Source organism: Acomys minous (genome assembly GCF_964271855.1).
Source record: "Acomys minous genome assembly, chromosome: 5".
Classification (NCBI taxonomy): Eukaryota; Metazoa; Chordata; class Mammalia; order Rodentia; family Muridae; genus Acomys; species Acomys minous.
The window spans coordinates 36,184,419-36,328,597 of NC_140494.1; the positions used below are offsets into that span (position 1 = coordinate 36,184,419).

Below are 144,179 nucleotides of genomic sequence, written 5' to 3' on the forward strand. Positions count from 1 at the left end.
CATCGATTGGCTCGTTACTATAAGACTAAGCGGGTGCTCCCACCCAATTGGAAATACGAGTCGTCCACGGCGTCTGCTCTAGTGGCATAAATTCTCCTGTGTGCACAGCAATAAAATCACTTTGAATAAAAAAACAAAAACAGAAAAACAAACAAACAACAACAACAACAACAACAACAAAAACAGAAAGCAAAGCTCAGCTGGCACAATAGCTCAGTTGATAGAGTGTTTACCTGTCATGCATGAAACCTTGCATCCTGCCTACATTGCACCATAGAACTGAGCATGGTTGTATATTCCTGCAATTCCAGAACCAGGGAGACAGAGGCAGAAGCAGGAAAACTGCAAGTTCAAGGTCGTCCTAGGTCACATAGAGAATTTGAGGCCAACCTTGGCTACCTGAGACCCTGTCTCAAAACCAACCAACTAAACAAAAACCCGAAGCTCTTCTTTTAAAACTACAGCATAGAATTTCTCCCTCTATATTTTTCCAAAATCCAGGAACATTTTAATATAACATTTTCAAATTATAATTCAGATTGAAGAGGAGAGAGAGTGGGAGACAAAACTGAGGCGCGACTTGAGGAGAGCTGCGCTTGCAGCACAATGTTTGCTGGGAATTTTGTGAGAAATCAAAATGAGGTAATAAATACCACTCTGGCTGTTTACTCTTTCAAAGTAGTCCACAGCTCATCTTCCTTTTATTTGGTTCGCGCTTGCATTATTTATTATAGCAGACACAAAGCAATTTTCCCTGGGAGGTCTTCAATTCCTCAGTCCACGCCTTGCCTCTTAATTAAATTCACTGCAACCAATACTTATTGATTATCCACTCTGCAGCTCTCACTACAGTCAAAACCCACTGCTGAATAAGACACAGTGCCCTTCCCTCTGGAATTTAGAGATCAGAAGGGCCTTGGAACACTGAGGGAGTTGAGGCTCACAGAAGCCAGATGCTATGACCAGGTCTGCAAATGCTTATGTCTCATAAAGGATCCACTTGATAAAAAGCTACCCTTCTTGTGAGAGGTGCCAGGACAGAAGTGTGTGGGAAGCAGTTACAGTATCTGAGCCTTAAGCCCTCAGAGATGAGAGAAGTGATTTTATTGCTATATTTTTATATCTTATTGGTTCTTTGAGAATGTATTTTGAACGTATTTACTCTCTTTGCCCAATCTTCCCAGATCCGCATGCCCCTTCCATCCCACCCAACTTTGTGTCTTTTTCCCCATTAAGGCCAGTTTGTGCTGTCCAAATAGTCTTGATGGTGTGGCCTTTCCCTGGAATGTAGCAGACTTATAAGGAGATACATTCAGAGAAACCTAACCTTTCTCTGCTGGCAGCTAACAGTTGCCAGTACATTGAGGCCCCAGAGAGCCCCACTGCTCCCTCTATCATACGAAGACACCCTGAAGCAGCCTCAAGCAGATGAGAAATGCCTGTTATTTACAAGCCTGTTGGTCTCGGCTGCTTTAACAAGCTAACATGGCTTGAATGAGAGCCATTCCAAGCACTGTGATAAAAGTTGATGCCCATTGTGGCCTTCTTGGGAGAAACTCTGGCGGGCAAAGCCTAGTGTGAGCTGTCCAGGTCACTGGGCCTCATGAAGGATATTTTATGTTGTGGCCAATATGGCTGCTGAAATATGCTCCCTGGTTCACAAGGTGCATGATTTGTTCCACCTGTCACTCACACCACAGAGTGCTATTTTACCAGAGGACCATGTACAGGGACCCCCCCCCCAAGACCCAAGATTATGAGCCATAATAAATCCATTTAGTAAGTTAATTGTCCCATGTTCAGTCATAATAATGAGAGGAGGTTAGGCTGTAGGAATCTGACAAGCCACCACTGTGTCATGTGAAGATGGAAAAGTCGAGTGTGGGCTCGATTGTTACCCCTCACTGATATCTCCTGTTCCAACCCTCCCTCCCTCTTCTGCCCTACTCCCCTCCCCTAGACCTCTGACAGGTGGGGTCCTCTTCCCCCCACTGTCTGACCACAGCCTATCAGGTCTCATCAGGATAGCCTGCTTCCCCTTCCTCCGTGTGCCCACAGGGCCTCCCCCACCAAGGGGGGAAGGAACTGAATCAGGGGCACCAGAGCTCATTTCAGAGGCAATCCCCTGCCTCCCCCACAGCCGTGGAGAATGAGCTTCCTTGGCTACATCTGAATGGGGGTGGGGGGGGGACTGGGGGTGGCTAGGTTCTCTGCATGCATTGTCCTTGGTTGGTGTGTCAGTTTGTGCAGGCCACCCTGGGTCCAGATCCACTGACCTGGATGGTTTCCTTGTGGAGCTCCTCACCCCTCCAGCTCCTTCCATCCCCCCGCCCCCCACTCTTCCATACAACTCTCAGCTGTGAGTCGCAGCACCCCCCCCACCCCCCCCAGAGGACATCTATGTTGGGCTAATATCCATTTATAAGTGAGTACATACCATGTGTGTCTCTCTTGGTCTGGGTTACCTCACTCAGGATGATCATTTCTAGTTCTCTCTATTTGTAGCCACAGTTCTTTAGGGGGTACTGCTTCCTCACATTTTTGGAGGTCAAAGGTTTCACTGGGCTAAGACTAAGACACTGACAGCCTGGCTTCCACTGGAGGCCAGTGGAGTGCCTGGTTCTGGCCATTGCAAGGCAGGATGCTACCTGCTTTCTGTGACTAGGGGTCCTCTTTACTTCGAAGCCAGTAGTGCCACATCTGCAACCACCCTCTCACTCTGAGCTCTTTCCTGTCTCTTTTCTCCACTTGCAAGGACTTTTAGATTCCATTTTTACCTGCTGAATAATGCAGAGGAACGTCGCACTGTAATGTCAGCTCAAAATCAGCTTCAATCCCACCTTTAACTTAACTCCCCTCCGCATCAATACCCACAGGCTATGAAGTTTAGGATGCAGACAGCTTTGGAGAAAAGCACCAGTTTGTCTTCCATGAGGCTCAGAACCTTTTGTACTTGCCTGCATAGCACCTCAAGTGCATATGCAGTGTAAGTACTTAATAGGTTCTGCTTCTGCATATAGCATAATGTGCTTTTGCAGATCAGGCAGCCCCTGATACCAATAAAAAAAAATCTTGAGAAAAAAAATCTCTTCAGATGTGTTCAAATGCCCCAGAGGAATGTGTAAGTAGCCAGAAATGATAATGCAGCATCCTGGAGGACCTAGCTCACGCCAATTGACATTTTGTGTTGTGCTATTCTTCTGATTTTGTCATTTCACAGACACTGCAGGATCTGAAAGAGCAGAGCAGCAGGAAGCAGCCACTGAGCTTCAGAAGCTCTGATGTGTATACCAAGTGGAAGCTTAGGGCCAAGGAGAGCCTCTGTCCCTCAGCCAGCCTTGACTTTAGTCATCCCTAGGCAAGGCATGGTCGGGGAGGTATGAAGGGACAAGACAGCGTTCCAGGTTCAGAACGGAGGAGATGTTTTCATAAGCCCCTGGGTTGTGGAGAGAACTTTGAGACCTGACACAGAACTGCCTTTTGTGCAAACAAGGGCCTTTAACCTCAATCTGTACCCATGTGTGTGCATACTGCTTCGGTGCCTCCTAGGTAAATGAAAGGACCTTGTTATCATGAACTATTTTTTTGTGCGTAGTGAAAAGAATGAAAGGGTAGTTCCTTAGACTGCAGACTTGATTTAGCTATTACATTATTTTAAACTATGCACATATACACATGTGTACACACATACTTACACTAACCATAGAAACACCAACATAAGCACACAAACACAAAAACATACAAATGCACACACACACACACACACACACACACACACACACAATACTCAAATGCTACACAGCATAAGTATAGATAGTCTCCATAGCTGTTGTTGAATTTAAGTCGTTCCCTGAAGGCTTACGTCTTGAAAGTTTGGTTTTCAGATGGGCTATTGAAAAGGGGCAGGACTGTGAGTGTGTCAATCAAAATGGGTTAGCCCACTGATAATGGGCTGGGCTATTAGACCTTGCTGGAGAGATCAGGCCGGTGCTGCTCACTCTTAGGGTATTTCTGGCTTTGGTTCTTTCTCTGTGTCTTTCTTTGTCTCTGTCTCTCCTTCTCCTATTTGTCATGAGGTGAAGCACTCTGTTTTTCCACATGACACCCAGCTTCTCCATACACATTCTCAAGCATGGTGCAACTAAGCAACAGCTGTGGACCGACACCTGCAAAGCAATGAGCCAAACCAGTCCTTCCTTCGCCACCTCATTCATTTGAGATTGCTTTAACACTTGGAAAGGAGCCGACATACACCCACCAACTTTAAAAGATAAACCAAATAAAAAATTTAAAGGGTGTAGCTGAATGAGAGAGCTCTTGTCAGCTGTGTGCAAGGAAGGCCCTGGATTCTTCGCACAGAAATATTAACTGGAGGAAAGAGAGACTTTAGTCATCCCTGCACTGGGACCACCCTGAGAAGCAAACACTTGCTGCATCATGACCAGCCTGGTAGGATGATGAAACAAGGAACCAAATCCAGAGACAGACTTGAGAGCAGAAGCGCATGCTCAGGAAATCCTGCTGTGGACCCCATCCTCTGCAGAGCTTGTTCTTAAGATGATTGGACAGCTTGGAGAGGAACCCAGTGTCCAGTCCACAGCCAGTAGAAATTCTCCAGACATGGGAACTTCAGTCCTGGTGATTTCTCGCCAAGGCCAAAGGAGGGACCAAAGTGAAATGGCCCCCTGGATCCTTCTAAACCTGCTGGCCAACTGGAACCTTGAAAGGTCAATGGGTGCTAATTTCTGGATGTTTAACACACATAAGTTTGCAACTAAGAAATACACATATATAGGCTGGGTGTGGTGGCGGAACACACTTTTAATTCCAGCACTCAGGAGGCAGAGGCAGGCAGATTACTATGAGTTTGAGGCCACCTTGGTCTACAAAGTGAGTTCAGGATAGCCAAGGCTACACAGAGAGACCCTGTCTCAAAACAAACAAACAAACAAAAACAAAAAACAAAAAAAAGAAGGAAAGAAAGAAAAAGAAACACATATATATAGCCTTAGATAATTAATACAGCCCCCAGCAATGTATCTATGTGTAGACAGTTAAAAACTCACATGTAATATCAAAATGTCAACAGCAACGTTGGGACTTGGATATAGCTCAATAGTAGAGAGAGTATTTAGCAGAAATTAGAGGCCAGCTTTAGTCACCAGCATTGAGAATGGTGACAGTGATGATACCACACAGTAATGTTGCCTTCAATAGCTGTAAACCATAAAAATAAAAACCAAGGGAATATAATATATAAACACTATATAAATAAAGGAAAATTAATAAAATATTACTAAATGCATTTGAAATTGGAATAATAACTTGCCTCAGAAAGCTGTTTTTAAGATTTAGTGCAGACCGACCCCTATGTCCTGACCCCAAATGTCTATGTGAGTCACACATCTCTAAGGAGCCTAAGGAACAAGATTAGTATTGGGGCCTTAGATTCACAGCTAGGATTGAAATTACAGGACAGTACAGAACAAAGAGGAGACTCAATACTCCCAACTACAATCAACCACAAGCTACAGTCATCCTCTTTCCCAGGACACCTAAGTTCTGTGTCTGCTGCCAACTGGAGAGACATCTGAGTAACCCTGACTCCATGAAAACAAACTTAAAGTAAAGCTTTTCCTCTTCCCAAATGAAGAATCTGTGTTAGAGTACTGGGGAGCACTCTTCTGTTCAGGACAATAACACGCATGAATTTCAGTACAAATAATATTGATCAGAGCATCCATATTGAACTCAGACTACACACTAGATGATATTATTTCTGGAATACTCAAAACTAAGCAAAGGTCATCTCTGTTGATAGAGATTAAGAGAGTGGGCTCCTTCAGGAGGACAAAGGACACCAAAAATGCTAATAGCCCCTCTCTCAAGTAACTAAGACAACCTTGTCTCCTCGTTAGCACAGTTCCTTCATGCACTCTGTTGCTAGAATCACTTATTGCAATCTTCCTGGATGTTTTCCAGTGTTTCCATTTTTTTTTTTTAAATGTGAAGCTATCAAGAATCCACATAAGTAAACATCTCAGAATATTCTGGAACGTTCTAGAAATTCGTGAATTTTAAGGCATCACAGCTTACCTTAAAGATTCAAGCCTGTCTTGATCAAAGAGATTGAACAATGAAAGAGAACAAACCTGCAGCTGGCGGCTTGTGGACTTACAGGAGGCCGGAGATGGCACCTAAGGGTAATGAGGAAGCTACATCATCATACTTGGTGTGGCATATGGCCTGACAATGTCCCATTGGTGTAAAAGAAATCAAGCCTCTTCCAGGGTCCACTTTTTTTTTTCTAACTGCTCCAGTCTAATTCTGAGAAGAAAAGCTGAGCTGCAGGTGATGCGGAGTAAGGGAGGTTAGAGGAAAGCCTTCGCCACGTCAGTCCTCAGTGGCTCATGTGGTGGCCGTAGAAATAAATTACGGCCTGATAATTTGTCTTTGGGAAAGTGTTTTTCAGGATGGACCCTGAGAGACACCAAGCAAATTCAGTTTGTGCTGGTGGGAACCAAGATTCTGGGTTCTGACAACCATAATCAAATCCCTGGCTTTGACTTTGAAAACCCCAAGGGAAGGACACCAACACTTGGCTGACAAAAAAAATGCCTCAAAATTACCTTATCAGCTTTAGGGATAAATTTGTTGTTTGAGGTTCATTATGCACTGTTTTCACAAATTAAGTAGCTCTTAGTTTCTTGCTCTTAAAAGTTGGGCAACAAGAGCTTTTGTCCTCTGAGAGGTTAATGTAATTGCTAATCAGGCAGTGCTCTCCTTAGGAAAGCACACAGCCCTGTAAGCTGCAATAAACATAAGGCCATTAGCTAACGGCCATTTCTTCCAACAAAATTGCAATACACAACTCTTGGCGAAATTGATTTTTACCAACTTCAATGTAAATGTTTCTTTTCAGTGCCACTAAAAGAAGGCAGGAAGAAGCAGCAAGTTTGCAGACTGGGGAAGTTGAAGCGTGCTTGGACGGAGATAGGTGGGCAGGTTTCTATCAATATCCTTTGGTTTTTGAGACCGGAACACCAATGTTCTTTGTGTTTATTTTTACTCTTCTTCTGTGGGGTGTAATGAGAATATAATTTGCTCTCTGAGATGTGCCCCCATTAAAGGGCAGCCACGTACTGGGCGTGGGGGTGCAAACCCTTAATCCCAGCACCTGGGAGGCAGAGGCAGGCAGATCACTGTGAGTTCGAGGCCAGCCTGGTCTACAAAGGGAGTCCAGGACAGCCAAGGCTACACAGAGAAACCCTGTCTCAAAATTAATTATTAATTAATTAAAGGGTAGCCACATTTCTTCAGGGAGGTTTCTTCTAATGTGAGTGGCAGTGAAGATGGCTCCTCTTCCTCACTGTTATAAACAATGAAGGCTTTTAGAATTCTGGGGAAGTGAGCCTTTGTTCCTGTATGCCAGGTGGGCGCTCTGCCCCCAGCCCTCTCTTGACATTTTATTTTGAGACAGGCTTTGAACTTGCAATGCTTCCCTACCTGGAAGTAGCTGGAGTTATAAGCATGTGTCTCCAGCCCAAGGCTGACATCAGCTGTGATATCCTGCCTGAGTTTCAAATGTGTGACACCATGCCAACAGGGGATGGTTCTAGAAAGTTTGTTGGCTTTTACTTTTATTTTCAGTGAAATTTTACAATAGGAGTTTGCACTGTATCCATCTTCCTGAAGGAAAGAAGTGAGGAAGGAACAAAGGGGTAAAGAAAGGGAGTGAGGGAAGGAGGAAGGAAAGAGAAGAAGACAGACATACAGATACACAGAGTCGCAGAGTTTCTTTGAAGCTAGAACAAAAGAAGGGCAGTCTGGCTCCCAAGAGCGAGACGGTGCAAAGGGATGTTGGAAGAAGGCGTTGACCCAGGGGGATAAGACAGTCTCCAGATATTGCCTAAGACCCTAGGACTGAAAAAAAGAAAAGAAAAGAAAAGAAAAGAAAACACTTAAGATCACAGGCTCTCAACTCTCTTTGGGCATTGCATAACAGATATTTACATTACCATTTATAGCAGTAGCAAAATTATAGTTATAAAGTAGCAATGAAATAATTTTATGGCTGGGGGCCACAGCATTAGGAAGGTTGAGAGCCACTGACTTAAAACAAAGTGTGGGAATTGAGAACGGACATGCTTTCTTTAGTTGAAGCACTCTCTGTCTCTGTATCTCATATATATATATATATATATATATATATATATATATATATATATATATATATACACACACACACACACTGTTTTCTCTCTGTCTCAGATACACACATTTTTTTACAATGTAATTTAAAAGCTAATTTAATTTTCTTTGTTCTTTAAAGGGGAAATAGAATAATCTGTTTGTTTTTCAAGTTAGTAATGGGAAATTAGTTCTAGTTCAATTAGCCCAGTGGCTGGCAGAAGCATATTCTCCTCTCCCATCTGAGTAGAGCACTCTCAGAGAAGATGAAGCAAGTAGGAAAAGGTTTGTTTAACCAAACTGAGACCTCATGTTCACATCGGTGATAATTATGTGGCCAGGAAGAAAAACAAACCTTAAGAATTTTCATTCCTGGTTCTAAAACACCGCTTGATCTAAAAAGCCTTGTTAGTGTCACTGCGTTCTAAACAATCCTAAGAAAGTAAATTGCTTCACGGTCCCCTTGAGCCCACATTTGAGTCTGCCCTGCTGTAAGAGAACAGCACAGAGTAACTTGCCGCAGACAGAAATGTACAGGTTCCCACTTGTGGTAGTCGGGAAGTCCAGAGCTAAGTGAGGTGTGCATGTCTCATGAGGCCGTCTTGAGGTGCCATCATGTGGTCAAAGGCATCACAAGGTGGATGTGAAAGATAAAGTGACTCGAAGTAAAGGGGGTGGGATTCTTCAGGAATGAGACCACCCTGGGAACAGGCTGACGTCCATAATGATAAACTGTGATTCTTTCCACCATTAAAGCCTGATCACCTCTCTCTCGGGCTCATCCTCCCAACTCCACTTCATTGTGCAGTTTCTAGTACACGATTCTGAGGGACACATTCAAGCCACAGAAGTCACTGAGCACCACCTTAGACAGAGGTAATCAAACCCCCAATGCCAGATCATCTGGATTCAGCTGAAGCCCAAGCAGCTGGACACATCTGTGAAGGATTTTCTTGACTGGATCATTGAGGTGGGAAGACACACCCTACATCCGGGCCACATCTTCTGGTGGCAGGCCACATAAGAGGAAAAGTGGAAGAAAGAAGCTTTTGTAAGCTTGCCACAAGTTAATCCATCCTGTGGCTGAGGTTCCTTCACTGGTATTAGAACTCACTTCTTTGGGATCCCAACATAGACCGAAGACCAGAAGCTTTCTAGAAATTCACTTGGGACTGTAGCACCTGACCAAGAATGCTGAGACATCCAATGTTATGGTCTAACAACACGTGGATTCTTGGCTTTTCCATCAGGAGACAGCTGGTATTGGGCTGTTTGGACCACAGCCTGTAAGCTACTCTAGTAAATGTCCCCTTTATAATACATAATACAGTAGTCTCTCTCTCTCTCTCTCTCTCTCTCTCTCTCTCTCTCTCTCTCTCTCTCTCTCTCTCTCTCTCTCACACACACACACACACACACACACACACACAGACACACACAGACACACACACACACGTGCATACACAATTTCAATCAGTTCTGTCTCCATCTATCTAGAGGATCTCTCAATTTGGGGCCGCACAATCATATCATAGTGTAAATGCAGCCAGCCCTCTAACCTCCCACGGGAACCCACACTTTTCCAGTTCTGTAGGCATGCTTTTCCCCTACCATTTCATTATCTTCTGCACTAATTGATAGTTGAGGCAGCTCCTTTGCATCAGTGGAAAAGAGCTCAGGGCCCCTTTTCAGGTGGTGGGATTTAGAGCCACAGGGCCCCTCCAGCGAATGCTCTGGGTTTTGCCTGTCAATCTTACCCTTGGGCCCATCTCTAGCATGAACACCCTAACTCCAACTTATTTCATTTGCCCCACTATTACCGCCTTTTAAAAAATATTGTTTAACATTTTATGTTGTCTCGAAAGGGGAAAAGGGAGCGTGCCAACCTGAGGAACTTTCCTAAGTCTTTAGTCCAGTCAACACATAGTGCTAAGCTCCAAACATGTGCCAACTCCAGGACTCACTGCAGAAACTCAGCCTCATAGATGAAAGCGCCAACCTACAGTGGACTACCAGGCTGAAACCAAGTAGAATTACACACTCCTTTAAGGCCGCATTTACCTCAGATCAAGGAGAAATTTGGAATGTACCTGACAGAAGGTTACACGTGAGGAAGAGAGGCAAGTTCTTGGTAGAGGAAGCTGAACACTTAGCACACTGTAGTCATTTCTGAAGCTTCAGCTTTCAGGTTCTTTGAAACAAGAAGAATCTGCCATGGTCCTCAATTATTTATGCATAAACTGGTTCTTTGTTGAATTCGGTCAAAAACAGTTGTTACCTCCAGGAGCTTCTGGCCCTCAGCCTCACTCTTCAAGATAGAGCTCATGTATCTTTCCAAAGTCACTCCAGGCTGCCTGGTGTGCATTGTGTGAGCTAATGAGAAAAAGATGGGTAGCCTAGTGAAAAGATGAGGAAAGGACAGGGACTAGAAATTCACAGGAAAAGGAAATTGTAACAATTTATTAATATCTTCCACTCAGCAAGATGTCACAGGCCCACAAACCCCCATGTGAGCAAAGACAGCTAGGAGCAAGAGCAGCAGCCATAGTTGACATCCAGATGGCTGCATCTCTTTGAGACATATTCCTGAAAATCTTTTGTTACAGTAACAGCATTTAAGTTATTTTTATTATAATTATGGGGTTGGGGCCTGTGTAGAAGTCAGAGGACAGCTTATGGAGTCAGGTTTTTTTTCTATGCAATTTCATGCGGCTTATGGGAATTTGAACTCAGATCCCCAGAGTTGAAGGTCAACTGCCTTTATCTGCTGAGTAATCTCACCAGCACTGTCTTTTAAAGAATTTATTGTACCACAGTGAAATGATGCCAGATTTAAAATATTTATAAAATAATATTTTAAAATAACTTAGAGTACCTAAGGCTTATAAATAACCCACTTATCTCTTTCTCTTTGTGTCTGTCTGTCTGTGGTCTGTATGATTGTCTGTCTCCCTCATATATACATTCATTATCTGCTCATCAGGTGTCAGAGTGTAGGCACCTGTCTTGTTTCCATATCTTGGCTTTATGACTAGCGTTTCAATGAACATGGGCATCTGCTAATACACTGCAGGGTACAAGCTCATTTGCATGCCTAGTGTTTCTTGGCGTGAATCCCTTCACTTCCTAATTGAGTCTCTATGGCTGCTGGTTTAAGATTATGCTCTTTTGATGGACATGGAAACCAAACTGAATGATCACGAAGGACTTGTTCCTGTGCTCAAGCGAGGTTTATCCCTTTATACTTTTTAAGAAGCACTAAGATGAGGGAAATTAGCTCCACTGTGCAATAATTTTGTAATTATAAGTATTTGAACTACCCTACAGTATACCTCAAATATATGCAGTTCCCTGCAGACAGGTTGGCTTCATTCGTACATACTAGAGGTACTAAGCCACTCCAAAAACCTACAGCATGGAGAACTGGGAATTTAAAAGTATGCCACGTTGTCAAGGGCCTGGCAGTGCATTTCTTACTAAGTGAAGGCTGCAGGGTTCTTGTCACAGGTTGACGGAATCAGGCCTTGGACACACATACCGTTCACCAGACTTCTTCTAGGTGGTCATAGAGAGTAGATTGTAGGATGAGCCACCTGAGAGGGAAGTGACAGTGAGGGGGAAGCACACAGTTATGGATTGATTTTACTTATTTAAAAATAAAAATAGAACTTACCTTCATTCCTTAGCTTTTCCAGATAAGATCAAGTATATTATTTAAATTAGAAAGGAAGAGTGCAAACATTTGCATTAAAAACTTCTATCCAAGGTTTCTCAAAGCTAAGATTTTATTTAAATATTAAAACTAATATTTCAAAAAATATTTTGAAAATTTACTTACATTTTAAAAAATAGAAAAGATGGAAAAGGTAAGAGAATCCCAGAGAAAACAAGAATAAGTAAGTAAATGCATTTTACCCAAGAAAAGAAAACGAATGTGAAAAATCTGACTAAGTAATTTGTGTTGCTGTGAAACAAAGTTGATTTTATCATGTTTATTTTTGAGAGGCTGAGTACAAATTCTTTTCTGTAATCCTATCTCTTAGGGTTTCAGACAAACGTCTAGAAATGCAATCGGAGACTATTTTAGATAAACATAAAATTTCATATTAAAATATTCAGACCAAAGAGATGGTTTTGAATGGCTACTGCAGGATCCCAACAGCTTGACAGCATTTTCAGAGAGCTGGTGCACAGGACTGGGCGCCACCCAAACGAAAAGAGGAAACGTATGTTGTAGCAACTGCAAACAGGCTCTATTTCAGTAGACTCGTGTTTGGGTGCATAGCAAATGTTCTGATTTTATAAATGTATAGCTTTAACATTCTGTATTGTCAGAGGACTCTTACAACTTTCTAAAGAAAACAAGCCTTTGACCATAATATGTGTAAATCAATGCCACACACAACAGGGCAGGCAGCATACTTGCAGAATGGATAATGATTTTTAACCACTGGACTAAGTCTACCCTTTTCTCCAACAGCTTAATGCAGTGGTCAGGCACAAGATCAGTTGCATGGTCTGGCGCTTCCTGGCGGGAGTCTCTTCATCTCCTAATTCGGTCCCCATAGTCACTGGCTTAAGGTTAAGGTTATTCTTTTTTTATAAATGTAGAAAGCAGCCGAGAATCATGAAGGCCTTTTAAAGAACAGATCAGATTGCTCCTGTCTGGAGTGCACTCCCCAGCAGGATGTCAGAGGCTCCTCTGTCCACTGAGATCTGCTACAGTTTGGGGCGGGGCGGGGCAGGGGAACAAAACAGATGCAATTCCTCAGGTCCCTCTTACCTTCCACTCCTGACTTGTTTCCTTTTCTTTCTTCCTCCTCTTCTTTAGCTGGAACATTGTAATGCGTCTACCACGACGCAAAGAAACTGTTCTTCTAACTCTGGTCCCTTCCATTGTCAATGCCCCTGCAGATTGCAGCCACACATCATTTGCTGGTGCACCTATCTCTTCCTGAGTCAGAGCCTATTTCTCAATGCTGTTTGTGGTAGAGAATCCAACTAGCAGGATTCGTGGATGTCTCTGAAGTAATCTTGCTCATTTGTGAAGCTCCCACCACAACACGCCTGCCTGAGATTTGGACATTCTGAATGGGCATGAATGAACACACTGGAGCCCTTAGAGTCATGGGGGAGGTGGTGGTGGCCAATAAAAGTGGATCTTGGAGTCAGGTTTCCAGGAGCCTAAGAATGCAGATGGCTTCCAGAGCTGCAACAGGGCAAGACTGATTGGCCTTGTGACTCTCCAGAAGGAACCGTGAATTCAATCTCTTACTTCTGAAAGTCAGAAATTAGACATCAATTTTGCTGTGAGATACCAAATGTGTGATGGTGTGCAGCTTTAGGAAACAGGACGGGAGGTGGAAGCTGCTGGCTCAAAGCTGCTGTTGTGTGAGCACTGTTGAATGTGCACTTAGCAGACACTTCCGGCCTCTGAATGTGGATCCTGCTGTGGCTTCACTCCATGAGACCCTCATACGGTCTTTTTTTAAATGAAAATGCCTATTTCCCAACATCCCAAATGCAATGCTATCTTTCCAGTGAGGTTGAGTTCTGTTTCACCTCTCCTTTATGGATTTCTTGTATATGCAACCCTGTCTGTCCCACAGTTCTGATCAACCCACTGAAAATAAAATCTTCCCCTCCGTTCAGCCATGCGTAAGTCATCTCTGTGGCATTAGCCAAACAGCCAACTACAACACTGTCTTCCAAGTTGTCCGATGAGCTTCTTTGAAGCAAGCAAGACTCTTGTGCTTTGAATAAAAACAACACAATGGAGGCAGGGAGGATGGCTCAGAATGCAAGGTGTTTGCTTTGCATGCTAAAGGTCCTGAGCTTGATCCCTAGAAACCATGAAGAAATCCAGGCTTGACTGTGTGTGCCAGTGATGCTGGAGCTGAGAAAGCTGAGACAGAAGAAGCCGGGGGAACCACTAATCAGCCAGTTTACTCTAATTAGTGAACCCGGCACAGTGAGACTCCCTTTCAAAAAGGAGGTTAACGGTGTTCCTGAAGATGACGACTCAGGTTGTCCTCTGGCTTCACACACACACACACACACACACACACACACACACACACGCACGCACGCACGCACGCGCACACATGCACGAGCACAGACATACATGCCTGCAAGCACACGTGCATGCACACATGCACACACACGTATTCATGCACTCTTGTATGCATGCAGACACATACACTCATCACAGGCAAACACTGTTGGAGTTTGCACATTGCAGTTGGAGGTAGCAATGACTAAAGTATGTGCTGCAGAGCTGCCACAGTCTTTTCTCTCGAGGACTGTCTTCAGTGACCTCTCAGGTCAGGCTTGCAGAACTTGTCTACACACAGGCTCACCTAATGTCTTTTCAGTATTAGCCTGAGTTTCTTTTAAAGTTTGGCAAGTCTGCCCCATGGGTGATGTGAGCCTGGCCTTTGTCCATCTTGAGGAGACTCCGATGTGTGTGTGTGTGTGTGTGTGTGTGGTGCAGAAAGGGTTTTCTTATTCTCTGTTGTATCACCTGGGGTGGATGAAAAGAAAACATGACTAGGCTGTAGGAACGGCCAGGGTTCAGGATGCTCTGTCCAGTTATCTTGCTCAGGGGAATCTGCATTGGGATCTTCAATTCCTGTCTTCACAAAAGCAAACTCCAAAATAGTCTCATGAAATAAGAAATACCCAAACCCAGGTTTCTCTTGAGCACCTGATATTTAGCTTTATTTATTTGTTTTAGAGGATTCATGATTCTTCCATAATACATTTGAAGGTCTTCTAATTTATTTTTTATTCCCAATTCCATATTCTTATCTAAATGAGATGGGGAAAGCCAGGAGTTCCCATTAGGGTTGGCTGTTGCCTTCACTGTATAGTTATATTTCCTATAAGCTAGAAGCACACAGGTGATTTGCAGTGAGTTTATCCTTCTTGTCTCCAATGCTGGCAAAACACTTCAGAATACAAACAATTCTCCTTTTCTCGGCATCTTTGGTCATTGTTATTATCCTGAGCCAGCTGTAATAAGAAACGAAACATGCGTTGACGATCTATGACCAGAACTGTAATGCCAGCTTTTCCTCCATTTTATAAATGGTGCCTTCCACTGTGATGTTCACGGTGAGCTTTATGAGTGGTCCGTAGTTGGGAAGTGGGAATTCCATGATCCCTTTGATTTATTTCTGTTTACTTAAATAAGAGAAATGGAAATGGGCCTGAACTCATGCAGCTGTGCTTACCTGAAAAAGACTTGCCTAAGATCAATCCAGTCAAATTCCACTATGGGTGGGTGGGGGTCCCTGGAAGCCCCACCCCCCACTTGGGGAGCACTTGATTGGCACTTGATGGCTGCTGAAGAAGGGCGAGTAACTCTCCTTAGGGATGTGGCTGAATAGCTTGCTCATGCTCCGGTGGATGACCTCACATGTGTTCATGGGCAGCATTCACTGGACAAAGGAGGGGCGCTACTACTACTACTACCAAAAACAAAGTAGAGGATGTCACGTTGGGAAGGACACAGGATAGTGGGCATTTTGGGGAGTTGGAGGGAGGAAGTGGTGGATAGATAAGATCAATAGACATGTATAAATGCATGAAGCTTTCAAGGAATAAAAATTAATACTTTCTGAAAGTTACAGTGTCTTTTCACAGAGAAAAATGTTGACAGCCAAGGAACACAGTGCCCCCACAGGAAGCAGGATTCAACCTTGTCTGGCGGTTACCAAGGACACTGAGAGCTCAGCCATATCCTGAGGAGCTTCTACGCTTGTGATGTCATGAGTAACCTTGTGAGACCCACGTTAGACTTCTGACACGAAAGGCTGTGATAACTACAATCACAATTTCCTAAGTCACTCAACAGATGGTCCAGTCATTACAAGGCGCACCCAGGACTCCGTGTCCCACAGGAAGGCACCTTGAATGTGATGACTGCATGCCGATGATGAAGCTACACAAAAGGTAGGACTACATTGTGTTTACAATTTTCCAACCCAGGGTGGTTCTAATGGTTTGAATGCATGGGCTTTGTCACAGCTGAACACAATTTAGCGTTTGCTAACACTAAATTGAAGTTGCTGGAAATCGAATCTTTGGGTAGGCAGAGCACCGCCACGGCTAAGTGACCAAACTGTGAGAAATAATATCCACTTGGGCTGGAAATTAATAGCGTGTCTGTTTTATTGCTTTCCTTCGCTGTCTCACTATTTAACTGTTATTTTTTCCCCAATAACACGCCATTTTAGAATAACAATGCGGCAATTGTTTCTAGCTTGCCTTGTATTTTGCAGTAGGGGCCATGAATCTCAAAGCCAATTTTTTTCTGTTTTGAGGCGACAGGTCTCTGAATTGGCAAACGGGTACCATTTTTCAGACTGTGACTGCAGGTCTTCTCAAGTGCTGCCACGAGCTCCGGATTCTATCTCCACCACAGCCTGTGTTTCCAGCCCTTTCACTTTTGTCCGATGCACGGCAGGGTAGCTTCTTCCATAGACAGTCACATTGGTCTCTCCACAGACGGCAATTACCATTGGAGATGACTAAAAGCAGACCCACAAAGTTCCTTCAAGGAAAGCACACAGGGAGAGATTTTGATCGCAAAGACCAGAACCTGGCAGAATTTGCTCTTCGCCTAGGTACTTCCTCTTCCTGTTCCTCCTCCATTTTTTAGACACTCCCATCCTTTTTCATGCCCAGATTTGTCTTCCTTCCTATGATCATCACCTTGTATTTCTGGGAAATTCCTGGAACCTTTGAACTTGAACTCTGTTCATGTAATTGCTATTATGTATGAAGCATTTAAAAAGCATTGACTCAACCACTTGCAATTATATATATAATATATAAATTTATAATATGTAAATTATATATAAATATAAAATATACAAATATATAATTATATAATATATATATATATATTTGACTAGAAGATGACCAGAAGCCTTATGATCCTATTCATTTCCCTCTATACCAACCCATAGAAAACATGTATCTTTTTATTCTTTGTAGTTTTGCCTTATATTAAGCATTCTTTTTTTTTTTTTTTTTAGGGTCATGTAGCATATAACCTTGGGCTGTATTCTTTTACTCAGAAATACACATCAAAAGCATTTTCACACATTTTTTTTGCTTCATAATGTGTTTATGTTATTTTTGTGTCATTGATAGACAAAATGCAGTATTCTACAATTATAGTTTAGTTCTATTTTGATTTTTTGATTTTATAATATTAAGCATTAAGATTTTATACTATGGTTTGGTAAACTTTAATAAAACTTTTAATTTTAATAAAACTTTAAAGTTTTATTGTAATTAATTTAATAAACATTTAAAGTTTTAAATTGAACAAAACTCAGAAATTGCTATATCACATCATACAAGTAAGTATTTAAAAGACTTAGAATTTGGTTTCTCTCAAAGAGAGGAGAAATGTGTGTGTGTGTGTGTGTGTGTGTGTGTGTGTGTGTGCATGTCTATGTGTGTGAATCTGTGTGTGTCTCTATGTGTCTATGTGTGTATCTGTGTGTATATCTATGTGTGTGTGTCTATGTGTGTGAGTCTGTATGTGTTTATCTGTGTATGTGTCTATATGTGTATGTGTCTATGTGTGTGAATGTGTGTGTGTGTCTATGTGTCTATGTGTGTGTCTGTGTGTATGTCTATCTGTGTGAGTCTGTATGTGTGTAGCTATGTGTGTGTGCCTCTGTGTGTGTTAGTAGTGTATGAATCTGTGTGTGTCAATGTGTGTGAGTCTGTATGTGTGAATCTGTGTGTGTCAGTGTGTGTGAGTCTGTATGTGTGAATCTGTGTGTGTCAATGTGTGTGAGTCTGTATGTGTGAATCTGTGTGTGAGTCTGTGTGTGTGTGTGTCTGTGTGTGTGAGCTCTGACACAGCCTGTGTCTGACACAGTTGTCTTTCTCCATGTCTCCATCCTCAAGCATGCTGCCTCTTCTTGGTCTCACTGAGCAGAGATGCAGCATCACACAAAGTCACCCCTGTTGCAAGTGTGGCGAGGTCTGTGGACCAGGAGGCACCAGCGACCAGGGTGGTTGGCAGAATCCTGATGCTTGGAATAGGACTCAGACCTGGGAATCCTAGGTGACTCTCAGCTGAGGATTGATCCCAGACTCTAAGACACCTGCATTCCTTGGATGGGTACTTTTTCTCCACCCTCACAGGTAGGCAGCCCTCTGATGGAGCATGAACATTGAGCCTCAAACCCCATTCATAGCATCTCCATCATTTCATTTCCTGTACTAGAGAGAAGGAAAGACAGAAGGACTCTGGGCTACCTATGTAGACACATTAGTCACTTCTACATGAAATGCTTTTCTCACTTAAGCAGGCATGTTTCTCAGGCCTGCATCCCAAGCTCCATAGCAAGAAGAGCCCACAGGCCTCCCACTCCTTTCTGCCTACCCACAGAGCACTGTCTGCACATGGGCCACTTCCTCCGGCTGCACAGTCATCAAGAGCCAAGGCACACTGCCCAGCGAGGCTGTCTGCAGCACGAGGCATTTCTGACGGGAGGAAATAATGGATCTAACTTTGAGGAGCACGAAGAGGAAGAAATGAGCTTAGAGTTTTGCCCTTAGCAATGCTTAACCTTTAAGGAGCACTTGGATCTCAGTGGCTAGCATCACAGAATGAGAAAGGAACGCCTCAGTGCTCGAGGTGATCCTGGAAAGCAGAGGCCGTGCTTAGGTGCCCTGTGGCCACCGCAAGGGGACTGCCTTGTCTTTCATAATGGCCAGCTCAGGGTAGGAGCGGGGACTTCACTGTTCTGCTTCTTTCCTCAGTGCAGTGACGCACAGTGTCCCTAGTGTCTGAAAACTGCTGCTCTAGATGAAAAGTCATCCCCAGGGCTGACGATGACAGAGGAGAGTGACACTGATGACAAGCTCACAGCGAATTCTTCAAAAATGAAATATGATGCTCCAGCTTTCTGTTTATTTGTTTAATTTTTGTTGTTGCCTTTTGCATTTTATTTTTAAATTTTAATTTATTATGTTTTATTCAGATTACATCCCTAATGTTATCCACTCACTTGTATCCTCCCGTTCCCACCCACTCTCCTTCTGCCCTATTCCCCTCCCCTAGACCTCTGACAGAAGGGGTCCTCCTCCCCCACCACATGACCACAGCCTATCAGGTCTCATCCAGATGGCCTGCTTCCCCTTCCTCTGTGTGCTGCCGGGCCTTTTAAAATGGTTTTAATTTTCACATGTTTGTTTGTGTGTGTGTGTATGTGTGTGTGTTGTGTGTGTGTGTGTGTGTGTGTGTGTGTGTCTGAGTGCTATAACAGCACACATGAAGAAGTGTCAAAGGACAAATCTGGGGATTCAGTCACCTCCCTCCTCCAATGTAGGCCCTAAGGACTGCACTTGTCACTTCAGGTTGGAGGCAGTCTCTTTTACCCACCAAACCGTCTCACAAGGCCTAAAGTAGTTTTAGAATTAAGACTTTCATAGTGATGTTAAATGTACTAAGTGGTTGACAATTTCTTTTAATCTGGGGTGGGTAGATGAAAGCTTAAATGCAAATGTTATTAACTATAGGAATCCCAAATGAGTAATACTATCATAAGTTAGAAGTCAGAATCTTTATTTCCGAGCAATGTCGAAAGCCTGCATAGTGCGATTACCCCAAGGATTTCATAAGATTCTGAAGTTCTTAATGTGGTGAAATATATACAACATAAAGATGGCGATGCTCTTCAAAGCCCAGGCCAGCCCTGGGTTGTGTGCAAGGCCAATGTTTCCACGATACACTTGCTGCAGTGACTCTGTTCCCAATCTTTGTTTCACCCACTGAACTGTGCACAGAAATGCAAAGTGTGTGTCACCAGAACCAAATCTGCCTGGCATTATATGCCAATCAGGAATTGTAACTCCTCTGGGGTTGGTCACCCAGCATCAATAGATGCTGCGGGGAAGTTACTATGATCCACTTAGTTGTCTCGTACAGGCTCCTAGGGTCTCTCATATCAGTCTGGTGCTTGTGGACTACAAGGAGCCAGCAAGTCAGAAACCCCAACCCGCAGCCATCACTGCTCTATTTTTGAGACCTTGAGACTAGCTGAGACCGACAAGTGTCCAGCAAGAATCTCGTTTTTTCTACGATGGAAGCTAAGCCCGGTTTTGCTGACACAGCTCCCTGTCATTTTACCTGAATTGCACTTGACATCTGGTGGGTGGCTGTTACAACTTACCTGTACAATCCTGTCACCACCTCTAACATTATTTTCTCTTCTGTCCTTGTGTGGGTAGATATGTCACATGGTTTCCTATCCTTGGGAGCGTCTCCCTCCCGGGAAGGGGAAAGGAGAAAGGACTTGTGTTTCGATAGGTTTCTTTTTTTAAAGAGCAGTTCTTATTCCAAGGATACGTGTCAGCTGTTACTCAGACTCGCTTTGTGTGTGTGTGTGTGTGTGTGTGTGTGTGTGTGTGTGTGTGTGTAAGAAAGGGTCACCTGAGCTAGAACCTCAGATCACAGAGTACAAATGAACTCACGGAACACCGCTGTGGGGTGCAGCAGGTTTTGGGTAAGGGGAGGGTCCTTGTGTCCAGGAGCCTTGGTGTAGGTGTCTATTTTGTGGTAAGTCTCAGGAGCTTGTGCCCCACTTGGCTCCTTAAATGTACAAGGCCGTTCACCGTGTTGAGACTCTCCTCCTCTGTGGGTAATTTCATTTTCTTTAGAAGGTCAGAGCCTAGTACAGAGGTCAAAGCAGTTGCCCTTCACACTACCTCCGTTCCAGGGAATTCTCCAAGGCTCACTAGCAGAGACACCTGCTCTGCAAGCTGAAATCCTACTCCTCCAGTCTGAACCCTCCTTGTTCTGGCTTGCTCACCACTTCTATGGTTTTCTCTCAGTCTCTGTGCATCCTAGCCCAGTGCTCTCCTCATTATGGAGTTCCCATAGTTCTCCGCAATCAACGTGGCTGTTTGGGAGTGAACCAGCTTTTCCATCCAGGGCTGGCATAGAACACTGCAGTTTTTCCCACACACTGGAGCAGGAAGTGATGTTTTTCCACTAAACTCACTGTGTCCAGATCAGAAAAGAGTAACCACGGAGGCACTGAGGGTGAAGCAGAGGTGGAGCATTGCTACCGATAAGTTCATACGGCGGAGGGGAGCAACCCAGACACCGGCACGCTTTGGAAACACTAGTACTTCCACAGCTCAGACAGCAGCCCAGGGTGGGCAGCTAACAGCTACATGAAATGAGAGACCCTCAACACTGGAGCTCAGAGGAGAGATGCAGCCAAGGCTGATTCCCACACCTGGTGGCCTGGAGTTAGTCATGGAAGTCAGCCAGCACAAGCCTAGAGCTTTAGCTGGACTTCGGTATCTCGCCTACCACGTGGAGTTTGGAGAAGCCTTCCAATGCCCCCTTCAGTGGTCCTAACAGGATGAGAAAGCAGGGAGGTCTCACCCACAGTTGCAGCCTCTCACGGTCCAGGAGCTGGGAAACACCAGCAACACAGTCCACCTCCCAGCTGCTCAGCTTCCACACACGCTCTTCTCCGGCTTCTTCCATCCCCTCCTGTCTTCGCAGCTGCAGGCTTTGAGCTCAGAAGATCCATTTATCCTTCATATAATGAGGGCCTATAAAGAGGGAAGACCCTCCCCCCCCCCCCCCCCGCAGCCCAGAAGTCATGCTGGCTCTGTGCTCAGTTCCTCACAGCCCTAAGACCATAACCAGCACTTATGATAGTTGGCGCCAGTAACATGTGTGCCCAACAGCATTCTGGGAAACTCTCATGTGGATGTTTCAGCCTTACTGCCGCGATGCTGACCTGTGCTTTTACACCCACCTGTGTCCTGTGTTTTGCTACCATGCTCCTGTGTGTGCTCCCCTACCTGTGCTAATGTTGTGTTTTTGTGTTCAGAGTTCTCCTGGTGAGACAGGATGGCTTAAATTCTTTCTCCTTCACCTGTGTCTGTGTGTGTGTGTGTGTGTGTGTGTGTGTGTGTGTGTGTGTGTGTGTGTGTGTGATTCTAGATGAGACAAATGTTTGAACTGGTAGACCCAGGCAAGCAGAGTGGCTTTCCTACATGAGCGGGCACATCTATTTCACAAAAAGGATAAGAGAAAGGGTCTCTGATTCCAGGCTGAACATCGACATGTCCAAACACGCAGCTACTCTGCGACCTCACTCTAGTTGACACAGTCAACTCACTGGCAGTTAGCAGCTTTCATCTAATCAGCTACCCAGACTGCAGGAGCCAAAGAAGAAATTCTTTCCTTTCGTCTACACACACACACACACACACACACACACACACACACACACACACGTGCACGCACATGCACACACGCACATACTCATGTATGTGTACAAACATGCATACACACAGACACGTACACACTCATGCACACACACACACACACACACACACTATATATATATATATATACATATATATATATATACACACACACTCATGCACATGCACACACTTTTGGTTCCATTTCCTTGTGAAGCCCGGATCACACAGAAAGGCAGAAGACTGGATTTGTGGCTCACAAATGAAGCAGTTGCCTAAGGCACAAAACTTGAGCGACATCAGAAAACTCTAATTAAGATAAATAACACCCCAGTGATAGATTGTAAGAGTAAAAAAAAAAATCAATGAAGAAATTCATTTTGAAGAAATACTAAATTTCAGAAGAGAAATCCAACATAAGCCACACTACTATACAGCCGGAGATGAAAGCGAATGCTTCTTTATGCATTTCCCCTTTGCTTCATTTCCATTGCTGTTTTCCCCACAATGTCAAAAGCAGTTGAAAAAAGTATTGAGAAGTTGAGAGTAGGTATATTAAAACTTACTTTAAAAAATGCTACCTTTTCAAAAATGTTGCGAGTGGGCTGGGAGATGGCTCACTGGATAAAGAACTTGCCACACAAGCAGGAGGACCAGAGCTCAGCTTTCCAGAACTCATGTGCTTGTGAGGCTGAGATAGGAGATCACTGGGAAAGCTGGATAACTAGACTAGTGAATCAGTGAGCTCCGGGTTCAACTGCAAATGCCTGGCTCAATGAGTAAAGTGGAGAATGAGCAAGGAAGACATGTATATACATGCATGTGTGTGCACCCCTATAAACATGCCCATATACATGTGAGCACACCTATGCACAAACTCCACCCAAGAACACACCTCATATGCATAACACACACACATACACACACACACATGTCATGTGAGTATTGACATTCATTTCCCATATAGGCTCAATAGGGAATTATCTACACTGCGTTGGCCTGTGCATGTCTGTTTACAATTATCTTGAGTTTATTGGTGTGGGAACACCCAGCCTAGTGTGGTCTGAACCATTCTTTGGACAGAGCCCTGAACAGTGTGGGAGCCAAGAAACTGAGCTGAGTACAGGCAAGCTCTTGAATGTGATGTGGTAATATGTGACTGGCTACTTCAGGCTCCTGACACGGTGACTTCCCTGCTGTAATGGACTGTGACCTCGAGCAGGGGGCTGAAACAAACCCTGTCATCTCCCTAAGTTGCTATGTGTCGGATCACAGCAGTTATGAGACTAGGACTTGGTGTGTTCATGTCTCCCTTGCCACAGTGAAGATTCAGGGTCATGTCTCATGTTGAGCGTTCTAACGTATTTATGCCAAAGGCAGGATGTATGGCCAGGTTAAATCCTGATTTTTCGTGAGAGAAGAACTCATCAAACACACTTCACAGTTCTGTGTACTCCCTTATCTCCTTTTCAAGTCAGAGAATTGCTGTTTGACAATGACTGTCCTCCAGTGACAACCTGAGATGGTCTCATCAGCTTCAGTTTCACTCAACCCGGTTTCATTAAATCATTCGTCCATTATGTTTTGTCTTGCTTCTGATGTTCTCAAAAGAATTGCATTAAATATTATCATGGCGAGTGGGTTTTTGATATTCCTTTAATTCTGTATTCAAAGACACGGCTCCACTCAGCTCTCTGCAAACCTGTTTTTTTTTTTTTTAAACTTATTCGGTAGAATTTAAAGCAGGAAAAGAAGAGGGAAGGATATTCACAAGCAAGTTGTTCAGCACAGAGCAGAACAAAGGAATAGGAGAAGCAATGAAGGGAGAGAAAGAGCAAGAGGATGTACACTGTGGAGGATGTGCACTGTGGAGGATGCGCTGTGGAGGATGTGCACTGTGGAGGAGGAGGGGAGGGGTCACTGCCAGCCTTCCTTCTCACCAGGCACAAATGAGAGGTATGTTTGCTCACACTGCGGATGCTGGCTGGCGCAGAAAGTCTTTGGTACTGCAGACATTGTGACAGATGTGCAGAAATACCACCGAGTTCTGAATGGAAAGGTTTTTGTTTCAACATGCAGAAAAGAATTGATCCCACGTTGCGTTCAAAACTCTCCATCATCTGAATCAACAGCCAGCTGTGGTATAGATATGGTTCACTCCCCAAAAGCCCGTGTCTTTCTAGCATGGTCTCTGGCAGGAGACCACAAGAAATGGTGATGGATCTTTAAAAGGGGAGGCCTAATGGAAGGTCTCAGGCCGTGACATTTTCATAAGGGACTGATGTCTTCTTGTGAGAGTGAACTATTTCCTGGTACTCTGAGTGATTTGCACAAGACTGAGTTGGGAAGTGGTTTACCTGCCTTAAGTTGCTCTGTCACACATCTGTCATCCTTACACACATTCTTCTTTGTCTCCCATGTTATGGTGCACCCAGGGGTTCCTAGTGAGATGTTCTGGCCACACTGGCTGGATTTTCCATCCACGAGAATCCTGAGCCAAATGATAATTTTCTTTATGAAGTACCCAGCGTCATGTTTGGTTGCTGTCATGGCAACACAAAATTTATCAAGACAGGAAGTTTATCATTACCTATATGTGACACATTTAGAATGTCTTCACTCCGTAAGCCCTGTGGTAATGCGGAAGACCAGCTAAGTGTTTACATAAAAGACCAAAGAGAGAAATCAGTGACTTGTAGCTAGGAGAGCTAGCTGTCCAGGACATCCTCTCATGAGCCCTTGTTGACAGCTTGGTTTACATGTTTACAGCACTGAGATGAGCACATCCCAAATCCAATAAGTAGCCTGTACCACCTACTCAAGATGGAGAATTGCGGAGACTGTGTATAGAAAACACCAACCCAGGCACCAGACGCTGGTCCTCTGTGTATCTGAGCCTTCAGCTGCTCTGTCATCTAGCTGAGGTTTGCTTCACAAAGCCTTAGATGAGGTGAGGGGCATGCTGCACCTGTACAGCAGTGTAAACACAAGTCAAACAGCAGGTGCTTTTCAGATCTTCATGCCTGGAACCCTTGTGTTCTACTCACTTACCTATACATGTGAAACTAGTCAATTCCTTTCTGAATCTAACCTTTCTGGTAGGATCGAGTCAAGTAGAAAAGTGACAGTGAGTTGTCACCACTATGCTTGGCCTGGCACCTTCTTTGTCCAGAGACACACTCTCAACTTCCTGCCTTGAGATTTTGAGTGAACAGGGTCAACAAATGATTGTCCCCATATAACACAGATAACTATTGCCCTGGATTCTCATATTAATCATCTAACTGCTTGTCATCTGGTCCTGAAACTGGTGCTGGGGTAGTAAAGGTTTTTGTGGGAACAGTACACAAAGAACTTTCCAAAAATCTCAGTGAATTTCCTCAGTTTTTCCAAGTTCTCTATTGGTCTGTGAGCCGCTGGGAGTTTTGTCTAAGGCTGACAATCAGTTCAGGCCTGTGCCAACCCCTATTGCTGAGCTATAAGCAGTTTTCCTTGGCTCATTGTTTCAAGTACTTAACAGTAGTTTCCTTTAGATTGACAACATCATGTGGATCCTTGTAACAGAAGAAAAAGCATATGTTGGACTTGGTCTGCTGTGTCTTATTGGTTCAGGAATAGACTTGGGATAAAAGATCGCATAGGAGTTTCCTCTGATTTTAATAATAGTAATTTCCAACAACAGTCCTAAGCACTTTGTCTCCCTGTACTTTAAAGATGTAACAAAGGAAAGAGTTTGGCCACTTGGAAGACCAGGACCATGAGCACTGTGGTTTCATGGGGACCTCAAGTGTGGTCACAAGGCTGCAAGGTCAGACAGAATGAAAACAAACAAGGTGAGCCTGTCCTGTGCTGAGTTCTCTCTCTGGACCCCTTTTTCCCAGATGACAGTATGTAGGAGCTCTCGCTCACTAAATTGACAGTGGAAGGAGAGGGAGGAATCTTAGCTAATTTACCCACCTTTAAGCATCTAGACCAGAATGGAAACCTTTCTAGAGACTCAGTGACCAAGTCTGTGGGGATGGCTGATCACTCCACCAAAGAGTCCCGCATTTGTAGACCTAGGATCAAAGTATCTCCAGATAATGAAAGGACCAGACAAACTCCATTTAAAAAAAAAAAGAGACTCCATTTTGTGTTAAACCTAGCCAAGGGCTGAACCCAGATTCATGAAAAACCACAAACTAGTCTAAACAGAAAAATATTCCCTAGCAACACAATCAGCTCACCTTGGGAAAGTCCAAATATACTCTCTGCTGGTCAAGCTGACCAGCTTGTGGTCTGGCGCATAGCAACAACCAATTAGGAGAAGCCAGGCCAAAGTTCCTAATGCCCCTGTGACTGCTTCAACCAATCTTTTCTATAGGCTGTCTTGGCCATACCCTTATTACCCAACCACGAAATGCCAAGGCTTGTAACTCCCTGCTTGCAGTTTTTCTGCCCAAATGTCATCTAATCATATACTGTAAAACCCATTTCTTTGTCTAAAACCTATTTTTAAAAAAAAACCCTCTCAATTGAGACTTGAGGCCACTTCCCTGCATCTGCTGTGCCAGTGCATGGGAGGGGTGACTAGGGTTCGAACCTACAATAAAGACTTCCTTGCTATTGCATTTGGACTCAGCTCATGGGTGGTCTGTTCGGGGAGCCTCTCAAACTTTTGGGCATAACAATCTGATGAGGAGTCTCCCATTCACCCAAACCTGTGCTTATGCGAGTTACTAGACAAATCAGAAGGAAAATTAGCTTTTCCTGAGTAAAAATTATGTCAAGAATAAACTCAGGTTTCCAAGTTAAATAATTTCAGCAAAGCTTATGCAGAGTCCTTGGCAGGATGATGATTAAGGAGGTGACTGTTGCTGCACTGCGCTGAGCATTCCAGCACACAGATAGCCACGGTTTAATTCGTTATTCAAAGAGACTGATCTCAGCAAAATGTCTTACATGTGGCTTAGTTTGTAACACAGAGTGTGGCTGACCTCTTGGAACTTCAGTGTTTGTAATCCATAGGACAATTCACACTAAAATATTTAAACTTAGCACATTTTTTTGAGATCCAGCTTTATTGATTCATTAAGATCTAGATTACTTACTTAAATGTGTTATAATGGCTTTATCACGTAATTTGATTAAATTTGTAAGTTATTTCTCTCTAAGGAAGTGAAATTATGCTGACAAACTATTATGAAGACTACAGACTGTGTTTAAAGAGTTTCATGAAAATATTTTGCCTAAAATGTCCTCCTTAGACCTAGTACCTCCTCCTTAGACCCAATACTTCCTCCGTAGACCCAGTACTTCCTCCTTAGACCCAGTACTTCCTCCTTAGACCCAGTACTTCCTCTTTAGACCCATTACTTCCTTCTCATACCTACTACTTCCTCCTCTTACTCAGTACCTCCTTTTCATATGCAGCACTGCATTATTCTCCAGTAGATACATTGCAATAGGTGCTCTTTCCACACGGATGGGAAGACAGTGAGGTCGGCCTGAGCTTGAGGTCAGGTCATCTCCTACAAAGGAACACCAAGCTGCAAGCTCACAGGAAGCCAGATGATTGATTTCATCAGCATTTGTTACATGGAAGAGGGATGCACTGAAGCTGAGGGCACTAACCCAGCTAGGATATCAGAAGATCCAAAGGTAGAGACCGAGGAGACCCTGAATTCTTCACAAGCTGTAGCCATGGTGACCATACTGTTATGATAGAGCACAGCATGTGCTGGGTACCACCAGAAACTTTAAGAACAGGACTCTCATATCTGGACGTTTTGGCTTAAATTTCTAGTTACCTAAGTAGAGTTTGTTTGTTTTTTCTGTACCAGGGATTGTACTTGAGGTCTTGTGTTGTTTGAAAAACGTCCAGAAGGGGGAGGAATGCATGACTTAAGGAGACGGCTCTGATGGCTAAGGTCCTTTAGTAAAAGAGGCCAGATTGGGAGTATTGGGTGGTGTGATGGTGTGCTGGAAGACATAGCCTATTTTTCCTGGTGGCTGAGTGCACTGGTACCATTGAACAGTGAAACGATTATACTGTTTGGAGTAGTGTAGACCAACAGAAGCTCAAATTTGGATTTGCCACTTCTCTCCTTTTCCTTCTGTCTGTCTGCTATGAGTGTCTGAGTTGTCTTGCTTTTGGCCTGTTTGTAACAAAAGGCTTTGCTCTGAAAACAGAGTATGAGAAAGGAGGGAGAGATAATCTTCCTGGAAACCCTTAACGGTTTCACAAGGGAAAACATTACATTACTGACTCCAACTGACCCAGAACAACACTGGAAGCTGCAAACCTGTGTCTACATGTTGCCTCCAACACCTATGGTGAGTTTTCATTTTCGTTTGCTTTCTTCTAAGGTTGTTTCCAAGCAGTTGACTGTTTTCAGCAAATGATTACTTTAACACACACCTGCGTACATTATTCTGGGTCTGGGGCTGGAAAGGTAAACGGTTTAAGATTAAGGCCATGCATTTTCACAAGGCCGTGCATTTTCATATGGGTTGTGAAAGCCATGGGGAATCCAGGACATGGTAAGGTCAGTTATGTGGCTTTCATAGAAGCAAGTTAAACTTGAACAAGTGAGTACACAGTAGAGGAAGAGGTTGAGAGTACAGCTCTCCAAGCTCTCAAATCCTAAGCAATCCTACTGCAAAGACCCTTAAAAGCTCAGTTACTGATGGCAAGAGGTATTTCAGAAGAAAGCCATTCTGACAGTTAGCTGATCCTCACGTGGGCCTCGACAAGGGAGTAGACCGTCTACTGCCCACTCTGTGAGCAAGTAGGATACCAGAGACCCTGGAGCAGGAGGAGAATTTGGTCAGTTATGTGTTTCAGATTGGGGTCCACTTAAACATTCGGGTGACAATAAATGGACACTTGTCTGACCTCTCTGGCTTTTCCATGGGGAAGGAATAGGTGTCCTGGTGGTGGCTAAGACATGGGTGAAGAGATTCCTGGCAGCCAGCTGTTTTCTGGAGCACAGGATGCTGGGGGACTCATTTAACTAGGCAGATGTCCAGGACCACAGGGCTTAGGCAACAGCTCAACATTGTCAAGTGCAGGCAGAGTAAAAAGCATCAGGTTGTTCCAGGTACAACGTAACCCAGCTCGTAAGCATTGGCCCTCAGGACTCACACCATTTCACGTTATGGCATGAGTGGACCATAGACATGTCCCAGATGCGGAAGATGCAGAACGCACAGACCAAGGAAGGCGAGGCAATGAGTAAGGAAGGGTACTCTAGGCTGGAAGCACTGGAGACTGATGCTGCTTAACCATCCACACACACTGTAGGACAGAAAAACCTTACAGAAAAAGTGAACAATTTGTTCAGACTGTGGTTGTAACTGAATTGCAAGCCTTGTGTCTAACAGTTCAAATCTGAAACATTTAAATTCTGAAGAGCAAAAACTATGCTTCTTCATTTTGTATTTATATTCATTTATGTGTGTGTTTCAGTTCAACATATATATATATATATATATATATATATACATACATACATATGTGTGTTTGTATGTGATGTGTGTGGGTGTGCATGTATGTGTGTGCATGTTTTAGTTCAATAGATATTCCCAGTGTGTTGTCCCAATACCAAGAAAACATAGAAACTTATAAATGAAAATCTACCAAGGTGTTGTGCACATTATAAAATCGTGCTAAATGCACTTAACTAATTAGTTCACACTCAGTGGCCTAGTGAGGATTTACTTGCACAACTGACTATCACGTTATTTTTTTTTCTTATCCCTAAAGAATCATATTGTTGTCCCAGTAAGGATACATGATCTGTGCCCTAGGCTGGTTTTATTTTTATTTTGCGAGTGTAGAAGCCATACTCATTTGGAGGAAACTTTACCTTGAATCTGGGTCTCTTCCAGGCTGGCAGTGTGGCAGGATCCCCTCAGGAGATGCAGTGGATACAGGGCTCCGGTTGCTTCTTAGCCACAGGATCCCAAAGGAATAAGTGGCTACATTGTGGTCTGTGCTGCTAACCCGGGAGGGCCTGCATAACTGTACAATCAAAGCATTCTCAACTTACATCACTGCCGGCATTCATCGAGTTTATCAGGACACGGCTCCATCAAAAATTATGTCAATATGAATAATGAATGAAGGAAGCACTCCTGAGAAAAGACACATGGGGGAAGGGCAGAGAGTGGGAGGTGGGTTTAACCAAAACATTGCTTAACGTATGGAATTCTTGAAGAAAAATTTTAAAATGTATTTTAAACTAGGAAGAAGAAAAGCGACAAATGAGAGAGCTTGACGTTGAAGAGCTTCCTGGGTGGGGCTGAGAGGTAGCGGCAGTCGCAGGTATTGGCTGGGAGTAAGAGAAACTTCCAAGGACAGTGGTCCTTGGAAGTGCAGACAGCAGATGGACAGAGGGAACTCAGGCTCTCTTGCAATAAGGCACTGTAACTTCCAGTGACTCAGAGCTGTCTGGGAGCACACTGTTCCCATGGGATCCTATGATTTATACCACAAACAATCATAGCATCAGCATGAATTTAATTCTCCAATTTGTATACTTAACCCTACAATGGATTTTTCTAGTTGACGATTAATTTTTACACCCAGTGCACAGATCATCAGCCTTTTAGGGGTTGCCTTTTTTTTTTAAACTTCCTGGAAGCTTTTATGCCCTTTTTTTTTTTAACCTCTGATGCCCTTTAGTTTGGTTTTAATAAAATTAGATGCAGATCTGGGCACATATGCAGAAAACATGTGTGAAATATACCAAAGCCCTTACCATCCTGCCTTGCCTGTTCACTGAAAATTCTGTGTGACTGCTGTCCCAGATGTGCAGTGGAGCATGTCAATCCATTTTTTTTTTATCTCTTTCAGGATGATTTCCACATCTGTTCCATTTTAATCCTTCAGTATGCTGGGCTCACTGTGTTACCCTTTCACTTCTCTAGACTCTCTTGATGTATGTAGCCTGTTACTTTTCAACTCTCTAATATGCTTTCTTTTAAACCACTCGCTTGATGGTTTGCCATGTTGGCTGTGGCTCTTTGGAGGTCTTATTCCTTTGGAAGCTTCTCCATCAGAAACACAATCTGTGGAGTGGATTCATCTCATCCTTTAGTGGAGTTCAGACTTTCAGGGTCAATGATGCTTTTCTTATGCACTTTGGAGTTTCAGAAAACAAGCTCACTTCAAGCAGGTGTGTGTGAGAGAGAAAGGGGCAGAGGCAGGCATGTGTATGTCCTATGTATGTGTGTGGCAAGTATGTGCATATATGGTATGAGTGTGTCTGGTGTTCATGTATGTAAACATGGTATAAGTGATAGAGTATGGGCGAGCTGTGCTGTCATGTGTGGGGTGTGCGCTATCTATGGTGTGTGTTGTGCTGTTTGTACATGTGTGGTGAAGTGTATATATGTGGTATATTTGTGCATGTATGTGCATTTGCTTGTGTCAGTATGTACATTTGTGTGTGTGTGTGTGTGTGTGTGTGTGTGTGAGTATGTACATGTGCTTGTGTGTATGTACGACGTATGTATGTATGTCTGTATGTACATGTGCTTTGTGTGTGTTCATTCTCCCTCTATTTGCACAGAAATGTTGCTGCTGCTCTGGTACACCATTGCCCCCTTTTCCTCCTCAGAATTAAGTCCTTGTTAGCGCCCCAGCCCTTGACATTGCAGGGTCGTTAGTAGTGAGTGAATCTCACATGGGTCCTTGCATGGGAAAGGCTCTTGAGTCTCTGCTGCTCAATAGGTCCGTGCCTTGTCTCCGTGGGACAGTACCTCTTCTTCTGCCCCAATTCTGATGCACAGGAATGTTAAGTTCATTTTGAATGAAGTCATGGCCTCTAGGTAATTTTTGTGGCTTTCCTGTTCGAGAGGGTGTGGTAAGGAAGGAATCTGATGCCCTGGGTCCCTGCCTGCTCAGGCACTTCGGCTCTTTGGTGGGGACAATGTGTGACTGGGACAATCCCCTTAGCATTAAGGTACTGGAGGCCATGCCTGGGAAAACTCACTTTCCTCCTCAAGTGAGCACCTTAGAGGGCAGGAAGCACTGTGAGCACCGAGGAAGCTGCCGTCTCTGCCCTAAAGCTGCTTCTCTGGGTAGCAGTGGGCACGGAAAACAGAAAGGGATCTGAGATATTTACAGAAATTTGCAATTTGCATTCACCTGAGACATTACAGCAATTGTGAAATAGATATATTTTCTGCTCACTTTATATACAAGAGTGTGTCCTTGCTGTAGTGAGCTGGTTCTTGCTGTTGCACACTTGCCTGTTCTTCACACACTCTCACCAAACCAATTAAAAATGTGCTTAGATGAAACCACACAGTCCTGTGCTGATGGCTGCAACTTCAGTCACTTTAGATCAAACCACCCGCCTATCACTTTTTCCTTTGCGGTTTCTGCTTTTGTTTGTTTGATATCCAACTGTTTGATTAGAAGATGGGTTATTGTCAGTCATTATAAAGAAGGCCTTGGCCACGTGAGGAGGATTCTGTCTGCGTAAGTGTGGGCTGGCTCTGTCCCTGTGAGGCAGGGTCTACATTTGTAAGTGTGACATCTATGGATATGAGGGTGGGCTGTGTGTGTGACCATCTGGCTCTGATCCAGGTGAGGGGGAGCATTTTTGGCTTTTCCCAGTCAGACTTCTCAGTTGTCCTAAGAAGCTCCATAGTGAGAGCAGGGACCTGGCTTTGAAGTCAAGGGGCAACAGAAAGCTACTTACTGGTTTGCTCAGCCTATGTTCTTATACCAGGCAGGAGCATCTGTCTAAGGGTGGCATGGCCAGCTGCACACAGATGGCTGGGCCCTCGCACACGCTCATTAACCAAGAACACGCCCCACAGACTTCTACAGATCAATCCGATGGAGGCACAGTTTCCTCTTCCCTGAGGACCACAGTGAAAGCCAGGCTGACAAAAACAAGAACAAACAAACCAAAACCCCAGAAAACAAACAAACAGGCAAAAACAAAACAAATACCAAGCAGCACAATGAGGTTAGAGAGAGGCTGAGGTCATTAGTTTGTCATTTGTGAGATTTGTAATTCACGGCTTCAGGGCTATTTGCAGAAATGTATATACATTAATTCAGCAGTAAATGACATGAGCTAAAAGCACCATTTACACTGGTTATCTTCCTGTGGCAACTGGAAAGCTACGACCAGTATGATGATGAGTCTGGACACAATTGCTTTGTCGGTGACATTTTATTGCAATTTCTTTCTTGTATTAGCTGTGTCTTTGCCCTTTGGCTTTTGTAAAATAAATTACATAGATTTCTTTCCTCTGCACATTTCCTAAGTCTGCTGTTTTTAAGCAATTTTGGGACAACTTGAAAGCAAACTTCCTAGAGTGAGACCTTCTTATGATTCCAACCTATTTTTTTTCCAAAGACAGGTTACTACCGATGAAGCTAATGTCTATATGAGTACATTTATGTTATGTTCCTGTGTGTATTTTAGACCTATGACAGTAACAGGAATATCTGTTTAGATCTGTGCCTGGCTCCTCTTGTAAAGTCATTGTAATTCAGAAGCATTGAGCGTACACTCAGAGTCTCACTTGGTTCAGTGATGACAAGATTTGGTCTTCCCCGACTTTTCCCTTATAAATAGGAGACAAAGCTCATTTGCAGCCTGTTTTTAACTCGATTAAAAAAAAAGCATACTTCCAAGTCAACTTAAATGGAATTCAATAGGACAACTGCTTGTAACATTTGTAACACACTCTTGCAATGTTTTACATTTCAGGGTGCACCCGTGTGTGTGTGTGTGTGTGTGTGTGTGTGTGTGTGTGTGTGTGTGTGATCAATGGTCTAAGCTTATGTGCTACTAAACAGAGGGAAGAAGTCATCTAGATATGGGAGTGAAAATATATTCAGATATACTCTATTCTAATTCTTATCAGAAACTTCAGAAGTATCTGACCATGTTGGAAGGATGATTTGGTTTGGTGAATTTTGGCTCCTCATTTAAGTGCACTGAACTAAATGTCATCGTGTGCAACATGGCATTGCATTGGCTAGGATTCAGAGCGCCATCTTCACTGTAGGTTATAAGCTGTGATGTGGAGGTGGCAATGGTGACAGGATGTTTGTATGGAATGTGACGATGGCTGCCTTTGAAGGCTGCTGGATGTGGTGTGATTTGCTGGATTGAGAGGAGTGCGTGGTAACGAGTTGAAGGAAGCCTTCAAGGGCTTGCCAGTGAGAAGCCGAAGTCTTCCATCCAAAAGCTACAAGGAGATACATTCTGCTAATATCCGAAGAGCTGGTTTAAGTGAGAAAACACTGAGTGAGTATCGAGCACCTCACTGTTGCCTTCTCTCTTTCCCCACTCCCCAAGGTCATAGGAGTTTCCTAAGGTTAGAATTGCCACGTGAACAGGCTGTCCCAGTGTCCTGTTGCATGTCTGAAACCATTGAGGGCAGGGGTGAGTTAGGTGTCCTTGTGGCCTTGTTGGGATGGGATGCTCTTGCTTTGTTGCTGGCCAGGGAACTATTTAAGCCTAATAAAGAGAGATTCGGCTATATTGCAGACAGGAGGTTAGCAAAACAGTCATCTGAATGGCTTCACCCAGCAGCTGATAAAAACAGATGCAGAGACCCACAGCCAAACATTAGGAGGAACTCAGGGAATCCTATGGAAGAGATGGAGAAAGGATCAGAAGAGGCAAAGAGGTCAAGGACACCACAAGAAAACCTGCAAAATTAACTCATCTGGACCCATAAGGACTCGTAGAGATCAAAACACCATGCAGAGAGCATCCATGGGACGGATCTAAGTTCCTCCCAACACACATATGCTACAGATATACAGCTTGGTCCTCGTGTGGTACTCCTAACAACTGGAGCAGGGGCCATATCTGACTCAGTTGCCTACCTCTGGATCCCTTTCCCCTAAATGGATGGCCTTGTCTAGTCTCAGTAGAGGAAGTACCCAGTTGTACTTGATATGCCAAGATGGGTTGATATCCATGGATGGAAGGTCTCGGCTTCTTTGAGATGAAAGGGAAGGATGGGGAAATGAGGCATGGGGGATGGGAGGTGAGGTGAGTGGGAGGGACTAAGAGGAGAGGAAGGGAAGGGAAAGTTCCAATTGGGATGTTAATTTAATTTAATTAATGCAAAAAAAGTGTTGTGTCATCAGATCTCCCTGTGTCCAGTGTAAGATGAATGATCATAGCAAGTTTTGGATGGTAAAACTCTTGCAACACCAGCATAAACACTCAAAAATTACTGTTTTATTTGGTTCTTTTTTTAAAAAAATATTTATTTATTAATTATACAGTATTCTGCCCACTTCTGAGCCTGCAGGCCAGAATGCCAGAAGAAGGCACCAGATCTCACTGTTAGATGGTTGTGATCCACCGTGTGGTTGCTGGAAACTGAACTCAGAACCTTTGGAAGAACAGACAGTGAGTGCTCTTAACCTCTGAGCCATCTCTCCAGCCTTTTTATTTGGTTCTTAAATTCTTACTCTCAACTGGTGAATTAAATTTTTTTCTGTTAAGTTCACCATAAATTTTTGTCTTGCAGGTGTTTATCACACGACTCTCCCTGCAGTCCTGCATTCTTAGACCCTATTTTCTGCTCGCAGAACCTGAACACTTTGGCTTCTATTACTGTCCATCTAGTGGTGCCCACAGGCGCGTGAGAGCAGGAAGGGCAGGGTTAGGTTCTTGTCTTTGTGTTTGACTCATCCCCTGCACAAAAAGGAAGAGGAAAGAGGAGAAGGAGGGAGGAAGAGAGAAGGGGGGAGAGAGGGGGGAGGGGAAAGAGGGAGGGGGTGTGGGAGAGAGAGAGAAGGAGAGAGAAAAGAAGAAGAAGAAGAAGGAGAAGAAGGAGAAGAAGAAGAAGAGAGGGAGAGATAAGGGAGAGAGCACGAGAGAGCATGTGACTCATGGCTGGAGGCCCCACCTTCTGTCAGCTGTCCCTATCCACACTGTTCTTTCATCTGGGCCTCCAGTTTCTTCGTATCTTCCTCTCTTTAGAAAAAAGGTTCAATTCACTCGGGTCTTTCCTTCATCTTGCCTTCCTTACTGACACCATTTTATGGCCCTCCCTCTAGCCTCTGGCCCCTGGTAACTGTGAGCTCACCACTTGGCATTTTCCACAAGGCAGAGAGAAGGAACTCAAGGTGATGAGATTTGATCCAAATTGCGTGGCCAGGATGAAAAAGCCTAGTAGTTGATAAAGGCTGTAGGTAATAGGGTCTCTAAACGCTACCGTGACAGGAAAATAAAACAATAAAATTTTATTTCAGCTTTAACATGTGACAGAAGCACAGAGGAAATCCAAGGCCCTCTGTCCTTCTAGCATCGTCCTCAAAACACAACAGGCTTGAGACAAAGCCCATGCAATACATGGCTGCAAGCTTGGGGGCTCATTCCTCTGCCTGCTGTCAACTTCTGCTCTTTTTCCTTACATGATAAACTTCTGTTTGCTTCTGTTCCGTGAAAGGCATGGCTTTTGTTTTTCAGCGTCTCCTCCTGGAGGCTGCTGGGATTTTAAAAAAATTTTAATTAATTTATTCAAATTCCATCTAAATTGTTATCCCATCCCTTGTATTCTCTTGTTCCTCCCTCCCTCCTGCTTTCACCCTATTCCCCCCCCCCCATGTCTGTGACCGAGAAGGACCTCCTCTCCTACTATATGCTCATAGGCTATCAAGTCTCATCTTGGTAGCTTGTTTATCCTTCCTCTGAGTGCCACCAGGCCTCCCCACCAAGGGAACATGGTCAAATATGGGGCACTAGAGTTCGAGTGAAAGTCAGTCCCGTCTCTCCGCTCATCTGTGGAGAATGTCTTGTCCATTGGCTAGATCTGAGTGGGAGTTCGAAGTTTACTGCATGTATTGTCCTTGGTTGGTGCAGTAGTTTGAACAGAACCCCTGGACCCAGATCCACCCACCATATGTTCTTCTTGTAGGTTTCTAAGACCCTCTGGATCCTTCTATTTCCCCATTCTCCCACACTTCTCTCACCTCAATTCCCAATAGGATGTCCTCACACCTATCACAATCTCCTGGTAAGTGAAGTCTTTCATGGGACATCCTTTTGGGCTAGTGCCCAATTATAAGTGAGTATATACCATGTGAGTCTTTCTGCTTCTGGGTTAACTCACTCAGTAGGACCATTTCTTGTTCCATCCATTTGTCCACAAAAACAAGGTAGTTCCTTGCTTTTAATAGCTGAGTAGTATTCCATAGTGTAAATGTACCACAGTTGCTTTATCCATTCTTCTACTGAGGGACACTTAGGCTGTTTCCATGTTCTAGCTATTATGAATAAGGCTGCTATGAACATGGTTGAGCATATGTCCTTGTGTGGAGGAGCATCTTCTGGGTATATCCCAAGGAGTGGGATAGCTGGGTCTTAAGGAAGCCCTATTCCCCATTTTCTGAGATAGCGCCAGATAGATTTCCAAAGTGGTTGTACAAGTTTGCATTCCCACCAGCAATGAAAGAGTGTTCCCCTTTCTCCGCATCCTCGCCACCATGTGCTGTCTCTTGAGTGTTTGATCTTAGTCATTCTGGTGGGAGTAAGATGGCATCTCAGAGTTGTTTTGATTTGCATTTCTCTGATGACTGAAGATGTTGAGCATTTCTTTAATGTAGTTTCTCTTAAGCAAGGACAAACTTGCCCTTAAGCTTCCTCTTGAGTCCATTTCTGAATTCTTTATTAACCAGAGTAAGGACCGCCAGAAGGAACCTCAGCTTCCCCAGCGACACCACCTTTTTACTTTTAACACTGTTCTCTCCACAGAAACCTCATTTCACACTGAAGTCAGAAGCTTCACTCGGGATGAGAGAACGTTTCCCCATTGTACACTCCTGCTTGTTCTATTGTTACAAAGCACCCTGAGCTCCCCAGCAGAGGGCAGAGCGTTAATTTAAAGTCAATAGAAAACGGCATGGAAATTGGAAGTCTGGGGGTGTTCCTGGTGTGAGTCACCCACCTCTCAGGTTGTGACTAGAATAAAAGTGTGGGATAATCAGGCCAGCTGTGCACAACCCCCAGCCTCACTATCATCAGCGACACCTTGGATGTCACTTCAGTACCTTAGATCAGGCAGTGGATGGCGGAGGTTCTGGATCCAGAGCAGCTGTAGAGATGGATCTGCCATGGTGCCACCTGGGTCAGGTGGCGGGCAGAACAGCTATTTCTGGAGCAGTGTCTTTAGCTCTTCTCACAGGGAAATCACTCTGGGAAGCAAAAACGCCCTCTCTCTCCAAATTCCAAGTTCGAGTTCCATAGCATGAAGGAAAGTCCCTCAGATAGGAAGAGCGCCTTCCACTGTCATCCTCTGGGTCTGACCAAACATCCTTGTGACTAGCAGGTAAAACCATTGGACCACTGGCTTCCGCTAACCAAAGGGCAGGTGTGTCCTTAAGCATCATCTGAGGGCCATAGAAGACATCCCTTCTTTGCTGTAACTCACCTATCTAATGTTTCCAATGATGTTTATGATTTCCTTTGTTTTTTAGTTTAAAACCCCATCAAACTGCTACCACATGTAAACATTGCGCTTGGGGTAACAAATCTGTGTTCTGACCATGGTCACTCATATTGACTCTAGATCAAACTATTTCCTATGCCTTTGAGGTGAGAATTATTTTTGCATTGACAAACATAAGCTCTGCTTAAACCAACACCACAAAACATACTTGGAAGTGTTCTTGGGTTTGCTACGTAAACCCATTAATCACAGGGCAGTGTAATCACAGAAGGGTCGATCAAACAGCTATTAATCACGCAGTGAGAGCCAGGCCTTCTGCTTTGAAATGCAGGAGAGAGCTTGTCTCTAAGTACACTCGTGCTGCTGGAGGCCAGTGTGCGGCAGCCGGCAACATCTGGGTGCTCATCTCAATAGCTGATTCCAAAATTAAAACCCTGGTGTATGAAATGTGTTTAAGCAAAACGAAAAGTAAACCTCCACTGGCACCATTAGCCTTCCCAGCCTCTGACCCAGCCTCCCTTCACAAGCCTCCTAGGGCCCTACACTCCTACATTGCTTCTCCTGACCAAGGCTTCTCTGAGAAGGAAGAGCACACAGTAGAATGAATACAAAAGCAAGGCTCATCACTGAATGCCGCAGGCTAAGGCCCTGGGACAGAAAGGTCCTGTGTGGCTTGCAAAAGACATTCTAGGATAGCGCATGCTAGGATGTAAGTAGGGGAGGGGTGATGTTGGAGATGAAGTCGGGACAGACTCAGCCAGGATCTTTGATGCTAGGACGGTGTGGTGGCTTGAAAAAAGAATGGCCCCACAGGCTCATATTTTGAATGCTCCGTCATTAAGAAGTGGCATTACTTGACAGGGAGTAGGAGGTGTGGCCTTGTTGGAGGCAGTGAGTCACTGGGCGTGGGCTTTGAGGCCTTAGAAGCCCAAGCCAGGCCCAGAGTCTCTCTCTGTCTTTTTGCTGCCTGCCAGTGTGGCTGTAGAAGTCTCCAGCACCATGTCCGCCTGCGCGCAGCCATGATGCTTGCCATGGACAATGGACTTAAACCTCTGAATTTGAGCCAGCCCCCAATTAAATGCTTCCCTTTATCAGAGTTTCCATGGTCATAGTGTCTCTTCACAGACAAAGGGGGTTGGATGAGTGACCACATGTGACTTGGTTGGAAGCTCTGCAGAGTATGCTCAGGACCAACCACTGGGAGATTATCAAGGTTTGCTCTAGAAGACTGAAGCCGAAGCCGGAGGTTATCTCAGCGGAAGCTGGAATGAGGCAGAAGGAGCCCTGGGGGAGGGGCTCTCAGCCAGGGCAAGGGTAAACTCTAAGGACCAAGGATACATTTTCTTTGCTTCAAAGAGAGATGCCATCAGTCCCACAAAGTTTGGTCTCCATAGTAACTTTCTGGCCTATTTCTTTCCGGATCATCAGTAAATGCATAAAAAAGATTCCAGGCCCTATGCCTCTTTGTAAGGCCAGGCAGAGGAGAGCTTCACACAGCTGGTTCATCCTCTCCTTCCTGAGGTGTGCAGGGAGAGCTAAATTCAAATGCGAACTGCCCCTGAGTCTGGACACTTTGGTCCTAAGACAAGCAAACAGCTGGCGATAATACCTGTGGTTTGTGTTGTTGGCCATTCAATTCTCCTTACTGCCTGATAGTCTCCTAAACTGTTTCTCAACCTGCCAGTGGTAGATGCTAAAGCAGATTCACGTCAGCAGTTCCTGCTTTGCAACTCTCATTCTAAGTAATAATGAGAAAAATAGGGCAAAAAATACATTCTTTAATAAAAAGCAGAGGAGAAGGTAAGAAGAATGGGTAGAGAGAGAGAGAGGGAAGGGAAGAGAGAGAAAGACAGAGACAGAGGGGGGAGGGAAGATGGGGGGGAGAGGGGGGAAAGGGAGGAGAGAGAGAGAGACTGCCAAGTCATTTGGGCTGGTTTTTCCTCGAAGACATAAATTCTGGCTTTTACTTTTAGCTCATGTTTCTTGCTTAGACAGTATTTTTATTAATGGGCAAAAATCCAGAATTAAACAATAACGTGGTTATGGCTCTCTGCCAAATTGCACCTCACACTTGGCTCAGCAGATACTGTCCATGTGGGTGAGCAAGGAGCCCCGGAGGGGAGGAGGGGCAGGGCGCTCCATGCTCTAATATGGGCGACGGCTGCTTTCCATGGCTCACTATTTGCTCAAGAATATGTTTAAAGTCGAGGTTAAAAAAAGAAACGGCAAAAACCTTGCGCATATGCAAAACTGTGTGGACGGGTGGGGGTCTCTAACCTGCAGCATCCAGCAGTGAGTCTGTCTGATCAAAGAGCTTTCTAGGGAGCAGACTCAGCCCACCTCACTTACACAGGGTTGGTGTGGCCACTCTGAGGCTGGCACAGAGCTGTGGGTGGGGTGGGTACAGGTGACATTGGTGTCCCTCTGGGACAATGTTCTGACCCAAGAGAGTGGTGCTCTTGGGATTTCCTCAAGCAAAGGGAGGCAGCAAGCAGCCTCAGGCATGATGTGGGACAGACACCTGGAGGAAGAACCCCTGGCCCAGTGCATAAGACAGACATGGGGAATCTCATCACAATGAGGCCATCAGGTCTGCTGAGGGAAAAGCCTGTAGCAGATGTTCCTCCTTATGCCCATGCAAGGAGAAAAGGGGTTGTGCTCTTTTATATTATTCTAAATTAATCTTGTAGGCTAACACGTGGAGTACTGGGCCTTATGTCATTCCATTTGGATCCCCATGCCCATTGGCTGTTCCTCTTTGGCAGGTTCACTTCCTTCCTTAGCTCTGTTTTCTGACCAGGTATGTTCCAGTGTCTTCTCGTCCCACAGCCCTTTCTCTCCTCTCCTGATCCCTTTCTAGTTTCAGGACTTTGACGGCTAATCTTGGAGGGCAGCATGGCCAGATACCCAGCTGGGCGGGAAAAGACAAGACAGGAGCCAAGGTGTGCCAGGGAACCAGGAAGGTGGGCTGACACAAGGAACAGGTTCTGCCAGGGTTGACCCAGCCCCACCACCCCAGGCATCAGCAAGGATGCCTGCAGGGGCCTTTTGGATGAGGTCCCTCAGGGTCCCCTTGATCTGTAGGAACTTCCCCCAAGGTGGAGTTAAGATTGCTTGTATCAGCCAAGCCAGGCATTGCCAGGCAGGGACTTGGTGGGACAGGAGCCCTGCCAGAGCTGACGGTGGGAACCCAGGGCAGCTCCTGACCTGTGAACTCTTCACACCGCACTGACAGGGTCTCCCACTTACAGTGTAAGTGTAAAATGCTCCACATCTGTCCTGTGCTTGAGTCATTCTGCACTCTGCTGAGGACCATGGATGTGTCATGAAAGGCAGCTGAGGTGAGGTAGAATTTGGGTAGAATGCAGGAAGACAGCAAAGCCCAGTACACATAGCACACACAGCATACATAGTACATACAGCACATACCACAGCACACACAGCACATAGCACACAGCATATACAGCACACACATCACACAGCACAGAATACACACAGCACACAGCACACACAGCACAATACACACAGTACAGCATACACAGCACAGCACAGCACAGCACACGGAGCATACAGCATACAGAGCACATAGCACACAGAGCACATAGCACACAGAGCACACAGTGCACATAGCACATACAGCACAAGACACACATTACAGCATACAGAGCACAGTACACAGAGTACACAGAGCACTTAGCACACACAGCACAACACACAGTACAACACACAGCACAGCACACAGAGCACACAGCACACACAACACACACAACACAACACACAGTACAGCATACACAGCACAGCACACAGCATACAGCACACATAGCACACACAGTGCATAGCACAGCACAGCACAGGACCAGAGCATCTGCTTGCTCCCTGCACCTTTTAGGGAGGCTCCCTCATGTAGCACAGGCTCACTGCCTAGCCATCCCTCTGACCCCGCTCCCTAAAGCTTCTATTTGCCCACCCATTGCCGTGCTGTGCCTGTCTAGCTCTCTCTGTCTCATGTGATCGGGACAGGAGGCTGCAGTGCTCACAGAAGGAGACCCAGCCTCCCAGTGCTCCTGGCAGGTGGATGAAAGAAGCATCTGCGAGGGGTTCTCACTGGACTTCCAGTGCAGACTCTGGAACAGCTAGGCTGGCCATGGGCAGTGGAAGGGAGCTGTCAACAGCCAGTGTCTGAGGGCATGTGGACAGCACCAGGAAGCAGGGCCATACAACCTACTGTTGAGACTGACTTTACACTAGGCATATCAGGGACCTTAACTTAGGAACCTTAATTCAGGGAAGCCCTAAAATGAAGGCTGGTCCCGACCAGGAAGTTATTATGTAGTGAAGCTGACACTGGCAGCATCGAGCTTCTTATTTTTCTATTTTGGGATTCACTAAGGCATTGGAAGTGAGGTTTAATATTATCATGGCAAAGATCCTGGTTCTCACACACTTCAGAGTTGAGACAGGTGATTGGGTCAGACATGGTTTGGAAGAGCTATAGTGAAGGCTGTGTTGCTGGCAGGCACTGTTCATATCTGGCTCCTAATCCCAAGGAATTGAATTTCCTGAGAAAGCCCTGAAGAGCAAGTGCCAAGGATGCGACTATAGAGGCAGACATACAGTGGCCAGAAATCACTTCCTGAGAGTGGGAGGCAGCTGCTGGGAGCTATTCCTTCTTCAGCTTGCAAAAGGCCATCGAGATAATTAAATAACACTGTGTCAATAAACAACCCTGCCCCCCTGCTGCTGCCTCTGCATCTCCCTGGGCATCACTTCGGCAAGGAGAGGGAGAGGGTGGCACCAGGCTCTGCTGCTGTGGCTAGCATGATAATGAATGTGGCTATGGATCTAAACTCAGCTGTACCACCTCTGGAGAAGAGCGGCCAGGCGCAAAAGCAATAACTAAGAGTCAAGTGGGGAGGGCGGGGCAGGGAGAAAGAGAGAGCCACCAACTCAGCCCCTGACAGCACAGAAAGGAGTTTGACAAACACAGACAAGATGACACCAACCCGCTCGCCCACTCTCAGAGACACTCAAGACTTTGCTGTTTGTGCATAGAAATATTCATGTTCGAATGTGTGACACGTGTGCCTATGTGTTTCTGTGGGAACATTAGCGGTTTTTTGGTTTGCATGGGTGTTGATGTTTCCATTCATTTACACAACAGACCTGTACCCTCACATTAGCTACTGCTCGAAGCATGCCTGAGTGCAGACACAGTGGAGTGCATCTTGGGCAATGTGGGGTTAAGTTTGTGTTAAGAGGGAAGATAAAATGTCCCAGGCAGAAGACTTGGGTGTGGGAGGCAGCCACTGGTGAACTGACAAAGTGCACCTGCCTTGCTGTCCGTGCTTCATGCTAACAAGGTGTTGTTCGCCTGCAGAGGCAGCCATGATGGCTGTGATTGCTGGTCTTTCTGTTGCTGTGACAAAGTACCAAGAAAACAACCACGGAGGGAGGAAGGGTTTATTGCAGTGTGCGTGGCTTCACGGATTTCCATCGGTGGCCATGGGCACTGTTGTTTCTGGCCCTAAGATGACACAGAGCGTCGTGTCAGAGAGGGAATGGTGAGCTGAGCTTCCCAATTCCTCGTGGAAAGGAAGCAGGAAGGTGGGAGCATGAAGGTTCCTGACAAAAAGTCTGCCCTTCAGGACAGACCCACTGCGGCCAGCTTCCTTCACCCAATCCCACCTCCTCAGAATCCACTTAGCTATAGATTCATCAGTGAACTGTTACACGGACCAGTCTGTGGTCTCGCAGCAACCCAATCTCTTCCTCCAGTCCCATGAGCTTAGTAGTTAATTACTCAGTACACGAGGAGAGGAGGGGCCCCCTGGCTTGGCCTTCTGCAGTGACTGTTACAGAGCATCATGGCCTGGGAGGGCTGACTAGTCATTGGTTGATTCTCACACTAATAGAGGTTGCAAACACAAGGTAAGGAAGACTTTCTTCCTGAGTACAAACAGAACCTGCTCCCTAAACCCCCAAAATTCTTCACTCTGTGGGCCTGTCATGATCTGTATATACAGACAGCACCCATGTCACATTAAGGTCTAATCACACCCTCTCTGTTAACAATACAGTCATTTAAGGGCTCTATTTCCATCTAGTTGTGTCCTAGAGGGTCCTGGGGTTAGAGATTCAACAGGAGAGCCCAGCAGAATTCATCCCTAAAACTCACACAACGCATTCGGCTGGCCACTTCTTTCCTAAGCACAGTGGTCCAGGCTGTCTTGAGATTTGGACCACAGTGATGGGTGTGCAAACACTCTGCCCAGCCTCCTCGAAAGGTTTGATAGCAGAGGCTCTGTAGAGCAACAATGAGTGCTCACTATGTAGTCCCAAAGTCTCTGACACTCTAGGAGGACATCTGGGCAGCTCTGTGGAGTCCCAGGAACCCCACCTTGCTTTAAAGATAGATTAACAAGGAGGAATGGGTCATTGTGTCAGGAGGGAGAGGAGGCCAGATGATGTAAGACTTTGAAAGTTCCCTGGAACCTTCTCCCTGAGAGGGATGGGAGTGCAAGGGTGGGTAGTAGGGGGCTGGTCAGTGCAGGGGTGGGTAGTAGGGGGGCTGGTCAGTGCCGGGGTGGGTAGTAGGGGGGCTGGGCAGTACAGGAGTGGGTACTAAGGGGATCTAGTCAGTGCCAGGGAGGGTAGTGGGGGCTCTAGGCAGTACAAGGGTGAACTATATAAGTGGTAGGCAGGGGGAAGAGTGTGGAAACAGTTTTTGGGGCTATGATTTGGTGAAATGTTGGAACATGATCCAAGAATAGATGTGCAAGGTGAATTCTGAGTGCTTGTGCGCAAACACCAAAAACATAAGACAAGAGTCTTGTGATCTCAGTTTCTTCAACAATATAGAATTGTGCTTCAAGTGTATTTTCATGCTCATCCCTGGTGTGGTGGATAGGAGTGAGTTCACAGGTGTGTTTTCATGCTCGTCCCTGGTATAGTGGATAGGAGTGAGTTCACAAGTGTGTTTTCATGCTCGTCCCTGGTATAGGACAGGTGTGAGTTCACCCCCCATGGCTCACTATAACTGGCCATTGTTATTTGTTTATATGGCTCTAAGGAAAAATATAACATGTTTTTACCACCTGCCATGTGGTTTGTGCTTATGATTGTACATTTTACTCATGGGGCTCTTTTTTTTTCTTTTTTAAAAATAGATTTATTTATTTATTTATTTATTTATTTATTTATTTATACAGTGCTCTATCTGCATGTATGCCTGCACACCAGAAGGCATTAGCTCTCATTATAGATGGTTGTGAACCACCATGTGGTTGCTGGGAATTGAACTCAGGACTTCTGGAAGAGCAGCCAGTGCTCTTTTTTTTTAAAATATATTTTATTGATTTATTCATATTACATCTCAATTGTTATCCCATCCCTTGTATCCTCCCGTTTCTCCCTCCCTCACATTTTCCCCTTACTCCCCTCCCCTATGACTGTGACTGAGGGGGACCTCTTCTCTCTGTATATGCTCATAGGGCATCAAGTTTCTTCTTGGTAGCCTGCTATTAACCCTTAGAGTATAAATTGTCTGATGCCCTGAATAAAGTTGCTTATTGCATGACACTTTAGTCTGTCTCACTTATCTGGTCCACTCTCCCAGGTCTCTCCATCTCTAGAGTGGTAAACAGGGATGGGGAGTGGCGTGACTGCAGGCATAGGCTGGGGGGTCTCCTGAGCAGGGTGTGGCTGCAACTGATTTACAGAAGAGCAACAACATTCTGTGGAGGAAGGGGAGGCTTTGATCAGAGGAGAGAGGAGAGGAAGCATACAGCTTCCACAGGGAAACCGAGGCATGAGGTCTAGGCCTAGGCACTTGTGAGGCATCAGGGTGCCCTGGGTAAAGGTAGAGGATTCTCCCTCCTGGTGCTGAGGTGCAGGTGTGTCATTGAGCAGTGACCCAGGGCTTCTCAGCAAGGGGCAAGGAGCATGCTGGGAATTTGCTCACATTGGTGGTTCCCTGCAGGCAGCTCAGCAGGACTACATCTCTGTGCTCCTGGACACCTCATTGCCCCGGCCAGCAGGGGGTTCCCTGCAGGAATCTTCCCTTGGAAAAGTGTCCCACAGAGTGTCCCAGAGTGAAAGGGTGCCTCAGTGACTGTTCACCCCAAAGGGCCAGATGAACTGATACCCTGAATGAGGAGCCAAGGATGCCTTCTTTAACCCCGACTCTCCCACTTAACAGTGTCACTAGGGGTGAGTTAATTGACATCTGAGTATTGTGGTGGTATGTGGGAGTGTTGACGCAATAGTCCCCTTCTAAGAGGGTGGGGCAATCATTTAGTGGGATTAATTACATCAGCATATTCAAATAGCTAATGCATGTACATATAATTATCTCACACTTGCTTGAAGAGCACAGTCTGCACTCCACCATGACCCTCCAGAAATGACTCAGGAAAACAGGAACAGATTAGAAAACTTCTTTACTGTATTTGCACTGACTACTAGAACCCACAGGAAATATGTGGATGTAGTCCCACTGAAGTCACGTGCTCTTCCTGCTAATGACCAACACTGACCTGGGTGTCCTCACTGCTGTGATGAGAATAAAAGTGCACAGGTAAGTGAGAGAAAGCGGGCATCTTCCAAGCGTGTAATTAGCTGTGTAGAGGAGCCAGGAGGATGAACGGAAAGCCCTTTGCAAAGACAGTCACGGGAACGGTAAACAACTGTAAGGAGCAATTAGAATGTGCCAGAAGGAAACTTCACACTGGAAATGCCAATTAAAAACCAAGTCAGAATTCAAGGCATGATCTCCCAAATACAGGTAAAATGCAAATGAAGAGTATGTAACAATTTTCAGAATATAGAAGGTAAATGAGTCAAAGGGGAGGCTCGTCTGGGGTCCAAGGATGAAGCTGAGAGCAAGTCAGTCTTTCTCAAAGCAACTACAGATCAATACCATGCCCCGGAAGAGATTAAACTCATCATAGGGAATTGGTCAACCCAGTTACAGAATTTATATGGGGAAAAACACCCACAATACCTAAAAGAAACAAGCTTTATCCATGTTCATACTGACAGGTTGATAAAAGGGTAATTTGTAGAAAATACATGTATTTCATATCTCATGGGAAACTATCATTTAGGGGGAAATCATATTTGATATCCTCCTTATGTCATGCAAAAATGGGTAAGATAAATTAACACACACACACACACACACACACACACACACACACACACACAGACAGACACACACACCCCTGGACAGCTGGGTAATAATTTGCCTTTCTATTTGAGATCAAAAATGAAGAAGATAATTAAAAGATCAGGAGGCTAAAATCATTAGTCCAAAAGCTCTCTATAAACACAGCCAAGACAAGCTACAGTCTAGAAGAAACTTTGCAAGCTACAGAGTCAGCAAGAAGGAATTTTCTCAAAGGCAGGGCTGGTTCCAGCAAGAAGCAGCCAGGACTTCATACACAAAATAGGCTGAGTCCTGACCACGAGGCAGAGGCAACAAAAAGGGGGAGGTCAAAGCATTAAATTACACAGAGACCTTGCAACCTTGACAAATTAACCAAATGTAGATTAAAATTGTAAAACAACAACAATAAAGCTCCTGAGGGGCTGCGGAGATGTCTCAATGAGACCCACTCTAGGCACACAAGCCCAGGGAGCAGAGGCGTTCTGACCCTGGGAGCTACACAGAAGCTGTTGGGGGGTTTCAGCCCCATTGGCACACAGTGCATATTCCTGGTATACAGAGAGCAGAGACAAGGCATCCTGGGCAAGCTAGCTTAGGCAAACCAGCAAAAGTGGCAACTTCCTGTTTCAGTGACAGACCCTGCCTCAATAGTGAAATGGAAAGTGGCCAACCTCAGGCTGCCACACATGCACAAACATGTGTACATGCAGTTGCCCAGGTGATGATGCAACATGCACACAACAGGCACACACAGTATATACACCACACACAGACCATACATAAAACTCTTGACACACACACACATACACACACACAGAGGAGAAAGAGAGAGAGAGAGAGAGAGAGAGAGAGAGAGAGAGAGAGAGAGAGAGAGAGCATACATAGGTATATATATTTAAAACATCTACAATAAAACACCTACAAACCAGCATGGAAGAGATTCTAAATGAAAAACCTAATTTAGAAAGTCTAAATTTAGAAAGTCTAATTCAGGCTGAAGTGATGACTTTTAGCTACTTCAAAAGCACAGTCTAAGAAAACAGGAGTTAATCGGCTGGAGTTCAGACTGCAGACCTCTCTGACAGCCTCCACCTCCCCAGTGGCTTTCCTGACCATAAACCAGGATACACTGGTGTGTGAAAGGGAGAGGAATGCATGTCACAGGACCAGTGGATGGCATGGCAGGAGCTTAGCACACAGCACAGATACAGTTCTCTTCCTGGGCGGCCAAGCCATCCTCCTGCCTCATTGGCTGCCATCCCCCTGCAGGCCACATCCCTGAACCCAGAGCCTGTAGCTTCACAAGGAAAGTGCTTTCAGGACAGGGGAGCAAACCAGCTTAGTAAGCGAACTCAATTTCAGGGATGTCTGTGTGTACATACTCTGTGTGTGTGTGTTTGTGTGTACATAGTATGTGTGTGTTTGTGTGTACACAGTGTATGTGTACACATCATATGTGTGTTCATTGCGTGTGTATGTGTACATACATAGTGTTTGTGTGTAGATCTTGTGTGTACATATATGTGTGTGCACATCATGTTTGTGTGTGTACATCATGTTTGTGTGTATATGTATATTGTGTTAATGTTTGTGTATGTGTACATCGAATTTGTGTATGTGCACATACATCATGTCTGTGTGTGGAATCGGTGTGTGGGTGTACATCTTGTGTGTGCATGTGTGTCTGTACGTCATGTTTGTATGTGTGTGGCTGTATGGATATCATATTAGTGTGTGTGTATACATCACATTTGTGTGTGTACAGTCAGGCAGCTATAATAAGACCATCAAGGCATCAGATCATCAGCAATCGTTATATAAGGTGAATCTTAGCATCTTTCTTTCAATTCTCTTTGATGAATATGTGGTAACTCTATTATTAGAAAACAAGATTTTCCTGCAAATTTCAGAATCCCCTAGCAGACAGATGTCAGACAATGAGGCCAATGGGCTGTGTAGGGCAACAGCAGCTTAGCTTGCCCTGTTCTGCCCCACAGTTCTCTGAGGGCTAAGGGGCCCTCAGTACTTGTAAACCAATTACTGTGTCTCTTTGAACAAGGATGTCCAGTGTGACAGGCACGGGGTCAGTCTTCAAAGTCACCTCATCCTCAGCGTCTTTCACAGAGGACACATCCCTCAGAACAGCCGCCACACTCACTGATCTTTTAACACGACCTGGGGCGTGCCCTTCAATCACTCCTTACTCTAAAACAAAATTCTGCTTAAAGTTTCACTTCGGCATTTGTGGCTCAGCTACATCCCACGTTTAATTTAAGCAGGGCCACCTTCTGGAACTGATCTAGCGATAGCGTGGAGTTGATGGAAGGGTGTAACTAAAAACAAAACAACTCAAAAAGTAAATATTAGGAAAGGGCAAAGGGAAAGGGGAACACTCACTCATCACTAGTCCCAGTGTGAGCGGGTGTACTGATTATGAAAATTAGGGCAGAGGTTGCTCAAAGGCAAAAATAATCTATCTTCCAAATGAAGCAGCTGGATCACTCCCGTCACACACCCAAGTGACTCCATCTCCTCCCACAGAGATGTCTGCTCCCCTGGGTTCATTGCTGCTCTGCCCACAGCAGATCTGCCTGTGTGCTGCCATGCTCTCTGCCATGATGATAATGGACCAGACCTCGGAAACTGCAAGCAAGGACCAGTTACATGCTTTCCTTTATAAGAGTTGCTTTGGTCATGGTGTCTCTTCACAGCAGTAGACTAAGACACACCCTCCCCCAAATCCTCACAAAGATATACAAATAAATAAACACATACATACGTACAAACATACATACGTACATAAATGGTAACAGATTCATAATGTGTTAAAAAATGACAATGAATTTTGGAGCATGTCTAGGTTAGCACACCAACACAATTTTATTGGAGCCCTTCATATCACAAAATAGATGTCCCTATAAGCTGCCTATCTTCTGGGTGGCGTGTAACACCATGCATGCACACTTTATGTTGTCCTGACATGGTAGCCTAGAGTCCCTTTAGTTCATTTACTCTCTGCCTCCCAGTGCATGTCCGGTTCCACCATCTTCTCCAATGGGAGGCCTCAGCCCCTGACTTCCAAGTGGGGCAACATGTAAGCAGGCCTTCTAGAGAGCCAATGCACTTTGTGAGATGCCACAGTGACACATGATGCTTTCCCTGGAACACATGAGAGGAAAGGAGGGTGCCACCATTTCTTCTTCAGAATGCAAGCTTTATTTGAAGCCAAGTTTCTCTGTGCCTCTGCAGCGTTTTCCCCTCTGGTGTCAAGGCTGACAACTTGCTATGTAATCATATGCCAGATTTGTTTCTTTCCCTCCTTTAATATATTTTTCAGTTTCATCTTTCCAGGAAAGAGAAAGGCATACACTAACCATGGAACTTTCTGAGGCATGCAGGAACCCCTAGGGGGTGTTTATCAAAGGACCTGGAAGGTTTGGGGGCAGAATTGACTAAGCCTCGGGCTTGAAGATGGAGATGCGAGAGGATTGGAGAGAGCTTGAAAACAAACACTCATATTCTGTGTGGGTGACAAAAAGGAAAACTTTTATAAAGAGGTTATTAAGATTCAGAGATGCCAGATGCCTCTAGCAAGTTCCATCGGGGGAATTGAGTGTGAGAGCTTTCATCTCAGAGTTCTAAACAACTGGGACTTCCATTTTCAATTTTAGGAGAAAAATATAGGCTTCCTACTTCTCCGTACAAAAGGGAGTATTCATTAAACCAGCATCCAGGTTCCAAAGTTTTAAAATTCTACATAAAAATCCATGTATAAATAGCATAAGCAAAAATCTCATTTAAAAAAAAATCTCTCAAACCTCAAAAACATAAAACAATATTTTCTACTGAAGAAATACAACATGATAAACATAGTCTGTGGTGTTGACATGCCTCATTAAGAAGTTCCCTGAGGGAAAGCTGTGTTGTTATAAAAAGAATAAATACATAAATATGCAAATCTGGTGGGAGTGGTTTCAGAAAGGTGATGTTTTTACCTGGATACACACAATGAAAAGATGTTTTGGGAGCATATATATACATATACATTATATGTATACACACATACACACATATGCACGTATAAATGTTTTATCTCAAAGTTATAACTCTTTGGACATGAATGCTAACTTCTAGTACATCATGGTGATTATTATGATTCTCATACTGGTACCACCACCGCCACCATCATAAGCATCGCTGTAACCACTGTCATCAGTCCCACATTATGCTCATTCATCAACACTATTACAGCCATCATCGGTATCACCACATTTATCACCATCACCACGGCTGCCATCATCAGCATCCATCATCATCACCAGCATCGTCACTTTCATTGCCCTAATTAATCAAGTAGAAAATTGTGTTTCGTGTGATATCTCACTTCTGTACTTTAGAAGGAAAATCTTGGCCCCATAAAGGAGCTGTTCCCCAGGCATTGTATTGCCTTACAAGCAACTACAGAAATGCCACTGAAGTTTCTAGACTCAAAATTTGAAGGTGAATGTTTCGGTGTCTTCTACGATGGGTCAGCTTTGTGGCCCAAGGTGCTTTTTTTTTTAATCTCTTCTTCAGTGAATATGAAGCAATAAGAATATCAGATGAGAAACAAATTAAGCAGCAGTGTGACAACTTGTCCAGTTGACTTCTACCTTCAACACAGTGATTGTATGGATGACCAGGTCTGATACTGGCAGTAAAGCTCAACAGTAGACAACAAGCCTAGGAGGGAAGCAAGCACATGCTGCCCCGGTGCCTAATGAACACAGGCCTAAGGCTGGACAAATGCTGCTGATGTGAGAACTCAGAGAATAAAGAGCAGCAAAACTCAGAACTCATGACAATACCACTCCTTGCCTGGACTCAAGACAGCCAGAAAGTCCTGTGTAGACATCATTGTAAGCAAAGAATCTACCAATCCAGTCAAGCTGACAATCAAGCATGGTTGGAAGATCTCTGTTGTTCAATTAACTGAACTATAATAATCTACGATAATCTCATCTCAAAGTCCTTAGGAGCCACTTCTTCAAAGGCTTTAAGATATTCCACTTGCTGCATTTCACAGGTAGCTCTGTGACTAACACACCATCACTATTGAAACATCTGGTCTGCCTCCAAGACAGACCTTGGCATTTAACTCTATGTGCACCACAACACTGAACCATCCTTTCCAATTCAGCACAACATGAGCAGTAACCAACAGCTCTCTAATTGGACTTAAGACATGTGCAACAAGAGGGAGCTCATGCTTGGGGCTGGAAATCTAGCCAATCACTCGGTGCCAGGGAAGTCACAGTGATCAGGAGTTAGTGTACAATGACTAACTCACTAAACCAGCATCGTCTTCAACAACAATATACATGTGTGTCTGTATAACAACGCATAAGTGTAGTCTTCACTCTTCATCAAGGAGACTTCTCTTTGCAGCAGATGGAGACCACTAGAGAAAACAACAACCAATCAGAATGCAGAACCATGGAACCTGCATAGATACAGTCTGAATAGATACATCCACAAAACACTCCCACATCTAAGACTCGGGAAACATTAAGGGAGAGAGGTGGAAAGACTGCAAGAATGAGAGGATCGGGGAATTTGCTGTGAGATTGTGCCTCCCAGTACTGTCAACAATATACCCATAAAGTGTCACCAACATGACTACCCAAACATGAACTGAGCAAGGATGACACCAATGGACATGCCAAAGTGGACGATGGAAATATCAGTACACTTCAACCCTATACAAAGAAGTACAAACGACTGAGAAAAGTTAGGAGCAGAAGAACAGCCAGAGAAGAGAACACCAATTGGTTGTCCAGTGCCAAAAGGTCAGCTATGAATGTACTTACAAGTAACATTATATGGACTAAGCAGATTGTTTTATATATATATATATATATATATATATATATATATATATATATATATATATATATATATTGGATCCAGTAACAATTGGTGAGAGAGAAAGAAAGAGGGCATGAATTTCAAAGAGAGCAGGGAGGAATGTGTGGAAGGGCTTTGAGGGAAGGGGAAATATTATAGTTAGATTATAATATCAAAAAAATGTTAAACAAACAAAACCTCTAAAACCCAAGCCAGAAACACATTTTCTCAGTTTTAATGCTTTCTATAAAGGTCTCTCTCCTTGGTTTGTAGACAGATGCATTCATAAACACAGAAAGAAAGAAAGGAGAGAGAGAGAGACAGAGAGACAGAGACAGAGAGACAGAAAGACAGAGAGACACAGACAGGGAGAGAGAGAGAGAGAGAGAGAGAGAGAGAGAGAGAGAGAGAGAGAGAGAGCACCACCATGGTCATGTGAGACTGTCAGCCCACTGGGAGAATTCCCACTTTTACAGCTTCATATAACCTTAAGAAACTCCTAAGGACACTAGTTCCAAGCACTCAGATGCTTTTGTAAAGGTTGTGTATAGGCAGAATTTAATCCATATCCCTGATACTGTTAATGATACTCTGCTATACTTGCAGGCAGGAGCCTAGCATAACTGTCTTCTGAGAGGCTTCATCCAGCAGCTGATGGAAACAGACACAAATACCCACAACCAAGCAATAGATCAAATTCGGGGAGTCTTGTGGAAGAGTCGGAGGAAGGACTGAGGGAGCCTGAGGAGTCAAGGAAACCACAAGAAGACCTACAGAGAAAACCAACCTGGACCAACAGGGGCTCCCAGAGACTGAACCACCAATCAAAGAGATGCACGGGCTGGACCTAGGCAGATGTGTAGCTTGTTCTTCGTGTGAGTTTCCTAACAATTAGAGTGGAGGCTGTCCCTGACTCTGCTGCCTGTGTCTTGATCCCTTTCACATGGCTGGGTTGCCTGGTCTGGTCTCAGTGAGCTAGGATGCTCCTAGTCCTGCTGTGACTTGATATGTTCCATGGTGGGTGGGTACCCATGGGGGCCACCCCTTCTCTGAGAATAAGGGCATGGGGAAACGGGGGAGGGTGTATGAGGGTGGGACTAAGGGCTGTAGATTGAGTAAAATATTATTGTGAAAATAAAATACATAGTTTTACTAAGTTAAATAAAGAATTTAGTTTGTAACATATGGAAATAAAATAAGAAATGAAATAGTGTCATCTTTAGGTTTTCTTATAGAGAGACTTAGGATTAAAAAAAAAAACAAATGAAGAGGAGAAATGTAATGTACTTACAGAAAATTCTCAATATTCTCAAATGCCTCAATAGTGAGAGTGTAGCAAATAATTTATCTGAACCTAAGCAAACCATTACAGTTTTAATATAAATATAAATCACTACAATTATAAACACTAGTTGCTCTGTTGGCATTCCCACCTGAGGTTTCTCAAAAGATGATGAACTATGAAATCAGGCAGAGCTGATTAAGAGCGACCCTTCATCACGTGACCTTTTTTATTTGGAAATGTCGGAGCATATCATAACTAAGTTTGCCAGCGTCTGCCTGCTCAGAGGTTTCCACAACCTCTGAAGAAACCAAGCTAATTAGACGTGAAATATCAACTGGGGAGCAATTACAGCCCGACAGGAAAGTACACCAGTGGCGCTGCCCATTTTAGAAATGTATGCTTTAAACAAATCTCCGGTTTGTGCCTGTACTGTGAGTTCAGAAGCAGAGGTATAGCTGGGCTATAACTACCGGTGTGGAGCCAGCCCTGCCATGCACTCCAATATTTACTCAGTTTGGCATCAGTACAAATGAATGTTTTATTTGCTCCATGCGTTCACATATGCCTGTCCATTTTTTTCCCTGCTTACTCCCCTCCCTAATTTAGATAGGAAAAGCATGTTTTGGTTCATCGTAGCAACTTGGCAGAGTCCTGATCCCAACCACAGGGACCTTAAATTCCAGTGCTTTAATTAATCTGCAAGCTCCAATCATTAACTGGTGCCCATCTCTATGAACAGCTAAGGCTTTGTCTTTAAAAGGATGACTTTTTGCTGTTAATTATGTGTGTGACTTGTACGTCTCTCTGTGTGTCGTGCAGAGTGTCTGGGCAAACTGGAGGAGTAAGATTCCCTTGGAGCTGGACTTAAAGTCAGTTATGAAGTTGTCTGGCCTGGGTGATATGGACTGAACTCAGGTCCTTTGCAAGAATAACAAGCGCCCCTAGCTACTGAAAGCTGTTCTTCCAGCCCCAGCTATGGAATTCTAAAATTATCGTTTGTTTGGGGTCTGCCTTAAAATAGGGACTGAGGTTAGGACTTGGCTACAATTTGTCTGAGAAAGGAGAACACGAACACAGATAAAAAAAAAAGGGGGGGGCGGGACAACAGGTGCAGTGTGGATTTTGCACTGGAGCAGGTGACCTGAGAGAATGCGCAGGCTCTACTGAGACAAGGTGCATGGGCATGCCTTAGGGGAGGGCATGCTGCCATATGCACTCACACTTACATTTCTCTGGGGATGTGAGAAAGTCACACTGGCTTTGCAAAACCAAACAAGCCAGCAGCAATGTAGAGTGATTCTCCAGCGAGAAGATGGTTGGCTCCCGTCTCAACTCCAGGCCTTATCTATGATACGTTAATATATTCAGGCCTTGGTACTTGCTCACTCCTGAATATAAGCCACCTGCCAGCAAAGTGAGCTGTCACTGCCTTGTGATCTATACTGCTTTTTATTTTATTGGAAATTGAAAGAATATGCTTGAAGCCCGTTAACTCGGGCTGTCTTCAGGATTTGTCTCTCTGGCTTAACTGAAATTTATCACTGCTGCAGGGTGTAAATATGGCCAGAAAATGTCAAAACACTGTTTTACAATGTCACAATTCTGTAGCTCATTAAGCTTGGGGAGTATGCCTAATTACAGCTGAGCGTGTGTGTGTAAATGTCTTCATCCATCACTTGTACACTCAAAGGGACCAAGCTTCCATAACTAAAGCAGCAGAAACTCCAAAATAGTGACTGAATGGTACTTGGCATGTGCTGGCCAGGATTCCAGAAGCAGCTTTCAGCTTCTTGATAGCTGTCACGGGTCTGATTTAAGGAGTTAAGGCTGGTTGACACATTTCCAAGTTCAAGCGCTCGGTGACATCACTTTTCCTTCTCTCTTTTAAAAACAGAAACATTATTTATTACTTTTACAAGTGTGAGTGGCATTGAGGATTATGCCAGTGGCCTCGCACATGCTAGACAAGTCCTACACCACGAAGCTATAGCCTCAGCTTATTAAAATAATTTAGACGGAGGCACTTACTCTATCCTTGAATTCACTGTAGCTAACTCAGTCCTTGAATTTGCCATCCTCCTGCCTCAGCCTCCTAGGAATCTGGGGTTGTGGGCCTAAAAAGATCTGGATTTGTACAGAATCTTTGACCAGAACTTTCTATGAGACTCTTTCACTACTTTTCAGAATTCAAATTTTCTTAAAGAAGTCTCTGGATCTCAAGCATCTGATGTATATATGCATAAGTAAATAATATGCATACAGTAGATGTACAGATGTACCATGCTTTGAACTCTAGAGCCAGATTCACCTAATTTTTTAGTTTCTCTAGATAATTAGATGCTGGACCAAAAACCTGGGAATCTTTTTTAAAGGTTGTTTTATTTTTTAATCTTTTTAAAATTAATTTATTCAGATTACATCTCAATTGTTATCCCATCCCTTGTGTCCTCCCATTCCTCCCCCCCCTTCCCCCCCTCCCGCCTCCCGCTTTCACCCTATTCTCCTCCCCTAGGTCATAGGCAGAGGGGGACCTCCTCCCTCACTATATGGTCATAGGCTATCTATCAAGTCTCATCTTGGTAGCCTGCTTATCCTTTCTCTGAGTGCCACCAGGCCTCCCCACCAAGGAGAAGTGGTTTAATATGGGGCACCAGAGTTCATGTCAGAGTCAGTCCCTGCTCTCCGCATAACTGTGGAGAATGTCCTGTCCATTGGCTAGATCAGAGTAGGAAAACCTGGGGATCTTAATGTATACAGTATAGTAGACACCGAGACCTGCCCTGTGCGAACAACAGACGATGGCTTCTGAGGCTGACATTGCAATTCAGATCAGGGCACCTGCCTCTTGTGCTAAAGCATTCCCTCTACACCTTGCCGTGGCTCTCTTGGGGTCTTCATCATGTCTCTGGCCCCATGGAGCTCACCCCTCCCTTCACAGGAGCTCACCCCTCCCTTCACAGGAGCCCACCCCTCCCTTCACAGGAGCCCACCCCTCCCTTCACAGGAGCTCACCCCTTCCTCCTCCTCTGTCTTAAAGGAGGGACAACTATCCTGGTCCATGTCTTGTGCTCCATCATTGTCTTCACCTCCCCAGCCATGCCTCTAGTGTAGGGTTGGTCCTCTGATGCCACTAGACATGGCTCCTCCTAAGAAGAGCCCAAAGCACTCACTGTACCATAGTCTTTACCATGTAATCTCTCTTCAAGCTGACTTGTTAAGCAGAAGACTTGATGGAGGTTGGTAATGCTAATTACTGCTTGCTGTCTCTGCAACCCACCTATACCTTGCCTAAGAGCCTAACCTGTTTGACCAATAAAAGGCCATCACACCTGGGCAGGGCAAATGGGCTAGTGTGGCTAAGGCTCCAGGGCTAGGGGAGACAGAGGGAATCTTGGGAGGAAGAGAGACCAGAGAAGAGGAAGAAGGCTGTACAAGGATTAGGTGGAGGAGAAGCACGTGGCCAGAGTGGATGGAGGATTTGGCCCAGATGATGATAGTTAGCAAGTATTTGGGATTATGGATGGGAGATAGCTTGATGGAAATGACTAGAAGCAGATGGCATGGGATTGGAGCAGGTATCCCATACCTGCTTCACTATGGGAAGTAGTTTAAGGGATTAACATCTGCCCCGCCCCAGGTTAACTAAGGCTATTTTAAAATATAACAGGTGTCTGCGTCTTGACTGATTGCTAGCAGGTTAGAAAATAGTGCTGTAATAATAATTATAGGCCTAATAATACACATTATTAGGCCATACTGGTAAAATAACTGCAGGGAACCACCCATCACCTCTGGATAACTGTGGCAGAGCCCATACTGGCTACCAAAGTGAAACTGTTTACCTCCTGGCCTTTCTGGGGGGAAAAGTATGTATTCCTGCTGTATTGATCAATGGGTGGCACGGGCTGGCATTTCACAGAGGTATTACCAAAACGATCTGGAAGCATCCTGTAACAACACCCACAGGACACCCACCAGGAAGTCTGCTTATCACAGGGTAAGAAAGCACAGTGTTAGAAAGTCTTACTGCTTAATTTCAATTAACAATCTGCCAGAGCCCTAGTTTTTTTTTTTTTTTCTCTCTCAAATTGAATATTTTTAGCCAACAAAAACATCACCCAAGGCCAACACCGGTGTGCCAAATATGATCATCAGGGCCTTAATTAAGGTATCAGAATGTGAGTCCCAGCATCTCTCCCTTCTACTGGGGGTAGGGTGGGGTGCTGCACTAGTTGACTGAAGTCCCTGATGTTATGTTCAGTCTCGGAAGGGGGAGGAAATGGAAGGTACGTGTGCATCTGGTATTATTTTGTATCAATCACCCCACAAAATTTAAAAAATGTGTGTGTGCATTTCTGTAAATATATCTGAGTGCCTGTGTGAAGTGAGAAGTGGGCATCAGATTCCCTGGAGTGGAAGTTACCGACATTGAGAGCCACCTGATGTGAGTACTGGGAACTGAGGTCAGGACCTTTGGGAAAGCACTGAGCCATCTCTCCAGCCCCTTATTAGTTTGTTCTTGTTCTGACATTTTTATTTTTATTTAATTTTTTATTAATTCACTCATATTACATCTCAATAGTTATCCTATCCCTTGTATCCTCCCATTCCTCCCTCCCTCCCATTTTCTCCCTACTCCCCTCCCCTATGACTGTGACTGAGGGGGACCCCGTCCCCCTGTATATGCTCATAGGGTATCAAGTCTCTTCTTGGTAGCCTGTTATCCTTCCTTTGCATGCCACCAGGCCTCCCCATCAAGGAGACGTGGTCAAATATGGGGCACCAGAGTTCGTGTGAAAGTCAGACCCCACTCTCCACTCAAATGTGGAGAATGTCCTGTCCATTGGCTAGATCTGGGTAGGGGTTCAAAGTTTACTGCATGTATTGTCCTTGGCTGGTGCCATAGTTTGAGCAGGACCCCTGGGCCCAGATCTGCCCATCATAATGTTCTTCTTGTAGGTTTCTAGGACCCTCTGGATCCTTCTGTTTCCCCATTAAAGATGAGGTAAACGTGGCCCAGAGAAGTGAATCCACTGAATTGTCCCAGTAGTCTGAGAAGAAAGCTGTGTCTACACCAGCCCTCACATTCTTTGAAAAGCCACACAGACAGAAACACTTGAGAGTCTGTCAACTCCAGATAAAAAGCAACAGAGAAGGAGCAACCAGAAGCCTACAGCACTGGGGAGGACACAAGGTGAGCACCTGGCCCACCTGACACATGACTAATGAATACCCTCACATCAGTCGGGGCATTAGTCAGCAGTGTCCCTCTGTTCCCAGGAATGATGAGGTGAAAAGGAGTCTGTGTGTCACCAGGGGTTCTGGTTCAGAAAAAGAATAGGCAGGAAGGAGTCAGGGAGAGTGTGTACAAGAGAACTTCCTAATCTGCACGACTCACTTTGGCTCCCATTCACTTCTGTGGGAAGGCAAAATGGTGCAGCTACTTTGGAAATGGTCCAGTAGCTCACCAATCTACTACACACAGGTGCCTTGAAGCCAAGGACTCTAGCTTTTGTTATATGCTCCCCCCACCCAGATGAAAACTGTATTAAATCTGTGTCCTGATGGTTACAACAGCATTGGTTAAAATAGGATGTTTGTAGAACCTGAGTTTATGCCATTCTATAAACACATGAAGAAGTGTCATGCATGCATTCGTGCAGCAACATATTATTTGGTCATTGAAGGAGTGAAGTCCAGCTGCATGCTACAACATGCAAGTAGCTTGAAAACAACACAATAAGTGAAAGAAGCTGCCCACAAAGGCCCATGGCCCATATGATCACATTCCTGTGGAAGTTCGCAGGAGCAAAGTCTACAGTGACAAGAACATTAACAACTATCAAAGATAGGTGTGTGTGTGTGTGTGTGTGTGTGTGTGTGTGTGTGTGTGTGTGTGTGTGATGGCTAGTGTTGATTGCCAGCTGGAGCTAAGCACTGGCAGTTATCACTCCTACCCCCACCAGGTCACTGTGTGACCAGCTGTCTCAATGACTTTCTCATTATGATGGATGTACCCTTACTGTGAGCCACATGAATTCTTCCTCACTTATATTGCTTTTACCTGTGCGTTTTGTCACAGCAACAGTACAAGTAACTAGAGCAGGAACAGAGGAAGTGGAGACAGAAGGATAAGAAGAAAAATTATGGGATTTCTTCTTTTCCCTTAGAGTATTATTTAGGAAATCTCATTAAAACAATGCCAGTTAAGCATAACAAAACCTTTGCTTATTGTTTTCAGAGTTTGTACACTTTGTTTTTATTTTTATTTATTCACTTTACATGGTGGTCATAGTGCCCTCCATCCTCTCTCCTGGATCTCACCCTCCCTCCCTTTTTTCCCTCTTCCCCCTCCCCTTCTCCCCAGAAAAGGGAAGCACCCCTACCATCCCACTCTAGCACATCAAGTCCCATAAAAGCTGAGCACATTCTCTCCCGCTGAGGCTGGCCAAGGCAGTCCCACCAGAGGGAAGTGATCTAAAAGGAGGCAACAGAGTCCATGTCAGAGACAGCCCCTGCTCCTCTTATTAGGGGACCCAACATGAAGACTAAACTGCGCATCAACGACATCTGTGTAGGAGGCCTAGGTCCAGCCCATGTATGATCTTTGGTGCTTCCGTCTCTGTAAGCCTTCTTGGGCCCTGGTTAGTTGATCTTCTGTTGGTCTTCTTGTGGAATTCTTGTCCCCTCTCGGCTCTTCTATCTTTCTCCCTATTTTTCCACACCTGCCAGACAGTCAGGACTTCCAGTGGAGGGAGTGGAATACCAACCCACTCACAAAGAACTTTAGCCCAAAATTTACCCTGCCTATAAGATATGCAGGGATAAAGTTACCGCAGAGATTGAGGGAACGTCCAGCCAATGCCTGGGCCAACCTGAGGCCCACCCCACAGCAGAGAGCCAACCCCTGACACTATTAATGATACTTTGCTATGCTTCCAGACAGGAGCCTATCATAGCTGTCCTCTGAGAGACTTCACCCAGGAGCGGGTCAAAACAGATGCTGGGACTCACAGCCAAACACTAGGCAGAACTTGGGGGAGCCTTGTGGGATTTCTTTTGAGGTGATAAAAATGTTCCAGATCTGACTGTGCTGATTCTGAGCTCTGAGCCGCATGCATTGAACCAGTGGCCTGCGTGGTGTATAGATTGAGACCCTGTCACAGGGCTCAAATACTCATGGTCTTGGCTGTGGCTTTCTCTCGTCATCACCCTGAGCAAACACCTGCAGGCTTCTGGGTTGTAGCGTGGGAGCACCACCAAGTATACAGAGACATACTGTGGGTATGGTGGCCTATTCTCTTCTCAATGCTAGGTGCACATGACTAACCTGAGACTAGCAGGCATGACACACCTATGTTCCAACACCTCAACACACCGTGTCCTTTAATAAACAGGTGTCAGCACAACGGTTAACACTGAGAACAGCCATTACACACAGGAGAACAGGAGACTCTGAGCCATGGGATCCAGCTCCCCGCCCCACCTCTGTTTGCTGCCAGGTAACTGTGGTCAGTCACGGCTGTGCTCAAATTTGAGAGCTGCTCACCGGGCTTGTTCTGTTCCTGGCTTCCTCTGGCTGCAGAAAGTCTGCATCACCTGCAGCCTGAGGGTCAGGGGTTTCTTTCAGGACCCTTGCCTGCAGCTGAGTGTCCTGTAAACGATTACACATTAAAGACCTGGCAGCAATGGAGTGACCATATATTCCAGGCAAGGGCTAATTAATAGAACTCGGACTCTGACCATCTAGTGGACTCTGAGCAGCTACATGCTGTGGAGGGAGGAGACAGAGTTCTTGTCTCGTGTGATGTTTGCCTCTCTCTGTTTTCTGAGAGCAGTCTTCCACCATGTGAGCGTAAACCCAGCTTCCTACCACACTGTTATCCAGAAAGCACCAGGGGCCTTAGGGTTCTTTATAAATAGAGTTACCCTTTTGAATGAATCACAGGACTGAGGCTGCTAAAGCCGAAACTAAACCATGGCTGTTGTTGAAGGAGAGGGTGCCAGTTGGGTAACCCTTCCAGGGAAAGCAGTCAGAGCTCATGAAAAGTCATGTATCTTTGCAGCTCCTGGTGTGTAACCTCAGTTGATAGAGCCCAGGGCCTCAGTCTTACATGGTCCCCATGTCTTTCAGTCAGAAAACTCAAGCTGGCTTCTTTTATTCTCTGGGCTTGTCTGAAGATCCATAGGCCCAAACTTCAGATCTTAGGGGTCTCCAGAGACAAAGTCTGACTTCATTTTCCACAATTAAATATCTGTTCCTCCTTCACCCTTCCAGAACCATCAAAACAGGCATGCTTCCGGTAGGATCTGCCAATTAACCAAAAGCCAGTCAAGGCCCACTTGGGTAAAATATACATCTGGTGATTTAAACCTGTCCTTTAAAGTAACTGGGCACAATCTCAGGCAGAAAAGCAGGCAGAGAGCTTGCCCTGACAATGGCCACTTCTCCCTGGAGTACCCTGCCCAATTTCAAATGAGGAGGGAGGTGACATGTCTCCCTGAGATCAAATGTCACATTTTTTTTTGAGGAATGGAAATTTTATATTCTGACATAGTGAGGTAAAATTGGGGAGTCCTGTTGGTATTTCTGAGATACAAAGACTGTGATACAGTGTGCAAGCACACACATACATGTACCCACCACTCCACACACAGAGAGAGGGAAAGGAGAGGGGAGGGAGAGAAGAGACATTATGACAGAGACTGTAGTTCTCAGTGTATTTTCATGTGATTGTCTTTCAAACTCTATCAAGCACCTCAGGAAAGGAAGGTCATTCCTACCCTAGGGAGGATCCCTAAATGTGCATCAGTGTCACACAAGACAGACAAGGCAAACACCAATGTGGGTCTTCAGCCTCCGGTCCATGTGTCCACGGTCCACATCATCATCATTTGAAATCTGAGCAAATGCACAGACCACCCAAGGGAGAGCTCTTTCTGTTTGGTAAAAGATCAAAGCGATATTACCACCAACCAAGGAAATGGGGCCCCAGCCTGGGGAGTCTTAACCCACGGGGAGCCTGACAGCCTGAGCTAAGCAAGCTTGGAACCGACAATCACGGGGACGCTTTTTTGTTCGTTCATTTGGTTTTGCGGTCTTGCGTGAGACCAGCCCTCAGCCCCCAGTGACCTGCTGCTAACTGACTGGCTAGCACTGGGCACAAGTTTCCTTGTACAGCCACTCCCCCTCAGCAGAAGCAGCAGTCCAGGATGATTTGCAGGACCAGGCTGTTCAGAGAGCTGAAGTTCAACCAAAGTCATTGCCTCCTTCAGTGGAAGAGGCGCATGGAATAGAGGGCCAAGACACGCAGCACTATCCTCGAGGACACCGATGGAATTGTGTTTCAGCAGCTTGAAATATTGCCCATTATTTATCTCATTTTTTTCTGCACAATAAAACAAACCAGATTGTTAATCTACCATGAATGAGTATTATTATATGCCTTAGAAGGTTCAAAGAGACAAATTGAGTTCACTGTGCAGAATATCTGGCTCCTTGTTTCATACTGAAATGCCTAGAAGTCTCCCAAGAGACCATGTCAAGGATGAAATTTATCCACTGCACTGCATTTGCTAATTTCATGAGCATTCTGATCTCATCTGCACGGCTTAATATAGAAATTCTTTGAACCTGAACAGACACACAGGAATGTGGAATTTATTCAATGCCATTTTCTGTTGTATGTGTCAGAAAATGTATAGTCATATTGCCAACTCCATATATATGCACAAATACATATTCAGTTCAGATCTACTAAAACAAAAATATACTTGGCTCCTCCTCCTGATAGCATAAGATCTCCCAAATTCTTTCTGATTTATTTCCCCTGGTTTTAGACAGAGAAAGGCTGTTTTTTTTTTTAATATCAGCATTTTGTGCAGAAAAAGCATTAATCCTACATCATAATTTTCAAATAGCAAAGATAAATGAGTGTTTTAAATTGGGCATTGGGGGAAAAAGCCATCACCAGTGTCTTTGACGTGCTGGTAAATAAACACTTATGCTAATTTATAGTTCTTGACATCCTCCATAGAGCCCAGCTCTGTAAATTCTCTGGCAAGGTCTGGGTGGCAGCTTTTGGGCAGGGCAAGGATTGTGCCGAAGACTCTGCCCTTCCTGGTTACTACACTGATCCTTAGGTACCCGCACTCTTTCTCCACAAAGTGCTCTGCTCTCCAGTTCTTCTGTCCCTTAGTTGAACTAGGATAGCCTGGGCAGGAAATAACAGGAATCATCACAGCACTGTTCACAACAAATAGGTGTTTTTAGATGAGGGTCTGACTCGCGTCTGTAGCCAGCCAGTCACAACACAGGAGCAGCTGCAAGGCTGTGACCCTGAGATACTCATGCTTTGTATGTAAAGTCAGAAAGACATCCGCACTGTTGCCTGAGCATGTCAGACATCACAAGAAGGAAGGGAGAGAGGAGGAGAGAGGGAGGGAAGGAGAAAGGGAGAGAGAGGGAGGGAGGGAGGGAAAAAGAAAGTGTGGAGGAAAGTGAAAAGAAGTCAGCTCATCTAATTGACCACAGTTTGAGTAATTCAGAAAAATGACTTTTTATCTCTTTTTCCTTGCGGACCCTGGCCAAAGCCTGGGAACGCTCTCCGTGTTGTTCTGTCTCTCTCACGCACACCCTGAAGCTCTTCTCCCCACTTCTAACCATGAGGCTATTTGTCCACCTTGCAGTTGCTTGCTGGCTTCTGTTTCTGAGCCTATGTACCTTCTTCAACCCCAACAAAAGGCTCAGCCACATCTTTTCCTCTTCTCCATCTCTCTCATCCTGGCAGCTTCCAACACTTATGGCTTGCCTGCCCTGGTGACTTTCCTTCAAATTCAAATAAAATAGAGCTTCCTTCTGAATCAATGTTTAAATTCTTCTGTTAATGAGACCATGAAGCCAAACAAGGGAAAACAGTTTCCCCAGTGACAGAGCTAGCAACGTATACGAGCGAAGGCGCTGGGGCTAGGGAGCTTAATGAGTAGCAGGAAAGGCAACAGGGAGCTTTCTCGACTCTTCTTAGCCTTAGAAGAAGCAGGAAGTGGCCCTGAATTCCTGAAGGCAGCATTATGGCTGGCTCTCTGACTCAATTATTTTCCATTTAGCAAGACAGGGAACTGGGGAGATGACTAGATAGTTAAGAGCACTGGCTGTTCTTCCAGAGCACACAGGTTCAATTCCCAGCTCCAACATGACAGCTCGCAATCATCTATAAATACTTATCTGGGGAATTCAAAAACCTTCCTCTGCCTTCCCTGCACATCAGACATGCATGTTGCAGAAAAAACACCCTAAACACAAAACGTTTTTGTCCAGTTTTGAAAAGAAAAACACTTAAAAAGAAAAATATAAAGTAATGTAACTCCATACAGTCTGTCACTAACTGAATCACTTTGAGTCTGAAGACAGCAGGACAGAAACAGGGCAGGCAGCCTTGAAGCCAGAGTGCCACCAGCCAATCCTTACACTGGGACACGCTCCCTTCTCATGGCCTGGCTGCAGAAGCCATCAAGTACTCTGATCCCTGCTAAAGGGGATCCTGTCTTCTACCCGGAGGGATTTCAGAGCCATTGCAGTTCATCAAATGGACCCGGTGGGAACTAGAAATGTTGCTTTTAGGCTTTGTTCCTACAAATACAGTTAAAGTTAGAGGTACTTTGCCAATATGGTGATATTAGTTAAAAATTTAGACTCTATGCTCTCAATACATTATCTATAATATATATTTAAAATAAAGACATTGGTATAATTAAGTCAAATGTCCCCTGTGAGGCTTCCAAATGGCTCTGCTCCCTTCTGGGAATCCAGCTTAGGAACACAGAAATAATCTCGCATGAGCAGGAAATCCCCTGCAGCTGCCTGTGGGTTGGGGTGGGGGAGGCTGGAGGAGAAGCTTGAGCTTCCAGGAGGAGCATTGGGCCCCTCTGGGTTGGTGCAATAGCTTTGCAGGACCCGCCATGGCCTTTGCTTTGATACTTGCACTCTGGGTAGCAGCATCATTCTCAGCAGATGGGCAGTCTGATGTGTCCCTGGCAATATGGAAGACAACTCAACAGATGGGCCGGTAAAAGACAAATCATATAAAGGTATTGGGTGGGTAGGAGAAGGGAAGAAAGAGAAAGAAGAAAGGGAGGGGGAGAGGACAGGAGGGAAGCAGAGGGGAAAGGCAGGAAGGAGGAAAAGGAAGAGAGGGAATGGAGTCAGGAGGGGAGAGAGAGAGGAGGATGCTTTGGTGTTTCTGCTTGCACATTGCCAATCATCCCTAGTGCTTCCGACTGACAGTGTGCGACCTACATGCAAGTTCAGGCATCAGTCCCTGGGACATGCTGGCTAGATCATTTTGCACCCTGGCTGCCTGTACTATGCTTGAAAAGACTCCGTTTCAAACCAGCAAGAGTATGTGATGTCACATAAGACTCTCAAGGCAGGAAGAAACTCCTCAGCTAGAGCATCCTCCCTCCAGAATGTTAAGGGGGAGGGAACCCCAAGCAGAATGCATTTCCCTGAAGGCCAACAGCAGGTGCCATGTCTGTGTTTCGGGTTCTGTGTCTGTGGCAGCTGGCAGTAGTGTCCCTCCCTCTCTAGAGTCAGGCAATAGGCAGCCATGTGTTTGTCTCTTCCATGTCCTTCTGGACACCTAAGTCAAACCATTCCATTTTAGGAATATGTCTCTCCACTTTTTCAAGACAAGAGAGAGGATAAAGAGCTGGGTTCTTCCCAAATTGGTTTGAGAAGACCTTCCATGGAGAATCCAAGACTAGAGGATGTTTGTCTAGCATCTGTGCCACTGCTGGTACTCCGCTGCTGGTACTCCACTGCTGGTACTCTGAAGCTGGTACTTTGTAGCTGGTACTCCACTGCTGTACTCAGAAGCTGGTACTCTGCTGCTGATACTCTGCAGCTGGTACTCCTCTGCTGGTACTCCTCCACTGGTACTCCACTGCTGATACTCCTCCGCTGGTACTCCACTGCTGATACTCCTCCGCTGGTACTCCACTGCTGGTACTTTGCAGCTAGTACTCCACTGCTGGTACTCCACACTGGTACTCCATGCTGGTACTCCTCTGCTGGTACTCCACTGCTGGTACTTCTCTGCTGGTACTCCACTCCTGACACTCCACTGCTGGTACTCAGCACTGGTAGTACACTGCTGGTACTCCACACTGGTATCTGCTGCTGATACTCCGTTACTGGTACTCCTCTGCTGTTACTCCACCCTGGTATTCCACTGCTGGTACTCCACACTGGTATTCCACTGCTGGTGCTCTGCTGTTGGTACTCCTTTGCTGGTACTCCACTGCTGGTATTCTTCTGCTGATACTCACCTGCTGGTACTCCTCTGCTGGTACTCCACTGCTGCTACTCTGCTGCTGGTACTCCATGCTGCTACTCCAGTGCTGCTACTCCGCTGCTGGTAATCCACACTAGTACTCCACTGCTGATACTCTGCTGTTGGTACTCCTTTGCTGGCACTCCACTGCTAGAAATATTCTGCTGATACTTACCTGTTGGTACTCCTGTGCTGGTACTCGCCTGCTGGTACACCACTGCTGGTACTCCTCTGCTGGTGCTCCGCTGCTGGTACTCTGCTGCTAGTTCTACATGCTGGTACTCCACTGCTGGTAATCCACACTGGTACTCTGCTGCTGATACTCCACTCTTGGTCCTCCTTTGCTGGTACTCCACTGCTGGTACTCCACTGCTGGAAGTCTTCTGCTGATACTTACCTGTTGGTACTCCTCTTCTCGTACTCGCCTGCTGGTACACCACGCTGGTATTCCACTGCTGGTACTTTACACTGGTACTCCAGTGCTGCTACTCCGCTAATGGTACTCTGTTGCTGGTACTCCAGTGCTGCTACTCCGCTGCTGGTAATCCACACTGGTACTCCATTGGTGGTACTCCGTTGTTGGTACTCCTTTGCTGGTACTGCACTGTCTGTACTCTTCTGATGATACTCCTCTGTTGATACTCTTCTGCTGGTACTCCCCTGCTGGTACTCTCTTGTTTATATTCCATGCTGGTACTCCAGTGCAGGTACTCCGCTGCTGGTAATCCACAATGGTATTCCAAGCTGGTACTCCACTGCTCATACTCCACACTGGTATTCCAAGCTGGTACTCCGCTGCTGGTAATCCACACTGGTACTCTACTGCTCGTACTCCACACTGGTACTTTACTGCTGATACTCCACTGTTGGTAATTGTTTGCTGGTACTCCGCTGCTGGTACTCCAGTGCTGGAAATCTTTTGCTGATACTCACCTGCTGGTACTCCTCTGCTGGTACTCCCCTGCTGGTACACTACACTGGTACTCCAGTGCAGATTCTCCGCTGCTGGTAATCCACAATGGTACTCCACTGCTGGTACTCCATGCTGGTATTCCATGCTGGAATTGTTCTGTTGATACTCTGCTGCTGGTACTCCATGCTGTTACTCCAGTGCTGCTACTCTGCTGCTGCTACTCCACTGCTGGTACTCCACAATGGTACTCCACTGCTGTTGGTAATCCTTTGCTGGTACTCCACTGCTGGTACACTACGCTGGTACTCCACTGCTGGCACTCCAGAGCTGGTACTCTGCTGCTGGTACTCTGCTGCTGGTAATCCACACTGGTACTCCCCTGCTGGTACTCTGCTGTTGGTACTTCTTTGCTGGTACTCCACTGCTGGTCCTGCACTGCTGGTACTCTTCTACTGATACTTACCTGCTGGTACTCCTCTGCTGGTACTCCCCTACTGGTACACCACACTGGTACTCCACTGCTGGTACTCCACTGCTGGCACAGCTACGCTGGTACTCCACTGCTGCACTGCTGGTACTCTGTTGCTGGTACTCCACTGCTGGTAATCCACAATGGTACTCCATTGCTGGTACTCCATGCTGGTACTCCACACTGGTACTTCAGTGCTGGTACTCTGCTGCTGGTACTCTGCTGCAGGTAATCCAAACTGGTACTCTACTGCTGGTACTCCAGTGCTGGTACACACTGCTAGTACTCCACATTGGTATTCCACTGCTGGTACTCCACACTGGTAATCCAGGCTGGTACTCCACTGCTGGTACCCTGCTGCTGGTACTCCTCTGCTGGTACTCCACTGCTGGAACTCCTCTGCTGGTACTCCACTGCTGGCATAGCTATGCTGGTACTCCACTGCTGCACTGCTGGTACTCTGTTGCTGGTACTCCACTGCTGGTACTCCGCTGCTGGTAATACAAACTGGTACTCCACTGCTGGTACTCCAGTGCTGGTATATGCTGCTAGTACTCCACGTTGGTATTCCACTGCTGGTACTCCTCTGCTGGTACTCCACTGCTGATACTCCTCTGCTGGTACTCCATTGCTGGTACTCCATTGCTGGTACATTTCTGCTGATACCTACCTGCTGGAACTCCTCTGCTGTTACTCACCTGTTGGTACTCTACTGCTGGTACTCCGCTGCTGGTACTCTGCTGCTGGTAATCCACACTGGTACTCCACTGCTGGTACTCTGCTGCTGTTACTCTGCTGCTAGTACTCCGCTGCTGGTACTCTAGTGCTGGTACTCCACTGTTGGTACTCCAAATTGGTACACCACTGCTGGTACTCCATGTTTGTACTCCATACTGGCACTCCATGCTGGTACTCTGCTGCTGATACTCCACACTGGTACTTCATGCTGGTCCTCCGATGCTGCTGGTAATCCGCATTGGTAGTCCACTGCTGCTACACCACGCTGGTACTCCACAGCTGGTACTCCACCCTGCTACTCCACTGCTGCTACTCCACTGCTGGTAATCTACACTGGTACTCCACAGCTGGTACTCCACTGCTGATACTCTGATGTTGGTACTCCTTTGCTGTACTCCATTGCTGGTACTCCACATTGGTATTCCACTGCTGGTACTCCCCGGCTGGTACTCCGCTGCTGGTACTCCACATTGGTACTCCACACTGGCACTCAATGCTGGTACTCCAATGCTGCTACTCCACTGCTGGTAATCCATACTGGCACTCCACAGCTGGTACTCTGCTGGTGGTACTCCACTGCTGGTACTCCCCTGCTGGTACTCCTTTGCTGGTACTCCACATTGGTATTCTACTGCTGGTACTCCCCTGCTGGTACTCCGCTGCTGGTACTCCACATTGGTACTCCACACTGGCACTCCACACTGGTACTCTGCTGCTGACACTCCACACTGGTACTCTACTGCTGCCACTCCACTGCTGTTAATCCACACTGGCACTCCACAGCTGGTACTTTGCTGGTGGTACTCCACTGCTGATACTCCCCTGCTGGTACTCCTTTGCTGGTACTCCACTGCTGGTACTCCACATTGGTATTCCACTGCTGGTACTCTGCTGCTGATACTCCACTGCTGGTACACCACGCTGCTGGTAATCCACACTGGTACTCCAGTGCTGGTACTCCTTTGCTGGTACTCCACTGCTGGTATTCCACTGCTAGTACTCTTCTGCTGATACTTACTTGCTGGTACTCTCCTGCTGGTATACCATGCTGGTACTCCAGTGCTGGTACTCTGCTGCTGGTAATCCACACTGGTACTACACTGCTTGTACTCTACTGCTGGTACAGCTATGCTGGTACTCCATTGCTGGTACTGCACTGCTGGTCCTCTGCTGCTGGTAATCCACAATGGTACTCCACTGCTGGTACTCCATGCTGGTACTCCAGTGCTGGTACTCTGCTGCTGGTACTCTGCTGCTGGGAATCCACACTGGTACTCCACTTCTGGTATTCTACTGCTGGTACAGCTATGCTGGTACTCCACTGCTGGGACTGCATGTTACTTTGCTGCTGATACTCTGCCTCTGGTACTCCACATTGTTATTCCACTACTGGTACTCGCCTGCTGGTACACCACGCTGGTACTCCAGGCTGGTACTCCACTGCTGCTCCTCCTCTGCTCATACTCCACTGCTGGTACTCCACATTGGTATTCCACTGCTGGTACTCCATTGCTGGTACTCCACGTTGGTACTCCACTTTGGTAATCCACTGCTGGTACTACATGCTGCTACTCCAGTGCTGGTACTCCACTGCTGCTACTCTGCTGCTGGTAATCCACACTGGTACTCCAGTGCTTGTACTCCACTGGTGGTTCAGCTATGCTGGTACTCCACTGCTGGTACTGCACTGCTGGTACTCTGCTGCTGGTAATCCACACTGCTACTCCACTGCTGCTACTCCACTGCTGGTACAGCTATGGTGGTACTCCACTGCAGGTACTGCACTGATGGTACTCTGCTGCTGATACTCTGCTTCTGGTACTCCACATTGGTATTCCACTGCTGGTACTCACCTGCTGGTACACCACGCTGGTACTTCAGGCTGGTACTCTACTGCTGCTACTCCTCTGCTCATACTCCACTGCTGGTACTCCACATTGGTACTCCACTCTGGTACTCAACTGCTGGTACTCTGCTGCTGGTACTCTGCTATTGCTACTCTGCTCTGGTAACCCACTGCTGGTATTCCACACTTGTACTCTGCTGCTGGTGCTCCACACTGGTATTCCACTGCTGGTACTCCTCTGCTAGTACTCCACAGTGGTACTCCGCTGCTGCTACTCCACTACTGCTACTCTGCTGCTGGTACTCTGCTGCTGGTACTCTACGCTGGTACTCCAGTGCTGCTACTCCACTGCTGGTAATCCACACTCGTACTCCACTGCTGGTACTCTGCTGCTGTATCTCTGCTACTGGTACTCCACTGCTGGTACTCGACACTGGTACTCTGCTGCTGGTACTCCTCTGCTGGTGCTCTGCTGCTGGTTCTCTACACTGCTGCTCCTCTGCTGATACTCCACTGCCAGTACTCCATTGCTGGTACTCTGCTGCTGCTACTGCACTGCTGGTACTCCACACTGGTACTCCACTGCTGTTACTCCACACTGGTATTCCACTGCTGGTACTCCTCTGCTGGTACACTACCGCTGATACTCACCTGCTGATACTCACCTGCTGGTACTCCACTGCTGGTACTCCCCACTCGTACTCCACTGCTGGTACTCCACTGCTGGTACTCCAGTGCTGTTACTTCACCCTAGTATTCCACTATTGCTACTCCACTGCTGGTACTCCACTGCTGGTACTCTTCTGCTGCTGCTCTGGTACTCTACTGCTGGTACTTCACACTGGTATTCCACTGCTGCTACTTCACTGTTGGTACTCCTCTGCTGGTACTCTGCTGCTGCTACTCCATTGCTGATATTCCATGCTGGTACTCCACAGTGGTACTCTGCTGCTGGTACTTCACACTGGTATTCCACTGCTGCTACTCTGCTGCTGGTACTCTGCTGCTACTAATCCACACTGGTACTCCACTGCTGATACTCACCTGCTGGTACTCCTCTGCTAGTACTCCACACTGGCATTCCACTGCTGGTACTCCACACTGGTACTCCACTGCTGGTACTCCACTCTTGGTACTCCATACTGGTACTCCACTCTTGGTACTCCACTGCTGGTACTCCACTGCTGGTACTCCACTCTTGGTACTCCATACTGGTACTCCACTCTTGGTACTCCACTGCTGGTACTCCACTGCTGGTACTCCACATTGTTATTCCGTTGCTCGTACTCCACATTGTTATTCCGCTGCTCATACTCCACATTGGTACTCCGTTGCTGGTACTCTTCTGCTGATACTTACCTGCTGATACTCCATGCTGCTACTCCAGTGCAGGTACTCCACTGCTGGTTATCCACAATGGTACTCCATTGCTGGTACTACTCTGCTGCTGGTACTCCACACTGGTACTCCGCTGCTGGTACTCCGGTGCTGGTACTCCACACTAGTACTCCATGCTGGTACTCTGCTGCTGGTATTCCACGCTGGTACTCCATGCTGCTACTCCAGTGCTGGTACTCCACACTGGTAATCCACTGCTGATACTCTGCTGGTGGTACTCCTCCGCTGGTACTCCACTGCTGGTACTTTGCTGCTGGTACTCTGCACTAGTACTCCTCTGCTGGTACTCCACTGCCAGTACTCCACTACTGGTACTCTGCTGCTGGTACTCCACACTAGTATTCCACTGTTGGTACTCCACTGCTAGTACTCCTCTGCTGGTACTCCACTCTTGGTACTCTGCTGGTGGTACTCTATTGCTAGTACTCCACTGCTAGTACCCTGCACTGGTACTCCTCTGCTGCTACTCCACAGTGGTACTCTGCTGCTGGTCCTCTGCTGCTTGTACTCCTTTGTTGGTACTCCATGCTGGTACTCCACTGCTGGTACTCCGCTGCTGGTACTCCAGAATACATTAGTTGCACCCATCCTTAGACCTTTCTGAGGACCTGGCTTGTAAACCAATGGTTCTAGACAGAAAGGGACACAAAGGCTGTGTTTAGTATGTGGATGGGTTCCTCATGTATCCTGGCTCTTGAGGTTTTTGTGTACAGCTGTGAATTTATGGATGGTCTATACAGAGGCTGGCCTTGCCTGGGACAGGTCGCCTCATCTAGTACACATGAACTATCTAGAAAATTGGTCCCTGTGTGGTTCTGTAGAGAATAGCAGGGAAAGACAGAGGTGTTCCTCATACTGAAAACAGGAAGACTACATAGGGTGTGGAACCTCATGGTATATGCTTGTAACAAATAAAGAAGCATTCCCAGAGAACTGTGTTCTCAGCCAGCACAGGCCCCAGCACAAAGGTCAGATGGGACCTGCAAAGAGCTGAGTCACTTAGGGATGGTCTGCTCATTTTCAATCTTTGTGTGTCCCATGCACCTTGTTCTCTTTGTTACTGTTCTGTAGTTGTTATGAGAAATCATGTCAAACTCAGCACCCTAACATAGCATGTACCTGTTGTCTTCCAGAGCTGATCTTCTGTACTGAGCAATGCTAAGCCCCTTCCAGAAGCTACAGGAGAATTCATTCTCTGCCTTATTAGACTGGGGTGTCCACTGACGATCTTTGGCTGGTGGCCACACCACTCCATCTGATTCTGTGGTCACATTTCCACCCCCTCCATCTGTTCTTGGTCTTGCTATGCCTCTCTCACACAATGACACCTATGGTTGTACCATAGCCTACCAGGATAACCTCATAGTCTTTGAATCAGTCACACTTAAAATGCCACCACAACCTTAAGATGTTCCTGGCTGTCTCATTTGCTGTAAGAATATGACTTGCTGGCTTAAACAGCATGCTTGCACCCTCCGTAGTTCTGGAGGATGAGTGTTAAGGGTGCAGATGCCAGACTGGTGAGGATTTTCTCTATCCCATTGTCACATATTCCTGACTATGCCCATCTGTGGCCATTTAGCCACAAACCACACTTAATGGGGTTCCCTTCACACTGTAACCCATTATGTAGGGTCAAAAGCCAAAGGCCTTATTATGTGGAGGATTAAGGGCCACTTGTGTACATTTGGGGTACACAAACTCCACAGTGCAGGGGTGGCTGCAAGGGCTGGAGTGGACTTGCCAGGGTTCACAAACATGTCAAGACAAGTCACCTCTGGTTTGTGCTGTGTGAGAAGCCAAATTACCAACCAGCCCAGGGTTAGGAGGAGGTGGAAATCCCACGCCATCTATAGAGGACATAAGGAATGTGATCTATCGGTGCATAAGGTCCCTTTGCTCTGGTTTCCTCTCTTGGGTTGGAGATTTGGGGATGCATCCTTTCTTTGGGACCTCAAAGACTTTCCTCTGGTCTCAGAACCAGCCCAGCATCACTCGAGCCAGGAATGTCTGTGGGTGTGGCCCCTTCCATTATGCTACTGTGTACCACAGTGTACCTGACAGGAACTGGACAACCAGAGTATGCATTTGCAAAAGGAAGGTGCAGACATCACACTCATACTTGACCAACATGATTGTGAACCATGACTGGGGTCTCAGGACCCACGTTCTTAGAGTGGAACAGCTCCTGCTTAAGGTCCTGTACTGGACTTTAGACCCAGTTCCCAATTCACATTTTCCAAGTCTCAACACTCTGCTCTTTGGATTTTGGCTCTTCCCTTTGGTGCCATCTAAGAAACATCTGCATAGCATCATGCAGATTTCTATGTCCAAGGAGCCTGGCACCATGGACACAAAAATGCTGAAGGCCATGGCTTCAGACTACCTTTCTTAGACCCTGCTACTAGTCTTTCACAGCTTTCTAAGCTACAGGATGCACCAGGTTGACCACAATGGCTTGAGAATGAAAGGAAATAATGATAAATTAAGAAAGTTTGAAATACTGTGTATGCCTTAGATCACTGAGTGTCAGAGCAAGTCTGAAGATTGTTATGCCCAATTCACAAGACCTCTGTAGACTACCAGATGCAATTCACACAGTGTCTTTTTATTGAGCAAGCTCTGGAGCAGTTCCCCAGAAACTGAGGAAGCTGTTGGCCTCGACTCCTTAGGATAAAAGGTTTATAAAGGCAAAAACCGCAAGCGGAGCTTTCCAAGCCTGGCGTTACATGATTGGGTAAGGGGGTTATAGGGAAGTTGGCCTTAACACTGATAGGATATGATAGGGTAGGGGGGTTGGGCCAAGCTGCAGGGGAATCTTATCTAATTTTTAATCTACTGTAGCATTGTGTGTTTTTCAACTTATGAGTTGGCTATCAGGTATAAGGGAGATGTTACCAGGCATACTTTTGTGGGCTTTCTGAGAACTTGGGGAACATGGGGGAAGGGGGGAGTTCTCCATGGGATCAAGACAGAGACTTGGTGCAAGATGGCCTTTGTTTGTTCCCCACAAGATCACCTCTGAAGGCATGAGATAAGTGTTCTCAACCTCTCCTCTCTCTTTCTCTCTCTCTCGCGCGCACATCTACAAAAGTTCTCCTGTTCCAATCTTCTAATTTATAATCACAGATACTGATATACATGTTCAAAGAACATAACATATTTTCTGGGGTCTAGGGATGGGGAGGAGAGTGCGATTCCTGCAAATGTGGCCAACCTGCTGCATGTGTACTTTAGAAAGCTTCTCCAGCAGATCTTGCTAGAGCTGAGAGTCTCAGTTGTTACCAAGAGACGAAATAAAATAAAATAAAAAAAGAAAAAAAAGAAAAAAGAAAAAGAAAATGAAAAGAAAAAAACCAGGGGTGAGTGTACCTGAAGCTGCTGGCAGCTAAGCATGAGAGAGAGCATGCTGGAGTAAGTGTCAGTTAGCCTGCCGTGGCATCATGGTGTATGACCTACAAAGAGAAATGCTAACACTCCATCCCCTCATTTGACAGTGGAGTCATCAAATATTAGTGAGGTTGAAGACTTATGGAATTAAACCCGTGTGCATGATGTCCACATAAGTCGTTTCCCAAAGCCATCAAGTTGGTGGCACTTCATGATGGAAATCGCAGGACATGGACTCTGTGGCTTAAGAATACCCAGCCCTCTGCCTCTTGTGGACCCGATGGTGCTCACAAAAATGTATGTCGTGTTTCATGTCTCACTGTCCACAAATGCAAAGACAATTTGCTCCAGAATAGGGAATCATTTGGGCCTTTCTCCCCGAATTAACTTAGAAAGGTTCAAACGGTGTTCACCCAAGTCCAACCACCTCTCCCCAAGATGCACATTTGAGCTCAGCATCCAAGTTTGCTTGCCTTTTATCACTGGCTATTTCTTGTGTTACCTAAATTTAATGTGGCCATTTCCTCAGCATTAAACCCTCTGAAGGAAGAACAGGGAGGAGGGGATGATGCAAATGCAGTGTATTCATGAATGCAATTCTAAAATAAAATAAATTACATCTAAGCGTTTTAAAAACTCACACAACAGGCTGTCAATCACCTCAAGGCATTTCTGAAGCCTCTAGTTCTGCCCAGCTAGACTTAAAATCTATTAAACAATTCACTTAATGGCGTGGGTGGAAATAGGAAGACTGTTTTCAATAAAGTCATTTTCTCCCTTCATCATCCTTTAGACTTCTTCCCTGTTTTCTGTTTTTAAAATATGCTGTAGCATCCTCTGAAGCTTCTCCTGGATGAGCAAATATGTCCCTGGTAAAAAAGGACCTGTCAAAACTGCTCTGGCTTTGCTCATTTCACTGTGGGAATGCAGTATGTTGATGGAGAGTGACGCCTTTGGAGGGCTGCAGAGCTACCAAACACTGACACTTCAACAGTGGCAGGAGGCTCCTCGCTTAGAAAATACTGGAGTTTGGGCAATGAGTCGGCATGTGTAAGCTCAGCAAATTGCCACATCTGGCATTTAAGGCAAAGCCTTAATGGTCCAAGGATGATGAGGGGCAGGTACCAGGTAAATTCTCCTCCATGCATGTGTGTGTGTGTGTGTGTGTGTGTGTGTGTGTGTGTGTGTGTGTGTGTGTGTATGGGTGTGTGTGTGTATGTGTGTGTGTAGTAATGCCAATGGGTATTCGGTAAGCTTCCTGATAAGATATAGCCCAGCCAGTTTTTTTTTAAAATACCACCCACAGTTCTTAAGAGCCCTGTGGAATGTCTGACCTTGAGCACATCATGGAAGGTAGCAGCACTGTTCAATTTGTTACGCTTCGGCTAGATGCAAAGTCTAGATGAGGCCATTCAATGGCTCGTTGAGAACATCCCCAGCAGTTAATGATCTGGACACATTGGCTGGCACATCTAATCAGGTAAACATCTACCCGCATATTTTAAGGTGAGAGCTTAAACCCAGCAACCTTGGACACGGTGTTTAAGCCTTCTGGGATCCCACTTTCTCATCTGTGGGAGGAAGGAACACAGTCAGTCAGGTGACCTCGAGTCTGCTCATGGGTCCCCTGCTTCAGGGCATGACAACCTTTAACATGGAGGTACACTTGCCTTGGAAACATGAATACAAATAATTGCTGGAAATTACTACCTCAAGAAGTTTGTTTTTTTTTTGTTATTAAGATTTCCAAGAAAGCTTCGCAGATATAATTTCAACACACGGTAACTTAATAGCTACACAAAATTTCATCACGTATGCCCAAGGACAAGTAGTCTACACACACTGTAACAAGCATCTGCAGGATCTAGTACATGGCCAGTTAGCATCATTCTTTGCGAGCCATGGTATAAAATAATTCACTTAATTATTTGTGAAATTAGTCGTAGATATGAAACACTTGCAAGTACCTTTCTGATGAGGTCAAAGAGATTCAAGTATGCTTTTTTTTAATTTGAAAGAATCTTCGGGAAGATCCAAAGGGGCATCCAGTAGGCCGGGAGCAGCTTTCAAGCCTACTCTAGGGAGTCACTTGTCTGAAGTTTCAATGCGACTTCAGGCCAACTCATCACAGTTACTGTGGAACTTAGACACAAGACAGAGGTGAACCAGAAAGTTACCGCATGTGCCAACATCTGCCCCTTGGAACAGCTCAGTAACTGAGGGATCTTCCTGCCTGAGCCTAAGTGAGGGGAGCTACTTTGCTGAGCTGCGCAAAACTCCTATTAGCGCCACTGGTCACTGTCACTGCTGGCTAATGTCCTGGGCCCTCCTTGATGGCCTTGGAAGCATCTAAAGAGGTGAATGGGGAGTGACCAGCGCTATGAACCCATTCCATGTGCCGCATCATCCCACCCAACTCTCAAACAAACCTAATGAGCAGCCACTAGTGACAGTCCCTTTGCACAGAAAGACAGGTCAGTACACAGAGTTAAGTCACTTGTTTAAATTCACCTACGTGTTGTGAAGTGGAGAATTTATATTTTAAAACCCTGGGAGCCCTAGTGAAATCAGACAGCATTGTGTCTGTGGGAGTTTGTTATGGGCCAGACTCCCTACAGCCATTTGGTAATTGGCCAGCTGAAGCCTGCACTGTCACATAGTCCCAGGGGGTTGTATGATGCATTTTAGGGTATGGGCATCAAAGGACAATATGAAGCTTAAGAAATGGCATTTAAAAAATAATTTATAAAATTATGGTAAAAATTATAAGGAATGTACACAATCTTTCAAATAAATAGAGTATTGAAAACAGTTCTCCCTCCCTCCCCCTCACCCCCACTTTCAGTTAAAATGGCAGTGATGCCCTGAGCTGGATGGTGGAACATTCTAGCAGTTTCTAGCTTAGTCCGAGGCAGCAACTCTTTCTGGCCTCACTGCTGACAGAAATCTGGATGCCAGAAGCTCCAATCTGCATCTCAGTAGCTCTCTTACCATGTCTGACCCTACTGCAGTTCTCTGGACACTGGCTTGCTTCTATGCTCCCTCCTTGAGCTTTAATATTTCTTGTGACCCTTGCCCATGACTCTCAGAAGATTCCTTGTGAGGCTCAGACACACCAGAATCTCTCAGCGTCCTCCCAACCTAGAAACCATAAAACAAGGCACTCCAAGGCTCCATTTGACCTCCGAGGTCACCTGATGAAGTCAAGTGTACCCTCAACAATCCTTTCTTAGTCTTTTTTCACTTTATCTCTTTGTATAAGCCATCTTTCATCATTGTGACCAAATTACCCAATGGAAACAACCCAAAAGGATACAGGCTTTGTGTTGGTCTATAGTTTAACAAGGTTTGCTGGTCAGTGCCAGATCCATTATCTCTATGTCAGGAGTAAGGCACAGGCCAGTGGCTGCAGGATCACATGGCAAGAACTAGTCATTCTGAGGTAGAAAACAGAGAGACAAACTTGGGCCAAAGCTAAGGTACTTGAAAGACTTACCTCCTGTGGGCTCCTGCCTCCAACTAGGTTCTATCTCTAAAAGTTCTAGAACCTCCCCCAAGCATTGTGATCAAGCATTCAAAGAAGAGGCAAATAGAGCACACTTCACACTGAACGATAGGGTGGTCTCTTCTTCCTACCTCGCCTTCTCTGGTTCATCTTATCTTGGGGTGATTATAGAGTATAGATTCCCTCCTCACTTAACTCAAACAATTAGAGTCACACCCATGTCCGGGTTGGAGCAGAGAGTAACTATAACACTAGGAGTACAATCCCTTCTCTTGGATGACATTAGTAAAATACACTACAAACTTCTTTGCTAGGAGGAGGCTCCACAGGCTAGGGAAGTCAGTCAGGGTGAGGCTGAGGCTGAGCACAGAATGCTGAGAGAACTGAGTCCCACTGAAAGTTGCATAGTTGTCAGTTTCTCTTACTTGAATTTTATTAATCTACTTAAAAATTTTATGTATAAATACAGATGGTGACATGGATTCATGTCCAGGTCTGATTCAGGTGCTTAGAGTTCCCCATGATGCTGTCTTCTGGTCTGAGCTTTATACATACTGGGGAAGCTGGGACACATCTTGTGTGTCTTGTGTGCAAACACACTTCCTATGCAAATACACCTCAGATGCCAGCCCTTCTACAGCATCCAGTGTAGACAGCATCCAGAAGATACCAAGATTAACATTATTAATACAGAGGATTTGGAGTATCAAGAACAGACTCTCAAAGCTTTGCAATTTAATGATCCAAGTGGAGCTTCTTAATGATATAAGCGTGCTAAAGAAACTGAGTGTGAATTTTACTTTTTACACACACACACACACACACACATACCCATACCTGAAACAAGGGAGATCCACATGAGCAGAGGGAGTCATCTACAAGGGTACTGCGCAGTCATTATCATGTTTATGCACAAGATTCCTTGTAATTTGGCACAAGCTCAATAGAATTCATTGATATGAACACAGGATGCTTCTGGCATGGTAGCCAAGGTGATCATCCTCCATGCCTGGACCTGAACTGCTCCATCCCATTACTCTGTCCTGTATTGGAAGTGGCAGACCTATAAATAAATTATGATGGGATAGTTGAAATGTCTTGGTGGCTTATAGAGGTTATAATGCATTTGTGTACCGAGATACCGAGATAGTGTATACATCTTGTCTACTGCAATCTTGCTTCCAAGTTATAAATGGCAGATTTTGGGTTTCTTTGTTTCTTTTTTAAGTAGAAGGAACAGGCAACGTCTCCTGGGATCCACAAGGACACAGTGAGGATGCACTGGATTGAAGTTATCAAAAGAGTTGCAACAGGGTTACCAACTTTGTTGGTAATTACTATTGCTGCTGTATTAGTTTGCATAAAATATGCAAATCAGTCTTTAGACTTCACTGGATACCAATATTATAGACAGCTTACCTGGTCTATCGCTTACAAACAGCAGGAGTCCCCTTTATTTAGGACTAAGGCTACATCTTAAATCAAAACTACCTAAGTTAAATTTAAACAATAAATCTATTTCCCCACAAAAATGCTGAATTCATTAAAGAATAAATGAACTCAACCTTACCTTCTCTTTTCTTTGTCCTGACTACCTGTTGTTTTCCCAGTCAACAGATCCCTCAGAGTTAAGTAAAATCTGTGTGTTACACAAAGTAAGGGTGCTCTTAAATGGTTTTACTAATCTGCAAATATTTAATTTTTTTTTTTAATTAAAAGCCACTCACTGAGAAGCCAGATGTTAATTCGGGGTTGAGTAGAGCTCTGGAGAAGTGTGGAATATTCATGGAGAAGTTAACATTGGCAGTGTGGCTGTGAATTTAACAGCATGTCTAATTGTTGTGAGGAACCTTGGTAAACAACTTTCTGAATGGTACTTCGGTTGATATACGCAACTAGAGCTTTAAAGACCACAATCTGCTAATTGCTTTAAACACTCCTGGAGAAGCTCACCATCCCAATAAGGCATGGAGTCCCCCACAGATATGTCTGTCTTTCTGGTGTTCCACACCCAGTCAAGATGACCATGAAGATCAATGGTCATACACCCATGAAAACAAAACCCAAAGCACCTCCCTGCCTGGAGCAGATGCGCACGCACAGCTCCTCGCCGGCTCCCATTCCTTTTTGGTAAGCAAAACCCTGAGCATTTCCTCATTTCACCCGGTGCTCCATGGCAACCTCTCGATTCCAGACTTGACACAGTGATGTCAAAGGTGTGCTGAGATTTTTGCGGGTATGTTAATGGAGTTGAGAAGATGGCTGCTTCTCATTGAAAAGATTTCCTGAGGACATGGAGGCTTGAGGCTTCTGTGTTTCTACCTTGTGCATACCAACCAGTCAGACATTTATTATTATTAAGTGACCCAAGCTCTACGTAATGTTTGACTGTGAGTTTCAACATCAGCTGTGCAGGGGGTGGGGGGGTGAGTGGGGGAGGGGCAGCTCTTAGAGAATGATTAAGTTAGGCTCCTGTCTGTAAACATAGTGGAATATCATTAAAGGTGTCAGGGGTTGGCTCTCTCCCACGTGGAGAGTCTCAAGTTGGGCCAGGCATTGGTTTGGTCATTCTCTCGGTCTCTACTCTATCTTTACCTTTGTACATATTGTGGAAAAGTTGGAGGGAAAGATAGAAAGACCCAGAGGGAAAAGATCACTGCAAGAAGAACAACAGACTCAACTAACCTAGATCCATCGGGGCTTACAGAGACAGAAACACTAACCAAACAGCATTCATGGACTGGACCTAGGCCCCTAGACATATGTAACTGATAGGCAGTTTGATATTCATGTGGGTCCCCTAGTGACTTGAGTGGATGCTCTCTACGGCATGGACTCTCTTGCCTGCTTTCAATCACTTCCCCCTAATGGGGCCACCTTGCCTGTCAGTGGATGAGGATGAGCTCAGCCCTGATGTGACCTGATATGTTGGTGTGGGCTGGTTGGTGGGGGGGAGGAGAGAACTCCCCTTTTCTGAGGACAAGAGGGGGAGGGATAGCAGAAGGAGGGTGGGAGGGAGGGGCAAGGAGGAGAGAAGGAAGGGAGGCTACGATCGGGATCTAACCTGAGTATATAAAATTTGAAAAGCAACTGACAGATTGTGTGTCTTTGCTTGTAAATATTTGTGTTGCTGGTCTTCTGGAATTCTTTGATTCCCTATTTCCTACACAAAATTTAGACATATTCTCTGAGACGATGGCTTGTCCCAGAAAATGCACTACCCAGCGTGGCCTGGGCAGGCTGACATGGCTGAGTCCTACAAGGACAGCAAGAGCTCTTGTTTTTCCTCTCCATTCTTGCCTTCCCTGCATGGCTCCAGTTCCAATCTGTTTCTGGTTAAGTCTTGCTCTTGGCCAAGCTCTTCAGTTTCTGACAGAAGCAGAGTTACCCACACTTACCTCTGAGTGGCACAAAGGAAATCTTTAAATGCAGTTCTCTATTTATCTGATTGTTTCTGCTAATTGGTCCATGACTCAGTATTTCCTGGTGGTGGTGGTGGTGGTGGTGGTGGTGATGGTGGTGATGGTGATGGTGGTGGTGGTGGTGGTGATGGTGGTGGTGATGGTGGTGGTGGTAGTGATGGTGATGGTGGTGGTGATGGTGGTGGTGGTGGTGATGGTGATGGTGGTGGTGGTGATGGTGGTGGTGGTGGTGATGGTGATGGTGATGGTGGTGGTGATGGTGATGGTGGTGGTGATGGTGGTGATGGTGGTGATGGTGATGGTGGTGATGGTGGTGGTGGTAGTGATGGTGATGGTGGTGGTGATGGTGGTGGTGGTGGTGATGGTGATGGTGGTGGTGGTGATGGTGGTGGTGATGGTGATGGTGGTGATGGTGATGGTGGTGGTGGTGATGGTGGTGATGGTGGTGGTGGTAATGGTGGTGGTGTGGTGTGTGCATGCGTGTGTGCATGTGTGTGTGTGCCTTTGGTGTTTGGCACATTTTTTCTGAAGACTTGACTTCTGTCATTTGTGACAGTGAGGTAAGTCCAAGGGAGCCTGTAAGGGGTGAAGGCCAGAGATCCTTGCTTTCTTCAGAGGATCAAAGTCTTACGTTTTACAAACACATCTGCCCAGTTCGCTCTTCTGCCTTCAGTCAGGACGGGAAGGAACCTGATGGTGCCTCTCCAGCCTCAGAACTGTGAACAACACGTTTCTGATATCTGGTGATGGCTGTGCTGACAGACATTGCTCTGCCAGCTTGAACATTTAAGATATCAAACTTTATTTAAATGCAACTGTCGGTCATTCCGCACATCCAGCTCTGAGCATATGAGTCCTCCATCGCTCTCTCCCTTAGGCAGTAGGGATGTAGAAATTAAAATTGCCTTTAAGAATTTTCAGCCTTATTTTCACTCTCAAATACCTTTCTGCGTGCTTTTTCCATTTAAGCACTTATGAACATATTGCTTTAAGGTTAACCTGTACTGAGTTCTGTTTGATAGGACCACTGCATTGACAATACGTGAAGAGTGGACATAGTGAAACCATCACAGAAACATATCCAGGTTGTTTTAAAACCTTCATGGGTCAGTACTTGGACACATTGATTTTGGGAGAAAAGACACATTCAGATGACATTGTAAAGAGAATTTCCTTCATTGTACACAGGCAAAGCCCCTGAGGCAAACTGGTCACAACAGTTTTCATTTTGTGCACACACTTAAGGGTACACACTTCAATGGGAGGAAATATGTAACTTGAAGGAAACAGTAACTAGACTGATGTGAGCATTCGTGACATTTAAGCACGTTGGGGAAGGCTCTTCTGGGGTGACAAGCACTGCATCTATCTGGGACATCTGGGACTTTGTGGTTTCCTGAGGGGGAACCCTGTCCTTGGGGACAGAAGAGCGATATCTCCTTCTTCCTCCAAAAGAAAACTGGGAAACTCCACGAATATTCAGCAATGATCAAGTCAATGTGTGGAGAATTGGCAGGGCTGGAACAGGACTCCAATGCACTCTAAATTTGCATCTTTCCTTCAGCTACAGCCTAGCTAGACAAGCATTTTAAAATAGCCTGTGGTGATGCATCTATATATAAATACTTCATCAACCCCCTGATCTGCCTGAGGTGTCATTGGTTTCCAGAAAACATGGTGATATCATTTTTACCCATGGAAGACATGAATAGATTCTACATTTCTTAACTTTCATTGGAGGGTCTATTTTGATTGGCTTGGCATTTAGATGAATTTAAACCACCTCTACAACCTGGAGCTTAAAAGAGAGAGAGAGAGAAAAAAAAGATAAATCTTAATGTTTAAAATTCATCATTTTAGAATATCTGCCAAAATAAAAAGATATAGTGTTTGTTCAGTCATGACTTCAGTTAATGCCTTACTAAATAAGTTGCAGGATGAGAAAAATTTTAAAATGCAAATTAGCAGCATGGAGAAAATATGTAAAAATAGAACTATTAGTATAGGTGGCAAGATTTGAAGAAGTTTTAAATATTCCTGTTATAAAAGTTTTTTTTTTACAAAGCAGGAAATATTTCTTTTTTTTTTTAAAAAAAGCAGTCCTTGCAAAGCTGGGGCTTGAGCCTGAGATGTCACACACTCAGCCAGCACTCTACTGGGAAGCTGTTCCCACAATCTTGCTTTTAGTATTTATTTTGAGACAAGCTCTGTCTGTAAGCTGCTTGCCTGGCTTGGACCTCACTCTATGTGTCCCAGGATGGCCTTGAACCCATGCTACTACCTCAGCCTTCTGAGAACTGGAACATTTTCTATCAAGGCAATCAACCCTTTAAAAAATCCACTGATTTGACCATTTCAGTTAAAAACCTAATTTTGTATCCATTCTCTTATTTACCAGACTATGAAACACTCTTTCAGATATTCTACCTTGTGTTCGACAGGTTTATGTTAACTTGATCAAGCTGTCTGAGAGGAGGAAGCCTCAATTAGGAAAATGACTCCATAAGATTGTGCTGTAGGTAGACCTATAGGGGAATCTTCTTTAATGGTTAATGTGGGAGAACCTAGCTCGCTGTGGGTGGTGCCATCCCTGCCTGCAATCACTACCACACTACAGTGGGCCTTGGTTCTACATAAAAAAATCAAATCAAATGAAATAAAACCAAACAGGTTGAACAAGCCAAGATGGGCAAGCCAGTAAGCTGCACCCACGGCCCCTGCATCAGCTCCTCCCTCTAGGTTCCTGTCCTACCCGAGTTCCTGCCCTCACTGCTTTTTGGTAATTAACTGTTCTATGGAACTATGAGTGAAATAAGCCCTTCCCTCCTCAAATCTTTTTTTGTTCATGGCGTTTGATCAGAGCAATGATTAGACGTAGCTTATGCAAGATGTAGACTTGTTTCTATTAATATACCTGCTAACTTATAGTCGTGAATTTCTTCAACCCTTTTAATGAGTGAACCATATTTCAAGTTGTATGTAAATATTTCATTAAAACATATCAGATTATAGTAATTGATGCCACTTAAGAACATATCCCATGAAGTATGTAATAACAGCACGGGACTGCCAGGAGGATTAAACTGAGGACATTGAGGTATTTCTGGTTTTAGTAGCTCATCAAGAGATAGTGAAAGAAAAAGAAACATGTCAAACTTTTCTCCAAGCTTGTTCAGTGTTAATGAGTCTAACTATAAAACTGTTAAACTACCAAATGACAATGAGAGAAGACAGAACATCTTTCTCCCAAGTGAGGGCAGCAGCTTGGTGGTCAAGTCCTTGTACAGCATATGAAAGCCTAGAAAAATACCAAGCAAAACAATAAACTATAGGGAAAAATAGGGAAACACACCCCCTCCACAAAACTCTTGCAATTACTGTATGCATTAGAAATAAATTTAAAAACCCTAAAATTTGTGCTTCCTGTTAAATGCTGAAAGATGAATATGTATTCTGATCTGCAAGGCCAGAAGGTAGGAGGCAGAGACAAGGAATCCCTACATTCTGAGAAGCCAGACAAACCCTGAGACCCTGCCTCACTATGTAAGGTAGAAAACAATTTAGAAGAATACCAGACAGCAATCTCAGGCCTCCACATTATGCACACAGGCATGCACAAGTACCTGCACATATGTGCATACACACATATGAATATACATGCACATATCCACATGGAGCACACACACACATACATATGTTAAAAAAAATCTAAGCTATAAAACCTAGTCGTGATTTCAGTTTGCTTCTATTGCTGCTGCTGTTGCTAATCATGATGGTAGTGGTGGTTGTGGTGGCAGTGTGTGTGTGTGTGGTGTGTGTGTGTGTGTGTATGTGTGGTGTGTGTGTGTGTGGTGTGGTTTATGTGTGTATGTGTGTGTGTTGGGTGTGTTGTGTCTGTATATGGTGAGTGTTTGAGTAGGTGTACATGTGTGAGGTTGTTATGTGTATAGTGTATGTGTTTAGCATGTGGTATGTGGTGTGTGTAATGTGTATGTGTGTGGGAGGTGTGTGCTTTTATGTGTATGTGACATGTATGTGTGTATATTTGTGGTGTATGTGTCCTTGTGCCTATATGTATGTTTGCGCTTGTGGTGTGTGTGTGTGTGTGTGTGTGTGTGTGTGTGTGTGTGTGAGAGAGAGAGAGAGAGAGAGAGAGAGAGAGAGAGAGAGAGAGAGACAGAGACAGAGACAGAGACAGAGACAGAGACACAGAGAGACACAGAGAGACACAAAGAGAGAGATTGCTGTGGTATATGTGTGCAGTGCATGTGTGCAGTGTGTGTGTGTGTGTGTGTGTGTGTGTGTGTGTGTGTGTATGTGTGTGTGTGTGTATGGTGATTGCTTTAGATTTTTGACTTAGACTTACTTGTCTTCTGTTCTCAATTGTATCTCAATTTCAAAATAATAAGTGTTTAAAATGCAATCTTAGTTAAAGTATCTTTGGGAAATTCCTCCAAAAATAAACCCTTTTGCTTCATGAAAGGAAGCACAGTAAAAACCACTGGGTGGAGCTGCCATTCTCCAAAGCCTTAATTAGCCACACAGGAGTATGCAGGCTCAACTGCCAGCCAATCAGAAGTGCCAGCATTTCCGGATCAATGACAAAAGTAAGTCACTGACAGAGAGGAGGCTGTTCTAGCTGGTGAGCTTTTAATTGATACATACACATGACTCCTGTTGGCAACCAGACTGGTAGATGGATAAGATGAAAATCCAGGGAGGGTGTGACATCACTGCCAGTGACTTATCAGCATCAGTGATCTCCTCTTGTCGCTGTGGCTTAAATTCCCTCACACCTTCCATCAGAAGATCCTCCATAAGCCCCGTAGGCCATTGTTATCATGACAGAACTCCAGCCTTGTTCTCACCTGGAGCTTTGAACCTCTGCTGTTTGCCTAAAAGCCTTAGTCTTTCGGAACCAATCACACACAGTCTTCTGCAGCAGTTGCAGGCAAACCACTGTAAATGACTGAGGCGGTACTAGATCACGCTTCACTGGTTATCCTGCACAATGGGAACACGTCTCCTCATGCTATGTCTGGAGACACATCCAGCTTCCAACTCAGGCAAGTAGCAAACACTGTCATCCTGTATCCAGAGACCAAGTGACAACTCTCAGGGCTCATCCCAGAAGCAGATGACCTGGTCTGTTTAGCATGGTATTGTCAATAAAATGACACAGAATAAAGTGGGGTAAAAGAAAAAAAATTAATTCTGATTTTAATTCTGATCTGCACAAACATAGGAAGGTTTTCCCCTCCATTTATTTTAATCTATCTCTAACTCAGGACTGAACACCCAACAGCAGTAGCAGATTGAAAGGAAGCAAAGTTTTACTATAGATTGTAATCGAGAAACTGTCTAGAATTTAAGCTGTGGCACTAACAGAAAATAAATATAGACAGTTGGCTTCATATCCAAACCTTTTAAAAAGTGGAGATTGATGGTTAAATCACTCTGCTTACAAAACCTTTTACTTTTCATGATCATGTATTCTTTGTAGAGAGTTTGTAGGAATTCTCCCTTTCTCACCTGAAGAGATGACTCCTCATTAGTTATAGGTTACAGGGGCCACAAGGCACCCGAAACAACACAATCTATTTCCATCACTCTTGGCTTCTCACTATACCTAGATGGTAAGACCGTGCTGCTAAAAACACAGTGCACAATTGTAGAACATTCAAAAATCAAGCGGTGTCTGACCTACAGTCTTATTTCCTGTTGGCTGTCTCTCAAAATGCTAAAAGGTCCTATTCATGTTCATGGGGTGAAAAGTGGTGGTCAGTATTATTTTCCAGCAGTAAGTCCTGGATACTGCAACAGCAACCTTCCAAGTAAGATGTGCCAACTGGTGTCATAGGGGCATGAAGCCTGTGGGATAAGCAACTACCTTTGAGTGAATTTGAGGCCTGCTTTGCAGAAGAAACTTCATGCCTGATACCATAAGCACTGGCAAAAGTTGGTGGCTGAAGGGGTTGTAGGCTCTCAGAAAGAACCGATTACTACATTTCTAAGCCTACTCTATTCTAAATATCTGGCCTGAAACCCAGAGATCTGTGTTGCTGCCAACCTTGACCAGAGAAACTCCTGTCTGTTGTGGGCCCCAGTTGGTGCCATAACCCATAATTGGTCAGAGTGCTGAGAATAAGTGATCGTTGAGTGCTCAGCCTTAAATGAGATTCATGTAACAGCTTCCACCACACACATAAGGCTCCGAGAGCATTGTGGGAAAGAGTAAAAAAGGGGGGCAGGGGGGGGCGTGCTGAGAAATCCTGTATGGATATGACATGGGCATTGCATCAATAAACTCACTGTATCTAAGGTCACCAGCACGACCTCAAGCCAACAAGACAGGTCAACATTTCTTCAGGCAGAAATAAGTAATCTCAGTGAGCTACAAATAAACATGTTGGGGTGTGTGTGTCCAGGGGGAGAAAGAGCGAGAAGTTAGGGGTGAATATGATCAAGATACGTTGTGCATAGGCACAAAATGTCAAAGAATAAACAGATGATGTTCCTAAAAGCAATGTTAGTGAGAGTGACAACTACACTTACCTATGAGGATAATGGTAAGTATTTAGAATACAGTTAGAATATATTTTGATACAGAAAAGTGGCAGTGGTGGGCGCACCTTTAGGGTCCATGGTGTCTCCATGTACAGTGGCAGACATGAGTTTTTTTTTTTTGAATGGGCCAAACTCCAATTAAACAGCCGTTGATTATCCACAAGATATAAGTGCCACTATTGTACCATTGGGGATACCTTTGTGGACTGGCCTTAGATGTGACTCAGCCTGGACAGCTTTGCATAGCAGCCTCCTATTTTAAGAGCCAGTTCTCAGAGAAGAGTTCCCATGTTGGTCCCAGTTTCATTCCTTTGAGTCCTGTGTCTGAAGTGTGTGATGTCTTCATCAAAAGGGTCTAATAGGCAACTAATTGCAATGGCAATAGACATCATTATTGTGAGGATCTCCCCTAACTGAGAACTATAAGGAGGATTTCCCACGCTTGGCATTTGGGAGTTTTGTTAGATAACCTGTGCTTCCTTGGGGGGAAGCATATTATCCAGTATAGTATAACTCAATATATATACATATACATACATACATATATATATATATATACATGCACACATATATAACATATAAGCTACATAAGCTTATAAAATAGTTTCTGTATGGCTTTTCTGAACATCAGTGTTGTTTATCTCTGCTTCCTCTTTATAAGTTACATTCTCGCCACTGCGTTCCCTTTCTCCCTTGATGTCCCTCTGTGTCCTACTAGCTCCCTCTCAAGAGCTCATCTCCCCCAACACATGGTCCCCTCTTAATTTCCTGGCTTCTGTAGTTATTCCAGGTTATATAGCCACACCAAAAGATTCAGAGCGGGGATTGATAAACATGAGATAGCGCAGAGTATTTGTGCGTCTGGGTCTGGTTACCCTACTCGGTATAACATTCTTCTGTTCCGTTCACTTATCTGAATATTCCATGATTTCCTTTTTACATTTAAACAGAATTCCACTGAGTGTGTATATGCGCATTTTATTATCACGAGCACCTACAATTAAAGAACCAAGGCCTTGTTCATGTGTGGAACTGCCAGGACAGACTTCCTCCAGAGCCTATGGAACTCAGCCTTACATAACAAGCAATCTTACCTCTCAGCCATGTGGGGAGCATTGAGATTTTTGCATTCTCAGGAGAAGAAGATGCCATTAACTCTAAAAGAATAATAATAAAAAAGAAATGCATAGTGGTGAACTTGTTGGTTCGCATATGTGAACTGACTAGATCAACTAAAACATATAACAAAGTTCCCCAGGCAGATAGAATCCTACAGCTCTCAGATCTTCAAGTAAGTTGATTTTAGTGTTTGCTGCTCATGTTAAATAAAAAAAGAGCATCGGAATACTAGCAAACTCGTATGACTCACAAGTCATCAACAGTAGTAAATCCAGCTAACCATAAAGCTAGCTACACTGTCAGAAGACAAGAGCCTATAGCCAGATTCATAACCCCAAGGCTGCGGTAGTTGCCACACAGCATCTGAGCCCTTACCCTTAAGCACCACGTCCAGCAGGGCCTCGCCGTGGACACGGCATTTCCTGGACATTCAGTTAGGATTTGGCTGATGGCGCAGCGTCAGAAGGGAGAGCATCCTAACGCCCGCCTCGAGAACACATTACCAGCATATGAAGTGTGTCTATGGCGGCGGCTGGCATTTTAGCTTTCCGTAGAGATTGGCTGTGTGCCGCAGAGCCATCTCCAATGGGCTCAGCAGAGCCCTGGGCCATACACAGATGCAGGGGCTGTTGCTCTAACGTGTTAGCGTGGGAGATGCTTCCGGTGCTACACCAGCTAACTGATAGAGGTCCTGAGAGCAGGTGAGAAAGCATGTGGCTCATTTCCCCGGCCCCCACAATGGCTCCCCACGTTCACCAAACTGTGCCTAGAGATAAACACAGCAGAACAGCTCAGCCGGGCACTTGTCTACCAAACTGACGATGCTTTGAGCTTTTCTTATGAATTGCTGCCTCTTTAGTGAAAATAATTCCAACCCTAGCTATTGAAATGTTGGTATTTAAGATGTATTATAGAGCCAGGCGTGGTAGCACAAGCCTTTAATCCTAGAACTCGGGAGGCAGAGGCAGGTGGATCACTGTGAGTTCGAGGCCAGCCTGGTTTACAAAGGGAGTCCAGGACAGCCAAGACTACACAGAGAAACCCTGTCTCAACCCCCCCCCAAAAGATATATTTGTAAACATAAGTACATAATTATGTACATAATCATAAATATATGAAAATAAACAATAAAGTTGCTATTTATCTACCATGATCAAACTAACAACAAAATCAATGAACTTAGATGTTTTGACTTTTTGATAGTGTACTTTAATAATTTTTAATGGAGGAATACGAAGGCCTTGACACCCAATTTCACTTTACACAAGCTATTTTCTCCCTAATAGACTTTTTTTTTCTCATGGTCCTTGTGGATGACTGTATGCCTTCATCCATCTGCTGCATCCCCACATGCACAGTCTAGCAAATTCTTGCTCCTGCGCCATGACCTTCTCCCTCCTGGGGAGCCCTGTGGTGCTCTCTGCCTGTCTGGTAGTATACATCAATGCTGTCGTCTTACAGCTATTTGCCTTTTGAACTCTGTACTTTAACTCTGCTGGGAAAGGCCGAGCTCACAACAGGTACCTAGTGGGGTTTTCTGGTTGTTATCACAGTTGAAACAGACACTCCTTCTTACCAACTCCCACCAAGTTTGCAAGTAGAGAAATCCCTTAGAGGACAGTGTCCCACACTCAAAGGTAAGACAGTATGATGCATAGCTGAGATCTTGGGCTCCGCCACAGACCATCTCTCCCCCCCCCCCCCCGCCGCCAGTTATAACAGTCACCTTTCCAGGAGAGCCTGAAGCATGAATGAGCTTCAAAGGCAATCTTACTGTTTTGTGAACAGGGCTTATCAAAATGACTTTACAGGTGTTGTTGTAAAGATCAAATGAAACATGAAGAGAACATGTCCCACACCCATTGCTTGTCTAATAGAGGTGTGCTGAGGCCACCAGCCCAGGAGACACGCCTTCCCAGATGGTCCTTTCTGGCTACAGGTCTGGGAGGAGCTGCCAGCCTGTAGATCAAGGCTGCTCACAGTGACATTCAAGGTGGCAGTTACCAGACCTAAGAAAGGGATCATGAAATTCTGTTTGAGGAAAGAAGCAACATGATTTTTGTTTTGTTTTGTTTTGTTTTTCCTGATGAGAATATCTCATTGTCAAAATAAGAAATTTGTATATTTAGTTCTGTTTTAAACCTCCAGAAATGATAGTGATTGAATGAATGAATGAATGAATGAATGAAATTAAGACCTTAAACTGACATTGTAAGAATTAATCAGAGGGAATTTAATACATTTAGTATTCAGTATTAAGCTGGCAGAATTTTCACGACTTCACTGTTCATAGACCATTAGATCTGGATTTTGCAAAGAAATTAGCATGAAATACTTGAAAGAGGAATTCAACATTATCACATTATTTATTATTGGAAATGACAGACCAGAGTTCTTGAAGCGACTCTTTCATTTTGTGAAGATTATTCCAGGCCACATCTCTATCTAGGGGATTAACCTGTTTTTACAATATTAGGCCTGTGAGAATTTAATATAAGCCCCTTCGCTCACTGTCATTTTCTGATGACTTGCAGTGACTGGCTTGTCAAGTCTATCTCCTGAGAGTCAGCACAGCTGCCTGCTTGAGTTTTGTTTGTAATTTCAAGGACACTATGTGTGGCTGAGCAACAAGAGATCTGCGACCTTCGCCTGGGTCCTTCAGTGTTATAGTACAATATATGGTAGCCCAGATTAACACATGAAGTCTTCAAAAAATACATAGATTTATCAATTGGTCAAATGATCTATCATTTATATGTATCTATCATCTGTATCTATCTATCCATCTATCCATCTATCTCTATCCTCCATATATCTATCCATTTGATCATGAAAATATCATTTTACCAAGAAACCATGCCCCAGAAAGCAGTAACAACATAGGTGAAGCTGGCATCTAGCATGTATATAGGCCAATAGAGCAGAAAAGCAAAACGTTTCCTTTGTACACATTCTTCTGTCTGGACCTCTACTGAAAGCCACTTTCCATATTCAGGGTGGGTCTTTCCACATCACTTAAGGCCAACTTGATGAAGACAACTCCCTACTGAGACTCTGTTCTCATGTGAAGTTGACATGAGGGCAAGCTCTCACAATGACACGAGGAGTAAAGATGGCCGGGAGAAGACACTCTCCAGTCTACTGAGCTGCCTGCATGAATCATCCCCATGGCTGGGCTTTGCAGTGATGCAAGCTGACCCCCAGCTGTCCATGATCCTGTAAAAAGTCCTCATCTACACTGCAACCGCAATAAACCCACTGATCCATCAAGTTGAATTGGATGCAGTCATTTCGTTGGTCGGCCACGGATGCCCCCTGCAAAGTGAAAAAGACGTGGCAGGGGGACTGTTGGGCGCAGGAGGCCTCTGAGCGATCACGGGTAGGGTGGATCAGTGATGGGTGACCCCTGACTTCTGCGTCTTTGGCTTGAGGGTTTCTGATGTGGCTTCTGTAGGCCCTAGGGAGTCTTTTCTGAGGGCTGAAGAGTTTTGCTACCTTTGTAGTTTCCCAGCATTTTCAAAAAATAATATTTACTTTGCTCATTGGGTAAAAGCCAAAACAAAATAAATCAAAGAAAAGTCATGGTAATACATCAGGCCTTTCTTGCTGGGCCGCAGTGCCAAGAAGGAGAAGCCTAGAGGCAAAATGTGATGGGAGTCCGCGAAGTGGTAATCCTATTGGCTTAAAGTTTTATCTTCCAAATTCCTTTTCTTCCTCTGTGTCACCCACCCCGTGATAATCCCTGCTTCCTCTTTTTGTAAGGCTCCCATGGAGAAGGGGTTTTCCCTCTGGGGACTCCCACCATCACACTGAGATCACGGAATCTCTCTTCCTCCAGGTCTGGTTATCCCGCTGGTTTCCCATGTGCACACACAGCCTATTCCATCCTCCCCTGTAAGAAGAGGGAGCCTTGTCTTCAGTGAAGAGCATGTCTCCTTTTCCTTCCTGGCATGAGATTTTTATCGAGTCAGTGTGGTCTGCCCACTGTGTTTTCTTCCAGACTAGTTCAGGTCCCTTCTCATGTCTTGGTTTTCTCAAAGAGGTCCTCATTTCCTTTACTCTCAATATAACACACGTGGCTGCGCATCACAGCCTCTATGAGATACACTGAGGAGGGTGGAGCACGTTTAAGCACCAGCCAGGCACCATGTACCTGGCCCACCTCCCTGCAGCGAACTCCATGGGAGGGATGTATCTGGCTGAGCCTTGCTCTGCTTCTGTCTGTGTGCTAAGGTGCAGACTGAGGTGAGGGTGTAGGGCTGGTGGACTCATGTGCAGAGTGATATAAAAGGTCTGGATGAATTGGTTTCACATATATGCTAAGTCCAATAGCCTGAACACTTTTAAACAGTAATAACAAGATAACATCTTTCTTTTCATAGTTTTCAATTAGTTTTTAAATTTTTTACAAGGTTCATACAAGAATATTGCATTCATTTAATTTCCACCCTTTCCTCTCTCCTAATTTCCTCCCACATTCCCCTACTCCCTGTAGAATTCATGAACTGCCCTTTTTATTATTTATTATAAATAAATATATGTGTGTGGGGGTAAACTCAATGTTATGTATCTTTCACCAAAATGAAAATATTCTTCTTAATAAAAAAATTGTTTCTTTATCCATTCTTTAACTGAGGGACATTCAGGCTGTTTCCAGGTTCTGGCTATTGTGAATAAGGCCCCTATGAACATGGTTGAGCATATGTCCTTGTTGTGTGTTGGAGCATCTTCTGGGTATATTCCAAGGAGTGGAATAGCTGGGTCTTGAGGAAGCCCTATTTCCCATTTTCTGAGATAGTGCCAGATAGATTTCCAAGTGGTTGTACAAGTTTGCTTTCCCACCAGCAATGAAGGAGTGTTCCCCTTTCTCCACATCCTTGCCAGCATGTGCTGTCACTTGAATTTTTGATCTTAGCATTTACACTACCAAATACTACTCAGCTATTAAAAACAAGGAAATCCTGAAATTTGTTGACAAATGGATGGAACTAGAAATGATCATACTGAGTGAGTTAATCCAGAAGCAGAAAGGCTTGCATGGTGTATATGCACTTATAATTTAACACTAGCCCAAGAGGCATGTCCCATGAAAGTCTTCACTTACCAGGAGATTGGGATAGATATGAGAACATCCTATTGGGACTCTAGGTGAGAGAGTATGGGAGAATGGGAAATAAAAGGATCCAGAGGGTCCTAGAAATGTATAAGAGGAACATCAGGATGGGCAGATCTGGACCCAGGGGTTCTGTTCAAACTACTGCACCAACCAAGGACAATACATTCAGTAAACATCAAACCTCTACTCAGATCTAGCCAATGGACAGAACACTCTCCACAGTTGTGTGGATAGCGGGAACTGACTCTGACATGAACTCTGGTGCCCCATATTTGACCACTTCCCCTTGGTGGGGAGGCCTGGTGGCAATCAGAGAAAGGATAAGCAGGCTACCATGATGAGACTTGATAGCCTATGACCACATAGTGAGGGAGAAGGTCCCCCCTTGGTCACAGACATAGGGGAGGGGAATAGGGTGAAAGCGAGAGGGAGGGAGGAACTGGAGGATACAAGGGATGGGATAACAATTGAGATGCAATCTGAATAAATTAATTAAATAAATTTTAAAAATTGTTTCATTTAAATGTAGACAATAAATTTAGAGAATTGACAGGTGTGTCATGTATAGATCTCACTATTAACATATAAATAAATAGACAAAACATATACTAATTAAAAGCCAATTGCAGGGGCTGGAGAGATGGCTCAGTGGTTAAGAGCGCCGCCTGCTCTTCCAAGGGTCCTGAGTCCAATTCCCAGAAACCACATGGTGGCTCATAACCATCTGTAATGTGATATGGCCCCCTCTTCCGGCTTGCAGGAGTACATGCAAGCAAAGCACTGTGTAAATAATAATAAATAAATCTTAAAAAAAAAGCCAATTGCTCATACTCAGTAGGATCCATGGTTAAGGCGAGGACACCATCTCTGTGTCCAGTGTAGCTGGACTCTGCCTTACATCGCCCGGGATCTAAGCTGGGCGCTTCACAATTATTGTACATATCTCATTAGTGACACCATAAGCAAAGGTTTGCTGAACACTCAAAACCACGGTTGATGTTACCACATCTCTTTTCATCTTTGATGTTATGATGATCAGGCATAGGCTGAAATGAGCCTGACTGAGTGGAAGAGAAACGGGCCAATTTCAAAAGCAATGGCCACGCTTTTCTCATGCTTCCTTTGAGACCACGGACAAGCCTGAAAACAGATGTCATTCCATCGATAGCTTCATGCTATTGGTGGTAACAAAAAGGAGAAGAAAGAAAAACTCATTCCACCCACCGTGGAAAGGGCCTTAGACCATGCTACAGCTGTGCACAAACATGTCAGCGACGAAAATGGACCCTGGATGTTTGGCTGTAACTGTAAAGCTCATTTGCAAACAGGCTGCTCATCTGTGAGCCATCCGTATGAGCACATATGGATACAGGCAGGACTCTGGCAACATCAAACAGCAGTTGACCGGCCTCACCCCCTTCTCAGCCAATAAAAGCGTCAGAGAAGTAACATTCCCCATTGATATTTGATTTCATAGTCTCTAAAAGCCTAAGTGATTATTTTCCAAAAACACAATTAAAATTCTTTGAAAACGCACATAAAACTTGCCGAAAGCTCCCGTTTTTATAGCGCTTAGCCGACACTGAAGAATGATGCTTTACTCCCAAGGGCATTTTATGGTCTACAGTTTCCAGGCCTGACACTGAGCCAAAGCTCTTAGCACACAAACAGTAGCCTCTACTGCCCACAAACCCTGCCATCCCCCAAGTGGATACAGGATTTCTTTTAAATGCCTATTTCTCTAAGGGGATAGTGCATGGGAATGCTCATCGAGGCTGCATAGGGAGGTCTGGAAGACAGTCCTCTTGGTGTGCAGCTAGGGGGGCCTACTGGCTGGTCCCCAGTTGTCTGCTTTCTGTTTCCCTTTCAGGACTCTCAAATACTACTCTCCCTGGGGACCTTTCTCCCCTTGCCCGTCAAGCTGCACAAGCCACGCTTTACCGTAGCAGCATGTCCAATTCTCTCTCCTGCAAGATAAACCTGCCACACTCATTTCTGCGTTGCCAGGTCCAGCACCTTGTCAAAACATGGTTTTCTCAGGTAAACTTATAAGTTACCGACGCGCTAACATTCTGTAGTTTGTGACCCTTTAAGACCTTACTCATTACAAAGATCATCAGCTTGCTGACACTTTTTGGGGTGCAGACCTTGCTTTAGAATCTGGCCCATTCTCCAGGAGCGCTCGCTGACCCTCTGTCGTGGCTCACTTCAGTGTTTGCACATCTTTCCATTCTACCTTCCGTCTCCACATCTGGCTGTGTAGATCTTCTTGTTCATCTATGGATTGTAAGCACATCTGTTTATTTTTTGTGTATGTATCAGGAATTTGGCAGACATAAAAGAATTCATTCAAACAAAACCCATTTTCTCCCACTCTGACTACAGCATCACAGACGTTAAGGCCATTTGTGTAACATTTTACGTGAGAAGTATGGGTAAGGCTTTTGATGGGTTTGCAGTGGTTGATTTTAGTGACATCTCAAGTGGCCTGCTGACCATAATTCTAAGTAAATAACAGTGAGTTGGTAGAGAAAAAAAGATATAGCAATAAGTTAATCATCACAGAATATTATTTTATTTGTCACACCGACCCCAAATCAACACGAACAGAGATATAAAGATGCAATCACTGCCCATTCCTCTCACATTTCAGGGACAACCACATTTTAACAAAATTGGAATCATAAAAATCAAGTCAAGGCAGAGTGTGCAATGTAAATTATAAAACAATATCAAATAAGAGAAAAAAATATTCCTCAGAAACTGACTCATATCCTCTTGTACCTTGGTTAAGTCTAAAATCAAAACTTATATACTAACAAGAGCAATGGCCTCACTCTCTTTTTTTTATAGTTACTTTCTAAGTCAAATAATATTATATATGATAAAATAAACATAAGTAAATTTTATCTAGAAGGAGCAGCTAACCCAGCTTTCAGGTCATAAGTCTCTTCAGAATGAGGCACAGAAAAGCTTCCTGTGCGGCAGTAGGGACGGTGAAGGACAGAGTGGTGTCCTCCCAACTTCCAGTGTTTCACTGCAGCCTTTAGCCATTCTGACTGACAGCCCCGGCTTGCAGGTCAGCACTACAGACCGCTAACTCCCTATAGAGGGACCGACAGAGGCCAAAGCCAAGAGCTCCGCGTTCGGCAGGGAACTGCTCTTGGAACTAACCGTTTTCTCCCTTTCCACTAGCATCACACAGAATCAATGAAGGTCTTAAACAAGACCACACGCCATTTGATGTGATTGTGAATGGTGCTGTAAAGTCCAAAGTATTAAAGCAGCTAACACATACACATAACTACTTAAATATTTAATGCTTTTGGGCTTCAGAAACACCAAATGGTCCTTGTGCCTCCCAAAATCCTTATCTTCCTGAAAATTGCACCACACCCTTAATCACCCACATGACTTTCCAAGTGGTCCATGGAGGAGTGTAAAGAAACAGTCCTTGGCGTAGTGTGTATAAATGAGATGCCATCTAAAGCAGAGCCAGTATACCAACAAGATGGACACACAGGACCAGTGCTCCATACAGTGTGAACAGCTATACCCAGTTAGCAACAGTGGAGTTTTTCTGGGAATGTCTGCATGAGGTCCAGAGCCACAGAGTTAGATGCTGTCCGTTGGGTCCCATTTAGACTGGGGGTAAACACAGAGGATCTGAAGGTAAAGCCATCTCCTCCCTTGGCCAGCCAGAGCAAGAGACTCGCTAGGGCATGGTGAGTCACTTTGGATAGGACAAGCCCTTGAGAGAATGCAGAAGAGGCTGTGTGGCTCTGGCCCTCCCAGGCAGTAACCTTGCCAACACTGTGGAAAGCCTGAGGCAGTGTGTACAGCAAGTATGCAGTTTTGTTTGTCCTTGATGGAAAAGGTGCCTTATGAGAAAACTGCATCAGCCTGGTAGAAAAGGAAGCACAAAACAATAGGGGACAAGTGATGATATCCAAGAGTTGCTCTTCAAGTGAAGAAAAGACTTAGCAATTAGAACTGTCCAGATTTTCTCACTCCCCGCCCCCCTGACCCCCACACAAAAGTGGAGACAACTGGTACTGGAAGTAAAAATAGGAAGATCTAAACACTTATGTACATATATATATATATATATATATATATATATATATATATATATACATGTACACACAACACATGTTTATACATGCACATACATACACACACATGTACACATATTTACAGCTTGTGCACACACAATACATGTACATATAAATACATAGAATAGGTACACACACCACACATACACATGTACACATAAACATATATATATGTATACAACACAATACATACATATATTATACACACATACAAAACACAACACATACATACACACATAACAACACATACACACACTCTCTCTCTCTCTCTCTCTCTCTCTCTCTCTCTCACACACACACACACACACACACACACACACACACACACACTCTAAATAGAATGAAGTCCATACTTTACAACTTAATATTTCAACCTAAAGAGAGTCTGTTCTCATCCTGTCAGCAGTCGGGTGAAGGGGAATGTGGTGTTTGTGGCTTCAGTGTTTCTTGTGCAGCCAACCCCTCAGTACCTCTCCACTCCCACAAAGATACGGGCAGTCATCACTTGCTCTCCTATTATTACCTAACAATAGGTACGGAGTCCTCTAGCCCCTTCTGTTTGCTGCCCCACAACCCCTGTTGCAAGAGCCAGAATACTAGGAAGTCTGTTGTCAAAGAGCCTTTTCTAGAAATTTCTGCATAAAGCAGGCTGGAAAACATTGCAGTATCCATGGACGTATGATGTGGAAGGGGGAGATTTTACAGCCTCCCACCTCTAGACAAAAAACTAAGGTCAACGAATGCCGGCCAGGAGAAAGAGCATTAGCCTCCTCCACCGTTGGCACACAAAGGGTCCGAGTAGTGAGATGAAACTGAGATGTCTCTATTCCATTACCAAGGATGCAAAGAGCAGGATGACTGGTGTCCTCCATGTCAGATGCCTGACAAAAAAACAAGCAGCGTTCCACACATGTCTGCTGCTTAGTGAGTTTATTAGTCAGAAATCTAGCAGGAAACAGATGGCTCGCCGGAGCTACTCTCTTTATTAATTCCCCCTTTTCCTGAGTGCTTTATAGTAGGCACATGGATAGGCAGAGCAAGTGGAGTTTCAGGTCTAGGGAAAAAAAGAAGATGCCAGCCCACATGAGTCTTCAGGGAGCAGCAGCAGGAGAGAAAATTATAGCGAGAGCCAAGGAAGAGAATTCTAGGGTATCTGTCTAGCGGTGCATTTAATGGGGGGGGGGGGGGAGAAACACTAATCACCTTGAAAAAAATGCACTGTTAGTATTTCTTCTAAATCACTCATTATAATAATTGCCCTAATGAAGTCTTGATAAGAAGTGCACAGTCTGCAACTACAGTTCTGAGCAAGAAATAAAAGGTCCTGCGTGTCATGCTGGTGACTGAAAAGACACTCCCACGGAACACATGCCAGGGGGGGCTGACCGCCAACAGGATGGATGGGTATAAGAAATAAAGCATTTGTGCTTGGCTGGAGGGCTGTTTTGCTAGGTCTCCAGAATTAGCAAACGACAAGAAACAACTCTCAAATATGAATCTCCAATTAATAATGAATCCTCTTAGTGTAAGTTGGTCCCACGTTCTCTTCAAGATAGATCTATACTAAAAGATCCCCTGGGTGTCTGACAGCCACATTTGACAGGTCGGTCTGTTTTCAATCTGGTAACCCCTCAGTCACTGCTACGTACAGTTTGTTTGCAAAGCTGCAGTTTCTAAGAGCTCTTTTATTTTCCCAAAGGCAAACCCTGAATCCTTTCAAGCATTTGAACCTGAAACTAATCACCTACAATCACGGAGCTTAGAGTCTCGCGGGGAAGGCAAGCCTTACACAGGAACATAAACCTCGCTTGTGGTAGTGACCAAAGGCTTCAGCTAAAGACAAAATGAATGAAGGCCCTTTCAGTGGGAAAAAAAAAAGAAACAGCAGATTGTGGGTGGGTTGTCTTAAATGCAGTGCTTTTAATGGGCTTTTGTTGGGGTTATGGGTTTACCAAAAGAATGAATTGGTCTTGAAGTGATCTGGTCAATGAGTTTGTATACAAAGGGAATAGTACCTGAATTGTCCGGGAGGTGCTGCTGAGTGTGGAGCCTATTCAAGGGCAATCGAAACCAGTTAACTACAGGCCAAGGATCCAGTAGCTCCTTGGAGTTGAAGCCTTCAAGGTGATACGGGAGCCCAGACCATTTAAAGCCTTTGAGTCATAATTGGCCAAGAGGAAGAGCTTCATGGTGGCTTGAGAGCTCAAAGACTTTATGCCCTAGTTATTAGTCAAATGACTACATGGTGCAGATGATAAGATGAAGAAGGGGAAGGCTAGAGGAGTGATTGGCCAGCTCCCCAGGTGTACAGGTGAGGGGCTAGCTGCTGACGTGGGGAGGAACGGAGGATGAGAATCAGTGAAGCGCCCTGATTCAAAATGGGAGCAAAGGTCTGGAAGGTGAGGAGATGCAGGGGCTGAAAGGGCAGCTTGAAGTGATGCTGGAGCTTTCTGACACGGCTTTTCAAGTTGTCTACAGAAGGGCAACTTAGAGATGCTGACTCTTAGCATCGTGTAAAAATGTTTACTACTGAAGAGAGCTAGAAAGTTGGGAGACAGGAAGGAGGAAGGGATAATGGGAAGATACAGCTCTTAAGGATACTCAGCCCAGTGGCCTGTTTTTTTTTTTTTCCCTCATGAGGCTCCACCCACCAGTCTCCAGATCCTCCAGAAAGCTCATCACTAGCTGGAGACCAGACTTTCAACGCACGAGCCTGACACAGAGAGTGAATGTGTATATTCAAAGTGGCCTTTCATGCATTTTGAAGATGCCTGTGCCTCTTGACCTGCTCACAGTCTGCTCCTTGCCTTTTGAATAAAGATATGTGGGTTTTTTTTAAACCACTATTAATATTCTCTTTGATTTCTTCTTGACTTTTAAATGGTCAAGATCAAGCCTTCAATTGAGTTCATCTAAGCATGTTTTCACCCTGTCTTTTTAGGAATCCTGTGGGTCTTTAATACCCTGGCTTCTTTAACAGTGGCCTGTGCCTCCACGTGGGGTCACGTGTCATGTGTCACTGACTAGGAGGACTGCCAAAAATAAATTGGCCACAGTAAAATGTTTCTAAGTGCACAATGACAAAAATGAATTAAAAATCAATTGCAGAATGAAATCTGAGTTTTTGTCTGGACTGAAACCCACTGCTGCCACAAATACTAAGCATTTATAAACAACAATGTTCTCAGTGCTGACAGTTAGAAAATCAAAATATCGACTAACTCTGAACAACAGTGATGCGCTGTGTCCTGCAGCAACAAATGTTCAGTCATGAGGATTCTTTTAGTGAAAATCATCTCAATACTATGTGACTTTTTGCATGTACACTAAAGTTGTTTTAAAATAAATACATTTGTAGTTTGCTATTAGTAGATATTTGATTTTTATACTTATTTCATAGACCTATATTCTGGAGATAATATAAAATGGTTTTTTTTTCTGGAATAGAAATGAGTGAGAAACGGGGAAATTTAAGAAGCCTGCTCTGGACAGACTTCCTGGAGTCACTGTGGGCCTAAGCTGAAGTAGATGAAGATATGTGCTATCCATTACTTTAGTAATTTTTCAGATGAATGCTGCATAAAAATATGTTTAATCATCTGTAGTCTCAGTAAATTTTTGAGAATTGCCTCACAATTTTTCTTTTCCACTGAAAAGGCTTTTCCCACTTGTTCTAGATTCACAGATCCATGTGAACACGTGTCCCTTGGATTGACAGCATTACTTCTGCAATGACATTACTTCTGCAATGCTATTTCAGGGCACCAGCATCAGCTGTGCCAGCAGAGGCGGGATGAGTAACAGGGCTACTCAAGTGTGTTCCACCACACTGCAGACATTCGAGCCAAGCCTGACAGGGCAGAAAGCTGCCACCTGCTTCCTAGCCAAGGCAAGAGGCAGGAGCTTGATCTATCAGATGTCATTTGCTCCTTAGTCTCAGGTGGCGGCTCGGAATCAATGTCCTTAAATCAAGAAACTCCACAGTAAGCAGCAGCAGGGGAAACAGGCATACGATCCTGTCCCTCGCAGTTGTATGCAGACACAGGAGACTGGCCTTCCTTGTGATGGAGGGTGTGCTGCCTCCTTTTCTGCTTTTCCTCTGCAGTTGCATTCTCTCTGAACCTTTCAGACTGGACCAGCCTTACTATGATGAGTAACAGAGTTCGAAAGGTCCGTTTCTAAAAATGACATAATGATACATAAAAACTATACATTAGGCTTAATTATTCAGTGCAGTTTGAAGGTGTTGAAAAGTCAAGGGAGGCAATGCCAAAGTTACGAGGCTGACAAGCTTAGTGGGCATCTGAGGTCCAGGCCAGACAATGACATGAACAGAATGCATGCCTACAGCTCCCTGTAGCCCTGAAAATGACTACAGAGCAGTTTTCATTGAATGATTGTAGGAAGAAAGTTTATCATAGCTCTCAGAAATACCCGTACTGGCTTTGTTTTGAGAGAAACTGAGTAGATATCCAAGAAGTACCACCAGCCTTGACACTGACAGTCACACATTTAGGCGTGCTGAGAGACCCCAAGGCTGTGCCATAGAGTAGCTTGTAGCCTGGTCTTTTGATGAAAGTCAAGTTCCAGTGTTGGGGTCTGTGCAAGAGGAACAGCAAAACAGCTCTAGAACTCATGGAATCAGCCCACCAGTTAACAAACCCATGGTGGGTGTGTCTTAGCAAGGCATAATCCCGAGAATTGCATGTCCTGAGAACTTCATGCTGTTATGGAGCATAGATCTGCTTGTTACCTTTGCAATCCCTACAATCCCCTTAATATGTGAATTGTGTGGGTACCATGTGGAGTGCTTCCAACCCCTCACTGGGCAGTGTCATTGGCATACACAATAACAATGCTTGATCTCTTTCAGGCATTGCTGCTGGAGCAGATTCATGATTCACCCACCATTTCTGAAAACAACCTGCAGATGTAGATTGCTAACAGTGATCGTTACCCTTAGAAAGGATTTGAGAAATAGATTGTCCAACAAGGGTATGTAAAGATGTTTTTGCTATTGACCCTGATGCAGGAAATCTTCGGGAACAGTTGAAGTTAAGAGAAAGTACACTCTTATTAGTAAAGATAGGGTCTTTTTGAGGTTGGCAAAGCAAGAACAATGGCCCATAGCAGCATTGGCTGACGTGACTCTTTCAAGCTGGGCTGGTGACTGAGATGACGATTGATTTCCTTAATTCTATTTTTCTGCCCTCAGCTCCTTGATATGATTTAATAAAACATATTAATGGGTGGATGAGCACCTTTAGGACTTAAAATAGAAATGGCTGGTTATTTTATCTAGGAGTTTAGATTTGTGATTCTTTTAAGATCTTTATAAGATTACTTCTTAAGATAATTGATTCCTTCTTTGTAACCACAAACTGCAGCCTGCCAGTAAAGAAAAACTGGCTGAGAAATTGCCTTGCTTGCTTATACTCTGTTACTATGTTACAAGTTGCTTATGTACAAATGTAAGTGAGTTCTTAGAAATAACTTGTTATTCATGTTTGTTCCTCACCCATAATATGTAAAACATTTGATCATGTGAAAGTATTGAGGAACATGATTTTCTTACGTATATCCATTGTAATCACTGATTTATAGAGAGATAAGATGTAAACACAGTGGGATTTTTGTGCTGCTTGAAAGTTTTGTTGAGGTATATAAACTGTGAGAATGAGGAGAAGGATAAGAAGACGGGGAAAAGATAAGGAGAAGAAAAAGGACAAGAACACGGAGAAGAATAAGGATGAAAATAAGAAGATAATAATAAAACGAAGAACAAACAGCTTGTTAAAACCTACCTGCTGGAGTCTGTCTTACTTCGTCGTCTAGTATAAGTGTGTGTGTGTGTGTGTGTGTGTGTGTGTGTGTGTACACAGTTCTTTTCTCTCCTTCTTTCTCTTTCATTTTAGACAGTTGCCACCATCAGTGGAAGCCCTTGCTAGGAGCCATCAGCTCTAGCCCCCGCTTGCCACCATCAGCGGAAGCTGTTGCCGGTAACTGTCAGTTCCGGCTTAGAAGGTTGCCCTCAGAGAAAGTCTACAGGGTCACTAGCCAGCCAGCCACAGGATTCACGCCCCACCTCAGTTTTCCCCAGTTGATGTTAAAGCTGGCCTTCAATATTCCAGGTTGAAGTTGCCTCCACTGAAGACGTCTTTACTGGGAAGCAGGTGGGTGGTTTTCCCATGTGGCTTGTACACCGTGATGCCCTTACAGTTTCTATGGTGCTTGAAGTTCTATGAAAACAAATTAATAAGTTAAGTATTAGAAAATGTTACTTTATATCAAAGCAATTACATATAGGTTGCTAATAACGGTTGTCTTGATGAGAGTCGATATCCTGTTTATACAGGAAATTTGTCCTATCAGATGACTCATTTTTCCCCTTAAGGTGCTTCAGCAGCAGTTGAGTGAAGATTCAAAGGGAAAGTTCAAAGACTTAGACTCACACTGCCCCATGACGTAATTCGTAACTGCTCCCTATGTGACCCCGAGACTCAGCAGTCACCCTCAAAGCTAACACCTACACAGCACACACCACATGCCAGTGCCAGTCTCTGTCTCTTTGCTCAGTTCACCCTTTAAATACCTACACGATGTGGGTACTAGGAGCAGCCACTGTGCTTACCATGAGGGCCCCAAAGGACTGGGAAACTGTATTATACATGGCTGTTCAGTGGCCCTGGATTCAGTGGATGGCCTGGGTTCGCTCTGCCTGTTTGCGTTTCCTGGTGAGATGTGAGCTGATAATGATTCATCCCAGATAAGGTGCCAAACACTGACTGACCTAAAACACAATCCCACCCAGTGGATCAGTGAAGCACTGCATTTGTTGGGACTCCTTGCAGGAACATGCGCAGTCTCTGTAACTGATCAGGACTTGGTGACAGTTCTCCTTTCCATCAGCCTGCATAGCACCTGCATAACAGCAAGAACTTCCATCTCAGGCTCAGAACGATGTCTCCGTGTCTTGGAGACAAAGTGTACTGTGTCTTAATCAGCAAGAATTTCCTATCTAGCTCTGGCATGCGTACAATAGCTGTGGCAAATGGCCTATGTGGATCGTGGGGCTACAGAGTCCTTCCTGGACAATGACTCATAGAGACATAGCCGACCTATGGCATCGGGGGTTTTATTCAGCAACCTTAGACCTCCTGTGATTACCTTTTGCCATCCACCCATTGTGGGAGCAACCCAACATCCAAAGTCTCTCTCTGCTATTCTTCCAGGGCCTTACCCACAGCAGTAAGAAACTCCAGGGTTAGCATGATGTAAAGAAGGCTTTCTACAAGAGATGGGCACAGGGCTGAAAGCCAACTAGTGTTCATTCCAAGAAAACACCAACCGGTCTTAGAATTCAGTAGCTAAAAGCAAAGTAAAATAATGCATTATCAAGGTCCTGTATCACTGTATCTTCAGAAGAGCCATGTTGGGGACAGCAGCATAGACAGTAGCTTTACTCTCCATTATCACTGAAACGTCTGGCCCTTTTGTGTGTCTACAGAGCCACTAAGCATCTTCTTGCTCTTGACGGAGCCTTGTGCTTCTCAGCCCTATTCATGGCCAAGGGGGGCAAGCAGTCTTGCCTGGATCCTGGGCAGGGATTCTGGTTCTGACAGGCTTTGGGTGCCATGGTCCTTATCTTTCTACCACACCCGGCTGCCGAACAGTCCTGCGATGGCATGAAAGCACATCCCCGCTATTTTCTTGCAGTGGAGGAATTCACACAGCATATTCTGGGAGGAGAATTGCCCACTGTTAGAAATAAAATCTGATGGCTCATTTTCAAAAGTGCTTGGAGCCAGACTGGGTCCAGGCAAAAATGAACGGAAGACAGTTGAGCCCTGCTAATGACTATTCTTTAGCTATTCCGCCTGGCAAAACCCCTGCTAAGCTACCTGTCCAAAGAGACATTTAGAGCAGAAAAGTGCTAACAACCAAGCTCACCTTCAAGGTCATGCTCATGTAAGCTTTAAAAACAAACACAATGTACCAAGTAGAAACAAACCCTTGAGCAGCTTGCTTGGGAAAGGAGAAACAGGGATGATAGGGCTTGTGGGATTGTCCCTCTTTGTTACTCAGATGACGGCGAAAAGAGGGGATCATACATCAGGATGTTCTTTGCCTCGTCTGTGACCTGAAATTTGGGGTGCTGATGGACTTTTCAAGGTTGTAAAACAAACTGCTCCCCTTTGGCTGCTCTGAGTGTCCACTGCTCTTTCTCACATGCACCCTGGGACAGCCTTTATCTTTCCACCTGCACTGCTCTGACAACCATCCTTTTCGGACCCGCTAGGTGAACCTTTGGTCAGGTTTAAAAGCCTCCAGAGGGCCAAGAGCTCAGCATTTGCTTCTCCTGCACCCCGCGCCCCACCGGCCTCACATGAATCTTGACACTTTTCTTTTTGAGTATCCTGGACAGGCTCCCATTTTTTTTTTTCTGTTACCAATCCTCTATCCATCGCTGTATCACTTTACAAACACCTTCTGTTCAGATCCACAAGAGCTTCTCCTCCCTATATAAAGTCATGTCTGACCCTCATGGAGTTCAGCAATGCTGATAGGTACTGTATTCGATCCTAGGTTTCTGGGGAGTTAATTTCTTTCTTAATTTCCCTAAGAGTATATTCCTACCCAGATGGTGAGCAGCAAACACAATTAACTGGTCATTATTTCCTCCATTGACACCTGTCTTTCCTCTACTTCCTTCAGACCAGCCCTCACCTGGTGATACCCACGGGCCTCTAATGGCTCATATGGGCCAGTGTACAGGGCTAATTTCATATTAGCTCTGCTTACACAGCCTCATTTCAGCAAGGAATGACAGATAGATAGACCAGTTTCTGTGCTTCCATAGCTCAGACAGATTCCTGTGCACTCCCATGCCCCATGGCCTCAACATCCGAGACATAAGAGGCTCTTTTATGACTTAATGAAGTGTCTCTCTCAATTTAAGCAGGTTGGAGCCAGAGAAGCCCTCTATTATCACAGGTTCCCGCACCAGGCCATTATTAAGGCTTCCTGGATCATGGATTTTACTCTCCTCTACAAAGGTCAGACCTGAGGAGAAACGTCGATCACTTTTACCCTGCTTCCTTCTCAGTGTTAACTTCGTCCCGCCTTTGGCATCCCCGGAAGGGCTCTTAAGCACTGCTCTAATCTGCATGCTCCATCCCTAACCTCCCAACAGCTGGATGAAAGGACAACAGCACACCTCCATCACGTCTCCCTTGTTCCTCCTATGCTAATGTGGTGGCTGCATGCCTTCATCTCCGATGCAGTCAAGTTCTTTCTGGCTGTATGGCTGGCCTCACTTGCCTCTCTTGTCACACACAGTGAAAGTCACACCAGTGCTACCACAGACTGCGTACAGCCCTGTGGGGAGGGGGTGCATACCCATATTCCAGAGGCAGATGTTATTCATCTAGGAAGCAAACTGTCTGATACCGTGTAGAGGGAGAGAGCCATCCTCACACTCCTTCCAAGGAGTCTCCACTCTGAGACGACCCAACCCCTGTCACAAGTCCCCCACAGCGAGGAGCATGCCACACTCACTGGAGGGAGACATATTGTCCTGTACCTCAGAGGGAAGATCTGGATTGCCATGCGGATGCTTTGCCCTCAGAAAGGTCAGCTTCTGGTGTGTATGCTGTCACTCATTTCAAGAGTCCACGCCCCTGCTCACCGCAACTCATCTTTAGTTTTTCAGTCTCCGCTTACATGCCAACTGTGCTGTACACATTGTTTGAGGAAGTGAAAAAAATGTGTACTTCCTTGAGATGTGGCATCAATGACAGATCTGAATTCTAGCTTAATGGTCCAGTGCATTCACCGGTGCTACTTCTAGGAGCTTTGATGAGGGGTTACCACAGAGGGGCATTACCAAGCCCACCCAACGTGAACAGAAACTCTCAAAAGCTGCATCCCAGAGCACTCTGAGCAGATGCCAGGCAGCATCACCAGGCTCCTGTCCTTAGGCAGTCCTTTACTGTCCCTGTAACCCCAGGGAGTGGGCTCGAACCTTGCAGCTTTTAGAAGTAGCTGCACATCAATGCATGCCTTCAAACTTCTAAGCTGCGTTTAACCTTTGCATTCCTGGTGCAATGATGAAAAACGCCAGCACAGCCAACAAGTGCTTTTGTCCTATAACATATTTGATTGAAAAGCATGGGCATCCATTTCAACATTGAAGATAGTATGGGAGGTATTCCTGAGATGACCACAAGTAGGGATGGTCTTCTGGGCTCATTTGCTGATCTAGAAATTCCCTCACTGACAGGAGGCAGGACATGTTCCCATGGTGAATAAAGCCCATCAAGTTGATGAGATCACAATGTGTCATGTTGTCTGTAGGGTCAAATCTAGGGGACCAAGTAACAATGGAAGCCTCTGAGGCCAAGACCCTAGATCATCCTTTCCTCTCGCAAGTTGGTTTCATTAATCAATATTTATTTATTTATTTATTTATTTATTCATTCATTCGTTCATTCATTCATTCATTCATTCATTCAAAGGTCTCATCACAGTTACAGAAAGCTGACTGACACAGGAGCGTGGAGATTCGTGGAAGGAAATCTAAGCAGTTTAAATGTAAGACTGAATAGGGTTGCATGAGCGGTGGAAAAGAATGGGCAGTGTTTGGAGGGAAGGGATGGAGAAAGGCATGGAAACGGGGGAACATTTGGGTAACGCCACTTTCAGTAGAGCGGATGCTCTTCTCTAGGTCACCTAAAGCAGCTATTTTTAATGCTGCCATTTTCTAGTAAGTAGTCAGATGGAGCGAAGACTTGAGCAGATAAAATGCGCTAATGTTCTGTTGCACTCAAGTCAAAAATTTAAGGAAATTGCTGAGAAGATAAGTGGATTAAGAGAGTCAAATATAGATTTGGTTCCTGCGAAGGTTAACTATGTTGGATTAATGGTTGTAGTGGCTAAAATTCAGGTCCCCATATGATAAGGGTAAAGAGAAGGGGGCATTTCAGTCATGTGTTTAACCCACTGGGCAGAGTTTTGAATAAAGCCTATTACGTCACCATCTTCCTTTGCTTTAGAAATCGCTGTTTATCCATGCTGCTGTAGGAATGCTTTCACTGAATGTATTTCTCACCAGGGCTTTTAAATATTTACACCAGCTCATTAATAATTTATCATTGGCATTCAGGACCTTAGATTCATGAATAATTGACATCTTCATTTACGATTTTCAACTCTTCTGATAGAGAGCAGCACTCAAGGCTTCCCCAGAATTTCAACCAGGAGCATTTGCCAGGCAGACGTGCTTCCTTTGAGCTTCATGAAGGTTGAAAATTAAGAACACATGCAAACCAGGCAGGAAAATAATACATATGCCAGATACGCTCTGCTAGGGAACGCAGGATGACTGACATGCCGGAAGCTTTAATTCTCACATCAGCACTAAGCAGTGAGTTTTATTGGCTACATTTTCCATGAGAGGAAGCAACTGGGGGAAACCTAATTAAATGGCACATTTTCTCTCCATCTTATTAACATTTTTCTGAGGTAATCTGAACTAAAAGAGAGAAAAAAAACATGATTTGCATATACATGTATCTGTATATATACCTATATATTTAATTTACACAAATGCTGTGTATAAATATTTCCAATTACTATCAGTTTAATTATTATGACCCTGTTCTAAAGAACTGAAAATTTACATTAAGATAATAAAACTGGTGTAGCTTTTTGGATTGCTGCCATCTTAACTGTCAAACTGGCCCTATCAAAATATTCATTTTTTAACCCCACTTTTGCAAAAGATCAGATGTTGCTTCTTGACAGTTTTATATTGACATGAATCTTGTATTTTAAACAGGGAATGTCTAATCTGGCAGTTTGAAGAAGGTTCTACCTACTAATAAAAAGGGAGAGAAAGAGGGAAGAATATATTTTTCCATTAATTAATTTTTTGTTTTGTTTTGTTTCATTTTTCATCTGGCAATCCAATGAGAGGGGTTTTGCTTACTGGTCCCCTGCAAAGATCACATGCCATGAAGAATATGAAAACAAGTGGCATGGTATCTACTTTTGTAACCTGATAGATTTCTTCACTTATCTTCTTGTTTGTCATGCTATATAACTTTTGGTATATTTTTTTCTGTGTTAATCCTGGCTCCTACACTGGGAAATCTTGTTCAAACCTTTACTATGTTTGTATTGTTTTATAGACTGGCTTCTAATTGCTTAAGGCAATAGCATGGGTGGGGAGCTTTGAGGTATATTATTTCCGGAGCTACCATCAGATAGTTTGTGATCCTGAAAGGAAGTGTTCCCAGCAAAGGGTGGTAGGCATGACCGGCTTTCTAGAAACCTCCACGCTAAGACATCAGAACAGATGCCTTCTTCCTTTGTCCAGAATATAGTCAACAGCCTACCTATGAGGCTATAGAAGAGGACGTGACAGGTGCAAAACTCCTATCCAACATAGAACTTGTCTTTTGCTGCTTTAATGGCTGTTCCTTGCTCACTCCTTCTTTAAAAATGATTTTTTTTTTGGCTCAAAACATCACAGTTTGCTTGTCAGGACAAATTCACTTTGTACAGTTAGGAACGCATCCCCCTGTTCCACTAACCTCAGCCTCCCAGAGGAGCACCTGCTTCCAGACACCTCCAGCGTCTCTACAGATGAGTTGCAGGTGTTCAGTCAAGGCCTGACCACAGAAACTGGTTATGCAGAAGCCTTTTCCCCCACAAGGCATCTATTTCACCAGGCCAGCTGGTGGGAAACAATCCTATGAAATATACAGGAGGTGGGCAATAGGGAGAGGTCATGAAGGGTCCAGGCCCCTTTCTGGATGTTTTCTCACATCGTCCAGTCTTTCAAAATACACTGGAAGGTCCTTGTAAACATCGCTAGCCCTGCATTTTCTCTACACATTCTTCATTTGTGACTTCACAATCTTAAAATGATTGGCAGTCTTCTTGCCTCAGAGATGTCACTCTGCAACTGCATATGGCAAGAGTTCTGGAATACCTAAAACATTTGATATTACGTAGTTTATATATTATGCTTTGTGACTTAGAATGTGCTTATGCCGTATGTTAATGTAATTTGCATGCCAAATCTCTCCAAAGAAAACTTGGTCTTGTGTAACACATCTGTGTCCCCAACTGTCAAAATGGCCACTGGGCAAAAACTGGAAACCCATCAGTGCTCTCCTCAGTTTATCTGGGGTAAGGTAAATTTGGACTAATCTATTTTTCTGACTATTCACCCTAAAATATTTTTTCAATTTCAATACTTTCCACAAACTGTGTTACACTTAAAAATACATAGGAAAATAATATAAATTTAAATCCACCAATTACTCTCATCAAGCCGATTGTCGCTGTCTGTGTGTCCATCTCTCTTCCTGGGAGGGACTAAAAGGTGGTTGTGACTTAGTAAGAGCTCAGGGAAACTCTGAACTGGAGAGGCCAGCATGGGGACAGGAGACCCTGCTGTCAAGAGCCCCATGGTGACTGGGGTTGGGGAGAAAGGGAGAAGAGGCAGAGCGGGAGGGGGAAGAGAAGGGGGGAGGAAGAGGAGGAAGAGAAGTGAGAGGGGGAGGGGAAGGGGGCAATGCATGATGCAAACCTGGAGACAGGCAGGTCACAGATTCCTAGATCACTTTACTCACAATCAGCTCCCGTATTTCTCATCATCCACACACAGATTATCCATATATGATTTACTAATGTTCCTGCAAAATGTGAAATTGAATTCCAGAAGATTGAGAACCGTTTATTTTTAAGGATTTTAAAGCATTGCTTAAAAGGAGAGAAAAAAAATAGGTACCCGCCCCCCCACACGCCTGCATCCTTCAGTTTCTGCACATGTAGAAGAGTCACAAATGAAATCCATGACATGTAAGGGGACTTGAAATGAGTCCTGCAGCTGTGTCAGGGGGTGGAGCTGTGTTGCTCCCTAGGAATAATCTCATGTCACTGTAGCTTTGCTGTGACACAAACATTTGTATGTACCATTGAGTCATTTGTTACAACCCAGCGCCAAGTGCAGTGATAATTTGAGTCAGGGCCTTCGATGTTAGACTGAGTCAAAAGGGTAGGGTTGGGAGAATTCTGTGATGACTCCTTCCCCACATCATGTTAGGGAGAGGACCAGGGGACATGCTAGGTAGTATCCATGACCAGACATCAGATCTGCCGGGGCCTTGGTCTTAGACTTTCTGGGATCAGGAATGTGAGAAATAAATGCCTAGTGTTTATAAGTACCAAGTTAATGGTGCTTCATTGCAACATCCGTTAGTCTGAGGAGTATGACCACATTCCCTCGCTCCAGCCTCAGGTGGGAAGGTCTTCACTCATTGTGTTCCCTCAAATTCCAGCCCTACAGGAAAAGACAACACAGAAGAATCTGCAGTGCTCTCGGGGACTTGAATCTGTGCCTTTCTGTCTCCTCTCTGATATTCTCTGGGTGACAACATGCAGCTGACTGTATTGAACTTAGGGGAACCATGATAATAAAGGCCATCATGGGTGCAGAGGAGATGAGGTAGGGATGTGAATACTACTCTAGGCTGGCCCCGGCCAAAGGCATCCCAGTCTTTCTACCCTCTGTAGATGTTTGGGAGAAAACCTAGAAAGGGTTTAGTTTGACTCTGTATTCACCTCTTTCATTAAATGCTGAGAAGTGTCCTCTGCGGTTCCTTGCACAGTGGGTCTCGTATTCTAAAAGCAGTCCTCTATCATCAGGCAGGTGCTGAGGACTTCAGGCCATTCTGTAATTTTGTATGCTTTATGAGCTGTAAACACAGCTGACTCTCCTGAGAGGCATTTTCACCTTCCAAGTAGAACCCAGTGCCCCAGGAGTCTCTCATGCATAAACAAGACGTTACTTCTAATGAGCATCCTATAAACTGTCCTCTACTTCTGTCTACTCCTGAAACTAGGTTCAGACATTCATATCAGACAATCTATTTGCCAAAGACAATTGCTCTGCCTTATGTCAAATAGCCATTGTGTGTCAGGTACCTGTAAATTACTTGGCATCGAATTTCTCACTGCATCTCCCTGGAATCTGGTCCCCACAGGCATGAAGCAGCATGACCCAAGAGTTCGGCAATGAAGCTAAAGCTATGCATTAGTCCCTTGGAGCAATCATAGCAAGGCACCACAAGTTAGGTGCTTAACAGCTCACAGTTCTGTGCCAGCCTGCCTCTAATGGTTCCAGAAGATCTTCCTGTCTTCTTCAGACCTTGCTTGGCCATGCCTCAGTCACTGCAGCCTGTCCATGGACCATCCCATGCTCTTCTGCTCCGTATCTGCTTTTCTCTGCTGTTTATTATAGGAACAGTTGTTTTTATACCTAGGACCGATCTCGATTACCCAGGATAATCACAGCACAAGGACCCCAGTTACACCTGTTAAGACCCCCTTCCCCGTAACTTCACGTATACACAGACTTAGGATGTTGAGGCACAGACACCACTTTTTGAGAGCTATTTCCACAGTCAGGTCACAGAGCGGACAGGCCACTGGTCTGTGGGGACTTGTTTCAGACCGTGAACTCTGAAGCATTGCACTAAATGTGATCGTTCTGTGCTCATTCTGTAAGCATTTCACCTAGGTTGTTACCTTAATCAGTGTGTCTATCAGTGGAGCGCTCATTGAATAAATTATTATATAGCTATGTAATGAACCTACACAGAATGGTACAATAGTCTATGAACTGCTAGGAAAAGAAAAAAAATGACTTGTGGGATGGGGAGGCAGAGTGTGCTGAGCAAGCATAGGGATTGGAGTTCAGATTCCCAGAACGCACATAAATACTGGTGCATGCGCCAGCCCACCTATAACCCCAACACTGGGAGGCAGAGACAGGCTTAAGACTCAAGCTGACTGCTCTGACTAACCATACTGATGAGCTCTGGGTTTAGCTGGCAGACTCTGCCTCGATAAGTGTGTTCCTTATAATTTACCTGCTGCCCTAGTTAGCTTTAACTGTTACTTTGATGTCACCTGAGATCTGAGAGGAGGTGCTTCAATTGATCAGATTGATCAGATGGCCACTGGTCATGGCTTTGGGGAACCGTCTTGATTGTTAATCAGTGTAGGAAGGCCCAGCCCACTGTGGGTGGCAGGTGGTCATGAGCCTTATAAGAAAGGTAGATAAACATGAGGCTAGAGATGAGTGAGCCAGCAAACAATGTTTCTTAAATGTTATTACTCAACTTCAGGCTCCTGTTGAGTTCCTGGCCAGCTTGAGTTCCTACCTTGACTTCTTAAAAAGATAGACTGTAATCTGGAAGTATAAGATGGTGTAAGGCCCTTCTTCTTTACTTGCTTTCGGTCAGAGTATTGTATCATAGCAACAGGGTGTAAGAGAGGATACCTGGTACAGTACATGATGGAGTAGTGCTGGTCTCTTTGGCAACCACTGTGGTAAATATGAGACCTTAGTAACATAGACAGTCCTGTGGTGTCAATGCTGACAGATACCCCTTAGAGGGGAACACAGTTTCAACTCAAAGCTTTCAAGAGTTTCATACCATCATGGTATAGCATCCCAATTCACTGTGGTATAAGCACGGGGTTGATGTTGCTCACATGATGGCAAAGCAGGAGTACAAAACCCATGCATGAGAGGACTCAGGCACCAGTTACAACCCTCAAAGACAGACCCTTGAGGACCATTACCCCCTCAAGCCCTCACAGCCTTCCAAGACAACACCACCAGTTTGGGGAAAAGCATTCAAAATATGGCCCCATGTGGGGCATTGTATATTCAACTATAAGGTTTTGCTCCATGCCTCCAGAAGCTCATGGCCATCCTAGAATGCAAAATGTCCTTAATGTAATTACAAGAGTCTCCAAAGTATTACATGTACATCAGTCAAAAAAAATCTAAGTGGGAAGTCTTTACTGAAACTCAAGGCAGTCTCCTAACTGTGAAGTCCCAGTCCAAAAGGCACGATGAGGCAAAACCAAATCTGAAACTCAGAGGGGTGAAAAGGTGGTGACATGAACATCTGTGCCCCTACAGTTTTGTGCCTATGGCCCTCTTCCTCTGGGTGGGATTCTCCTTGGTGCCCCTAGCTTGTCTCAGAAGATTCTCCACATTTATGCATCTCTCTTCCTGGGTCATCTATTTTAAGTTGGGTTCCAATCTCACAACCTCTTGTACGACAGACACTATTAGGGGCTTTCTGTAGGGAGCCGATCCTTGCTGCAGTTGCCCTACTTTCCGAGCCCTTCTCTAGGGTCCAGGTGAAAGTGTACCTGGATAACTCTCGCATTCTACGTCTCTGTGACCACTTAGAAGACTCCACCTGTTATCAGGCGAACAGCAGCCGTAGACGACCCTTGGGTGACAGCCTCTGAGTTTGTGCTTCCTCTGCTCTGATAAGACAATCAAATCAAAACCTTGATAGTCCCAGCAGTCTGATACTGTTTTTAATTAGCTTCCCTACTGGGCTGGTTTCTGCTAATTTTGATATTGTTTGAAGATGGGATGGAAATAAATGTTTAATGCAAAATGTATCACCCCTCCCTCCCTCCCTCCCTCCTTCCCTCCCTCCCTCCTTCCCTCCCTCTCTCCCTCCCTCCCTCCCTCCCTGCTCATAGCTTAAGCTTACATGTGACAGACAGTTGTCCTGATGTTTCATTATTGAAGTTGTTGCAGCGGGAACAATTTTGAACATTACTGACTGTTGAGTACCTTAGGTCAATGCAAACAGTCTGGGCTGAAAGGCAGTTCTTGCCTTTGTAGAGTCCATGATGGAGACAATGTGCCCTGCACAGGACGCTGAATGAACCATCAGCTGAAGGCATTGCTTTGCACACTCTTGAGGCTGTAACTTGAGAACCAAGAGGCAGACCCAAGCTAAAGAAAACTGACAAGTCCTTCACACACATGCTCAGTGCCCCCCCGGCACGTTCTCTTACAAATGAGCATTCCACACAGTTTTGTTTCTTCAACCTAGAAAAAATTACACTAAACACCAACTCACTGCAGTGTCCATTTTTTTAAAAAAAATTAGCACTCTTCAACCTCTAGCTCCACTCAGAGACAAGGGGGCTAAGCTCTAGCTACTGCAATACTGGCTTGGTAAGACAGAAGAGACAATTTGCTTAGCTCGAACAAAATAAGGGACAAAATTACCAAGCTGCTTCAGCTTGTAATCCTTGATTATGTCATCATCTTGCACATTTAAGGTCATTTTCAAGACACAAAGTTGAATTCACTTGGAGGGAGTTGTCACATTTGATACTCAGTGTTCCTTCGGCAATGGTTAGGCAGGCGAGGATCCCATATTCACAAATTCCCATGTAAAGAGTTCATGACCTCATGGGAGAAATCAGAGTGTAGCCGGCAGCTCTGAGCAAATGAACTGAACTTTTCTAATACTTTCTTCACTCTTCATTTCTTTTCACTAAAATGAAGCACGCATCACAGAATCATAGATGCCCCACATGCCGCCTAGTTCGCTGTAGTGATGAGCACTCTCTCTCTATTCGCTGATCTTTGCTTCATAGAATGTGCCCCACATTTGATTTTGTCCTGATATAAAGAAATGCAGTGGTGAAATAGTCTTCACAAGAAAGAGAACACCATGTAGTTATCCAATACAAAATCATCAGTCCTAAGAACATGCATACAACTAGCATTTTACAAACCGAGAAGGTTGTATTGATATTTTTAGGATTAATATGCATGCACATATATGTAGCAACAATTAACTAAACGGAGGACATGAATTTGAAAAAAGGGCAAAGAGGAGTATATGGGAAGTTTTAGAAGGAGGAAAAAAGAGGGAGAAGGAGAAATAATGTAATTATGGTACAACCTCAAAACCCAAAATAATTTAATTTTAAGATGCATTTAGGGGTGGAAATGTGCCCCAGTGGTAAAGGCTTATCAATATGTATGAGGCCCTGGTTTAAACACTCACCCTATGGAGAGGAGGCAGGGGAGTCCAAGGATATGAGGAGAGGTAGAAAAATAAATGGATTTAATTTCTTTTTTTTTTTTAAATCACCTTTGTCATAATAAGGACAAGAGGAAGAGTTTTGTTCCCTTGTCAGTGTTCAGCGGTTCTCAGAACAGGTCCCACAGGGTGACAACACGCAGTCTTGCCCCTGCCCGTGGCAGTACTGAAGTTCCTAAGTGTAGGGGCTAGAACATGCCCAAGTGCAAGAAAATGGCCTAGAACTGTGGCCACAGCTTCAGTGTGCTGACCCCGGGAGTGCTTGCTCAGGTCATGCCCAGCTCTGAGCACACTGTTACAATATGAAAAACCTAACAAGCATCATCTCTCTCCGAGAGGAGGCCACACAGGAATTCAAGACAGGCACTTCCATAGTAAAGGAGCACATTGTGTGGTGAGGGTGGGCCAGGCCAGTCTCTCTCTCTCTCTCTCTCTCTCTCTCTCTCTCTCTCTCTCTCTCTCTGTCTCTAATTTTAATTTTATTAATTTATTAAGATTACAGCTCAATTGTTATCCCATCATTTGTATCCTCCCATTCCTCCCTCCCTCCTGCTTTCACCCTATTCCCCTCCCCTGGGTCTAAGACCGAAGGGGACCTCCACCACCTCTATATGGTCATAAACTATCAAGTCTCATCTTGGCAGTCTGCTTATTCTTTCTTTGAGTGCCATCAGGCCTTCTCACCAAGGAGAGGTGGTCAAATATGGGGCTCCAAGGGCCGGTCTCTTATGGTGCAGGATATTTAGAGTCTGCTTCCAGAGGCATCTTCCCTGAAAGAAGACATCTCTGCACATCAGTGTTGTCCTCTACTTTTTCCTTCACTAGCTCTCTAACTGCCAGCACCAGAGCTCACCACCAATTCTTCTCTAGGCAGAATGTGTATATATGTGCATATTTACATATATGTACTATATATAATATATATATTTTCACATTACATGCTGATAGTAACACTGTCATCTCCTCCCACTCCCTCCCTCCCTTCCTCTTCCCACCATCCCCCTCCCCTAGTCCTCTGAAAGGGGGAGCCCATACCACCTGACCCCTCATTAGGACTGCCTGCATCCTCTTCCTCTGTGGCCCTGCAAGGCTGCCCAGCCAGAGGGAAATGATCAAATAGGGGGCACCAGAGTCCATGTCAGAGATAGCTCCTGCTCCCCTTACCAGGGGACCCATGTGGAGATTGAGCTGCCTGTTGGTTACTTATGAACAGGGGGTCTAGGCTCTCACTATGCATCGTCCTTGGTTGGTACATCAGTCTCTGTAGGTCCCCCTTGGTCCAGACTTGTTACCTTTGTTGGTCTCCTTATGAAGTCTCTAACCCCTCCGGGTCCTTCTAGTCCCCCCACTCTTCCATAGGATTCCCAGTGCTCTGCCCAAAGTTTGGCTGTCTTCGCATCTGCTTTGAGTGCCTGCTGAGTGGAGTCTTTCAGAGGACGCCTATGTTAGGCTCCCTTCCTGTTCCTTCTCTTCAGCCACTTCGGGTGTCTATTCTATTTGCCCTTCTGAATGCAAATCAAAAACTCTCCCTAGCAACCTCAATCCACAGACCCAGGCCGGATTTTTATGTCCTTTTCTACCTTCAGAATCACGTGACTGACAGCTCTACGCCGGAGAATTTGTTGATCCTCCTTTCCCGCCACTCATCTGCTTCTCCCTGGGCTCTGCAGGACTTTTCACTAGAACACCTTTCAGCTGGTCTTCTAGACTCCAGAGTCGCCCAAATGACGTCAACTTTCTTCAGCGAGGTGAGCGGATTCAATCATATTCCTCCCAGATGTACACATCCTTAGAGCAGGCCCAGGTTTTTAAATTCCTATGTACATTACAAATGGAAACTTGTGCAGGGTGTGTCTAGGTAAACTGCTCCTGCCATAGAAAGTTGAACCCCAGTCTCAGTATATGTCAAAAAAATCATCTCTACCCATGAGAACCACTAAAAGCAAATATTAGCCATGGAGGGCTGAGACGTCCACACTGTAGCCCACGATGAAGCAAGGGTCCCTTGAAGAAGGTTTGCTACTTGAGACCTGAGGTCAATTTAAATATTTCACGGGTTGGAGACGACGAAGGACTAATACACAGGAAATAAGAGATTCTCTGCATGTTCAGGGGCCTTGAAGGTGGCCGGTTCACCACTCCAATCACACCTGCTGTCTGTGAGACGCCCCCACGGCTGGAGGAGATTTGCACCAAGTTTTCCTTTGTTTCAGTTGCTCTAGAGATGTGTGTGTATTTTAAGTAATGTCTTTATTTTTATTTTTCAAATTTTTCTCAAAATTCCTGAGATTTTCATATATGTAGGTATAATAAAAATATGATTGTATCCGTTCCTCCATTTTCCTGCTCCAATCCTCACTGATTTCTATCATGACACCCTCCACCGTGTGCATGTGACAGGCTTTGCCCATGTGGGAAGCTCTCTACTACTGAGCTGTACCACTAATGCTTATGGTAGTTAAATCTTCCGTCACAGTTTCACCAAGTTGCCCAGCTTGGCGGTCACCCTCAGCTCTATCTCTGCCATGTCTTGAGCTAGCTTCCTTCCTCGGACTTATGAACAGGTGAGAGCGAAGTCGAAGGCCAGTGTCACCAAGCCGGGCTTTTCCTTAACTTTTATTATATGTTTAATGAAATCACAGATGAAAAATGTTGGGAACTGCAATGGTTTTAAAGCAAAGCTTGAAATTGGTTTCCTTGATTGTTAGCCTTCTCGTTTGCTACACTTCTTAGGATTTTTAAATTGGCCTTTCAGCTGGAACTGTGTTCATTTCAGTTACATTTTATTTACCCTCTGATCTTGAGATTCATTGATTTCTTCTATGTATTACTGCCTTTGCTTTATGAAAATGTTAGCATGATCCTTTTCCTACTTGACTTGCACACATAGATGATATGACAGAGGCTTTGGTTTATAAGGTATATATTTTATTCTCTCTATTTTTCTTCACAGTCTTAGCTACTTTCCATAGGTAGTCTATTTATTATAATTCAATTCCAAAACTTTCAATTGAAAAGATAAGTTAGACATTTGCTGCATAATTTCCAAAACAAAGTGGGTTACCAGTTATGTTTTAATTGCATTTTCCAGATTGGGTATAATCTTTAAAGATAGTTGTATGCATGTCCCAGGCCTTGGAAGTATTTTAGTGTGATTCATATTTGGGTCATTTAAATTTTGTTCTATATGTCCCTGAAAAAAAATGTGACCTATGAGTCACTGGCTGCATCACTGTCACATGTTACTTTTTTGTTGCTTTTTCTACAGCTTTACTCGCTGGTGTTGCCTATTGCTCTTGCCCTTTGAGGCAGGAACTTTGTCAAAACCTCCCAATATGAGATATTTTCCAATTTCGTCTTTCCATGTGCTAATCATTGCCTCACACAGTTTGAGGCTGTGTGTTCTGTTGCACAATAAAATCAATTTATTGTGTTTCAAGCAAGACTATTACCGTGGCAAAACACCACCTGCCTTCCCTAGCCTCACGCTGTATGTTGATGTTTATTTTCTATCATATGAATACAGAGGTCTTTCTCTTATTAATATTTTCCTTGTGTAAGATTTCCCAACAAATTTGTCAAAAACGTTGTTATCCATGAAATGTTAGCACATCTCTTATAATCACCTTGTATTTACATTGTTTTCCAGAATGTTGAACTTATTCAGTGTTAATCTGTGTAGTAGTCTGTTAACATGTAATGCACTTGTTAATACAGCTCTTTTTCAATTTGACTGATTCTTTGTATTCTATTTCTCTTGCATATAGTCTTTTCTTTGATTTTCAAAATTGATTCTATCTGTTTTATTTTATTTTACTTCAATCATGTTCATATAGTTCTTGTTTTTAGTACACACCAGAGAGAAAACAACAGACATTCTTACCTTTTCAAAAACATATTATCTTAAACTCACTCCTATGAAAATGAGAACCTTAATGTCTCTTAACTTATATGACTTTCTTCCTTATGTGCCATTGTAATTTGCACTTATACTCTGTGGACAATAGTTTTATAACTATTTTATTCACACAGACGTGTCCACATCAGTTTGCCACATGTCATTATCACCAAGCGCACCTTACTTTCCACCTGCATCTTCATCCTTGAAGAGTAGCATTTCTGGGCATAGAAACACAGATGAGATTTCTAAGTGGACAAGAGCCTTTGATGAGCTCTTCCCACAGTCCCCTCTGGTCCTTTGTTTTCTGTGCTTTAGTTGCTGCTCATGAATATGCATTGCTGCTTCTCCTCTCCGTTCTCTTCTAAGGTTTGTGTGCATTCCCATTTGTCTCCACTCTGTGAGGATTCACAGGGTTTCTTGGATTTGCTCTGAGTTGTTTGCTATCACACTGGGGCCGTTGCCTGTCAGTCTTCTGAAGCCCTTCTGCCTTCTGCTCTGCTCTTCTTCTGAGTTTCAAATCCATGATGCTGAGACCTCTTATTGTATCTTTGTGTGCACACATGCATTCACACACACAGACACACACACACAGACACACACACACACACACAAAACCTACATTGTTCATTGCAGTAACAAAATGCCAGACAAGAAATAAGAGAGGAAGGGTTAACTTTGACTGCTGGTTTTGTTGGTCTCCAATGAGCCAACAGTCTGTCACAACAGGGCAAGTCTGCATGCTCACATGAGCAGAACAAGAGAAGGACAAGTTGGCACTATGTGTGAGCAAGTTATAAGGTCAAGACACTTTTCACCACAATACACTTGGTCTATCTAATCTCTGCCTCCCAGAGACTGTAATTCCACAGCCTCTCAAAAGAACATAAAATCTAGGGACCAACTGTCTAAACATGTGAGCCTGTGCAGGTCAACATGTCGAACGCTAACCCTAACCCTAACCCTAACCCTAAGCCTGGCCCTAACCCTAACCCTAACCCTAACCCTAACCCTAACCCTAATCCTGGCCCTAACCCTAACCCTAACCCTAATCCTGGCCCTAACCCTAACCCTAACCCTAACCCTAACCCTAACCCTAATCCTGGCCCTAACCCTAACCCTAACCCTAACCCTAATCCTGGCCCTAACCCTAACCCTAACCCTAATCCTGGCCCTAACCCTAACCCTAACCCTAACCCCAACACTAATCCTAACCCTAACCCTAACCCTAACCCTAACCCTAACCCTAACCCTATCCTTAAACTTTGAGTGAGCCTGTGCATATACTCACATCTGAACTATAACATCTACCCTTCAGTCTGTGTTTACCAACATTTCCCATCATGTTCCTGGATATTTCTTCACTTTTCTAGTTTATAATTTTTAGTAAATGTCTCCTCTAATAGAACACACCTGTTCTACTCTCATTTTCATTGTTTGGCGGGTCAGAATTCCTTTGCGGCTGTTTCATAGTTTCCATTTGTTTTTTAAACCAAAGCATCTAGTCTTGCCTCTTCATTTCTAAACATGCTGAGCATATTTATTCTCAGTTCCAAGCCACACAGCTCTGTTACCCCAATCCCCAGAGTCTGTTTCCATCGCCTGTCAGTTTTTAGAGTGTGTTGTTTTCTCTTTCTCTGCATGGTTGCCTATGATTGAGTGCTAGAAATTGATAGTAAATAACCCAGAAATAATTTGATCACTAAGAGAATGTCATCGTTCAAAGAGTATCTCCAACTGCTCCTGGGAAGTCACTTGAAGAGACAGTAATTCAAGATTTTATCTAGGGATTGTGACTATAATTACCTAAAGCTCGATTTCCCTCCATATAAACTGGACTCTTCAAGGGATTCTCTGTGGTGTAGCTCTTCAGGTCCCTGCCTTAGAAGATGAATTCCATCCCACTGGAAGTGTGCCCCAAACCCATGGGGATGCCTAAGGCAAAGCCCATTGCTTACTCTCTCCCACCTGCTGGCCAGCCATTTTTCCCAGGGGAAGAAAGACAGAAATGTGAGGCTCACATGGGGTGTTTACTTGACCTTCTCCATGGTGCCCAACAGCCTTCTATCTCTCCAGTAGTTTCAAGAACAACATATTTCCCACTGTTACTGCTTGTTGCCGAGGTTAAGTGTCCTCGTATCCATCTGGTTGTCATTGAACCAATGTGTTTTTAAGCCACTTCATCTTAAGGACTCACCCAATAATCGACCGAAACACCAGTTTGCACTTTCCTTAGGGCGTTTTCTTATTTATAACCGGTACTTTGTGAATCTCTCCCCCCACATTCCATTTTGCAAAGCAGCTTTGACATCTAAGCGCCGAGTCTTTTTAATAGTGTGTGTGTGTGTGTCTGAGCTCCGGTTCCCATTACTCAATCATACACTCTGTTACATTCACTCGAGTTCAGAATGGCGAGAGAGTGTTGATATGGATGTGTGAGTCTTAGCAGGGAGACCAGCACAAATGCACACCGTGACTCATATTTTATAGTCCCTGAGAACTATAATCCTAAATCAGTGTTGGGATTCTGTACCTATTTACACATAATTTACCCCTGGATTTTCAGTAGAGCATAAAACCCTAACTGTATAGATGACATAGAGGCTGGACTTGGGTGAATCAAACTTACTGGCTGACAGATACTCAACTCAGTCTGGCTTTATAGGAATTTGTAATGAGTAGTGAGGGCAATTCCCTAAGCACCTCTTTCATAATCACCTGTCACAACAACACAGAAGGCTGAGAGCCACACAGTAATAGCGGGGCCTGCTGTTACAGTTCAGACTGATATAGCTGCTGCGCCATTAATTGACAATCCCCCAGGGATCTCCCATATTTCTGGCAGTAACCTGTAGCAATATGCTTTGGCTCAAGACTGTTGGCACCCTGTGATGAGAGCTCCTGCCCCATAGAGAAGGAAGTTGTCTTATGACAGGCTAGGGCATTGACATTTCAGTAGACTGTAAGTCTTAGGCAGGTCTCTGGACCCCCATGATGTGTGTTTTTTTTTTCTCTCTGTCACTCATGGGTCTCCTTAACACTCCACTTACATATTGATGCCACCCCTTTGTATAAATGTCCCTTCTTCATTTGGTTTTCCATTCAGCCATACGAAGTGGCTTTCAGCAAAACATGTTTAGTCATGTTTGGGAGATTACAGCTGAATTGGAAGGTGGCAGGCACCTGTCAGCTTTGTCTTTCTGGTAATACATTTACCATCGTCAGAAAGGTTTCCGACAGCGAGGACATAAATAAACCAAGGAGACACTGAATGAGGAGTCTACAGTTGAATACTGAAAATTCTCTTCCTGGAAAAAGAAGAGGAGGCTACTCTCTGGTCCTCCCATGGTGGGGAAGGAAGGGCTCGCTGCCTGTCAGGCCCTAAGTCTCCTTAGCTCTGCAGTGCCTACCATCTTCTCCTCAGGCCACTCTGAACAACAGGACTTCAAATATTCCTTATTCTCTTTGGTCTTTGCTTTTTTGTTTGTTTGTTTCCACTGATCCGTAAAGCATAAAACTGAATGTATAAACAGAATGATTTCTCCCTCTTTGGCATTAACGTGCTCTTTCTCTCTGTGATAACTAACACTGAAACCCAGTGGTCACACAAAATAATATTACTAGATGCAGCATGCCTTGAAGCATGCAGTAGAGGGAACTAACACTGTCTACTTTCTTCCGAGAGCCAGAACTGCTCACTTTTATCCTAAACAATGTGACGAATCTTTGTTGCCCACCAGTGACAAACTGAATCTCAGTTCAGCCTTCAAAGACACGTTTGTCATTTCTGCTGCTGACTCCTGTGACACCCTTGGCATTAGACACTTGTGACCTCCCCAAGTGCAAGAACTGCTCATGCCCTCTTGCTTTGACTTGTGCCCATACGGAACTGACTTTGCCAACCTTTGCTAGTCATCCATGTGTGACCACAGACACCAAAGGATATGCTCTGCATGTCAGAATGAGCCTCGTGATTGAAATTCTCTCTGGCCACCTCAGCCTCCTGGGAATGCTTGCACTTCATTCAGCTGTGGACTTACATAGCTCAGGGAACGTCAGAGCTCTGCACAAGTCTGTCTCCCCAGCTGCCCAGAGAAGTACTGGGGCATGATGGGTACTCACATCTCAAAGAAACAAGAAGCACATCCTTTTCCTCTTGTGGCCTCCATTTGTTTCTGTCCTCTTTTCCTTCCTCAAGCCCAAGACTGTGCCTGATGCTGTCAGGAATCGGTGAGGGATGCACTTGGCTAAGGATGATGCTTTCGTGTCACAAATCTGTGGCTCTCTAGCATGGACAAAAGTGTTTTAAGAGGTGGCTGGTGACCGACCGTGACGGTTCCTTCCTGTGCATGCTCTGACATTGATTATATCTGCCTGTTCGAGATAACTGATTCTCACCTAGAATCCTAAGAGGCAAGTGCTGCAGACCTCTTCTCTGGCAGCTACTTTCCTCACACCTCAGTTGAAAGTCTGAACTTTTGGTGTAGGCCATGGTGATTCATGTAACCTGCATGTTGGGTATATGGCAGCATGTGACCTGTTTGTACTGCATGGACTGTATGTGACAGTATGGAACCTTTATTGCTGTATGTACGGTATGCGACACCATGTGACCTCTGTGTACTGTATGTGCTATATGTGGCAGTCTGTAACCTGTAGGTACTATATGTGCCATATGTGACAGCATGTAACCTATATGTACTGTATGTGCTGTATGTGACAATATGGAACTTGTATATGCTCTGTGTACTGTATGTGACAGTTTGTAACCTATATTACTGTATGTGCAGTCGGTAACAGCACTGTGCTGTTAGATGGGGCTCAGATCCTTCTTCAGCCGACTTGACTCTGCAGCCGAAGTTTCCTTTCTATTCCTGCCTCTTCCTTTACCCAGGGATCCCCACAGTCTTGCAACACATTAATATTTATACAACCTCCAAGCCATGTTTGTGTTTTTGTCAACATGAGTGTCCTCATTATGTATTTCCCATGATTCATGATATGGTTGTGTTCCTATCCATCCATCTGTCATCTGCCTTTGACACCTGCCTCATTCAGAAAACATGATATTAACTCTGGCTCTGACACCCTTGGTGAGGTGCCTCACTTCTTCAGGCCTCAGTTTACATGTCTGTAATTGTATTTTAGAAGGCAATAGTGATTTATCCTCTATTTCAGATCCCTGTATACCAGCCACAATACTGAGCACTGCCTGGCTTTACTCACCCAAGCTTGATGAGGCCATTGAAGGCTCACAGAGATAGAGAGCTTTTTCCTTCACTTAACACAGAGCAGGTGACTGGGAGTCAGGGTTGCACATTCCTGTGTCTGCACTGAGGGAGCTGCTTTACCATGCTAACATAAGACATGGTCGCAGAACAACACTGCACATCACAGGAGCTGTGACCTTGGCAGAACCTACATGTGGAAACCATGTTGCATCCAGAAAGGAAGACCAGACCCCATTAAATACTAAGAAATTAAGGAAGAAAAAGGCTCCTGCTTTGCATTATACTTCTGTTTGTCTGCTTCCTGCAAATCTCAGAATGAAATAAAAACAAAAAACAAAAAAAACAAACTGGAGCCGGGTGTGGTGCCGCACGCCTTTAATCCCAGCGCTTGGGAGGCAGAGGCAGGGGGGATCTCTGTGAGTTCGAGGCCAGCCTGGTCTACAAAGCGAGTGCAGGACAACAAAGGCTACGCAGAGAAACCCTATCTTGAAAAAACAAAAAAAAAACAAACTAACAAACAAAACAAAACAAAACAAAAACAAAAACAGACTGGAAAAATCTATGGAAAGGAAGACAGGGCATTCAAACCTCACAGAGTGGAGCTCTGAGGGCTGTCAACAGCGAGTCTTGTGGTTCCATGTGCAGGAAGTGGTCTGGGCTTTCAGGATTCCATGGGGCAGCTCGAGCCACTCCATAGTGAGGGCTGAGGGCTAGTACCACTGCAGATGTTGCGGCATCAGCACTGTTGCATGGTGAACCTACCTTAACATAAGAATTCTGGGACCCCCGGGGGGAGGTGGTTCTGCTTCAGGAGGGGCCCAAGCCTTGTAGCAAGTAGAGAAAGGTAGAGCTCACTCTGGATGTGAGGGTGCTCACATACAATGCCAGCATTCAGGAGGATCACATGTCTTAAGCTATGTCATCAGACTCTGTCTCAAACAACAAGAGTGGCCAGCTTACACGAAGCAGGCTGTGGCTTCTTAGATCAGGTTGGCAGCAGAGCATGCATAGAGGGGTCACTCTTAAATTTTGTTGTTTTTTTGTTTGTTTGTTTGTTTTCTTGAGACAGGGTTTATCTGTGTAGTAGCCTTGACTGTCCTGGGCTTGCTTTGTAGACCAGGCTGGCCTCTAACTCACAGCCTGTCTCTGCCTCTCAAGTGCTGGGATTAAAGGCGTGTGTGCCACTACGCCCAGCCCAGAGGGGTCACTCTTAAGGAGGTGTACATTGTAGAGCAGATGTAGTGGGGAAAAGGCTCAAAGAACGGTCCTAGAGTCTAAAGCTTTAGGATTTAATTCAACATTTATTTAAAACTAAATGCAAAAGGTTGGCATTAAGCAGCAGTGGCATCTACCACCCTCCTCCTTGGTAAAAAGAAAGCTTTGACAATGGAATTAGAGGTTTGATTTCTTTTCCTGGAGTGGGAATACATTTTGAATGTATGAGCCAGGTGACAAGGAGGTGACTTGGTACGCTTCGCTCGGCATTCTTCCCACTCACATTTCAGAGTGAAGTGACGTCTGCTTCACTTAAAATGTTCGTGTGATTTAAATGACGGGTTACACTGAGCAGTGCAGGAGCCATCTCATTCAAGAGATTAAATGACACCCATGAGTTGGCTGCACAGGGGTGGAGGATCCATCTGGATGAAACGTCTCTGGTCTCTCGCTCGGAACCAGTGGGAGCTGCTCGTTGTACTGTCAGAGAGGATGATGGCATTGTAATAGAGCCTACCTGAACTGTGGAGCTGACGGAAGGGAACATGAGCAAAGTCCCTGTGGTCGGGAAATGCTGCTCCACCCAGTGTTCACACACACCATCTGGCCAGGCCAGGCCAACAGGCCAAGTATCCATGAGGGGAAGCTGTGATGGGCAGGGGAGGAGAGGAACAAAGGGCAGCCTGTGACATGGAACAGTGCCACATCAGGGATGCCTGGCTGGAACATTCTTCATGAGAACATGTGCATGAAGCTCCCTGATGCTCACTCAGGTGTCACTTCTCCAGTCCTTCCTTGACCAACAACTGCAGTGTCCACCCCACTTTGCCTGGCTTCTTCTAGGACCTTTTTCCTAGGATGCAGTATCTAAAATACCATGTGTCTCATTTTTTTTCCATTTATCATCAGTTTCTTTTTTTCTGTGTGAGAACGGTGTCTGTTTGATTTAAGAGGTGCCCAAGGCCTACAAAAGTTCTTGACACATATGGATTGATGTAGTAAAATAAAAGGCAGAAATTGTGTTTTAAATAGCCAAACTGAATTGACAAAATGAAGTCAAACAAGGATGGACCAGAATTTTTCATAAACACAGAAAATGTTAAAAATCATTTCATTTTAATCCGTTTAATTGATAAGGTGTGTGTATGTGTGTGTGACAAAAAAATAGTGAATACAAAAACAGGATATGGAAAGAGAAAACATCCCTTTTCACTTGAAGTCTTCTTGATTAAAAAGACACAGATTATCTGTAGGGAAAAAAAAATCAATCTTGAATCTCCAAAGATAAATGTCTTTTAAAATGTTGAGATAAAATGTTCTGTGAAATAAGAATTGTCTAATGATTTTTCTTGTAATAGAAAAAATAACTTTGAGCATCTACAGATCTGTGGGGATTTACCGATGCTGGGGGAGTCACGGCTGCAGAAGCCGGGTTACACATTCCTCTGTGACTACTGCCAGGTATATCTTTGTAACAGTTTGCAAACAAAACTGAGGATACATTGGTCGCTATGTTTATCCTTGTGAAACCAAATTCACTTTCTCTTAGCACTCTCTGAGTAGCCCTCCTTCCCTTCTTTCCTTCCTTCTTTCCTTCCTTCCTTCTTTCCTTCCTTCCTTTCTTCCTTCCCTCCCTCCCTCCCTCTCTTAATCAATACATAGTTACTAGTCCACAGATGACCCTGATGTATGGGTTATACAGGACAGGCATTTCGTATTCTTTGTCCTTGAGGATCCAATGTCCCACTCCCTCTTACACTCCTAACTCCATCCACCAGGCAGACCGAGCTGTACTCAGTCTGCAGCCAAGGAATGAGGTATAGAAATGGTAAACACCAGAGCAGTCACTGCTGAGGTGCCCCACGGGTCCAGCAAGGCACGGCCACCCTGCCGTGGGTCTTGGGACCCAGTTTCATGGTTGGACTCAGCTCATCCAGTATATCCCCATTGTGGAGGTGAGCTACAGCGTCAGGAAAATGCTCGTGCTAGGGAGCCAAGCAGGGCCTGACCAGCTGGACTGTTCAGGGAAGGAAGCAGCATTGGGTCAGTAGCTCTGTTCCTGAATCCTGCAGAAAGGCTACAGGCGTTGAATTGGGGAAGTAGTTAATTGGATCGGATGTTATAGTTCCAGTGTGTTTTATTTATAAAGACAGGAAGTCAACAGCGACAGGAATAGAAAATAATTACTACAGGACACAGAGAAAATGGCCCAAGTCTACTGTGCTGGGGTTTTAACTGCCAACTTGATGCAACCTAGCTTCACCTGAGAAGAGAGGCTCAGTAAAGAATTTTCTAGACGAGGCCGGCCTGTGAGCATGCCTGTGGGGAATTGTCTTGATTGTTTGTTGAGGTAAGAAGATCCAGCCCACTGCTGGTGACGCTGTTTCTAAAATTGGGCCTCAAACTGTGTAAGAGTTAAGAAAGCTACAAGCAAAGACACATTTAGTATCTTTGCTCTTGATTGCAGATTTGATGGGACTGGCTACTTGAGTTCCCGCCTTAACCTCCTCTAAATGGGACACAGCAGCTTAGACTTTTAAGCCAAACAAACAATTTCTTCCCATGGGTTGCCTTTAAACAGAGTATTTGTGATGGTCTGGAAGAGAGGGTCTGCCCTGGGCTTCAGTGTTTGAACGCCTGGTTCCCAGGAGACACCAGGGGTATGAGTAGTTAGCCCGTCTCCAGCATTTACTCACCAAATTATAATTGGCTCTGCCTTTACACCTCAGAGGCTTGCTCATTGTATAGCACAAAAGAGAAAAGTACCTCTGTGAGTTGGTTCTGGAAATGATAGCTTTATAACGTTGTCTTTTCTCACAGTCAAGACTCCCCTGGGGAACTGCGGGTGAGTCTACCCAAAGACGGCACACCCTCCTGGAAGCTGGCCTATGGGTATGTGGTTTAAAAGGGCAGATAACACCACGTTTATCGACAGGAAGGACTGACAAATCTAAAATGGAGAAAGAACGCTAACTTTCTCTCTTGAGAGGGTCCTCAGAGGACCCCAAGGGTCGATATGTCAGAACACCCTCCCTTGGCTTGATTTTTCTTCTGAGTTGCAATAATTAATTGTCAAACGGATCTAAGTTGAAATTGGATGGGGAGTCAATGGCACCGTCTGCCTTGGTTTCTTTTTATATTAGCTAGACTTTGCTCTTCTCCCTTAAACATGATGACAGAATGACATTTTCACTGTGTAGCATCTGTCATTTGAAGACTATGGTCTTAGAAAAATGTGAGGAAACAGCTACAAGGACACAGCATTTCTGGGACTGATGTAACCTGCAGCTGCTGCCTGCTCCATCAGCATGCGGTCCTGCTGGCCCAGGTGCGCACAGCTGAGTTGACAGTGGCTCCCTTGCTTATCCAAAGCCTGATCTGTGCAGGGCTGACAGAGCTGTACAAGAGCTTTGCTCCTGGACAGTGAGTGGAACCAGAAAAGAAGGTAAGTTAATGCCACTCTTTCCACCTGCGGGACGCTTGCTAATGGCCACAGGGCTGGCGTGACCGTGGGTCGCATACCTTGCAAACAGGTGTGAATGAGAGCTTCCACCACTGCTGCACCTCAGATGATCCCAAATGTGACACAAATTTGGGCCAGTCTCTCCTCCAGGACTCTGCTCACTGAAATGTGTTGGTTTGAACAAGAATGGCTCCAGGGGCTCATATATTCGAATGAATAGTCATCAGGGAGAGGCGCTGTTTGCAAGGATTAGGAGGTGTGGCCTTGTTGCAGGAAGTGTTTCACTGGGGGTAGGCTTTGACCCTTCAAAAGCCCACTCATTATGATCATTTAGCAGAAAGACTCAAATGGTAGATACTCACTTATATCTGGACGCTAGCTCAAGGGGCAGGTCCCATGAAAGTCTTCACTTGCCAGGAAAGTGGGACAGAGGGGAGGACATCCTATTGGGACTCTCGGTGAGAGAAACATGGGAGAATGGGGAAATAGATGGATCCAGAGGGTCCTAGAAACCTACAAGAAGAACATCATGATGGGTGGATTGGGGCCCAGAGGGGTCTGCTCAAACTATTACACTAACCAAGGACAATACAATAGTAAACATCGAATCCCTACTCTGATCCACCCAAGGGACAGGACATGTGGAGAGCGGGGACTGACTCTGACATGAACTCTGGTGCCCCATATCTGGCCACCTCCCCTTGGTGAGGAGGCCTGATAGCACTCAAAGAAAAAATTAAGCAGGCTACCAAGATGAGACTTGATAGGCTGTGACCATATAGTGGAGGAGGAGGTCCCCCTAGGTAATAGACCTAGGGGAGGGGAATAGGGTGAAAGTAGGAGGGAGGGAGGAATGGAAGGATACAAGTGATGGTACCGCAATTGAATTGTAATCTTAATAAAATTGTTTTAAAAGCCCATGTCAACCTCACCCTCTCCCTCTCTTCTTTCAGACACAGTTCTCAACTACTTCTCCTGTACCATGTCTGCCTCTGTGCTGCCCCCACCATGATGATAATGGACAGAACCTCTGAAACTGTAAGCAAACCCCTAGTTGAATGGTTTTTTTTTTTTTTTAATAAGAGTTGCCATGGATGTTGCATCTCTCACAGCATAGAATACTGACTAAGACATTGGCCTTTCCAATTAGTCAAAGTCACTGCTCCTTGTCCACGGCCACATGGCCATGGTTGGTTATGCTCCCACATTTGGGGATGTCTTTACACTCTTCTCCCCTCACTGTCTTTCCTACTTGTCACCCCTCACATTGCTTTTGACAATGATTCCAGCCCAGATTTATCCTCAGCAAACAGTGGCTCCCTCAGGAAGGCTGGCTAATCTGGTAGGTAATGTTTATTCATTTGCAAATTCAAAAAAGCTAATGGATCCTCCTGTGGATTCTGTGTTCAAGGTTTAGAAAGGTAGAGATAAAGCCATGGGTAAAGATAAATCCAAGGACTAGCCCAGCTCAGAGGAGGATGAGACCAATGGGAGAGATTACTCCTCTGTAGCTAGCAACCCACCCGCAAAAGAGTGAGTGTCTTCAACTGAGGGTGAGAGTCCTGGCACACAGAAGGATAGGCTTTGCATGGCTCTGGGAATCTACAGACCAGATCTTAGAAGGATGCTGGTGTGAAGGCTCCCATGGCACTGAGTTCTCAGTCTGGACACAGGCAAAATGGTATTTCTGCTGGTGTGGAAGTGACAGCCTCAAAAATGGAGTATGTGGAGCCTTGGTGTTCCCCGGTCTCCAGGCAGGCCTCGGAGGACCTGTGGCTATTCATGGTGGGTTCATGGTTCCTCAACCTTTGTTCACTTTGACCCCCAGCATCTACTCTCTCTGCTTCCCTGACCACATGATACAGAAGCCAAGGCACCATCAGCATCTGCTATGGACCTGGCAAAAGAGTCCTTAAAACTAGGCTTTTGATGTAGATATTCTTATGAATGGACTTCCTCCTTCCAGGAGGTGCACTCTCACCCACCAGGTAGCTTCCAAAGAGGCAGCCGTGCTGCGGGGACCACAGACTAGTTACTAGGTTGTGCCTCTGCTTGCCAGGTTCTCGTGGTAGAGCTCTCTTGCTGCTCACTAGGAAGGGAAGTTTGACTGGTAAGGATTCTGGAGTTCCTAGAAGAGAGAACTTCAACACAGAGCTGCTTGAGTGAAATAACCACTCTTGGACATGTGTTTTAGAATTTGTCCAACCCTGGAGGCATTTGTGTATAAGACAAATCCTTTCTCCCCGTGTTACCTGTCCCTTTACTATGGGTATGCTCACTCAGTGCTACAGAGGTGGGAGTCTCAGTCCTGCCTCTGCGTTGACAGACCCATGGGGGTGCCAGTGCCATTCTGCAGACCTGCTGCAGGGAACACACAGGCAGAGGCCCAAGGGAGGGTTGCCTGGGCATCGTGCTCAGGGAGTTAGTTCTGATGACAGAATCAAGAACACGCTTAAGTTGTTTAAGGAGGTCGTGCTCACGAGGTAGTGAATCCGGTTTGAATTCATGTGATGAGCATTTCTTTGAGACTGTGTTCGGTGGCTGGTGTTTATAGCAGTGTAACGTGGTAATGCAGAGTTCCTCCTTCTATTCCGGCTTCCGCTGCCTCTCATACTGTCAGCATCTCAGTATTTTCAGAATGCCTTCAGTATGGCTCAGGACAGCAACTGAAGGCAGCCTGGAACCGAATGCAATGACGCATGCGCAGCAGCTCCCCAACACTTGCCTAGCCCTGCACCTAGCCTCGGAATCCTGTGGGTTCTATGGGAACTGAATGCAGCGCCGGTTCCAACCAGTAGAGGGAGAGCGCAAAGATCCGCTGAGGCTCTGGCTGTGTCAAGGTACTGTGTGTGTCAGGGCGCTGGTGGCATCTGCCAGCCGGTTTCCATCAGAACTGGCTTCCGCTGATGCCAATCAGTGCTGCGCCGTGAGCATGCTCCCTGGACCCGAGTCAGCCCCAACCGTTTCTAATGAGACTCACTAATTAGCGTGCAGACTGGCAGCCCTGCCTTCCCACTGCCCAGCTCAATAAGTCAGGGAGTCCCAGACGTGCTCAGGCTGCGTCTACAAGCCTGGTCAAACCCCCACCTGCCTATTGATGCCTGGGTGGGGTCACCAGGCAGCCCCATATCTGCCCAGACTGCACTTGGGGGTCCTGGTCAAATCCCTGCCTGCCTGGAGAGCCAAACCTGAGGATGCTTGGATGGGGTCAGCTGAGGCTGACAGCTTCCTGCTGGGCCCTGGAAACTGCAGGAAATTGTAGTCTGAAGGGAGCCAGGCTCAAAGATTTCTGAAGTGTGGCAGGCACTCATCCAGTGTCCTGTCTGGACCTCCTACCCGTCACGGGGTCGCTGTGGTGTGGTACTTTTGTTTCCTTCCAAACTCTCTTGTCCGTAGAATTGAATCCTAACACTGACTTATGAACGAAGACTCCAGAAGATCCAATATTCCCGCCCCCACTCACCCCAGTTCTAGCTGTTCTTAGCAATAAATGTGTCACCAGGAGGAAACTGGCCTGTCGGTAAGGGCAAAGACACACAGGACAACTAGGAATCTCTCTCTCTCTCGTTCCTTGAGGTAGGGTGGAGCGCAAGGACATTTTTATATTGCTTTGTATCTGACAAAAACGGCAGCAGGAAGTGATATTCTGGGGAATTTCTAATAATTTTCCCTGAGCTACGGACAGTCATTCAGCCCCACATTAGCGTTTAACTGTGATTCATGATGCAATAGGGGAGTCATTAGCGCAAGAGACCACTTTTCATGCTAAAAAATCCATTCTTTATTAGCTTTCTCCTTACAGTGCGCCACGGCTGTTTGGTTCTTCAGAAACAGTGTCCTTCGTTTGCTCTGAAAGGAGAGACAGGCAAGGACACACAGGTAGTGCTGTGGTCAGACTGGCTGAGTGCTGAGAACTTTTGAGAGGCTGCTGGGGGCGGGGGGAGATGAAAAGGCCGCTTGACCCTGTTCTGCACTGTCCAGCCCACATCGCCCCCCACCTCCCCGGCGGCTGAGATGAGCCGATGCCTCTGGTTTCCCCACAGAAAACTATGAGAGGTTCTTGAGAATGACGCGTCCCCAGCAAGCCATGAGGGCCAAATGTCCCTAAATTAATTTTGTCTGTGATCTTCCTTGTCTGAAGCCCACAGTCTCAGCCTGAATTTTCCTAACTAACACAGTCACCTGAGTATACAGTTCCCTGTGGACTCAGCAAGGGCCTGCACATCCCAAATGACAGGACAGAATCTATGACGGGCTGCCCAGTGTGGGTCTGTAGCTAGCTCAACCAGCCAGTGAGCTTCTTGGGATTTTAATACCCACCCCCTTCTCTCTGTGTGTTGCATGTGAGCTTGCAGAGGACCCCAAGTTAATTCACATCACCCCACAGACCAAAGAGGGAGGGAGGGGAGGAGAGCTGAAAAGGGTGGGTAGGAAGGAGGTAGCTTGTCTGTGTCTTGAGAGGAGAGAGGACATTACCTGTCTGTCCCCACCTAAGCCTACTATGTTAACTATCCACCCCTCTTGTGTCCCCATCTCTGCCTGTCTCTGTCTCCTTCGCTCTCCCACCTCTCAATGCGTGTGCAGTCGTGTGTGTGTGTGTGTGTGTGTGTGTGTGTGTGTGTGTGTGCGTGCGTGCCTCTTATTGTACTTTATGCTTTCTAGTTCCAACTCACTACACAAAATGGAAATGAGACCTTTGTTCAAATGTTCAAAGCTCCTACTCACTGCAGGCCATAAGCACTTCTCGAAAGAGTCATGAATACTTTAACTTTTCCAGCAGGATTTGTTTTTTGTGGGAATGCCTGGCTGGCCTTGAACATTGAAGAGGCATGAGCTAGGCTCTGGGAGCTGCGTAGGAGGGAAGAGCATATCTGAGGGATGTTTCATAATTTAATTAACTGATTAATCATTTAAAAATTTCTTTCCACAGCACTCCTTCCTTAGCAAAAAAAAAATAGGATACATATACCTACCTACTGTCACTGTTCCCTGTGGCCTTTTTCAACATATCACCAATGGAGATTTTTTTTGTTGTTGTTGCTGTTGTTTTTTAAGTATGTGACAATTAACTCCGTCAAATTTATTTTTTACAATTGCCCCCAAACCTAGTCCTTACTATATGAATTCCACATTTTTACGGCCCAATGCGGTTCTGTTCTAGCTACTTCCATCCCATCTGTCTATTCTGTTTTATGATGAGAGTGAGTCTTGGATCCTAACCACGCACGAGCAGAGTCTACTGAGCTGACTCACTGGCGTCGCACCAGCCACCATTCTGTTAGGCCACCTAACAAATGGACCGTTTCCCCCACAGACGCCGATTTACACCCAAGAGCATGTATTATTGCTTTTTACCAAGATGACCCCAGCTACAATGTGATTTATCGCTCCGCTAGCAGAAGCCAATGGGTCACTCTGCTCTGACGGAATTAACAACACCGTACTTCAGATATACTGCAGGCCCATTTACTGGATCTTTATGGTGAAGCACACCAATTATTGTAGTAAATGCCCTAACACCCAAACTCCCTCTAGGAGTAGCTTACAATACCCTCTCTCCAGAAACTTTTACAATTTTTTTTAGTTAGGACTCTGTTCTTCTCCACTACAATTTTATAAATCTGAGCATCTTACCCTCAATTCTGATATAACAAACTGGTGCATTTATTATGAAGTAATTAAGCTTATGGATGTGACAAATCCCATCTCCATTATTATATCAACTCTGCTTTATACATACAGCTTGTCTGGCACAGGTTAGTACGATAGAGTAAGCGATACGTGTTTAATCCTTCTTATTTCTAGACTTACAGGAATTGAACCCACCCCCTAGAACTCTAGAGGCTCCTTGCTCCCTAGTATGTCTTACTTTCTGATAAGGTGGCAGGATACCCCACTGGAAACAACCCCCTGAGCATTCGCTGCAGTGTCCCCTACTCTGCGCTGTCATCTCAACAGCCGTTACCTAAACCATACTCATAATCATGTTCAGTCCACACTTGCTATTTACATGACCAGACTGGAAATAAACACATGAGCAATTGTCCTTGTTTTTAGTAATAAATCATGACCCGTGGAACCAGGAAGTGAAATTTTAATGCGAATGCCTAAGTAATTCTTATGGAAGCCACTACATCCTTAATATGAGATCAGGGACTACAGCTATGAATGTCTATCTCAATGCTGTTAGCATTAATAGTAAAACCAGGTAGCCCCTAGCCAAGGATCTGTTATTGATGGCTTATGGGGGAGAACATTAGTTCTCTCCAAATGTACAGCTCTCAGAGGTCACCCGTGCTCCAACATCTGTGCGCATAAAGGCGACAGTAAATGGTCTTGGTAGGTTTAAAAACACATGAAGCTGAAGAGGGTGGTAGAAGGAAGTAATGTGAGAGGAGAAAATGAAGGGTTAATTTTATCAAAGCACATTCTATGCACGCATGACATTCTCAAAACAATTAAAAAGAGAGACAGCAAAATTTACCTCGCCTACGAGATGTGTAGGAATAAAGATAGTGTAAGATTGACGTAATGTCCCACCAATGCCTGGCCCAACCTGAGACCCATCCCGTGGGAGAGAGCCAACCTCTGACACTATTAACAATACTGCGCTAGGTTTGCAGACAGGAGCCTAGCAGAGTTGTTCTCGGAGAGGCTCAACCCAGCAGTATTTTGAAACAGATATTGAGACTCACAGCCAAACATTGGGCCAAGGGTGGGGAGTCTTGTGGGAAAGTGGGGGAGAAGGAGAAAAGGAAGTGGAGGAGAAAGGAGCTCCACAAGAAGACGAACAGAGCCGACTCACCAGGGTCCAGAGGGCTCTGCTGAAACTGAAGCACTAATCGAGAACCATGCGAGGTCTGGTCCTACGCCTCCTACACAGATGTAGCCAATGGGCAGCTCAGGCTTCCTGTGGGTCCTCAGGGTCTGTCTCTGACATGGACTTTGTTCCCAGCTGTTTGAGCACTCCTCTCCCCCTTCAGGACTACCTTGCTAGTCCATAGGGGAAGAGGACATGCTCAGTTCTGATGCAACTTGAAGAGCTGGGGTGGATGGGAAGGGGGGCTCCCCTTTTCTGAGGAATAGGGGAGGGAAGATGGGGGAGAGGGAGGGAGGGTGGGACTGGGAGGAGAAGAGGGATGGGTCTACAACCAGGATGTAAAGTGAAGGAACAAATAAAGGAAGAAAAAAAGAGAATTTAGTCCCCGCCCCCCCCCACACACATATACACACAAAGGGGATAGACAGTGAAACTTAACTCTAGCTCACCTCAGAATACCAGGAGTAACTCAAGGCATTTCCCTAATGCTGTGTAATGTACTTCAAATTAACCCCTTAAGCAGCCTCACCTTTATTTTTTATTTCTGGTATCTCGTATATTCTAGCAGGAGGGTTGGGTGAACTAAACCAAAATTAAGTATGAAAAACCCTAATGTGATCCTCTATTGCCCAGATAGTATGAATACCTGCTGTTACTGGTCCCCTAGTTCACATGCCATTAACCATTCCAATATGCTCAACTATTTATATTAGTTCAAATACAACTATATAATCACGAGCCTAGCTATGAGGTCAATTACCTTTAATAGTCTTAGCCACCCCAACAATTTTTCTTTGCCCCTGTTAATAAATTTCTACTACATGATTTGTCATTCAAAAGTAATACTATTATTCTTCCATCTCTTTATAGCTACCTAACTTTACTTAGTTCATTATATATGACTTACCTATTCTATAGCCCTAAGTGTATTTCCCTTATGGACAGGACACAAAATGACAACTTGAGCACCTAAACAATTTTCGAACTCCCTGTATGTGCTGTAACCCCCTTCTCACTCTCTCTTGCCCCTCTGATCTTAATTAACTCGAAGTTTAGTTTAAATTGAGACCCAGCCGGAGGCGTTTCAAAGCTCTAAGCAAGTTAAACACTTAGCTGATGGTGTTAAGGACTGTGGGAATTTATCCGACATTTAGTGAATGCAAATCAAACACTTTAATTAAACTAAGTCCTCACTAAATTTGCAGTGACTGACCCCCATGATGATAACCTAATACCCTACTTAACACTTAAAGCCCTAATCAGATGGCTTTACTCTATTTCTTTGCCATCAGTGGATGAATGGAGATAAGTCAGAAAAAATATGGCAGACTGCATACAGGGGCCTTGCCACGACATTACTGGGCTTTTACCATTTTCCTGAAGGCCTGCCCCTCCAGATTCACTCCACTGCTCTCCTCAAACATGCATGCTACCTTCCTCTCTGCTAGTGGGAGCTAGTGGGAAAATGTGTCAGATTTCTCATGCCAGAGGCCATCTCCACATCTCTCAGGGTCCCCCATGCATGCCACCTCAGTGGTCTATGGTTGTGACCCTCTAGGAATGCAAATGTCTTGACTTTCTTCCTTTTCCTCTGACCCCTGAGCAAGTGCTTCCTGGGCCCATCACTAAACTAGCCACTGCCACCATCACAGTTCTTGGTGTATGCTTCCGGGAGAATCCAAGCAAACACAGGTCCTTCCTTAGGCAGCAAGGAAGGGATCATTGTTGCCTGTGAATCCTGTCCAGTTATTTATTCTCTTGAGAGGTTCTCCAATCCACTTCTGTATCTGGAACCTATCTATCCATCTTCCCACATTAATCAGCCACCTACCCACTAGTCTGATCTTTCATCTCTATTTGTCTATCCATATACATCTATCTATCTATCTATCTATCTATCTATCTATCTATCTATCTACTTATCAGTTATCTATTATCACTCTAAACTATCATCTCTCTAATCTACCATCTATCTATCTGTCTGTCTATCTATACAAATACGCACAGGTATGTGCATACACACACACACACACACACACACACACACACATCATCTACTACCTATGAAGACGGAGAATAAGTTAATACACACAGTGATAACTGTACAACTTGAGTATTATTCTCTATTATTCTCTCTCCCGCCCTCCCTCTGTCTCTCTCTGTCTCTCTCTCTCTCTCTGTCTCTCTCTCTCTCTCTCTCTCTCTCTCTCTCTCTCTCTCTCTCTCTCTCTCACGCACACACACACACACAGAGAGAGAGAGGGGGGGGGGAGAGAGAGAGAGAGAGAGAGAGAGAGAGAGAGAGAGAGAGAGACCTGAAAGCAATTTAGAACTTCTTTTTGTGCTGCTATGATCAAAGCACCCTAGACGAACAAGCTTACAGGGAGGGGTATGGGTTTCAGGGCTTTGTCCCCACAGCTACTGTCTACATGCTTCTGGGCCTGTTGTGATGCAGAACATCATGACACTTCAGCTCAAAGCAGCCATGAAGTAAAATAAGGAGTGTATGGAAAGAGGCCAGGGAAAGGCAAAGCCCCAGAGACTTGCCCCTGTGACTGACTCCTGCTCACTAGGTCCCACTTCCCATGATTCCCCATCTCCTTATGAAGCCATTATGTGATGGAGCCCACCAGGGGTGAATCATCTACTACATAGATCTGACTCCTCGGGCACTGAATTATCTAAAATATCCTCATGGACACACCTAAAGGTGTGCTCCACTAATCTAAATGTTTCTTAATTCAATCAACTGGAGAAAAGGATTAAATATCACATACTGAAATGTATTTTTGGCTTTCACCTTTAAGTGGAAGACACCCATGTTTTGAAATTTACTTCAAAGACTCAGATGCATATTCAACCCCCACCTTCTGTGGGCATGCTCTTACCTTGAAGGGTGGGTACTTTGGTCTACATGTGTGCTATTGCTCTTTAAAGGAAAAGACAGTGAGAAGACAGCCTTGCACCTCACCGCTGGCTGGTGCTGAGGTGTGTGCCTGCCCTGTTAGCTCCTTCTCCTGATATCTCAGCACATTTACTGTACATCACAGTGCACTTCCTTGTGCTTCCACATGAGCTGTACCTCATCCTCGCCTACACAGACTCACCCAGTAGCCTTGGCTTACCTCTGAGTCAGCAACTACCTCTGCAGGACATGATATAACCACCAAGTTACTCCTAAATTCAATTCAGGATGGAGCTGGAAGTGTTTGTGTCAGAGAGATCAAGATGGTAAATAAGACACTAGAAACTCTGTGAACATGGTCTGGAATGAGTCAGAGCAAGAACAGAACAGAGCAGTAGACACAGCCTCTGTGTTATCCTACTGCAGATGGCAACGTTTGCTTCCATTGGTCTTGAGAGTGGTACAACCAAATAAGAGATACTGAGATACTTCCCAATCTGTGTGTGTGTGTGTGTGTGTGTGTGTGTGTGTGTGTGTCTGTGTGT

General features: G+C 44.9%; 1 protein-coding gene and 3 long non-coding RNA genes across 4 annotated transcripts in view; 3 read left to right on the forward strand and 1 right to left on the reverse strand.

The window, feature by feature from the left end:
* The window catches only part of LOC311597221 (small ribosomal subunit protein uS15-like), a 530-nt gene extending 380 nt beyond the window's left edge, over positions 1 to 150 (forward strand). The window contains exon 1 of the mRNA XM_084781437.1: positions 1 to 150. This exon is cut by the window's left edge and continues 380 nt beyond it. Coding sequence (XP_084637563.1) covers positions 1 to 90 — 90 coding nt within the window. The 3' untranslated portion in view covers positions 91 to 150.
* Positions 151 to 73,997: 73,847 nt separating this feature from the next.
* On the reverse strand, positions 73,998 to 99,305 carry LOC311597722. The gene is made up of 5 exons (XR_014779330.1): positions 99,182 to 99,305; positions 91,894 to 91,956; positions 81,648 to 81,873; positions 78,640 to 78,876; positions 73,998 to 74,544 (listed from the first exon to the last, which is right to left on the reverse strand). It is a non-coding gene; the product is annotated as an uncharacterized lncRNA (long non-coding RNA).
* A 7,782-nt stretch (positions 99,306 to 107,087) lies between these two features.
* Positions 107,088 to 116,293, forward strand: LOC311597778. The gene is made up of 3 exons (XR_014779350.1): positions 107,088 to 107,322; positions 115,501 to 115,667; positions 116,206 to 116,293. It is a non-coding gene; the product is annotated as an uncharacterized lncRNA (long non-coding RNA).
* A 5,399-nt stretch (positions 116,294 to 121,692) lies between these two features.
* LOC311597777 lies at positions 121,693 to 129,574 on the forward strand. Its single transcript, XR_014779349.1, has 2 exons — positions 121,693 to 121,850; positions 129,179 to 129,574. It is a non-coding gene; the product is annotated as an uncharacterized lncRNA (long non-coding RNA).
* The last annotated feature ends 14,605 nt before the right edge of the window (positions 129,575 to 144,179 follow it).